The 143,389-nt window shown below is 41.8% G+C and overlaps 4 protein-coding genes and 2 pseudogenes across 15 annotated transcripts in view; 5 read left to right on the top strand and 1 right to left on the bottom strand.

Annotated features, from left to right (window-relative positions):
• The window catches only part of IL37 (interleukin 37), a 13,043-nt gene extending 10,759 nt beyond the window's left edge, over positions 1–2,284 (top strand). For all 3 annotated transcript variants that reach the window (XM_033175434.1, XM_033175435.1, XM_033175433.1), the window contains 3 exons: positions 537–656; positions 1,040–1,182; positions 1,964–2,284. In XM_033175434.1, coding sequence (XP_033031325.1) covers positions 537–656; positions 1,040–1,182; positions 1,964–2,212 — 512 coding nt within the window. In that variant the 3' untranslated portion in view covers positions 2,213–2,284. The remainder of the gene's footprint in view (positions 1–536; positions 657–1,039; positions 1,183–1,963) is intronic.
• An 11,987-nt stretch (positions 2,285–14,271) lies between these two features.
• LOC117062830 lies at positions 14,272–19,627 on the top strand (annotated as a pseudogene).
• A 32,305-nt stretch (positions 19,628–51,932) lies between these two features.
• On the top strand, positions 51,933–65,890 carry IL36G (interleukin 36 gamma). Of its 3 annotated transcripts, XM_033175430.1 has the most exons (7): positions 51,933–52,194; positions 58,057–58,249; positions 58,557–58,690; positions 58,794–58,867; positions 59,393–59,497; positions 60,184–60,323; positions 65,075–65,890. In XM_033175430.1, exons 4-7 carry the CDS (start codon positions 58,813–58,815, stop codon positions 65,282–65,284), a joined length of 510 nt encoding a protein of 169 aa, XP_033031321.1. In that variant the 5' UTR covers positions 51,933–52,194; positions 58,057–58,249; positions 58,557–58,690; positions 58,794–58,812; the 3' UTR covers positions 65,285–65,890. The 3 variants fall into 3 exon arrangements, with proteins under 3 accessions (XP_033031321.1, XP_033031320.1, XP_033031323.1); XM_033175429.1 differs by lacking the exon at positions 58,557–58,690; XM_033175432.1 differs by lacking the exons at positions 51,933–52,194; positions 58,557–58,690 and having other exon boundaries at positions 58,231–58,249; positions 58,794–58,862.
• A 16,042-nt stretch (positions 65,891–81,932) lies between these two features.
• LOC117062957 lies at positions 81,933–82,362 on the top strand (annotated as a pseudogene).
• A 992-nt stretch (positions 82,363–83,354) lies between these two features.
• On the top strand, positions 83,355–96,118 carry IL36A (interleukin 36 alpha). Of its 4 annotated transcripts, none has more exons than XM_033175428.1 (5): positions 83,355–83,437; positions 93,426–93,539; positions 94,050–94,189; positions 95,294–95,507; positions 95,854–96,118. In XM_033175428.1, exons 2-4 carry the CDS (start codon positions 93,440–93,442, stop codon positions 95,504–95,506), a joined length of 453 nt encoding a protein of 150 aa, XP_033031319.1. In that variant the 5' UTR covers positions 83,355–83,437; positions 93,426–93,439; the 3' UTR covers position 95,507; positions 95,854–96,118. The 4 variants fall into 4 exon arrangements, with proteins under 4 accessions (XP_033031319.1, XP_033031317.1, XP_033031318.1 ...); XM_033175426.1 differs by lacking the exon at positions 83,355–83,437 and adding an exon at positions 83,954–84,099; XM_033175427.1 differs by lacking the exon at positions 83,355–83,437 and adding an exon at positions 92,899–93,152.
• Positions 96,119–115,247: 19,129 nt separating this feature from the next.
• Positions 115,248–142,993, bottom strand: IL36B (interleukin 36 beta). 5 transcript variants are annotated; one of them, XM_033176804.1, is made up of 6 exons: positions 126,110–126,304; positions 125,201–125,279; positions 124,558–124,665; positions 122,445–122,584; positions 119,552–119,681; positions 115,248–115,912 (listed from the first exon to the last, which is right to left on the bottom strand). In XM_033176804.1, the coding sequence occupies exons 2-6, from the start codon at positions 125,211–125,213 to the stop codon at positions 115,809–115,811; spliced, it is 495 nt and encodes a 164-aa protein (XP_033032695.1). In that variant the 5' UTR covers positions 125,214–125,279; positions 126,110–126,304; the 3' UTR covers positions 115,248–115,808. The 5 variants fall into 5 exon arrangements, with proteins under 5 accessions (XP_033032695.1, XP_033032693.1, XP_033032692.1 ...); XM_033176802.1 differs by lacking the exons at positions 115,248–115,912; positions 119,552–119,681; positions 126,110–126,304 and adding exons at positions 120,948–121,601; positions 142,930–142,977; XM_033176801.1 differs by lacking the exons at positions 115,248–115,912; positions 119,552–119,681 and adding an exon at positions 120,948–121,601 and having other exon boundaries at positions 126,110–126,288.
• Between the last annotated feature and the right edge of the window lie 396 nt (positions 142,994–143,389).

The following is a 143,389-nucleotide window of genomic DNA, read 5'->3' as shown; positions in this document are numbered from 1 at the left end:
ACTCTCCCATCACCGCTCCCTTAGACTGGCCAGTGCAGGGATCTGTCCCACTCTAGGCACTGCTGATGGAATGATGCCTCCAGTAAGAGGGTGCAAAAAAGAGAGTTAAGAAAAACAATGATTATAAAGAGTCCTTTTTATATGTAAGACATTTTCTTCTCTCAGGCTAAGTGCTACTTACTTGAGTAAGCATTTTAGTTCTCATAACTCCTCTCTCAAGTAGGTGCTGTTATTACTCTCATTTCACAGATGAGGGCATTGAGGTTTGGAGGGATTTAGTAACTTGTCCTCTGTCCTACAGCAGAGCTTGGATTTGAATCCATCTGTCCAAATCTGGAACCCATGTACTTGCACAGAATGCTAAATTGCTTGTCCCAGCAAGATAGAAAGCCCAGGAGTGGAAGAAATATTCAGTGGCTGTGATGTCTGAGCCCACAGGCAGGGTGGTGAGCTGAGGCTGGGGCCCTTGGATGTGGGGAAGAGAAGACTGAGTCATTTTTGATGTGAAGTGTTGATATCTGGTGATATTGATCTAGGTCCAAAGGTGAAGAACTTAAACCCGAAGAAATTCAGCATTCATGACCAGGATCACAAAGTACTGGTCCTGGACTCTGGGAATCTCATAGCAGTTCCAGATAAAAACTACATACGCCCAGGTGACTCTCAGTTTTGGCTGTGTTTTCTGTCCCCACCCAGCAGGGGTAAGGCCTCCCTCCAGGTGGGCTCAGCTCCGTGCTATACCATGCCCCATCTCCAGCAGGTGGTAGAAGAGGGGAGGGGAGGCCCCAGGGACTAGGGCATCAGAGGAAGGGTCTTTAGCGATGACCAGATCTGAAAGGAGTCTTTCTGGAAGGGCGGGAAAAATGGAGGCAGACACTTAGGTTGGAAGAAGAGGAAGCTTAAACCGGTGTGATGGAGGGAGATGTGGGCCACAGAGTCAAGGGGAGAGGGGCTGCGCACCAGGCCTGAAACCCCAGCAGACAGGAGGGACCTTTCCCTGCTCTCAAAATCCACACATGTTCTGACTGTCTTTTTCCAGAGATCTTCTTTGCGTTAGCCTCATCCTTGAGCTCAGCCTCTGTGGAGAAAGGAAGTCCAATTCTCTTGGGGGTCTCTAAAGGGGAGTTTTGTCTCTCCTGTGACAAGGATAAAGGACAAAGTCATCCATCCCTTCAGTTGAAGGTGAGAATTCTAGCTCAATTTCCTGTGCCTTTGGCTACTCCAAAGTAAAAGGCCAAGATCCTCAATACCTCTCGCTTTTCTGCAAATTCTTATCTTGGCCAATATCACAGGGACATCCACCTTTCTGGGAGCACCAGGCAGAAGAGTACCATACCTTCTTCTCTGGTTCCTTGCCCCTTCTAGGGAAGGAGGGACTCCACACAGCAGGGAGACAACGAGGAACTGAGCACCCTTTCTCATCTCCTAGGCTCACAGGCCCTGGCCCTGGGCGGGTGGCGCTCCCCTCCTGCTGTGGCCCTCCATGTGGCAAGCAGCACAATTGTGTCAGGACCCTGGCGTGATGCTGCAGGGCAGGAGGGTGTGAGGGAGCACTCGGAGAGCAGTGTGCCTGCTCTGCAAATTTAGTCCTGCATGGAGCATCCTTTCACTTGAGGGGAGAAATCTTAGGAAGCTCAACTGGATATGGATCTAGGGCATATTCTCTAAACGAACTTTAAAAAACTATAGAGCTGAGATTTTGGTGTTCATCTGACTCTTACATCTCTCTCTTTGTCTCAATGTATTTTTAATTTGGGGGACAAGAGGGTATGGAAAAGAAGGCATGATTGCTTCTCATCCCTTTAATACCAGTACCAAGGCTGACACATCATCTTCCCTAAGGACCATCTGCCTTCTCTCTTCTCTTCCTCTCCTGTGTAAAGGCCTGGAGGATGAGCACATGTGCTGGGTTTTTCTCCCTCTCAAAGCCTGCGCTGTCTAATTAATCCCTTTTACCTCACAGAAGAAGAAACTGATGAAGCTGGCTGCCCTAAAGGAATCAGCACGCCGGCCCTTCATCTTTTATAGGGCTCAGGTTGGCTCCCGGAACATGCTGGAGTCGGCAGCTCACCCCGGATGGTTCATCTGCACCTCCTGCAATTGTAATGAACCTGTTGGAGTGACAGATAAATTTGAGAACAGGAAACACATTGAATTTTCATTTCAACCAGTTTGCAAAGCTGAAATGAGCCCCAGTGAGGTCAGCGATTAGGAAACTGCCCCATCAAATGCCTTCCTTGCTAATTCGAACTAATTACATAAAAACACAAAATCTGCTCACTAACCTTTATGTCAGTGGGTTTCATTTCTCATTCATACTTTCAGGATTTGTGTTTTTAGGATACAGCAAGAGAAGCTTGTTTAATTATAAAGTTCTGGGTTGGAAAGAGACCAGCTTCTGCTTGTGTACTGCTACCCTGAACCATCAGACATCCACGTGTGTGTCATATGCTATGATGTGGCCAGTCTGAGTGCGATACTTGCAGCAGGAAGGAGCAGCTGGGTGCATGCTGTATTCTAGAATTAGTCCTTCTACTGGGGTTTGGTAAGTTCTGAGGGCATTGATCCTGGGGCAGAAGTGGCTGAGTCTGTGGCTAGGGTACAGCGTGCAAGAAAGAAATGTAACAGCAAGTCACGATCCAGCCAAGTGATAATGGAAAACGGGTAGTTGGGTCCCAGATAAGGAGCAGGGTGACCTGACCTGTGGAAAAGACACAGAGACAAGGAATCTGGCTCAGATGATAGCCAGGAGACCAGGTGAGCAGCCAGTTAGTGTCTTTGAGGCCTGTCAACAGGGCATGGTCCTATCACTAAGCAGGGCTCAGATCCTCATAATGGGGGAGGGGAAGGCTGGTCGAACAGAAATCAGGGCCTGGAAACAGAATGAGGGGATGGATACAGGGGACGGAGGCCTGGAAATTAGTTTATTACTTTTAGCTCTTCAGTTACAAGCAATAATAATCACTTCTAGCTTATTTAAGCAAAAAGTATACTATGAAAGGAGCTTTCTAGAAGGATAATTGGATATATTCATTTCTTAGTGCTGCTGTAACAAATTTCCACCAACTTTGTGGTTTAAACAATGCAATGTATTATCTTACAATTATGGAGGTCAGTCTGGAATGGGTCTCACTGGGCCAAAATAAAAGAATCAGCAGGATTGCAATGCTTCGGGGGGGCTCTAGGGGAGAGTCAATTTCCTTGCCTCTTCCAGCTTCCAGAGGCCACCTGCGTTCCTTGGCTAGTGGCCCACTCCCATCTTCGCTGCTCGGGTTTTTCTCACACTGCTTTACTCTGACCCTCCTGACTTCTTCTTTCACATATAATAACGCTTGCAATTTACACCAGGCCCACCTCAATATGCAGGATACTCTCACATCTCAAAGAAGCTTAACTTTAATCACAGATGCAAAGTCCCTTTTGCTGTGTAAGGTAACATATTCACAGGATGTGGGGATTAGAATGTGCACGTTTTTGGGGTGCCATTATTCTGCCTATCATGTGAAGTAACTTTCAAAATGGAAAGACATGCTGAAGAACAAGTCAGGGATTTCTGGCAGGCCAAAAATGACAGAAGCCAGAAAACGTTGGTCCCATCACTCAGATGGGTAAGAGCCAATCATGTTTTTTGTCAGTTAGCAAAAGATTGAGATTCCAAACAAATCATGTGACTGCCCTAGTTTGAGTCATGTATGAACTCCTTGGTCAGTGAAGGGCAGCACACAGCACTCCCTACAAGACTGTATCCAATGAGGCCAGTGATGTTCCTCAAAGCAGAGCTGGAGAGCTAATCCCAGGAGAGAGGCATGTTGGTGGTGGGCAGGCAGACAAAGCTTAGCCATAAAGGAGGAGTAGGGACAGCACCCCAGGCACGGAGGCTCAAGTGAGATGACACCCATGGGAAGCTCTGACAAGGTCAGCTGCTTCTGTTTCTGATCCTGATGATGATGGTGATCAACACCAGCCCAGTGACAAAAAAGTACATAGTATGTTTAGTAGATGTTCCCAACACAGAGAAATGGTAAATATTCAAGGCGATGAATACTCCAAACATTCTACCTTGATCATTACACATTCAGTGCATGTAATGAATACTTGCATGTATGCCATAAATATGTGAAATATTACATATGTATATAAAAGAAAAAAATGTGGCCAGGTGACACCGATACTTTGGAGAGGAAGGCATCTCTTCTTCATAATATCACAAAACTATTTTCACGACAAAGACACAGCTATTCAAATTAGTCACTGAGCCAGGGCTGTCTCATGGCAGTGAGGACTCTGGTTCCCTTACAGACTAGCAGAAAGAAGATGGGGCTTACTGACCATGGCCTTGAGGAGGCTGAACATGCAGGCCAAATGGAGACACAGACAGCCTGGGCTTGGTCCTGCTCCATCCCCTTCCAACCTGGTGACATATAGCAAGTCACTCTGGCATGGGTCACTCATGCTTCCTGTTAGGTTCCACCAAGTTAGCAAATGCATCAACACCTTACTGAAGCACAAGGCCCTGTGTACTGTTGACTTCACGAAAGGCATGGTTGTGGTGATCACATATGTGTGTGCTATGCCATTGAATGCTGGAAACTTTTCTCACCCCAGCACTACCGACTCCCCTTTACCCAGTCTTATTGTTCTCACTGTAACACGCTATATAGTTTGCTTCTTACATTTATTGTTTGTGTCTCCCACTAGCATGTAAGTCCCACAAGTGCTTTGCTCTGTGATGTATGCCAAGAACCCACTGCAGCGCTTGGCACTTGTAGGAACTCCCTAAGATTTTTATAAATGAAGAAAGGAAAAAAAAAAAAAGAGAGGGAGGGAGAAAGGAAAAGAAGGCTTCTATTTAAATGATGGTCTTCTCCTTATTTCTATAGTAATATGACTTCCCCTGCAAAGTAGATGCATTTTGGAAAAAGTGTATAAATAAACTCAGGTGGTTTTGAATTTCATTTTCCTAACTGTAATTGTAATCATGGATCTTTATGTTTAGTGAAAAAGTTTTGGCCCTTATGCCTTACACCTGAGAATCCCAAAGTATTGGTTTGTTAGGGCTCCCATAAAGAACCATAAACTGGGTGGCTTAAAACAACAGAAATTTATTGTCTCCTGGCTCAGAAGGCCAAAGTCTGAACTCCAGGTGTTGGTTCATTGTGAGAGCTCTGAGAGAGAATCTGTTCCAAGCCTCCCTTCAGTTTGTGGTAGCTCCAGAGTTCCTCGGCTGGTGGCAGCAAAACTCCAGTCTCTGCCGCCATCTTCACATGGCTGTCTTCTCTCGGTGTTTCTGTGTCCAGATTGTCCTATAAGGACAGAGTCATACTGAATTAGGGCTCGCTCGAATGACTTCATCTTAAGTTGATCTGTATCTGTAAAGTCCTTATTTCCAAGTAAGGTCACATTTACAGCTACTAGGGGGTAGGACCTCAACATATCTTTTTGGGAGACATAATTCAACTCATAATACCCAACGTGATAACTGTTCATCTCATGAAATTTAATGTCTCTCAAAAGGTGATCTCAGGACATTTAATCTGTGGCAGAAATTCCCATAGGAAACATTCCAACCAGAGGCTTCTTTCACAGCTGGTCACTCCTCTTACCCCATCTGAGGTCCTGGGGCCGAGTGAGGCAGGTGGGGACAAGAGGAAGGCTGTCTTGGGAGTAGAAAGAGAAGACCTTATTCACTCAGCACTCTGTTCGTGAATGAGCTATCCAGCATAGGATATAATAAATAGCTTTAGGAGTGGTAGACTCCAAACATTTTTTGGATCCCAATTATCCTAATCAATTAAACAAAGTCTAGAACATGTCTTGAAATGTGGGCATTGGTACATTATGAAACTTACACAGAATTTAAAAATTTACAAGGACTAAATAAAATAGGAACTGACATCTAATATTTTCTCCCACATTCCCATGCACTGTCTAGCTCAACCAACCCCAGCCCTCAATCTCATTCTGGTGGACACATGCCTAGTGATGTGATCAGCTGGTTCTCAGGGGGCTGGTGAAGGTGGGTATACAACTTTTGCCAATTTCCATGGCATAACTACTCCAAATATGGCCAATTTCTTTTTTCTTTTTTTTTTTTTTTGAGGCGGAGTCTCGCTCTGTCACCCGGACTGGAGTGCAGTGGCCAGATCTCAGCTCACTGCAAGCTCCACCTCCCGGGTTTACGCCATTCTCCTGCCTCAGCCTCCCGAGTAGCTGGGACTACAGGCGCCCGCCACCTCGCCCGGCTAGTTTTTGTATTTTTAGTAGAGATGGGGTTTCACCGTGTTAGCCAGGATGGTCTCGATCTCCTGACCTCGTGATCCGCCCGTCTTGGCCTCCCAAAGTGCTGGGATTACAGGCTTGAGCCACCGCGCCCGGCCAATATGGCCAATTTCAAACTACCAACATGAAGGCACAGACACAGAGTTTGGAAGAGATATTAACAATTGGCTATTGCAAGCTGCTATAAGTTAACTCCAGCACACCACCACCGCCACCTTTAAGCTCCTTGTGTTAGTGCAGGGGTTGGCAAACTGCAGCCTAAAGGCCAAATACAGCTTGCTGCCTGTTTTGTGTATTTGCCAACACAGCCATGCTGTCTATGGCCTTCTTTGTACTGTAACAACAGAGCATGTGGCAGGATATATAGAATCTGGCACTCCATGAAAAGTGCTGACTCCTGCTCTACAGGAGAAGAGACCACAGATTGTCTTCAGCTTCCAAACATTCATCCCTGAGTCAGTCTAGAGCCTGAAATTTAGAGCCTGAAGCACAGTTTCCACCAGAGGGCTGAAATGCATGATAGTTGGGGTTTCCACCTCTTACCCAAAAGCCTACTCAATATTTTACTGCAAAAACATGTTATCATCATTATTTTTTACTTAGCCCACCTTTTCTTGGCAATTTTCCATAGCAAAATGCATTCTAAAGTACAACTAATCAGGAGACTTGGAGCCTCTGGACACCCCCTTGTTCCTTGCCCGCAGTCCCTGGCAGAAGGTGCTTTATCAGAGAGGCTCCATGCAGGGGCTCAGGACAGGATCAGAGGTCAGTTGCACCAAGGGGGCAGGGACAGCAGAGGGGACTGTTCAGTACATTGTCATGGTCCTGGTGATTTCTGGTCCGTGAGGGAATTTACGCATGCATTGGGTGATTGACAATCACCAATTGAGGGAGAATTTGTGTGCCCATTTTGTAGGTGAGGAAACAGACGTAGAGACATCAAGTAACTTTACTACAGTCATGTGGCTTTTCAGTGGCAGACTTTCAGGTGTTGTGACTCCTAGTCCAGAGTTCTTTGCACTGCCCCTGAGGTGCTAAAACACTACTGTGCTATAAGACTCACTTGAGGGAGCTTCCTAAAAAGAGAGATTGTACAACCTGAGATTCTTGTTTAACTGTTTTGGGATGTAGCTCAGGGATTTAGCTGCCTTAAAAAAAAAAAAAAAAAAACCTCCCAAGTAATTCTGATGCAAGCGGTTCTTTCTTGTTCACCCTTTGAAGACACACTGCCTCCTCCCCATACATTTCATTAGAAAATGGTAACAGGTTTTTCAGCCTGAGAGCCATTTCTGGGTGACTAGTCCACACTGGGTGACTGGACATTGGCAGCCCGCTGTACTAGCTTTCAGTCTAGGCTTAAACACATATAATAGGAGATGTCCTACTCCAGATGATATTGGTCTGAACCATGGAAAAATTCCATCGTGTGGCACATCTGGTGGCTGTGCACTGTCCCCAGCAGTGAGGCACCCAGTGAAGACAGCAGCTGGGAGAGGCTTATTTACATGCAGTGGGACAGTGTGGGCTAGACTGCTGAGCCCTCTGCAGTTTACTCTGTGTCAGGCAATGAGGGTGAAAGGCTGAGCAGACCCAGGTGCAGACCATAACCTCCAGGGAGACAGATATCAGTCAGGCCAACCCCAATTGTAGATGGAGAAGCAGTGCCCAGGCATGACCAGGGGTGTATCCAACCAGGAAATCTACATATAAACATAAGAGGAGAAAATGAACAGATGTTGCTCTTATATTTATATGTAGATATTTATGAAGAGCAGATAATTTTGTTCTGTGTGTTCTAAGCAGTTTATAAGTATGCCTTAAAAATGTTTAGTACATACTGTATGTATCGTTTCCATTAGGTATTTTGTTTTTCATACTTATCCACATTGACATTGTAGCAACAGTATAATACAACAACCCCTTCTACAAAAGCAGAAGGAAGTGAAGCTTTGGAAGGAAGCACCCAGCAAGCTTGCCCCTTTCAGGTGGGTACAGTGAGCAGGAGCCAGTGAGGTTGAGATTCTTTGAGAGGAAGCAGTCTTTAACCAGGAAAACTCTGCACTGCATCCTGGCCACACCTAACCCTTGGACAACGGTGCTTGGAGTGCCTTCCAGCTCTTATGGCTTGCAATTTCTTTCTCCCGCTCTTCACCCGTGATGATTAAATCTTCTCCTACAGAGTTGGACAACAAAGCCTTGATTTCCTGCCTTCCCTGGTGTGATCACGAAGCGTAGACATGGCCAGGAACATGTAGGTATCTTTGAAAGCTGAACAAGTTAGTAAATTTCCAACCTCATTTCACCCACCAGTAAAATGGGAGAATAATAAAACCTATTTTACACAGGGTTGACAGGAGGAGTAAAGAGGGATTCAGTGAAAGTTCATTATTATCATTGTAGTAGCAGTGTTGATAATATCAACTGAAAGTTCATTATCATTATTAGTAGCAGTATTGATAACCCTCTTTTCCGTGCCTTCTCACTGGGGAGCCCAGGCCGTCAGCAATGCCCAGGGTGTCATGGATCTCTGTTGCCTCGGGGTTCAGCTGTACCAATGGTGAGGACAGTGCAAGGGTGGGGATGACATGGCAAGGCAGGAAGCACCCAGAAGCAGAAGCTTCGTGGGGTGAAGATGGCAGGAGCTTAGGGACAGTCAGAGGGGTGTGCCTCCTCTTGTGGAGGCTTTCTTAGTGGGCAGGACCTGCTGCAGCTGTGGCCATGGATTCACCTGAATATGGGTGGAATTAGGCATTCAGCTGCATTAGCTGTGCCTAGAAGGAGGAACTCTAAATTGAGAACTTGTCCCTGTCGCCACCTCTGATAGGCAGATGATCCATCCATCAGTGTCTGAACTCAGGTGTGCATGGGGGTGGGTAAGAGCCCACACACAGGGCTGATGACTGAGTCTATTTAGAACAACAGATGCAAAATCTGGTAATGTAAAATGTGATAGATTACTTTGTCAATTAGCAATTATACTATGTAATTATATATATACATAAACATAAACACACGCAGTATTGTCCCCTACTCATTCCATAAAACTGATACCTTTAGCTGGGATTCCCAGCTTTCACTCTCTTCTCCGTCATCTACTCTATATGCTCCCCATCCTGTAAATCTGGCTTATATGCCACTTCCTCCCTAAAGGCCTCCCTCAATCCCTTGCTGGAAGTGACATTATCCTCTTTGAGCTGCCCCTGCCTGTGCTTTGGTGAGGTCAGCTATACTGCAGTATCTTGTATTGCAGTTGTCACATCATTGTGTAGGATTAATTTCTGACACACTCCATATTTTTCAAAGGGCCTAGTGTGGGGCTTTAACAGTAACTACACCACCATGCCTAGCTAATTTTTTGTATTTTTGGTGGAGACGAGATTTCACTGTGTTGGCCAGGTTGGTCTCGAACTCCTGAAGTCAGGGCAGTTTTGTAGTCATTTATATCCACTTTTAACACATGCAGATTAAGGGGCAATTTATGCAGAAATTTCTAGGGAATTGATAATAACTTTTCGGTCATTGAGTCATTGCCGTGGAAGGGAGGTTAATGTCCTGGTGTTGCCATGGGAACAGTAAACTGACATGGGGAACTGGTGGGTATGTCTTATGAAAAGCTCCTTCTACTCAAGCCCTGTTTCAGTTAGTCCTCAATTTGGTCCATTGTCCCAGTCTTGCCTCCAGAGTCAAGTCCCACTCCCTACCTCATAAGGAGAGATGTAAATACATGGAATAGAATTGAGAGTCCAGAAATAATCTCATACATCTATGATCAACTGATTTTCAGCAAAGGTGCCAAGACCATTCAATGAGGGGAAGAATCACATTTTCAACAAATGGTGCTAGATAACCACATGTGAAGGAATGCAACTGGGCCCTTATCTCACGCCATACACAGAAATTAACTCAAAATGACTCAAGCACTTAAATGTAAGAGCTAAAACTATAATATTCCTAGAAGAAAACAAGCATATATCTTTATGACCTTGGATTTGGTGGTTGATTCTTAGATGATACTAAAAGCACAAGCAAGAACAACAAAATATAGGTAAATTGGACCTCGTCAAATTTTAAAACTTTTCGACTGGGTGCAGTGGCTTACACCTGTAATCCTAGCACTTTAGAGGCTGAGGCAGGAGGATCTCTTGAGCCCAGGAGTTTGAGAGTTTGAGACCAGCCTGGGCAACATAGTGAGACCCTGTCTCTACAAAGAAAAAAAAAATTACCTGGGTGTGGTGCACGCTCGTAGTCCCCACTACTTAAAAGGCTGAGATGGGAGGATTGTTTGAGCCCAGGAAGCTGAGGCTACAGTGACCCGAGATTGTGCCACTGCACTCCAGCCTGGGTGACAGAGCAAGATCCTGTCTTAAATAAATAAATAAATAAAAAATAAAGATAGATCTCTGGATCTTGCCTTCGGAGACTGACTCAACTAACTGGTCTGGGTGGGAGCCCAGCCATTTGTATTTTTTGAAAACTCTCCAGGTGATTTTATTGTGCGGCCAAGGTTGAGAATCACTGTATCATAGGGTTGGACTCCTAACTGGAAACAGTTTGCACCATCAGGTGTCACAGCAATCTGATAATAGTTAAGCTTTCCTCCTAGATTTTCGGATATTAGATGAGTCATGTTTACAAGTTTTTTACCAAGAGACAAACTATCTTTCTGCCCTTACTTTCTCTCGTATACTATTCTAATCCCAGAACCCTTTGGAACTTCCACCGGGAGATGAATCTAGAAAGCGACTCTAGGCCGGGCGCGGTGGCTCAAGCCTGTAATCCCAGCACTTTGGGAGGCCGAGACGGGCGGATCACGAGGTCAGGAGATCGAGACCATCCTGGCTAACACGGTGAAACCCCGTCTCTACTAAAATATACAAAAAATTAGCCGGGCGAGATGGCGGGCGCCTGTAGTCCCAGCTACTCGGGAGGCTGAGGCGAGAGAATGGCGTAAACCCGGGAGGCGGAGCTTGCAGTGAGCTGAGATCCGGCCACTGCACTCCAGCCTGGGCGACAGAGCGAGACTCCGTCTCAAAAAAAAAAAAAAAAAAAAGAAAGCGACTCTCTTGGCTACAACAGAGAGTAATGTTGGCCTGTTTGTGCCAGATCCAGCTGGTGTTAAGAGTGGGACAGCACCTCTCTGAAATGCCCCCCTCTCCCATCAGATTCAGTCCCCCATTTGCATTACATACAATCATCACTATGGATGGGTTTCTATTACCTTGCTAGGGCATTTGGAGGTGACATATATACCATCTATTAGTTTTGAACCGTGGTTCCCAAAGTGTGGACTGTAGGGGCACCTCAACACACTCATAAGGTGTCATGGGATATTTAAATATTTTGAGGAAAACACAGTGACCTCTGTCAGGCCCATGAAAACCATTGCCATTAAATTGTTTCAACACAATTACTTAAGAAGCAGAACTGGCCAGGCGTGGAGGATCACGCCTATAATCCCAGCACTTTGGGAGGCTGAGGTGGGCGGAACACGAGGTCAGGAGTTCGAGACCAGCCTGACCAACATAGTGAAAACCTGTCTCTACTAAAAACACAAAAATTAGCCGGGCATGGTGGCATGCACCTGTAACCCCAGCTATTCAGGGCACTGAGGCAGGAGAATTGCTTGAACCCGGGAGGCGGAAGTTGCAGTGAGCCAAAATTGTGCCACTGCACTCCAGCCTGGGTGACAGAGTGAGACTCCAAAAAAAAAAAAAAAAGAGAGAGAGAGAGAGGGAGAAACAGAACTGTCAGGTGTTTCTTTTGGCTTAAAGTACTCTGTGAGGAAATTCCTGGCACACTAAGGATACCATGAACTGAGAGAGTTTGGGAACCTCTGCTTTAGAAGCCAGAGGTAGCATTCCTTGGGTACAGTACTGCCTTGGGGTCGGCAAATCCTTTCTATGGTGCGTTTAGGTGTGGCAAGACAGCTCTTAGAGTGGGACCAGGATATGTTTGGAGACAGAGAGAACTAGATTGAGCTGCCCGATAAAGACACGGCAGCCTAGCAGGGTGTAGTGACTCATATCTGTAATCCTAGTGCTTTGGAAGGCTAAAGTGGGAGGACTGCTTGACGCCAGGTGTTTGAGATCAGCCTGGGAAACAATAAGACCTCTACAGAAAAAAAAAAAAAAAATTAATCTCATGTGGTGGCACGTACCTGCAGTCCCAGCTACCTGGCAGGCTGAGGTAGGAGGATCACTTGAGCCCAGGAGGGTAATGCTACAGTGAGCCATGACTGTGCCACTGCACTCCAGCCCAGGTGACAGAAAGAGATCCTCTCTCAAAAATAAATTAAATAAATAAATAAATGTATAGTGGCCATGGCATCCCTAGAAAGACAAGGGCCTGGGAATAGGTAGAAGTCGAGGGAAATGAGAAGTGAGACGGGGCCCTGGAGCTGGAACTGAGGGAGCAGGATGGCCTCTGAGAAGTTCCTGATGCGGTGTCACTGATGTGTCTGATGTCTGGTTGTAACTGTTTGCTGGGCCCATGTCATCCCTCATATCTGCTAGCTCCTTGCTAGTCAAAGTGTGGTCTGGGGATCAGCGGCATCAGCATCACTTGAGAACTTGTTAGAGATGCAGAATCTAGAGCCCCACCCAGGGCCCAGAATCAGAACCTGCATTTTAGCAAGCTCCCCAGGTGATTCTCACACACGCTGGCATTTGAGAAGCACTGGGCTAGTTGACAGGTTCTCAGGCACAGCTGACATTGAAATATCCAGGGAGCAGGCTTGGCATCAGGATGTTTAAAAGTCCTCCAGGTGTTTCTAAAGCCAGGTTTGAGGAATTACTGGACTGATACAAATGTTTTGTGATAGTGTTTTGTGTGTGTGTGTGTGTTGGGGGGAGTTCTGGGTCAGTTTGGCACCAACACAGGAAACAATTGAAATATGTGAGCCATGAGAGAGAAGTCAGGAGAGAAAAGAAATTAGCGACACAAGAGGTACTCCTCAGGTGTTAGGAAATAGGGTGGAGCAAACTGGGTTTTCCACCATATGTTGGATGGGGGTTCAAGTAAATTCTACTTAAAAATTACAAACAGGGGCTGGGCCTGGTGGCTCATGCCTGTAATCCCAGCACTTTGAGAGATTGAGGTGGGCGGATCACAAGGTCAAGAGATCAAGACTGTTCTGGCCAACATGGTGAAACCCTGTCTCTACTAAAAATACAAAAATTAGCTGGGCGTGGTGGTGCGTGCCTGTAGTCCTGGCTACTCAGGAGGCTGAGGCAGGAGAATCGCTTGAACCTGGGAGGCAGAGGTTGCAATGAGCCAAGATCGTGCCACTGCACTCCAGCCTGGTGACAGAGTGAGACAGTGTCTCAAAAAAGAAAAAAAAAAAAATACAAGCAGGATGATCCCAAGCCTGCAGGACTTGGAGACATCTAGGTGACTGACACTCAGTCACAAACAAAATTGGTCACAAGGCTGATGAAATTCACAACAGACCTTCAGATGGTATGCACTCAAGTGATGCCCACAAGTCTGCCTAAAGAGATGCTATATTCAGACATTTGGCATCAGTCTCCATCAAGCAAAGTTAGTCCAAAGCAGCGGGTTCCAAAAACACTTTCCTAAGACAAATTCTCTATTTGCCTTTAATATCAGTCATCCCAGCCCTTGGAATAGAGGAACAAATGATACCAGTGGTACTTTACCACAATGCGCCAAGGTATTATACTCTCATGCTCCATTTTCTCCTTCTGTCTACGTCACTATTAACTCATTGACTTCTGGTGCAAGCCCTCCTGGAGAAAAAGTCTACTCTTGTACCTTGGAGCAAGTTGGTCAGAGTAGGTATTGAGGATAAAATTTGGAAAGGAGGAGATCCTTCTAGTTGAAAACACAGCCTGGCCAAGTCAATGATGCTATTTCATCTCCCCAGCCATGCAGGTTCGCAGCTAAGGAAGACAATTTAGGCTTGGGCTAGAGGATGGGAAAGGCCAAAGTTACTGATGCCACAACCCAGAGAGATATTTCAGTAATCTGAGGATGAGGACCACAAACCTGGTTCAGGGATGTACAGTGTTGACAGCTGTGAGTGGATGCCTGGAGTTCTGGTGTGTCTTCTAGCACAATGATACCTGAGACTCTTGCATCATTGGGAATAATAAAATGGGAGTGGATAGATATGAAATTATGATAGCAATAAGCAATCAGCTAATAGCTTCATTGATGGGACAGATTAAAGATGACTGCAAATTATTTGGTCCAGGGTTGGGATATAGGCATGGGATATGGGAATGCTGATAGTCTGAGGCCATGAAAAGTCCACCTGCTGTAGTGGTAGGAGGAACAAGCCTCACTTTCCTCAATGGGGGTCCCTGTGTGTGACTGCTGTCTTGATTCCCTGGGTGGCCAGTTCCATTCATGTGGTTCTTTGGTCCACTTGACTCTGGGGTGGCTCTGTGATCGCTTGACCAATAGAATGCAGTGGAAATGATGATATAACCATTTCCAGCCTCTTTCAGTCTTAAGGAACTGCAGCTTTTATTAATACTTTCTGTCCCTTGGAATACTTGTTCTTGACACCCAGCCATCATACAGTGAGAAATTCTAAGCTGCCCCATTAAGAGGCCCACACGGTGATAAACTGGGGTCTTGCATACAGCCCTGGCTGCACTCCTAGCTGACAACTAGTAGCAACTTGTCACCAGGTGAGCGAACCACTTAGGACTGCATCCTCCAGCCCCAGTTGAGCAATGTGGAACAGAGTAAACCATCTCAGTTTAGCCCTGCTCAAATTGCAGAATTATGAGCAAAATAATCCATTAGGCTTTGGGCTGATGTGTTCCAGATTACTGGAACAGAATTTGGTACTGGAGTGAGGTGCTACAGCAATGAAAGCTTAAGACGTGTGACTTTGGCTTTGGGTCTGGGTGGCAGGGGGAACTTGGCAGGCCTCAAGGAAACTGTTAGGGAGGGTTGAAGGATGGTGAGGAAAATAGTATGGGAAGCTAGAGGAAAAAATGATGCTTGGTATATAGTGGTGAGAAGTTTAGCAAAACTCACCTGAAGTAATGTGGGAAATTGTAAGAACTCAGAACGATTTAAGGGCATGTTTTATAGGTCCTTTAAGAAACTTCTAGGGCTGGTCCCATGGAAGCCTCACACATGGTAGAGAAAGGCTGCCTTGAAAAGAAACGTAAGTGTGTTTTTGGTCTAATAAAATTGATTATAAATGGATAATGCAAAACATTTTAAAGAATTATACTAGCTTACATTAGCAGATTTGGATCCAGTGATTGTTACATTCTGGTACCGAGCTCCTGAATTACTTCTTTGAGTAAGGCATTATACCAAAGCTATTGATATTTGGGCTATAGGGTGTATGGTTGAAGAATTACTAATGTCAAAACCAGTATTTTACCGTCAACAAGAGGACATCAAAACTAGTAATCCTTGTCACCGTGACTGGCTGGACAGAATACTCAATGTAATGGGATTTCCTGCAAATAAAGATTGGGAAGATGTAAAAAAGATGCCTGAACATTCAACATTAATGAAATATTTCAGAAGAAATAAGTATACTAAACTGCAGCCTTATCAAATATATGGAAAAACACAAAGTTAAACCAGATAGTAAAGCATTCCACTTGCTTTAGAAGTTTCTTACCATGGACCCAATAAAGTGAATTACCTCAGAACAAATTCCCCATTTCTTAGAAGACCCACTTGCTACATCAGACATTTTTGCCGGTTATCAAATCCCTTACCCCAAATCAGAATTTTTAATGGAAGAAGAACCTGATGACAAAGGGGACAAAAGGAACCACCACCAGCAGCAGGGGCAATAACCACACGAATGGAACTGGCCACCCAGGAATCAAGACACACAGAAGAAAGTGAGGCTTGTTCCTCCTACCAGTACCTCAGGTGGACTTTTCATGGCCTCAGACTATCAGCATTCCAACACACATGCTGCCTATATCCCAACCCTGGACCAAGCACATCCCAGCCAAAGAGCAGCATGGGATACTCAGTTACCTCCCAGCAGGCTCCACAGTATGCACATCAGACACATGGGTGCTGAGCTGCATCGGAATCTTGTCAATGCACTGTTGTGAATGCTGCAGGGCTGACTGTGCACCTCTCCGTGGGAACCTGGTATGGGCCATGAGAACGTACTGTACAACCACACCTTCCTGGTAGCCAAGTTCCACCACTTTTCACATATTGGGGTAGTGGCTTCCAGGCTGTACCTATTTTGGAGTTAGACCTGAAAAGAAAGTGCTAGCACAGTTTGTGGTGTGGATTTGCTACTTCCATAGTTAACTTGACATGGCTCAGACTGACCAATACATTTTTTTCAGTGACAGTCTGTAGCAGTTGAAGCTGAGAATGTGCTAGGGGCAAGCATTTGTCTTTGTATGTCATGAATTCTTCCAGAGTAACAACATTATCTGACCAATAGTACACACACAGACACAAGGTTTAACTGGTACTGAAAACACACAGTATGTGTTAGCTCAGTGAAATAACCAAGACTCAAAATGAGGTTATTTTGGTACACCTTTCTTTTTAGTGTCTTATCAGTGAGTTGATTCATTTTCTACATTAATCAGTGTTTTCTGACCAAGAATATTGCTTGGATTTTTCTGAAGGTACAAAAAGCCACATAGCTTTTTCAGAAAGGTTTCAAAACTCCTAAAGATTAATTTCCAAGATATAAGTTTGCTTTTATTTTCAATCTATGACTTGACTGGTATTAAAGCTGCTATTTGATAGTAATTAAATATATTCTCATTGATGTAAACCTGTTTGGTTCAGCAAACAAGCTAAAATGATTGTCATAGACAGTGCTTTATTTTTCCTGTTGGTGTTGCTGATTCGTGAGCATGCTTTAAGATGAAAAAAGCATGAATGTTAACTTCCTTAAAAAGGTGCAGCATCCAATTCGAATATTTTTGTCCTGATTTTAAAGCTGGTTGGTGTAGTGCTGTTAAAATTTTGTTCAACATGGACACAGGGAGGGCAACAACACACACCAGGGCCTGTTGAGGGGTGGGGGTGAGGGGAGGGAACTTAGAGGACAGGGAAAAATGTATAAAGCAGTTAGGAATATATGTAACAATGAGTACTATGATGCACATTTACTGAGCACATAATACATGTTAGGTACTCTCTCTCTCGCTCTCTGTGTATTGCACTTAACTCTTATAACAACCCTAGCACATAGATAAAGGAACAGGGGCTTTGAGGCTAAATTGCCCAAGGTCCCATGGCTGATAAGTGGGAGAGAGGCTGTAGTTTTCTGTCTCCAGGGCCATGGTCCTAACTATTATACTATGCAATATCTTAAGCACTATGAACATTTAATGTCTGTCCTTCCTGTCTTTGCGTGTGTGTGTGTGTGTGTGTGTGTGTGTGTATTTATAAATATAGAGGCATGCATGGAAAAATTCATTTATAACCTATTTTTGTCACTAACAGTATATCTCCAATGCCTTTCTGTCACAAGATAGCCTTCTACAGATTGTTTTTAACTGCTGCATTTTGTTCTATTGAATGTGTAAAGATGCGCAGAAAGCCTCATGCTCTTTTCAGCCATTACAGGGGTTTTTAGTAAGGGGAGACCCATCTTTGTTAGGAGAACTTCTTGTTAGTCTTCCCTGGGGATCCGGACTCCTCAAATTGTAACACAATAACAAAATATGGTCATTAAAATGTTTTTTGAAAGAGAGTTTGTCCTGTTTATTATCCTGGCCTTTGTTTTGGCGAAGTCTGATGTGGGTAAGGAATAAAGATTGGGCAGCAGTGGGGGAAGAGGGATGAGTAAAATAGTTTTCAATAAGGAGGGATGAGACTGGAGCTAGTCAAGTTTTGGTTGGAAGTAAGGAGTGGGGGATGGAGGAAGGAGGAGCAAGGGAGGGAGAGGAGAAGAGAAAGGAGGGGGAAAGGAGAAGAAGCCATCGAGGATCTAGTGGTTTCCTGACTAGATTGAGGCATGGAAAAAAGGGACAAGTGAGTGACGGGGTCATAAGTTGTTTTCTGTGGGGCTACGCTGTAAACCCTCTTCACTTCTCCTACAAGTCTCCAGCATCTTCTATATTGCTAAGACATATTTGGGTCCAAGAGGTCCCTCTTTGGCATGGGAACCTCGAAGGTGAAGAAAGAGGACAGCTTCTATGTGGGTTATATGTGGACGTGCTGCAGTTCATTGAAGGGATTTCATATTGTTGGACGTTAGGCATACCCTATAAGCTCAGCAGTGAGGCGAATATTTCTTTAGAGTATAGCTTCTAAAGAGGATTCCAGGTTAAAGAGTAGGCACAAGACAAGGCTTTTAGTATATTGGAAGTTGAAACTTTTTTCAGGGGTGAGTTTTTGTCTTAGTATTTCATTTTTCTAGCTTGTGTGACATCCTTTTGAAAGTAGCAATTCTGGCCTTTGTGAGAGATTGTGAGCGCCTGCGGGTGTGTGGACCGGTGTGTCCCTTCCTTCCTGTCTACACGGCCCCAGCTGGGCCCAGCGGATTGCTGTTACAGAATAATTTCCAAGGGCTGTGTCTCTAACCTTTGGTCTTATCCCCCATTACTGTAGATTTGGCCAATTGGCTTCTTAAGTGCCTCTTATGAACATAGATGTTGGCAGTGGAAGCTGAGGACAAGTCAGTGGTTGTTTTATTGAACACACAGGGTAACTCTCAACACAATGCTGACCTAAGAGAATTCCAGCCACTTTGATTCTCAGTCTCTTTATATCCGAAAGGGTTCTGCTCCACTTTTCCCAGATCAAAATGTCCCTGCAGCTACTCAGCAGAGCTGTCACAACCTATAGAAAGGCACAGGATGAGAGTGGCCTGGGTGATGCTTCCTCTGGGGGAAAAGGTAATGACAGGTGCATCTGCACACCTATGTTCATAGGTAAGTCTGGGAGGAGGTGACCTCTCCTTTGGTTGAGGTGTTGAGGCATTTTGTTAGAATGGCACTGTTCCATGATCTGATGCGTTCTGTGGATATTTTGTGGTATGGTCACTACCGGTACCATGCTAGGAACAATGGCAGACTCTGCCTACTAAGCCACAGCATGAGTCACATGAGCATTTGTGTGCTTTGTGAACTAAAGTTATCTGAAAAGGAATTTAGGGAAAGGGGACTTCATTCCAGCGAACAGTTTGCAGACCAGGGAGAGACAGCCTTCAGTGTAAAATGAAGATGTGTGTGCTCCAAATAACAAAGGGAGAGTTTGTCTTTTAGAGAGAAAGTTTCTGCCCAGGTTCCATTCATGCGAATGAAGGATGCAAACTTGCTTAGTTCTGATTTGTTTACACTTGCTGAATTCAGATTGGTCCATGCAGGGTTTTCTGGGAACTCCAAATACATGTATGACCTCTAGTCAGAAAATGGCCACTTGGCTGTAATTTGAATTTAGGCCCAGTTAGTCACTCAGGATTAACCTTTTTTCAGAGTTCACAGCTCTGAACAATGGACTTAGACCTGCAGGACATAGTCTGTTCCTAGCTCTGGGACTGCCTGTGCCTTTTGACTGTACTCAGTGAGCAGCTGTGGCTCTGGGCCCGGACCTACACGGCCATGAGGCACAGAGGAATGCATGGAGCAGGCTGTCCTTGCTGAGTGATCATGAAGAAACACTTACATAAAGCAGCACCTTTCCTTCCAGTCTTTGTGATTTAACTAATTAGACCATTATGACAACAGAGGTGAAAAGAACAAGAGTCAGTCCTCTATTTAACCCATGAAGCACAGGTGGAATCCAAACTTAGTTTGCGACAGGATGAACCAAAAGGATTCTTCTCTTGTAGTCCTCAAGCTCAGCTCTCTCCGTGGGCCCTGGAGCAGGTGAGAAGGCCTCTGTCTTCCAGAGCCCACTGCCAATCATCTACATTTTCTTTTAGCCCAATTCTAGGATAGTGCTTTACCAACTGAAGGGTGAGATCCATCACAAGTTATAAAAATCAATTGAAAAACAAAAAGGAACAGAACAGAAAATAAAAGATGGGAATCTATTAAACATAGTAATGTTACTGGAAAAGGGGGTCTCAAACCAGACCCCAAGAGAAGGTCCTTGGATTTCGCACAGGAAAGAATTCAAGGTGAGTTGCAGGGTGTAGTGAATTGAGATAGTTTATTGAAAGTTATTCCATTACAGAGTAGAGCATCCACAGAAAGTAAGTGGAGGAATATTCCATCATTACATTTTTCTTATATAGGAATATTGTCTATATAAAGACTAAACTAAGCTTTGCCTATGTGTGGGTGGGCTGACAGCATGAAAAAATTTATTCTCCTATTGATTTAAAGAAAACTATCCTTGACATTTTAGTGTGTTTAAGTACATCAAAGCTTAACTATAATTATCTTGAAAGCATTTATTGTTATGGGTATTGGGACATCTGGGCTTTCTGTTGTTGTAGAAGTTTGTCCTTGCAGGCATTACCAAGCCACTTCCTTAGCTGTAAACATCTTAGGGCCATGGGTTGTGACTGGCAAGGAATGTGTCTTGCTAGTTTTAAGATGGGCTTGATTTGAAAATGGTGTCCATCTGGCTCTCCTAGGCTCCTGCTTTCCTAACAGTAAGGGTAAGTATTATGTTATGAAATGTCAATTCTGCCTTTAGCTTGCAAACTCTTGGTGAAATTCTCCTGTTTTCAGTGGGGTATTCTGCATTCACATCTTCACAAGGAACTGAAAACAAATTGGATGGAAGCAGCTGAATTTTATGTTTTAATGTCATTTGGTGTGGAATTCAGATGTCCAAGCAACATTTTACACTACAAATCTGCAACTTTAATAATCACTCAAAGTACCTGAACCTCAATGCTTTCAGACAGACTTGGTATAAAGGCCACCACCTCTTTCTATTATAGCAGCCCTATCCTGAGGGTACAAATTTCTGCAGTGCTTCTGGCATATCTCTGATTAAACAAATGTCAACAAGGTTAAAACAAACATCATCTCTGATTTGTTTGTTTTAAAGCCTGGATTTACTCATTGAGTATTTCACTCCTAGCATGTCTTGTAGTAGTTTTCTTTAGGGACCCTAATTATTGCTATTAAAAATATGTGCGCAGCTACTTTTTTTAAAAATCAATTTGCAATGAAAACTTTAACTGAATAATCTTAGTGTTATTATTTGAAAATGAAATCTTTTCTTTTTGCTTTCTTGCTCTCATACATAGTGCAGAGAGTTTTCACACCAGCTCATAAAGAGAATGATTCTGCCATTGTGTGAACGTTTTGCCTTTCATCGTTAATTGCACCATTTTGTGACTGGCTTCTTGACATTGTTGTAACCAAGCTCATAATGTACATTATTTCTTGTTTTGCACTTGTAGACACTTAAGGAAGTTCCCATTCTTTGTTTCTTGCTTTTGTTCCCTGTGATAACTTTTTCATGCAGACTTTTTTTTTTTTTTGAGACTAGTCTTGCTCTGTCATCCAGGCTGGAGTGCAGTGGCATGATCTTGGCTCACTGCAACCTCTGCCTCCCGGGTTCAAGAGATTTTCCTGCTTCAGCCTTCCTCGTAGCTAGGATTACAGGCGTGCACCACCACACCCAGCTAAGTTTTTCAAATTAGCCACCCCACCTGGCTAATTTTTCTATTTTCAGTAGAGACAAGATTTCAATCATGTTAGCCAGGCTGGTCTCAACTTCCTGACCTCAGCCTCCCAAAGTTGCAGGTGCCATTCTGAGCTCAGGGCTCTGGCAGCCACAAGCCCAAGATGTGGTCTCCAACATGTGGCCATTCTATGTCATGGCGCCCTCTACTGGTCCTGGGAAGCGCAGCTCTGCCAGTAGCTCCAGCAGGGCACAGCTGTTAAGTTGTGATGTTCTACAGATGACCAAAAGTCAATCTCTGGAGTCCTTAGCAGCTAGGTCCTCTCTGTAGCAGGACCCAGGAGAAGGCAGGGGCTGAGGATGGCTCTCTTAGACATTTGTGATGAACCAAACGTGTGTATTCATGAAACTTCTGTGAGCAAGCATGTGAGCAGAGTTGGGTTATAAAAAGTCTTATGGTTTCACTACACAGCTAGACTTGCTGTGTAGATGGTGCAGAGCCACTGAAGAGTTCTACTTGGGGGAATGGTGTGATTGGGTTTGCGTTTTAGGAGGATTTCTTGGCCAGAATGAGGCGGGCAACCCAGAGCAAGGAGTGGCTAGAGGTGGGTGTGCAGTTATGGGCCAGGAATCCAGGTGATAAATGGGGTCTCTGAGCTTCAGGTGGGCATGCCAGGTGTCTCCATCTACTCTGTACCTTCAAGACTGGCCTTATGGGCTGTCTTAGTGGTCTCTTATCCTCTATCTCCTGGTTGGGCTCAAGCAATGGGAAGTCAGAGGGAGGGAAGAGGGCTTGGTTAGAGTGCACCCGCACCCCTTCAGGTTGGCAGTGGCCACGTTCCCCTACACAGAAGGCCACAGCTCCTGTCAGTGGCCCTCTCACAGCCCCAGCTTTCTCAGCGGGTCACCCACCTCCCCATACCGTGCTCCTCCTCCTCCAGAGAGGGTTGTGGATTTCCGCTGTCAGCAGTGCCTGGAGCTCCACCATCTCCTGCTGCTTCCTCTGCACCTGCCTGCACTTTTATAAGTAACCCCTTCCTTATAAGCATGCACCTTTTGTGTGTATACTGTGCCCCTGTCAGCACCTGACTCATGCCAAAGAGTTTGGATTTTTTTCTCCAGGCAACGGGAGGCCATTGGAGGGTTTTAGACATTGAGAACAGATGTGTATTGTGGCAGCACTGATAACAGATGTGTATTGTGGAAATATCTGTCTAACTGAAGTGACCTGGATGGTCCAAGAGAGCGAGAATTTGAGGCAAGCAAACCATCAGTGGGCGGACAGCAACAGAAATCCAGGTCATAAACAAGGAAGCTGAGGCCCACAGGGTTGGATCAGAGCATGTGAGAGAGAAGCCAAACAATTCCGGAGCATGTCAGTTGCACATATTACTTGGTAACTAATTTTATTTTTATTTTTATGTTTTGAGACAGAGTCTTGCTCTGTCACCCAGGCTGGAGTGTAATGGCAGGATCTCAGCTCATGCAACCTCTGCCTCCCAGGTTCAAACAATTCCCCTGCCTCAGCCTTCCAAGTAGCTGGGACTATATGTGCGCACCATTACACCCAACTAATTTTTGTATTTTTAGTAGAGATGGGGTTTCACTGTGTTGGCCAGGGTGGTCTCAAACTCCTGACGTCAGGTGATCTACCCACCTCGGCCTTCCAGAGTGTTGGGATTACAGATGTGAGCCACTGCGCCTGGCCAGTAGCTAATTTTAAAAAGCTGTAAATTTAATGTTCTGGGTTTTTTTCAGGCCACAAAATGGTTGTGTGCCAAAAATGTCAACAGCATCAAAATGTCGTGCTTTGCCCTGTCTTAAACCACTCCCCAACATTTCCCACACAAGCTGGGCTAAGCCAGCTGGCCCCTTCATTTGTTTTAAACCTAGGTCTATTTTTCTTTTTTTTGAGATGGTATCTCGCTCTGTCGCCCAGGCTGGAGTGCAGTGGTGGGATCTCGGCTCACTGCAAGCTCTGCCTCCCGGGTTCACTCCGTTCTCCTGCCTCAGCCTCCCGAGTAGCTGGGACTACAGGCGCCCGCCACCACGCCTGGCTCATTTTTTGTATTTTTTTTTTAGTAGAGACGGGGTTTCACCGTGTTAGCTAGGATGATCTCGATCTTCTGACCTCGTGTTCCTCCCACCTCGGCTTCCCAGTGCTGGGATTACAGGTGTGAGCCACCGCGCCCGGCCAAACCTGGGTCTTTCTGGAACCCTGCTACATCTCTTAGACTAGTCTGTATAGTCACTAACCTGTATAGTGTAATCAAAGTATAATGTGAGCCACATACATGAGCCACATTCATAAGCCACATACGTAATTTTAATTTTTTTTTGTAGCTACGTTAATGAAAATGGAACGAAATAGGTGAAGCTAATTTTTCAAATATATTTTATTTAACCTAATATTCAAAATATTATCACTTCAAAATGCAATTCATATAACATTGTTGAGACATTTTGCATTCTTTTTTTGGTACTAGATATTTTTATTCTTAAAATATTCAATTGACAAATAGATTATATATATTCAATGTGGTGATTTGATTTAACAAGCATCTCATTTTCTCTACTCCCAGGTTCTGGCCACTACCATTCTACTCTGTTTCCATAAATTTAACGTTTTCAGATTTCATATGTAAGTGAAATTACGTGGTATTTGTCTTACTGTGTGAGGCTTTGATTTTACTTAGCATAATGTCCTCCAGGTTTATCCAGGTTATCACAAATGCCAGGATTTTGCTGAATAATATTCCATTGTATATATATGTACCTCATTTGCTTTATCCATTTATCTGTTGATGGACATTTAACTTGTTTCTGTATCTTGGCTATCGTGAACATGCTGCAATGAACATAGGAGTGCAAGTATCTTATTGAGATACTGATATTATTTGAATGTATTCCTTGAAGTGGAATTGCTGGGTCATATGGTAATTCTATTTTTAATTTTGTTAAGGAATCTCCATACTGTTCTCCATAATGGCTGTACTAATTTACGTTCCCATGAATACTGTACAAGGGTTTCCTTTCCTCCACACCTGGTTGACACTTATCTCATTTTTTAATAATAGCCATTCTAACAGGTGTGAGATGATATCTTGTTTTGATTTGTGTATTTCTCTGATGATTAGTTATGTTAAGCAGCTTTTCAAAATCTCTTGGCCATTTGTGTGTCTTCTTTTTAAGGGATACCTATTCAGGTCCTTTGCCCATTTTTTAAAAAGTCGGGTTATTTGGTTTTTGTTACTGAGTTGTGTGAATTACTTACATATTTTGGATATTAACCCTTTGTCAGATGTAAATATTTTCTCTCATGCCATATGTCGTGTCTTCATTCTGTTGATTGCTTATGCTGTGCAGAAACTTTTAGTTTGATATACTCTCACTTGTTTTTGTTTTCATTGTCCGTACTTTGATGTCATATCTGAAAAATTATTGCTAATGCCAGTCTCAAGGAGCTCTTTCCCTATGTTTTCTTCTAGGAGTTTTATGGTTTTAGATCTTACATGTAAGTCGTTTTCTACTTTGAATTAATTTTAGATTTTGTAAAACATAAGAGTCTAATTTCTTTCTTTTGCATATGGATATCTAGTTTTCCCAACACCATTTATTGAAGAGACTTTCCCCATTGTGTGTTCTTTTTTTTTTTTTTCTGAGATGGAGTCTCGCTCTGTCACCCAGGCTGGAGTGCAGTGGCTGGATCTCAGCTCACTGCAAGCTCCACCTCCTGGGTTTACGCCATTCTCCTGCCTCAGCCTCATGAGTAGCTGGGACTATAGGCACCCGCCACCTCGCCCGGCTAGTTTTTTGTATTTTTTAGTAGAGACGTGGTTTCACCGAGTTAGCCAGGATGGCCTCGATCTCCTGACCTCGTGATCTGCCCATCTTGGCCTCCCAAAGTGCTGCCCATTGTGTATTCTTGGTACTCTTGTCAAAGATTAGTTGACTATACATGCATGGGTTTATTTCTGGGCTGTCTATTCTGTCACATTGACCTATGTGTCTATTTTTTTTCCAATGCCATACTGTTTTGATTACTACAGCTTTGTAATATAGCTTGAAATCAGGGCATGTACTAGGTCTTGGAAATCTGCTGTGTGTTTTATTCTCAGAGTACATCTCAATTTGGACCAGTCTCATTTAAAGTGCTTGATACTCACCTGTGGCTAATGGCTGCAATGTTGGGAAGCACAGTGTTAGACTTTTGCAGAAACTGCAGACAGACAATTTTCTGGGGTTTTTTTTCCACCTTAGTTAGAGAGACAAACGAAAATATAAACTCACACAGTTCTAGCATTACCACTGCAGCCCTAAGACTGGCCCAGGGCAGACACTTGGATGTTGTCATCTCTTTCCTCAGCTCTGCAAAGCCTAGCAAAGAAAAGCTTTCAGTCTTCAATTGTCCCCATTCCTCACCTAGTGGCTTGTGTTTTCACAGCCAGAGTGGAGGGGCTGGGGGAGACAGGTAAGAGATCAGCTTGGCCAGCTCTTGGAAGATGGAATATGTAAGTGGAAAATGGCCAGACTGTTTATATAAAATAACTCTGATCCACAATCTGCAGGAATCAGCTCAGGAAATCTACTCATTATCCACAATGGCCAACCCAGGAAGCCTACTACCAGAAGGTCAGACTTGCAGGAAGTGAAGACCACTATTTCTAGCAAACAATCCAGGGAGTCAGTCACTCCTGTAACAGTCAGTCAAAAATGGCCAACACTTGATTAATAACTGTACAGCTGCCCTAATTTTTTTGTTCCCTCTTCCAATGTAGGACCAACCAGAGAAAGCCGAACATGCCCCTAATCAATCACACAGGAGGCCCCATCTCTAGTTAGCCATCTTCAGCTCACCCACATCTACAGCCTCCCATAAGGGCACACATGAAGCCTTCCCTTCTTTCTGCTATGAGGCTTTCTCCCCTGCTTACTTCTGAGTCTCTGCCAAGCAAGTGATGGTGGCCAACTCCCTTGTCAGAGCAAGCTCTGGATAAATAGTCTTTGCTTATTCTCATTTGGGTGGTCTTTGTTTATTTCCACACCGTGCAGAGGGGAGAGTTGAAACCTTTACCCTAATTTAGGCATCCATCCATCTCTACAACACAGACCTAATCCCTCCCCCAGCCAACAGCCTGATGTTTTTCAGCAGGTGGGTTCCTCTTCCCCTGTCAGCCCCCACTTGTGGTCTCAGCTTCCCAGAAGACTCGCAATCAACTTGAGACCATTTTTTCTTAGACTTCATTTTCCCTAGTCATATTTGCCTCCTGGATTGGAGCCATAATTACCCTAAACACAGGCTAAGCTGGAGCTGCTCCATGCCTCAGATTGCTATTTCATTGCATGGCATGACCTTCATCAAATGATTCCATCTGATATTTTAAAGAGAAAATTGAAGCCAGCAGGTGGGCACAGCCTCACATTTACCACCAAACCTTCTGGCTGAACCACCTTGGCATCTGTCACTTCTCCTTCCCTCTTGTTACACTAGGGGAGGTATGTCTTCTGTTCACAGACAGTTTCTGCTCTGGATTCTGAGTCCCAATCCTCTCAGCCTTCCCAGGAGCTTTACACCATGTCCTTCTCTTCTGAATGTTGGGTGCTCCTGTCTGAACTGGATCTTTCATGTAGAAATTTAAAGCTCAATGCTTTCTCATAGTTAAAAACAATACAACAACAGTATTTCTTTACCTATGTTCTTACCTGAGCTATGGTCCTAGCTGCCCACCCCTTTTCAGCCCAGGTGTGAAGAGTGGTTTCTGCTGTCTCAGTTCCTTGTTGCTGCTCACTACTGGCTTGCCCTGTGCCCTCCTTTTCATTTGCTTAGCCTTGGTGAGGGGAACCAGTTGAGGGAGAAGAAAAGGAAAAATCTGATAGGTAGACAGTTAAGGCTAGTTTTCGGAGAAGCAGCCTGCCTGAAAAATCATAGCTATAGGCAAAGATAGAGCAGCCTGGGGAAAACTCAGGCTGCACCTGAATAGATAAGCAGCACAGAAGCCTCTTGCTCTTTGTATGATTAGTGAGTTCCCAGAAAAAATTTCCTCCACTTCTCAGACATGTACATAGTGGGCTCCACGGGAGCTTACACGGGGAGTGGATGGGGGCTTGCCTAAAACAAACCCACAGTTATACAAACAAGAGAAGCTAACTTTATGCTTACCTGGAGACATCCTACAGTTGCATAGATAAGGGAGAGTTATACAGACAGTTTTACAGATAAGAGAAGTTACTCAAACAGCTACAGAGATGAGAGGAGTTTCTTATAAAAGCTTTTGGATTCTGCTGTCAAAGTGGCAACTCACTCAGGCTCCCCTCTTCGCTGCAGAGAGCCTTCTTCTTTCACTTGTTAAACTTTCGCTTCAACCTCACCGTTTGTGTCCATGCTGCTTAATTTCTTGGTCGTGAGACAATGTGTGCAGGTAACATCTGAGACAATGAGACCATTGACCTTGACCTGTTTTACAGCCACTCTCTTTAGATACACACAGTGGATGTTTTCACATGGACATTTTAACATGACTCGCCCTCCTGGCAGCATTTATAACAGATCTTCTTCTCTCCCACTGAGCCCTGCCCTGGGCAGGCTCAGGGCCACTCTCCTGGCTTCCTTCCACCTTCTTTGGTAACTCCTCCATTTTCCTTGTCAGCCCATGGGCTGAGCCACTAAAGGGTGCAGCTTGTCCAGCTCAGTCCTGGGCATCTCTCCACTCTGCCCTTTGTTCCTAAGTCATTACATTCATGCTCTTTCTTAAATGATTATTTATAGGCTGTTGGCTCCCCTCTTGGCATCCTCACCAGTGCTTTTCTGAGTTCCAAACAGCCATATGATCTTCATAAAGCTCATTCTGGGAAGAACATGTTATTATTACACCCATTTTAAATTGAGAATTTACCTGCCCACAATCATACAGCTGGCAACATGGATTGCTGGCCAGGCTTTGTCCCTATCAGGGTCCTCTGGAGTCTCTGAGAAAGCCCTGAGATGCTCAGCATGGAGGTTCTGTCTCCTTCTTGCTGCTGCTCCTCACAGGTCGGGCAGGATCCTGATGTGAGACGGCACGAGGGCTACTGTGCAGGTGGCACAGTTGGACTGGCTGGTGGCTGAATGAGGGAGGGAGTTTGACAAGAGGAAATTGAGAGAAAGATCAGTTGTATGAACTTGGAAATCATCAAATATGTATATTTTTCATTCATGGAAAGAGAAGGAAAATTGGGAAGACTTGGAATATGTACTTTGCATTTTTAGCACCTCTAAAAGTGAGGTCTAATATCACTGCATTCATTTGTAAACATAAAATATATTACCTATGAATTATAATAAGCAGAACATTTTAGGCTTTGGGCTGATAGAAGTTACCAGCTTTCATTCTTTACCATTGTTAAACTTCCCTGCAGATTCTACGTTTTTGAGAAAGTAAGCCTCATGTGTCTAACCTCCATTTTAAATCTCTTTTTGGGCAGTATAACATTTACTTAGGTTTATTTTTTCGCTTTCTGCCATTTCACTTAGTTTGTGAAATTTTAGGGACACAAAAACCAGAGAATATTATTCTCACCTCTCAGCTTTAACTGTCAGTATATTTTTAATAAAGGAAAGGAATCATTACAAGGGTCTCTTCTGGCTCTCATCCTCTTTTCCATCTCTTGTCTCCTTCACCCTTCCCAGAAACAGCCACTCTTATGACTTTGACCAGTCCTTTCGGCTTGTTAAAACAGCTAAATACATATTCAGTTTCATTTATGTATATAACTATGTGAGATTTTGAATATTTTAAAATGTATGTAGGCATATATTATCTTATAGTTTTATTGATAAATAACTGATGCACAATGAAATGCATATATTTAAAGTATTCCGTTAGATGAGGTTTTATCTATATATACATCCATTAAACTATCATCACAATCAAGATGATAAATATATTTGTCATCCTTCCAATATTTTTGTGCTATTTTACAATCCGTCCTTTCCTCCCTTCTGTCCCATCCCTAGGTAACCACTAATCTGCTTTTCTGTCTATAGATTAGTTTGCCTTTTCTGTAATTTTATGTAGTTGTGATCATACAGTATGTAACTTTTGTGTGGCTGGTTTCACTCAGCATCATTGTTTTCAGATTCATCCATGTTTTTCATATATTGATAGGTCTTTCCTTTTTATTACTAAGTAGTGTTTCATTGTATCAATATACCACAATTTGTATGTTCCAGTCATCTGGTAATGGACATTTGGCTTGTTTCAACTTGGGGCTAGTATAATGAAGGATGCTATGAACATTTGTGTACACATCTTTGTGTAGACATTGCTTTTGTTTCTCTTGTTTGATTGTTGAGAAGTGGATCATACAGTTTGGGTATATTTGACTTGAAAAACTGCCAAATTATTTTCCAAAGTGGCTGTGTCATTTACACAGAAGCGCTTAAAAGATTTAGTTGTGTCACATCCTGATCAACGCTCAGTATGGTCGGTCTTTTAAATTTTAGCTGTTCCGGTGGGCATATAACACACATTATAAAGTGCACGTTAGGTTCATTGCATGTTCCCAGTCTGAGTGAGTGTGGGTGTATAACTTCCTCCTGCAGTAGGATGGTGTCCTGTCCAGGGCTGTTCCCTGACTTGTGCGTGAACTGCCAGGATAGGCTCTGGTCACCCGAGATCCTGAACTGGAACAAGTAGGTTGTAAAATGAATGAAGGAATGAATTATAATTATTGTGAAATAAAATTTTTAGTCAAGGTGCTGCTGGCTCATGTCTGAAATCCCAGCACTTTGGGAGGCTGAGGCAGGAGGACTGCGTGAGCCCAGGAGTTGAAGACTAGCCTGGGCAACAAAGCACAACCCCTGTCTCTACAAAAAATAATAAAAAAAAAGATGGGCATGGTGGCACACAACTGTAGTCCCAGTTACACTGGAGGCTGAGGTGGGAGGATCTCTTGAGTCCAGGATGTTGAGACTGGCAGTGAGCTATGATTGCACCACTGCACTCCAGCCTGAGAAACAGAGTGAGACCCTGTCTCTAAAAAATATCATAAAACATTTACGATAATCATACAAATGCATAGGATATGATGTGGTACAAAACTGCTTAGCAAGCCCACCATGTTTTCTTGTTTGATGTGTGGTGGTAGGAGAGGCTCTTTAAAATTTTTGTTTTGCAAACACTTATTTCTTGACTTAATCCACTTCCACTATTACCACCACGACTCACTGCTTACCGAAAATCCAGTAATGATCTTACTTATTTTTATTAATCTTTCTTAAATTCAGTATAACTCATATTTATTTTGATATTTAATATTAGAAGTGTTTTGTGTCTTTATTTACAAGTTTGATGATGTTCTTGTGACCAGAAATATGCTGTAAAACCTAACTCTTCTTTATATCAATTAGCCTATGGTAAAATTGGTTTCATTGTACATCGTTTTGCTTAAAGTTGAAGTTTCCGAGAACCTAATGACATTAAATCAGGACTTACTGTAATTTGATAACGTATATTTATGTATGTGTGTGCATATATATGTGTCTGTAAAACCATTATAGCTGTATACATATGATGGGCAATGAACTTGTCCATTACCTCCTAAGGAATTCTCATTTCTGTTTGTAATCTCTTCCTGTTTCCAGGCAGCCACTGATCTTCTTTCTGTCACTATAGAATAGCATGCAATTTATAGAGTTTTAAATAAACAGAATCATACAATATGTACTTTGTTTTGATCTGGTGTCTTTCACTCAAGAATAATTTTGAGGGTCATTCATGTTATCACGTGCATAAGTAGTTCTTCTTTTGTATTCTAAGTAGTAGTCTATCATATGGATATACCATGATTTGTTTATTCATTCACTTGTTGGTGAAAATTACATGTTTACCCATTAAGTGTTCTGTTCTGGATCTTTTTATTTCTTTGTGGGGATCAAGGTATTCACCTGGTATCATTTTCTTTCTGTCTAAAGGACTTCCTTTAACATTTCTTGCAGTGATGAATGCTAGTGATTAATTTTTTCAACTTTTGTATTCCTGAAAATAAGTTTTTATTTCACCTTTGTTTTGAAGGAAATTTTCACTAGGTATAGAATTCTGCATTGATAGTTTGTTTCTGTTGCTGCACTTGTGTTTTTTTCTATTTGTAAATCTGCTGTCATACTTATCTTTACTCCTGCTTATATAATGTATCTTTTGTTCTGGTTGCTTTTAAGATTTACTCTTTATCATTGATTTTGAACAATCTGTTTCTGGTGTTCGTTCATGTAGTTTCATCGTGTTTCTTATGCTTGGGTTCTTTGAGCTTCTTGGATCTGTGATTTCATAGTTTGTATCAAAGTTGTATTGCTGGATGGCTCAGGAGGGTCTCTGGATGCCGGTGAATCCCCAGCCCCAGCCAGTGTCTAGGTTCTTGACACCATCACGAGAAAGAATGCAGGGACAAGTCAGAATGAAGTGAAAGGCAGGAAGTTTTTATTGCAAAGCAAAAGACACTTAGGAGAGAAGAGTTCTCTCTTTTTATTTTGAAGTTCTGGGGTACATGTGCAGGATGTGCAGGTTTGTTACACAGGTAAATGTGTGCCACGGTGGTTTGCTGCACCTATCAACCCATCACCTAGGTATTAAGCCCAGGATGCATTAGCTATGTTTCCTAATGCTGTCTCTCCCCCACCTCACCCCTGAGAGGCCCCAAATGTGTGTTGTTCCCCTCTCTGTGTCCATGTGTTCTCAGTGTTCAGCTCCCACTTATAAGTGAGAGCATGCAGTGTTTGGTTTTCTGTTCCTGCGTTAGTTTGCTGAGGATCATGACTTCCAGCTCCATCCATGTCCCTTCAAAGGACATGGTCTCATTCCTTTTTTATGGCTGCATGGTATTCCATGGTGTATATCTACTGCATTTTCTTTATCCCGTCTATCATTGATGGACATTGAGGTTGATCCCATGTCTTTGATATTGTGAGTCTACAAGGAGCTTAAACAAATTTACAAGAAAAAAAACCCATTAAAAAGTGGGCAAAAGACATGAACAGATACTTCTCAAAAAAAGACATTCATGTAGCCAACAAACATATGACTAAAAAAAAAAAAAAAGCTCAACATCACTGATCATTAGAGAAATGCACATCAAAGCGTCAATGAGATACCATCTCTCATGCTAGTCAGAATGATGATTATTAAAAAGTCAAGAAACAATAGATGCTGGCGAGGTTGCAGAGAAATAGGAATGCTTTCACACTGTTGGTAGAAATGTAAATTAGTCCAACCATTGTGGAAGACGGTGTGGGGATTCCTCAAAGATCTAGAACCAGAAATACCATTTGACCCAGCAATCCTATTACTGGGTGTATACCTCCCAAAATATAAATCATTCTATTACAAAGATACATGCATCCATATGTTCATTGCAGCATTATTTGCAATAGAAGTGCTCTCTCTTAAGAGAGAAGGGCATGCTTGTAAGAATGAGTCGTGCACAAGAGAGTTTTGGTTTCTGGTTTTATGAGCGTTTCTTTAGTTAGGAAGTGAAATAGTCATAAAGTATTCTGGAAAAGGACAGGATTTTAGGGACCTCCCAGTTACCCACCCCCACTTCTCCTTTGTTTGGATTTGCCCAAGAGTCATGGACATGTCTCCTGGATCAGCATTTTGGCTGTTTTCTCTCCCTTATTTTAGGTTTACTGTTATCCTGCAGTTTCTTTGCCTAGTTCCTGTTTTAACTGCTGTTTGGGTCTTTCCAACCTCCTGCAACTACCCAGTGCTATTCCTATCTCAGTTGGAAATTTAAAAATTATGATTTCTTCAAACACTTTTTTCTGCCCCTTATCCTCTGTTTAAAAACAAATAGAGGATAAGAGCCAAGTCTCTAAAGTCATTTTTTTCTCTCTGTGTTTTTGTTTAAGGTAGTTTATACTGTGCTATATTCAGGCTCATTTTTTAAAAATCTTATGCAATGTATAATCTACTATTAATCCCATCCAGTGTATTTTTATCTTAAATATTGTAGTTTTCAACTCTAAAAGTTCATTTTGGGTCTTCTTATATCTTATACATCTCTACTTAGTATGTTCAACCTTTCACTTTTTGAACATATGGAGTACTTAGTAAACTGTCATTTTCTGTTAATTATAGTATCTTTGCAAGTTTAGGTCAGTTTTGAAGTGTTGATTTATCTCCCCTTTATGGGTCATATATATATGTATTTTTTTGAGATGGAATTTTGCTCTTGTTGCCCAGGCTGAAGTGCAATGGTGCGATCTTGGCTCACTGTAACCTTCTTCTCCCAGGTTCAAGCAATTCTCCTGCCTCAACCTCCTGAGTAGCTGGGATTACAGGCACCCGCCACCATGCTGGGCTAATTTTTATATTTTTAGTAGAGATGAGGTTTCATCATGTTGACCAGGCTGGTCTTGAACTCCTGACCTCCGGGTGATCCACCCACCTCAGCCTCCCAAAGTGCTGGGGTTACAGGCATGAACCACTGTGCCCGGCCTTAGGGGTCATATTTTACTGCTTCTTTGATGGCCTAGAAAATTTCACTTGAATGCTAGACATTGTGAATTTTACCTTGTTGGGTGCTAGACATTATTTTTGTGTTTCTAGATACTAATATTTTGTATTTCTGTAACTAGTCAAGCTGTGTGCTAGGATGTAATTAGGTTACTTGAATACAGGTTGATCCTTTCAGGTTTTCTTTTAAGATGGGTTAGGTGAGAACAGAACAACATTTATCCCTCTACTAAGGCAAGACACTGTGTACTCTACCAATGCTCCATGAAATATGAAGTTTTCCCACCTGACTGGTGAAAACAGGCACTGCTCCTGGCCCTGTGTGAGCACGGGGACTTTCCTGTCTCTCTTTAATATGCTTATGCTCTTCTCTACCTTCTTTAACATGTAAAATAATCATAACCCTTTAATGTCTGCTGATTTTATCACATGTATAATTTCTGAGCCTGTTTCAATTGATTGCTTTTTCTCTTCATTATGATTAATATTTTCCTGCCAATTTGCAAGCCTAGTAATTTTTTATAGGATGCCAGACATTGTGAATTTAACCTTGTTGGGTTTGATAATATTTTAATATTTCTTTAAATATTCTTAAGTTTTGTTCTGGGACACAGTTAAGTTATTTGGACACAGTTTCATTCTTTTGAGGCTTCCCTCAAAACTTTGTTAGGCATGTCCAGACAAAGCGGGCAGGCTTTAGTCTCAGTTAATTTGAACTTATTATTGAGGAAATATTCATTTCGATACTCCGTATGCATTACAAGGTTGTTCTACTCTGGCTGGTGGAAACATAAATGATTCCTGTCCTTGGGTGAGCTTTGGACATCATTCCTTCTGTTCTTTTCCACATATTGAGTAATATTCTTACATGTATGCACTGATCAGTACTCAGCTAGTGACTTTAGGAGAATCTTCTGCAGGTCTCTGGAGCTCTCTCTCTCTTTCCCTCTCTCTCTGTAAAACTCTTTTTCCCTGGAACTATCTCCTCTCTGATACTCTTGCCTACATATCTAACTGTGTTAGTGTTCCTAAATTTTCTTTTCTTTTTTAAAAAAAAAATTTTTTTTTATTATACTTTAAGTTCTAGGGTACATGTGCATAACGTGCAGGTTTGTTACATATGTATACTTGTGCCATGTTGGTGTGCTGCACCCATCAACTCATCAGCACCCATCAATTCGTCATTTATATCAGGTATAACTCCCAATGCAATCCCTCCCCCCTCCCCCCTCCCCAAGTGTTCCTAAATTTTCAACTTGGTTTCCTCAATTCAGGTGAACACCAGTCTCTGTTGGATTCTGCTTCCTTGTGCTGCAGCTACGCCCTTACTATGCCCCATAGTAAACTGGGGCAATTCTAAGACTCACCTCATTTCACCGTTTTCCTCAGACACCACTATCTAGTGCTGTCTGTTATCCAATGTGTAATAAACAATGCTTTGTATATTTTGTCTGATTCCTAGGTTGTTTAATGTGGAAGGGCGTATCTGAATCTTGTACTTCATCTTGGATGGAAGTGGACAGAAGTCAATCTAGCGTTTGACTTTTGCCCCCTATGTAAGAGTCGACAAATAACAGCATAGTGTTTAAGAGCACGGGCTCGGGTTACTAATTTGAGTATCATTCCTTTTTATTTATGTAACCTCTTTTTAATCTGTACCATGGAGTTAATATTTATATCTCTTCACATAATTATGACAGGGAGCATTTGAGCTAACTCCTAAAAACATAATTAGCCTAATGCCAGGAAGTACCCACAGGAAGTACCCAACAAATGTTAGCTTTTATTAATAATTAAGCACTTTTACGTGATTGCTCTGGATATTTTTCAAAGAGCGTCTTAATATTTGGTGGATTTCTAAAATGCCATTATTGGGCCAATGCTTGGCTGTTTTAAATTTTTTTCTAGTCTCTTGTCCTTGGATCTTTCAAATCTGTAGCTATTAATACATGGCAGGCAGCCCTGTACACCTGTGGCCACGTTTCCACCTGTTGTCTTGAGCCAAGCAGAGGCCACATTAGTGCTTCCACTGACTGTGCTCCTGGTTAGGAGGGAAGGGGGCAGGTGATCCATGGAAGGACAGGGGCTAGAAAATCAAATGTGAAACTCAGAGCCTGAAGCAAGTTTGTCAGCTTGGTCATTGGAAGGTAATCCTCTGGTCGTTCCCAGCCCAGGCTGTACATCAGAGTCACCCAGGGGGCATGCCATTGGACAGCAATCCCATTCTAGAAAAGTCTGATTGAGCTGTAGGAGGCAGAATCCTAGGATCTGTACCCTTTAAGTGCCCTAGATGACAGCCAGGTTTGCCTTCTAACAATTCCTCACACCTGGTAGCACCTTGGATCTCTGTCCCTCAAACCCCATCTCAGGATCACCAGGCAAACTTTGAGAAATAGCAGTCCTGAGGCTCCATTCTCAGGGATTCAGGTGAACAAGTGCTATAGATGATTCTGAAGAGCAGCTTGAGTTGACATCCATTTGTATAGTACAGAATTTCTCAGGCTTTAACTTGTATCAAAATCACCTGGAGGACCTGTTGAAATAGATTGCAGGGCCCCATTTCCAGAGTGTCTAATTCATACATAGCTCTGCAGGACCTTATGATTTGCATTTCAAACAAGCTTCCAGTGATGCTGATGTGCTGGACTGGTGGACGGCACTTTGAGAATGACTGGTCTGGAGTTTTAGAGTTCACAAGGCACTTGTACCTTCATTTTCTTGTTAACCCTGAAGTCAAGCCTGCAAGGAGCCATAAAGGGCTCTGACTTACGGGAGCAAGGGATAGAGGCTTAGGTGAAATCACTTACCCAAGCTCTTCAGTCCTTCAGCCGAGGACCTTCTCACACTGACTTGGCAGTGACAGCATCCCAGTGCAAGGAACTCAGCTTAAGGTGCTAACACTGCAGATGGCTGTGGATGAACTCGGCCCTGTTACCTGTTACCAGATAATCCAGAAATCTGCTTTCTCCCAGAAACTCAAGCTAGAAAATTCTCCAGATTATCCTGTTGGTGAATGTGGCTAAATCCTGGTCACTTTCCCAAGGAGTCTGTGCTGCCGCTCCTGGTAGGTTCCACCCAAACCCTCCTGGGCCCCTTGAATCCCCTTCTCTGTCCCAGCCCATACCAGAGGCTCATTCATTCTTCCTGCAGTTAACAGGGTTCATTGGAGCCTCATTCTGTGCACTCTGGTCCAGGAATGTCTGTCCTGTGTGCGTACCTGGAGCCTTCAATGCAGCCAACACTAGCTCCACTCTGAGAGGTGAGAGAATCACTGCCGTGCCCCGGCCCAAGTACAGGAGGGTAGGGAAGGAAAGGCAGGACCAAGGGAGATTTCATACAGTGGTGAACATTTAAATTTGATGATCCTCCTCAGTTTTGAAGCCCATTGGCCAGGAGTCTGTGTATTGTTTTTGTAAGTGTGTGTGCTATGTTGGTGGAGGAGGGAATATGACTTTCCTCAGAGTTTCAGTCTTGCTGCTGCTATCTGTCTTTGAAAATGGGGGCAAAATTCATTATTTTCTTTATCCTTGTTTGCATCAATCACCCAGGCCATCCTCATCTCTTGCACTGTAATTTTGATATGGCTTTTTGCATCTTCTGCTCCAATTCCATCCACTCCTCTCCACCTCCAGGGGGTCTTCCAGGGTGTCTCTGGAATGCTTGGTTCATCCTCAGCATGTTTCTGTACCTCTTCTTTAACCCTTCACTTCACCCTCCTGCTTTTACTGCAACCTGGCTCTGCCTGAGGGTACTGCTTTATCTCAGTCCTTTCCAGGGGTGGCTGTCTTTTTTCCTCCCTTAACTCTTATGTCACAGGGCCCAGGGATGGAGTAAGGTCCTCCTTGATGCTTCCAGATCATTCTTCCTCCTCCAATTCACTGTGGTAGCTCCAACTCCTGCCGCCCTCTAGTGTGTCCTCTTATGGCAGTCATTCACCATCTTCCTGTCCCTCCCCTTCATTTGTTGGAGGGTGACTGTCACTTGCTGCAGCAGAACCCTGTCCCAATCCTTGATGGTTCAATACACACATAGACATTCCTTCTAGTAGGGCAGCCTCTCAGATCTTTAATTTTCTTCCCTCCAATAACCTTGCAATGATCCCCCAGCTTAGCCACTTACTGCCAGATCATTACCAATAACTCCAGGCCCTCCTTAATTCTAGTTTCTAATATCCTAATCTGTGACCTCACATTCCAACCTCTTCATTCTTATCCCGTGAGTCAAAAAATCCTTTGATCCATGCAATCCATTAAGCCATCTACCTTTTCACCAGTATTCACCCTACTAGGGTTCTCATTCCTTTATTACCCAGATGAAATTCCAAGGCCTGTTGGAATCACTCCCTTGCAGCCACTGTCAACAATTCTGCTCCTTTTACTTCATCATCGTTATGTGGCAAAACCACAGCCCTGGTTGAGTCTAGCCTTATCCCTGCTCTGTGCCGGCACCCACACAGCATGGCTGATGGAGTTTGGAAAAATCCACACACGCACAAGGCACTATGTGTCAATATACTTGCATATGCCTCAGTGCTGCCTGGCAACACAGTATGTGTTTTCCTTGGTTCCTTCAGTCTCCTGGGTTCCTAGGTGAGTATCTCATATGTTCTTCTCTCTCTGCAAACCTCCAACACCTCCACGTCATTTTCAGCTGATGACTTTGTTTCCTATTTCACTTGAAACACAGAAGCAAACATAAACAAATGCCACGCACTGCCACCACTCTGCCCATCTGCCAGCATGGCACCCCCCAACCTAGGCCTATTCTGCTGTCCCTTGGGGTGAGCTGACTATGCTCTATCCAAGTCCTTTTAACTTTTACACTCATCCTGTACCCTCTCACCTGCTCAGGACGTGCCTCTAGCAAGTCCCCTCATGCTCCGGCATCATCATGGTTCCTCTTCAGCAGACAAGTTATACTGGCACAAAGCATACAGCTGTTTCTCCCATCTCCACCACTCTCTCCATCTCTCTTTCCATGTTGCTCTATCCCTAATTATAGCAAAACCCATAGAAAGTGTTATAGAGGCCCCCCTTTCTGTAATTTCTCCTATTTTAAACTCGCTCCCAAAGTACACACCAAAGTGGCTGTAGTCTTTGCCACTGCACCTAAACTGTTTTTGCTGAGGCCATCACCAGCCTGCACATGGCCAAACCCAGTGCTGTCTCTGCTCTCCTCTTATTTGACTTGTGAGTCATGTGAGCACATAAATGATCCTAACGGCAACACTCCTAAGAAATGAAAGGAAGCATATTATTAGTTGTACCCGGACAAGAGGTATAAATTGAGGCCGTCTTAGGAAAGCAGAGGTACAGCCATCCTACCTTTAGGTACTCGCTGTTGGATGCAATTGGTCACTCTCTCTTCCTTAGGACCTTTCCTCCCTTGGCTGCACTATCCACACTCTCCTGGTTTCCTCCCCTCTGGCCGCTGTCTTTGGTCTCCTTTCTGATTTTGCTGCGTTCTCTGTCCTCTGAATGATTGCTTCTCCGCTACGGGCTGATTTTGCTACCCAGGTGACATTTGGCAATGTCTGGACATTTGGCAATGGCTGGAGAGGTCTACGGTTGTGTTTGAGGGTGTTGCTACTGCCATCTAGTGAGGAGAGGCTAGAGATGCTGCTAATGCCCAGGACAGTCCCCGTAACACAGAATTATTCAGCTCAAAATATCCATAGTGTCAAGATCAAGAAACTCTGCTCAAATATTAGCATATGCTGAAGGCCCTTCTCTTTCCTTTATCAGTATCTGCCTCCTTAGGAATCTTTTCTAGCCTCTGGTTTAACATTTAAAATCCCAAATTAGGCAATAAATTGGGTCCCAAACTTAGTTAGCATAAAATGTAGAATTGTGTTATTAGAAGGCATCTGCAGCTAGCCTGTGAGCAATTCTGGGGACCACGTGCAAGACAAATCCGTCTGTTCCCTTGGTGTAATGTGGCGCCACCTTGTGGCAGTTTTTTCCTCGGGTTAAATATCTTCGAGGATGCAATTTGTCGTGGTTAACGGCTGTGTGAGGCCAGCGCATGGTGATAAAGGAATTAATTAAGACAATAATGAATTTAGAAAGGCAGATTTATTTAGAGAAAAGGAGAGATACGTTGCAAGGGAGCAACGGGCAATACAGCAGAGGGAAGGCTGTCTGCAAAGAGGCAAGGGCTACAGATGACGTAGGGCTGCTTAGGCTGAATGCTTGCAGAGGGGATGCTTGCGTGCAGGTGGGCTGTGAGCTGAGTGCCCGTAACTGGAAGCTTGGGTGCTAGTGAGCTATTGGCGGTTGACCCTATTTCTTGGAACGTTGGCTCCCTGAAAACATTTTAGTGTTAAACCACCAGGTCAGTTTGAATTCTTTTTTTTTTTTTTTTGCCTTTAGTAGGACCTGCCATTGTGAGACTATCTGAGGTAAATTAGACACCGTCCTGGTTTGAGTCACTGCTCCAGTGACTAGGCAGGGAGCTTGTCCTTGAAGAGGGTGTGGGCAGTGTGTGCTTCACATGTTGTCCACACCAGGTGAGCTGCTGCTTTAGGGCCTTTGCGTTTGCTCTTTTCTTTGCCCAAAATGCACTTCTCCCAGTGTTCACATAATTTTTCTCCCTCTTCTCCTTTTAGTCTTTGCTTAAATATCACCTTCTAGGGAGGCCTTCCCACACTACCTCTTCCAGATTTGAGAGTATGTACCCCCACCCCTAGCCTTCTTATCCCCCTCCATTGCTTTCTTGTCAAGGCACTTGTCACTTTCGAATGAAATACATTAATTACTTTCTAGTTCTAATTTTACTTTTTGTGTTTACTTCGTATCTATACCCATGTAATCTCTGGAAGGAATGTTTCTTTTTGTAGTGCATTTCTAGCACCTAGAGCAGTACTTGGCACATAGCAGGTGTTCAAAAGTATTTGTTGACTATATTCCCAAAGGACGTGGAGTCTTAGAAGTTGGAGAACACAGTTCTAAGCACAACTGTTTAGAGACTATGGATGATGCTAATGGCTGTATTCCCAGTAGGTGGGGCAATTTTCAAACTGACCTGGAATCCTTGAGATCTGGGGACAGTCACCAGGCACTGGGCTCTGTGGGGAGAGCTGTGCTGGGTTTTAGAGAGGAGAATGGCATCCTGGGGAGACTTGGCCCCGGAGCTTTCCTGTCCCAGTCTCTTCTCAACTGAGTCCCAGAGGTAGGAGGCCTTGTCTGTGGCTGGTCAGTCCTGTAACTGTTTCCCAACCGTCTACACAGATGCAAAGAAGCCTAAGAAAAGCAAGCTGTCAGGTGACCAGGGGCCTTGACTCCTCCCAAGAAAGCACTAAGAACTTCCATAGGGCAACTGGAAAGAAGGTTCTACTTCTCATCGGCAGCAGTTGCTGGGGAAAAAAACAGCGTCAGCCCCTACCCTGTGCTGAGGCCCTTGCTGCCATTTTCCATATGCTACAAGGTTGCATCTGCAGTAATGTGTTGAGACAGGCATCCTCACCATTTTGCAGATGAGAAAGTTGAAACTCAGAGAGGTTTAGTAATCTGCTCAAGGTCATAGGACCCATAAGAATCAGACCTAGAGTTCAAATCCAAAAGTGCCTGATTCCAAGGCCTTAGCTCTTTCCAGGCCTCCTTGACTGTCGCTGGCACTGTGTCGGGCACTGTGAGTGTTCATTTCTTGCAGAGCCCTTTGGATGCTCCAGTACCTGCCAGGGGATGTGGAGACAGGGCTGCTGAAGCCTGGGCCTGAATGTAGAAGAGAGTAACAACACGGTGTGGGCAGTGCCTTAACAGAAGGAGGGCCGAGCATGCAGGGCACAGCAAGCTGAGGAGGTGGGCAGGACCCCCTCCTTTGAGTCTGTGGCCTTACTCTGTTGGTTCACTGTGGCCCCCTGCAGTGGAGGCCAGCCTGCCTATGTGACATCAAAACTGGAGACCACATACAACACTGATTTTAATTTGGATATCATGGATTACTGAGCCCCTCTGGAGATGAGTGGGGTGGAGAGCTCATTCTAGTTTTGAACTCTCTACTTCTCAAAGTGCTTCCATGTATGTATCATCTCCATGTCATCGGCATGTCATTGCAGGCTGGCCTGCCTTTGTTTTCTCTAATTTTAGAAGAAACAAAGACTTGTGTAATATTTGAGACATAAAGTCTGGGATGAATATTGGGTGGGAGAATCCAATATCAGGTTTTCCAACAAACTTGGATCCAGCTGACCCTCACAAGGGGTCAGAGGCAACTTTGTAGCATATGGAAATTGGCAGCAAGGTCCTTGTGTGGACTATGCCTAGAATCTAAATTAAGACAAGGCCACAGAGGGGCTAATGACATCTGTCTCCAAAGTTTCACAGCTTGCATGTGGCTAAATCTTGACTCCACCCTCTTAGGTTTTACCGTAATCCCAAAAAAAGTTGAAACAAGAAAAGTTATCTTTGGGCAATTACCTCTTTCTATTCCTTGCTTTACCTACTGACATTCTAGGCTCACCCTCTGGTCTGTAATCTCACTGAACTGACAGATACCACATGGCCTAAATGATTCTCACACTGGGTTGACTAGGCTCTCCCATTGCCTGTCCTACTGTCTAAGCCACCTCCTGGGTAGGGTGCCCAGGGTCATTCTGATGCTGCCTGACTTTCTTTCCAGCTACTTTTGAAACTTGGTATCCATGGCAAAGGCTTAAAGGGCATGTTCCAGGTACTTTTATTTCCAAATTCCCCAGTGGCATTAAGGAAATCAATGTCTCTGGATAGCTCTACTAACGCTTAGTTCTCATTGTTCAATCTAGCTCCTGGGTCATGGGAGGCATTCAGGAATTATTTGAGTGTAAGAGTGAGTTGCTTTACCTCCAGAATATACTTCCAAGGGCTCTGAAGCAGGCTGTGGAGTCCTGCTGGCTGACCACAGTTCATCGGTGGTTCCCAAACCTGTGGTCTACATCATCCTTTGTCAGTGTCACTGTCATTATCCCAAAAATGTCATTTGGGCCTAGCCCCTGGGATAGTAATCAGTCTTTACATAGATGTACATTGTGCTTTGCATTCACAGTAATTCTGAGTGGACCTTAAAATAAGTTCCATGTCAGGTCTCACCAGCCCACGGGTTAGAGATGGGGTTACTTTTCAGACTTGTAAGGTGCTCCATCTTTGAGTGTGGACATGGACTCACAATGAGTCCACTCCTGCTGTTCCTCTGCTCTTGCTAAGGCTGCTGCTGCAGCTCTGCACAGGCTGGCCAGCTCTGGTGCCTGAAGCACCTGTATCTTCACAGCACCAACTTGCATGGTGGCCAGGGTGTAGTTGGAAAGGGGTTCTCAGATGGGAGGCCAATGGGAGCTGCTTCAGGAGGCAAATCCAAGTCACAGAGATCGAGTCCCAGAGAGCATAGTAAACTCAAAGTCCCTTCTTTTGCTTAGTAACTGAGATGCTGTCCCTGGGTTAACCTCACCAAGCCTTGTTTTCTCTTCCCTTGGAGTGATTTCTCTCTTAGAATTCTCCTCACATTCTTCTGGGGAAGGTTTCTAGTCAGTCCACAGATAGCTGGACCAGGCATGTACAGAAATAATCTGATTCTCACGTTTGAGTGAGCCAGCGTTCCCAGCTGTATCCCCATTTTGTGTCTATATAAGTTACCAAAGTCCACAAGGATATTAGGTGGCTCCTTAGTTTGCTTTATGATTATGCCTTATGTGTGCGTGTGTGTGTGTGTGTGTGAGTGTGTGTGTGCACCTATGAGGATTCCTTCCTCCGCTCTTGCCATGGCTTCTCTTCCCCACTGATGGGCTGTAGTCCCCTGTCCTTTTGACTTTGGGCTTAGTCATGTGACTTTTTTGCCAAGGGAATGTGGGCAGAAGTGACTGGGAGCCAGTCCCAAGCTAAGGCCTTGGGAAGCATGGCGAGCTTATGCCAGCCTCCTCAGAACTCCTTCCCTTGGCCATGAAAAGAGAAAAACCTGGACTGTACCTTCAGCCCATGTCCTAGAATACAAACATGGAGAATAATGAACTTGACTCAAAGGCTGAAGGGCAGCTGAGCCCACATGAGGTCAACTGAACTGCAGCTACCTACAGACCTGAGAGTGAAATAATCATGTATAAGTCTCTAATATTTGGGGCTTGTTTATGTAGCATTTTTGTAGTAGAAACTTAAATAATACTGGGGGCTAAATATAGTGGACCAGTGACAGCACAGAATGGTAAGATGGAGTGATGGTTACTTATATCACAACTCTTCATCTCTGTTGATGGACCCTAAAATCAAAATGGCAGTTACTGAGAGTTGGGAGTCATTGAGTTGCATCATGGTTGTTTAGAATCATTGACACTTTGAGCTTTAAGTGATTACAGAGATGTTTTCCTCAGCTACGGGTAAATAAACAAAGGCACAGAGAAGTAAAGTGACTTCTAGTGGGCTTCATTGACATTTAGCAGCAGAATCTGAGCTACACAATGAGTCTGTCATCCCCAGCCTTTCTATTCTTGTTTCCTAGGTTGGGATTTGGGGAAATAGTGCAGAGATTAGCAGCACTGACATGGAACAACGTGAGCCTCAGCTTCCATCCTTGAGGCTGCCTTCATTTTCCAGGGAAATGTCTCTGTGTGCAGCCTTCCCCTCTGCACACAGTGTCTACGGCCACCTGAATAAGTGTCCTTTCATAGCAACTAATGGATTAAAATGGATGCTAGAGCAGTGCTTCTAAAAGCTCCATGTATAAATCACGTAGGGGTCTTATTAAAAATGCATGCAGATTCTGATTCAATAGGTCTGGGGTGGAGCTTGACGTTCTGCCCTTCTAACACATGGACCACATTTTGAGTAGCAATGTATTAGATCATTCCAGTGGAAACATGTATGGGTGATGCAATGGACAGATATAATTAATCCAGGTCAGGTAAGTGAGGTACTGATATGTATTAAGTTGAAGTGAATTTCACATCAGAAATAATGGTTACACAGTGACTTTTACTGCCCCCAAATTCTTTCCTTCTGAGTGGTTTCAAAGTGAACTGAGCCAGCCAGGTTAACTCCCTGGTTTGTTGTGTGATTAGAAGATTTGATCCAGCTTTCTGCTTCTTCTAATTCTTTAAATATGCAATGGCCTTCTAGAAACTTGTCTCTCACGCTCCCCATGAGTCTCCTGTCTTAAGATCCTTCCCCCAGGACATTCCCTGGGTCAAGGAAGGAATCAGGGACTAGGAAAAGTGGAAAGTTTGCCTGACAGTGAGAAAGTTTTTGCACTCCTATTTGTTCAGTTCTAAAATGTGGGTATTGTTGGAGCTTCTAATTTGAATCTAACCTGAGATTCAGGCATTTCTAGCTATATATGACCAAGTAGTAGGATGAGCTCACTAGAACCCTATTTTCAGGAGAGCAGTCAGTTAAACTGAAGAAAAAACACGGGTTGGGGAGGTTACCTCATTAGTAATAGCAACGTTTTTTAATCAGAGGAGTGATTTGGAACACACTGTACATAGTTCAGTGTGTTTATCTTAGATTTATCTCTGGGTCAACTCTTGTTGGACCTGTATTAGAATCATTTAGTGAAGAAAAGGTGAGTGTCATTAGGAAAAGAGCCATTTATTCAAATGTTCTGTTTGACATTAGGGCACTGGCAAGACTACAGTATCAATAGATATTCAGAAACAGGCCAAGCGTGGTGGCTCACGCCTGTAATCCCAGCACTTTGGGAGGCTGAGGCGGATGGATTGCCTGAGCTCAGGAGTTCAAGACCAGCCTGGGCAACACGGTGAAACCTTATCTCTACTAAAATACAAAACATTAGCCGGGCATGGTGGTGTGTGCCTGTAATCCCAGCTACTCCGGAGGCTGAGACAGGAGAATTGCTTGAACCTGGGAGGCAGAGGTTTCTGTGAGCTGAGATTGCACTACTGCACCCCAGCCTGAGTGACAGAGGGAGACTCCATCTCAAAAAAAAAAAAAAAAAAAAAAAAAACCAAAAAAAACAAGAAAAAAAAAAAGAAGAAGAAGAAAAAGAAAAAGAAAAAGAAAAAAAGAGTATAGTGAAAAAATGCCCTCAAAAATTCAAAAGCCTAAATGAAAGAGGCCAATACACATCAAATAAACCGAAATGGCATTCTAGAGTCTCCTTTTTCTAAAAGCCCTAGATGGGGATAATTTTGTGGATGATTATTATCAAACTTTCAAGGAACAGTTCATTTCTACTATACACAAATTGTTCCAGAAAAAAAAAGAACAAAAGTTGCCCAACTTACTGTATGAGGTGAGTATAATTTTGATTTCAGAACCAGAAAAAGATAATAGTAATAGACACTATAGTACCCTTTCACTTATGATTGTGACTAAAAAGTTCTAAATAAGGTGTTAATTCTTCAAATCTAACAATGTATTAAAAGTATTTTATAATCCTGTAGGATTTACCCTACAAATACAAGGAAGGGTTGGCATTAGAAAATTGTTCTAATTTATTACATTAATAGATAAATAGTAAAAAGCCACATGATTATCTCTATAGATGCAGAAAAAGCATTTGATAATATTCAACATATATTTATGATGATTTTTTTTAAAAAATTAGGACTAGGCCGGGCGCGGTGGCTCAAGCCTGTAATCCCAGCACTTTGGGAGGCCGAGACGGGCGGATCACGAGGTCAGGAGATCGAGACCATCCTGGCTAACACGGTGAAACCCCGTCTCTACTAAAAAATACAAAAAAAAAATTAGCCGGGCGAGGTGGCGGGCGCCTGTAGTCCCAGCTACTCGGGAGGCTGAAGCAGGAGAATGGCGTGAACCCGGGAGGCGGAGCTTGCAGTGAGCTGAGATCCGGCCACTGCACTCCAGCCTGGGCGGCAGAGCCAGACTCCGTCTCAAAAAAAAAAAAAAAAAAAAAAAAAAAAATTAGGACTAGTAGGAAAGCATTTTTTTAACCTGTGAAAAGCTGTATATCACAAATCTGTATCAAGCATAAAACCCTAATAGAGGAAATTTAAATTTATTCTCTTTGAGATCAGTAACAAGACAGAAATTCTTATTACTATTTAATGTTATGGTGGAGATCCTGGAAAATACTTTGGGATAAAGAGGACTGAGAGATATAAGCATGGGAAAGAAAGATATAAAATCGTCATTATTTGCAGATTATGTTATCAGAACAAAGAAAGATTAATTAAAAACTGTGAGAACTAATAAGAGGTCAGCAAGGTTGTTAGAAACAAGGTAACTTAGAAACACCAGCAATATTTCTCTCTGTCAGCAATAACCAACTAGAAAACGTGGTAAAGATATACTACTCATAATAGCAATAAATACTGCATATATCTAGGGATTAACAACCAAAAATACACAAAACCTAAATGGACACATTAAAAAGTCTTATGTAGATTTTCTGATATAAAAATGATATAGAAGAGCATCTGAACAAATGCAGATGTCGCAGGAGAATTGATTTCAGGACTGCCATGAATACCAAAATCTGAGGATGCTCAAGGCCCTTATATAAAGTGGCATAGTATTTGCACGTAACCTAAGCACATCCTCCTGTATATTTCAAATCTTCTCTAGATTACTTATAATACCTAATGCAGCATAAATGCTATGTAAATAGTTGTTATATTGTATTGCTTAGGGAATAATGACAAGAATAAAAGCATACACTTGTGCAGTACAGATGCAGCCATTCCTTTTTTTCCCAAATATTTTTCATCTACAGTTAGTTGAATCCACAGATGTGAAACCCATGAATACAGAGGGCCAACTGTAGTATCAAGTACTTACATTTCTCCCAAATTAATTTGTAAGTTCAATATGATCCCGCAGTTGAATTCTTTAAGAACTCAATAAACTTATTCTAAAGATCTCCAAAAAGCTAAGTCAAATTTGAAAAGAAAGAGTAAGTAGAGAGACATATTAATGAAGTCATTAAGTGGGGGGACTGATAGCCTTAGGGCTTCGGAATATAGTTTACTTTGAAAACATTGCCCAAAATGTTATTGTATTTAAATCTTGTGAATAGTTTAGAAATTCTATTGTTGAATTAAACAAATGTACTTACATATTTTAAGTTTTTCAAATATTTTATGTGATTTGCTTTGAAATGTCCTTAAGAATAGAGAAATCCTAAATTTTTAGGAATTATCTGAAGCCATAAAGGCCTTTATGTACTTTATATGTAAATAGACATATTTTTTATGGATATTTGTTTTCTGGCCAGTATAATAGATAACTTTCTATTAAAGTTGGGAGTCTCAGATTTATAAGGTGACCACTGTTTGTTTTGTTTGGAGAAAACCAAGATGAAATTAGGTGATATACTAAAGAATTTCTCAGTTTGGATCAGCCTATCCTGATAGTTCTTCTCCTCTTTAGCCTAAATATCTTATTTGCATAGAAAATTATCAAAACAATCAATATGTCAAACCAAACAGTCTAGCAGTTTACTATAATACATTGTGTTTTCTTTTTTTAACTTTATTTTGAAATAATAGTTATTGAAAAAGTTGAATGAATATGTGAAAAGGAGTTTACATATACCATTCTCCCAGATTTCTTTAATGTTAAAAACTTTACCATAGTATAATGATTCAATCCTGGAAATTAATATTGGCACAATACTATTAATTTAACTACAGAATGTATTAGAATTTCACTAGTTTTTCCTTCTAATGTCCTTTTTGTGTTTCAGGATCCAGTAAAGGATCCCATGGTTCCATTTGTGCATTTAGTTGTTATATCTCCTTAGTCTCCTCTCATCTGTGACTATTGTCTGATTTGTCATTATGACCTTGACAATTTTGAAAGTATTGGTTAGTTGTTTTATAGAATGTTTCTCAGAATAGGTTTGTCTGACGTTTTTCTTAATTACATTAGAAGTCTGTTTTTGGTAAGAATACTGCAAAAGTCATGTGTCCTTATCGGCGTATCAGACTGGGGTCCAGCATGTCAACAAGCCCTATTACTGGTGACGTTAACCTTGATCACTTGGCTAAGGTGGTGCTGCTGGTTTCTTCACTATACAGTTGTTATGTTTCCTTTTGTAATTTACAAATAGCATGAGATATTTGGAGACTATGTTAATGTCCTGTATCTCCTCAAACTTTTGCCTACTGGTTTTGGAATTTATTGTTGGATATTGCCTGTAATGATTATTACTGTGGTTGCTTAATGGTAACGTTGTATTTCCCTGATTCCTTCTTCATTTATTAATCGAAATTTTTCTGTAAGGAAGAGCCATTATTTCTCCCTCCGTTTATTTATTTAACTGTTTATTCATATCAGCATGGGCTCATGGGTATTTCTTTCCTTCTATGGGTTCTATTCCTCTGTTTTAATTTTAAAGTATGAATAAAAGATTATAAGTTTAAAAAGTACCTGCAAGTACAAAATAAGAGACACATTTCTTTCATGAAATTGAGCTTAAGGTGCTAATTACAGAGTGCCACCATCAATAGCTAAAGGCACATGGCAAAATTGCTCATTTCCCAGCCTATGTGGTAGTTGTTGGTACCATGCTTGGGACCAGTGAAGTAAGGGAACAAGAAAAAGGTGCCATTTGGCAATAGTGCTATTGGTAGACACAAAGCCATCATGAAAGATGTTTATGCAAACAATAGAATTCCAAAGACTAATAAGTAAAAAAGCATTTCCTGTGAATTTATGAATAAACAGATATTAGCATTACTCAGTTAATAACACTGATTGGAATTACTGAAAAGAAATGCTTGGAAGCACATCATTTATTTTGTAAAGAAGTACCAAATAAAACTCCTGCATGTGAAGTATTGAAAGTGATAAAATATTGAAACTCTGAAACTAATAAAATATTACAGCTCTGTTGGGATCTGTGTTCTGGTTGTGTGGCTGCAATAACAGAAAAGTGTAACATTGTATTTGTCAATAAAAGAAAGGAAACAGGTATAGATTTAAAGGATAATTGTACTCTGGAAGCACAATTTAAATGTATCAAACCATCCAGACTAGTGGCAAGGAAGATTTCATCAGGAAAAAAATGATACACACCCTGCCATTTGCTACCACTTACCTGTGTGAACAGAGTTTTTTATTGATGGTGGCATCCAAAGAATTGAAGAGATAGATCATGGTTTAAAAAGCTTGAGTAGACATTTTAAGTGTACAATCTGTTTTAAAATAAATATCTCACAGAAGCAAGCTCAAGTTTCTCACTAAACATTTAGAAAAATATTTGGAATATTTATATAAATTCAATATTTAGTGCTTTTCATAATACTTTGTATTTTAATTTTTAAAAAATACATTTTCCCACAAGGCTTATATAGCCATTCTAGAATCCCCTTGAGTTTGCCCCCATGTTGAGACAATGCAAAAAGTTGGGGAACATTGGCTTTCAAGTCTGGAACCCAGCCCTCTGGTCTTGAGAGCAGAGGTGAAGACCTCTCTTTGTGAATTTGTGAGTAACCTTGGACAGTTGCATTGAGTAGGAGAAAAAACAGATGCAATGATGTTAACCATTGTGGACTCTAGACCTTTCCTCAGTTTTCTAGTGGTACAGAGAACCCCCAGTGATGACTGAAATTTACCTTCCCTTTTATAGGTTGGTCACTGTGGGGGACTGAGTGAGCAGACTTAATTTGATTTAGGTAAATGAATGTGACATTTCTTACAGCTGACTGTAAAATGCAGTAACACTACATTGTTATGGTGGCATGAGAAAAAGTGCAGGTGGATTGCAGGGCACCAGGAAGTCAAGTGCTCTGTGACAATGGTGATTCTACAGATGATGGAGCCAGCTGGCTTCTTTGGACAGGTATGAAGACCATGCAGGAGAGAAAGATAAATTGAAATTGTGAATATCTCATTGAGAACAAAGTGGACAATCAGCAAGACTTCATGGCAGAAGGAATCCCTCATTTCTTGCAGTTCCAGGGAAGAAATAAATGAAAATGGAGCTTAGTTCTTCCTGCTTAAGTGCTACAGTTGTGCAGGACCGATTAATCACTTAACCTGCCAGGTTTGTTATGCCGAAGTCAGGGCGCTGATGGGGAAGGAGTCGACTCTGAGACACCACATGGGGACATTTGATCAGACATATATATATGAGTTGAGAACTTTGAACCTTCATATGTCCTTGAGGCTCCATTGACAACTGAGGTAGACAATCACTCTCCTTTCCCACTGCACGTGAAGCATTTCAGTGTCTGCACCTGAGCCAAGTTGCTTCACAGGCTAATGCGAGTTCTCCTCATGACCCTCATAGAGCCCTGACAGGGAATTTGCAAGGCTACTGTGAAAGGAAATGGCCTAAACTCCAAAAAAGTTAAAGAAATTTGTCAACTGGGTGTTATTCACGGAAATATATTGTAAATGTGTTCAATCAAGATTGGACTGAATTTGTCAATAAGGGTGGGCCCATCAAGGATTTGGGATGCAATGAACTGATTTGAGTACCTGGAGGTGATGTTAGTTTATTGTCTGCTAGGTTGACTAATGGAAGCTTAGATATGGTGGTGGTTTACAATAAGTAAGGCTGAAATACTATCATTTCTTTGACATAATGTAATGATCCTTAAAGTTGGAGCTTTAAAAAACACTGATGCTTGAGTGACTCCCTGGAGATTCTTATTTAACTGGTTTGTGTTGACATGTGGGCAGAGAGATTTAAAGAATCCTCAGGTGATTTTCACATGTTGCTAAGGTTGAGTGATTTCTATACAGGAAACTCAGGGATGAGAATGCTGGAGTACATCTATTATGTACAGTCCACACAGCTGTCCATTAATCACACATCTCAGGATGACCAAGGGACGAAGAAGAAATGTATTGGCAAGGGGCACACTGGCATCCAGGAGAGCTCACTGGGCTTCCCTCTCTAGGCTGGAGGTGATAGTGTGGGTGTTGCAGCAGGTTTTCAGCTCTGATGGGAATGAACAGGATTGCAGAGTGGAAGAGGCCAGATGGTGGCACCTCTCATCAAAAGCAAGGTGAGTGAAATGATCACAGTTAACCACAGGGGCAGGATAATAACTAGAGTATTTGAACTTCAGGATCCTGTGGCAATGACAAATTCATCTTAGGGTCTGTAGAAATGAAATACATGGAAAAGCTTCTAAGGTGCTACTTAACACATATGGGAGGAAGGTTTTTAGGTCTGGTGTACAGAAAAGAACTCAAATTGCTGTAGTGGAAATGTATGGCTTTTAACCCAATTTCCAGGTCTAAGGAAGATCGAAGCCCTGGATTCCTAAGATGAAGGTCAGGTCCGTTTGAGGGGGAGCTTTGCATAGTGGCATGTTATGGTCTGAATTGTGTCCCCCTCTTAATTCATACGTTGATGCCCTAACCCCCAAGGTGACTACTTGGAAATAGGGCCTTTCAAGGGGTAATTAAGGTAAAATGAGGTTATAAGAGTAGATCCCTAATCCAATATGACTTCATAATGCAAGGAAGAGACGCCAGGGATGCACACAGGATCTTGTGAGAACAGAGAGAAGGTGGCCGCCTGTGAGCCAAGGAGAGAGCCCTTAGGAGACACCAAACCTGTCGACACCTTGATCTTGGACTTCCAGCCTCCAGAACAGTGAGAAAAGAAGTTCTGTTCTTTAAGCCACCCAGCCGGTGACATTTTGTTATGGCAGCCTGAGCAGACTAATACATGGTGACTAGAATATAGTAAGAATCTTTCCCCAAGCCTTCCCCAGACATACCATTTATCAGGGCTGTGCACTGAGAGAGCAAAATAGTATCTGAGGGTTTCAGATACTGCTTCTGTATTGATGGAAATCTCCAGGGGCAAAAAAATGCCACAATGGTCCATCAATCACAGCAAAGGATTATAAAGCAGAGGAGACAGATGGACTCTGGGTCTAATTTTGCCTGAAGAGGCAGCCTGAGATTATTTCTTTGGGCACAAAATGTACAGTGCAACAAGATAAATTTAGTGACTGGCAGCATGTCCACACTGGGTTCCTTCTTATAAAGTAAAAGTTGTTATGGAGAGAGGGTAAAGGGGAAGCCCCTAAAATTTCTCCTGACCCTCTGCTGAGATGATAAACCAGAAACCCAAAGTAAAACTCCATCCCTGGGGGAGTGACTAGAGTTAGGGTCACCATCACAGACTTGAAAGATATTAGGGTATTAATTTCATATCTCCACTTAATTTGCCTTTTTGCTGGTACAGATACTACATAGGTTGTGGAGAATGCCAGTAAATCATTAAAATTTTTTCCTTTTTTTTTTTTTTGGTTATTTTATTTTATTTTAGATTCAAGGAGCATACGTGCAGGTTTGTTACCTGGGCATATTGCATAATGGTGAGGTATGGCTTCTGGTATATCCATCACCCACACAGTGAACATCGTACCCAGTTGTTGATTTTTCAGCTTTTGCCCTTCTCCCACCCCACTCCACTGTGGAATTGTCAGTGTCTGTTATTTTCATCTTTATGTCCATAATGTACCCATTGTTTAGCTCCCATTTATAAATGAGAGCATGCGGTGTTTAATTTTATGTAGAAGGGCAGAAAAGGATCACCTTACTGGCTGGGCTGATTGATCCTAATTGCCCAGGGGAAAACTGGATCACTGCTACTCAACAGAGGTAAATAGGACGATGTCTGGAGCCCAGGAGCTCCCCCGGAGCATGTCTTGTTACTCCAGGGAATCTCTTGCTTCTTTTATGTCTGGTAGTTTCAGTCAATGGAAAATTGAAGTACCCAATAAAGAAGAGCACTGAGGACCTGGATTGTGCAGAAATGGAGGCTTGATTCAACTGTAAAGTGAAGAACAGCATCCAGCAGAGGTGCTGGCAGAGGGTGAGGGGAACACGGGATGGGTGGTAGAAGAAGGCAGCTGTGATTACCAAACTTGGCTTTGGTGAGTAACTATAGAATCAAGGAGTCTCGATGTTCTATTTAACTGTTTCCTCCCTATCCCTGCCTTTTTCTCTAACCACCTTACATGAGTAACACTGGGAGTGACTTTTAAAAGTTTCAGATAGGAGTATGATTACATTGACCTAATGTGATGATTCAGAATTTCACCTGTGAGAGAGAACACAAATGTCTTACCCCAGAAAGAAGAATATGGACCTCAGGGGCAAGAGGCATGGACTATGCTGGATAATTTCCAGTTACCTTTCCAAATCCATTCTCCATGCTTCTCTCCTGGCTGTCTGCCCAGGAAGCTGACCTGCATCTGTGGGCTTCCTTGCCTTCTGGCTTCTGGTTGCCCTTGGCTTCTGAGTTTGGCCGAGGGGGAGTAGTGAAAGGAACTTGGAGAATGGGAAGTGTCATGTCAGGTTCAAATCAGCGTACTTGTGCTAACTTGAATGGGAGTGGGGGTGAGGGAAAGAGGTTTCACAGTGACTCAGTGGCCAATTAGAAGCTTACAAATTCATGGCTTATTGCAAGGCTTTCATACACTAGCAATCATGCAAATATATTTTGCAGGGTGTTAGAGAGAGGTGGTTGTCGTTGCTCTTTTCCCCGTAGGGCTCCTGGTGGCGATGCCAGATAGAAAAGAGGACTGAGTTCTCATGAGCAGAGCTTCTACAGGCATCTCACCATGGTCAGTTTCTTTGTGGTTTTTATGGCCCTTTGCAGGAGTGTCCATAGTCATGATCTCAGCAGCTTTTGGCTTTGCTTTCTTGACCACAGCACGTATATATAACATTATCCCCTCAGATGCATATGTGTATCACTTTGAGGGGTCAGCAATTTCACTGCAGGCTGAGCCACTTGTCACAGGTGACTCCATTTTAAAACATCTAGGATCACAAAACATTATACATTATTTATATATTAAGAAGAAAATGAGGTCAGGGTATTTACAGTTAGGTGCTACGTAATGACATTTCAGTCTGCACAGGTGATGGTGGCTCCATAAGATTGTAACACCATATTTTTACTATATTCTTTCTATGTTTAGATATGTTTAAATACACAAATCATTACTATTCTGTTACATTTGCCTGAAGTATTCAGTATAGTATCATGCTGCACAGGTTTGTACAGGAGCAATAGACTGTACAATATAGCCTAGGTGTGTAGTAGGCTGTGCCACCTAGATTTGTGTAAATTCACTCTATGATGTTTGCACTGTAAAACATCATTAAGCCATGCATGACCTGTATTCCCTGGTTCCTTTCCTATGGGGTCACTGCAGGCTATTTTTCTTGATGAAGTTCACAACTCCTATTAGGTAGCCTTGTTCACAAAATTCTCTCTCTCTCTGGGTTCTAATAACCTCCTCTTGTCCTTTCAGGTCTAGGGATGGCCAGAGTTATACCCCGCTTTTAGTAGCCTGAGGTTCTGTACTATGCCTTGGGATTTCCCTATACTCTACCCATACCTTTATAAATAACTCCTTCATTACATTTACCTCCAATTGCCACATTTGAACATGTCATCTGTTTTTTGTTAGGACCCCGATTGACACAGCATGGCTCCCAAGTTGGTCCAAACAGACTAGAAAGACTTTGATAGTTGTCAGGGAGCCATTCCTTTTTCTACAAGATGTGAACGACTGAGCACACAGTTCTGTCTGACACGGGCAGCCCTCGTATGACCTTGGAGAAACCTGGCCTTAAGTTATGTATTAAACTTAAGGCCAGAGAGAATTTTTTAAAATGCTGGTCCTTGCTCACCTCATAGAATTATCAGGTCAGCAACTCTGATAATTAATAATTTTGGACTTCCAATTATGTAACCTAGTAAATATTTTTATTGTTTTAGCCACTTTGAATAGGATTTTTCAAGTTTTGAAGCTGAAAATAACTTAAATTAATAGACTCTTATAAGTATACCTATGGGGTCAAGGGTAAACACATTAACATTTTTAATAGCCCATACAAAATTGCTTTCCAAAAAGTCTGCAATGATTCACATGGACATTCATGTGGTGAGTGAATCTATTTTCTCACACTATGGCCTACCATCTTTTTAATTTGTGCCTTCCTGATGGGTGGAAACTGAATCTCAGTATTACTTGGATTTGCATCTTGCTAATTACCAGTGTGGTTTACTGTAATTACTTATATTTATTGAACATTTATATTTTCTACTCAGTGAAATACTTTTTACGTCAGTTGCTCATTTTCCTATGGAATTATTTGCACTTTTCCTGCTGCTTAGTAAGAATTATTTATAAACTGTGGATATTAATTATTTGTTAGATGTGTTGCAGATATCTTATCTTGGGTAGTCTGTCTTTTTAAATTCATTTCATGATGTGTTTTGTCCAAATTTCTAAAATTTGGGTGACGTTCAATTTATCATCTTTTTTTTTTTTCATGGATTTTGCACTTTGTGTGATTTGGGGCAAAGAAGGCTAAGGGTTCTCTGTCATTTGGTTTTTTGTCTAGGAATTTTAAACTCTAGGCATTTAACCTAGACCCTTTCCTCAGGTCTGAGCATCACTTAGGCAGAGAACCCCTCACCCACGACTCATATCTGGAGATAAGTCCCGTAAAAGCTCTCGTTTGAGACCCTAGGTTCTTTTGTTCCCTTTTGTTTCCTTCCTATAGTTGTTACTATCCGGGATACCACATCAATCCCTTAATCTTCTTTGGCCTTCCAACGCATCTGTATCTAGTTCCTTTTATTCAATTCCCTTTGTTTGCAATTCCTAGCATGGATTCTGCTTTCAGAGGGATCCCAATTGGAAACTCAGGCTTAAGGGATTTGGGGTGTCAAATGATGGGGATTTTGGATGCTGTTTTGTGATGAACATCCCAAGAAAGGAAATATGTTGACTGATGTGTAATGGAGGGGATCTTTAACAGGGCAGAGGAGACTCAAGTGAGGTGTCATTGGCTCAGGTTGACTTCGAACATAAGTGCACCTGACATTACCACACTCTCTCCTGGGGTCACAGAAACACTGGAAGCCATAAGTGATAGAATTGGGGCTATGGCAGGAAAGGATCGTGTTCTTCCAAGGCCAAAAAGGAGATGAGGGTGAAAAGTAAGAGATATTGAGTCAGGAGACTCTTTGCAGGGCTGGGAAGAGGGGCTCATGGATGAGCTTATCTGGAAGGTTCTGTCTCATTCTTTGTGCTTTTCTTCCTTACAGATGGGTAAACCTGAAGCTGTTAGTGCTTCAGGTCTGTCTCCTAAAACTCACTTCACTCTAGTAGTTAACTTGTACCTCAGTAAATTTTTAGGTTTGGCTACAGAAAATAGGATGGGGTATATAAACAAGATACAAAAATAACAATTACCACTGATCAGGAACCTAGAAATGTCCTGCATTAATAGGGCAGAAGGTGGGTGATAAGTTGGCATCTGAGGCTCAGATTTGGGAGAAATCACTGCCCACCTCTTTACTTCCTTAGGCAGTTCCGGAATCCACTGCATTTTGAGGGTGCCTGAGACCAGGATTGCCTCAGTTAAAAGACTAGTCTACATAGTCCCTGTGGCTCCCCATGTGGATGGAGCTGAAAGAGTGTTAGGTAGGGGAGCTCTACTGCCTGGCTCTCCATTCAGGTGTGGCCTTAGGTGGGGTAGTTGAGAAATGCCATGGGGACCTTGCCTGAGACGTGTGGCTAATTTGGCTCTTACAGGATGCCTTTAGCCTGACTGCAGAGGGAAAGGCTCCCAGTCCCAGAAGGTGGAATCCCTGACATGAGAGTGCCTGGCATTTCCAGTTCTAGCTCCAGAATGACATGAAAGGAGAGCTGAACTCCAGGGAAGTCCCTTAGTTTCCTCTTTATGACAAACCTAGGATCTGTCATCAACCTCATTTCCGTGTGGTTGATTTTGTGTGGGTTGGCTCAACACTTATTTCTCAGGGAACCCGGATGGATCATACTTGTGCTAATTCTGTGATTCTCCTCCGAGCCTCACAGGATCTTCTGGTAGGAGGAGCTGGTTTTCTTTCACGTCGTACGTTTCTCATGCCCCACCCAGGAAGCTGGGGCCTCCCTCTCTGCTCATCCAGATAAATGATCCAGGCTCCGTTAGAGCCCATCACTGCCCTTGGAAGCTGCTGGAGCCACGTTTCGGTCCCCTGGACTGTAGATAAAGGCCCTTTCTTGCCAGGTATAGTCAATAGCTGGAAAGCCTCTTCTCCGGCCCTCTGGAGTCTTTCCTCTTGCCTGTGCTTTGGGGCTTAACGAAGGGAAGGGCCACATCAGGCTGGCTCTGTGCCTTGTCCCGTGTGGGGCTGCTTCTCACTGGGGAGTTGCTGGCATCCTGGCAGATTGGCCCTGGCATGGGACCCTCCTCTGCTCCTAGGCAAAAACAATGCCCAAGAAGGGGTGGAGGCTTCAGAGAAGAGGAAGCATGGGCATCAGGTGTCTGTGGGTTATTCAAAGTCAAATTTTATGCCTGACCTTCATACTCCTAGGGGAGACACTATCATCCTATCTGGATCTCCAGGTGGAGGAAAATTCTACCTACTCTGCCTTTGCTGATGCTTCCTTCAAGTTTTGTCCCAGATGTGGCTCAGAACTTCTTGACCAGAGCTTCATGTCAGGCTAGGTCTCCCAGCTCCCTGTCTAGAATGAGGGCCTGAGGAGCTAGTGTCCTGGAAGGTCTTGGAAACATCTCCTGTGGTTCATCTCTCCTATGTTTGCCTTCACAGGTGCTGAGACAACCACACTATGAGAGGCACTCCAGGAAACCCTGCCGGTGGAGGAAGGGTCATCTCTCAGTCAAGTGAATCATGTGCTGTTGGGATGGGGCTCTGGAGGCTTAGACCCTCTGCACTCAGGCTATCTCCTGTGGAAGCCCCAGCCTTCTCTCTCCTCTCCGTGCACTGCCCTTCCCACATGGTGCTGCTCACCTACCACTGGACCCTGGGCTTCTGGAGGGTGGGAGCTATTGCTTAGTCACTGCTCCAGCTCCAGTCCCCAGCATTGGGCCAAGCACAGAATAGGCACAAAAGAGGGTAGCTGGGCCTTGGCACACAGGTTCTGTGAGACTGCCCATTGCCCTCTGTCTTGATAGTTTGCCCTCTTAACCCAGTGACTTCCCTTGGTAGCCCTTGCCTTCCTCACCAGAGCTCACAACTTCACTAGAAAGAAAGGCTGGGCTGGTGGGTGATGTGAGTGTTGCCAGCTTGGGAATGAAAACCCCACACCTTCCTTACATAATGGCCTGGGTTAGATACTTTTCTCCTGGGTCTACTAAAGCAGCCTTGATTATAATATTTCTTCATTTTTTTCTCTATCCCAAAATCAGTGCGTACACCTATTACTGGGACTGTTAATGATTTGAATCAGCAAGTGTGGACCCTTCAGGGTCAGATCCTTGTGGCAGTTCCACGAAGTGACAGTGTGACCCCAGGTGAGTGGTCACCCTGTGTCTGCCCCACTGTTTGCACTGCTGTGACTGGGAAGCTGGCACCAGCCTTTTGTAAAAGTGTGACTTTACAATGGGGCCTACCTAGAGTGGGGAGAATTTCACACCTAATAGGGAAGAGAAGTCAGGGAGAACTTTGTGTTCCACTAAGATGAAGAAGCCAGAGATGGTGGAGGAGCCTCTTAGGGGATAGGAAAGCTGCTTTCAGTCATCTGAAGCCCTGTCTTATGGAAGAGGAGTAGCTTGTTCTCATGACTTCAAGGTATCCTAAAATGACTAAATGGGAGAATACCACAGAAAGGCAGGTTTCAGCATCACATTGGGAAAAACTTGCAAAAAGGACCGAGCTCTCCAAGAATCAGAGGGGCTACTTGGTGTAGGAGCTCCCCATCTCCATGTGCTCAAGCAGAGGTGTGAGAATCTCAAGAGCATACTCTGCTGTCTGCTTAGCTCTCTGTGTTTGCTCATTTACTAGGGCACTGATTGGCACATGGTATGAATGAATGAATGAAAGAAGAATGAATATGGAGGTTGGCCATTTGGTGGGTCTAGTTGGGATTACACTCTTCGGCTCTCTTCCAGATCCACTTGAGGATACTACCTTGCTAAATCAAATAATCTTTTCTGACTTCAAAAGGAAACTGATACCATCTCTTCTCCTATCTTTACAGTCACTGTCGCTGTTATCACATGCAAGTATCCAGAGGCTCTTGACCAAAGCAGAGGGGATCCCATTTATTTGGGAATCCAGAATCCAGAAATGTGTTTGTATTGTGAGAAGGCTGGAGGACAGCCCACATTGCAGCTAAAAGTGAGTAACTAAGAAAATATTTTAAAAGCCTTTTCTTTTAGAAGTGTTTGGTTGAATACCTAATTTTAGTATTAAAAAAGAAATAGTCTCATTTTCCTAAGCGTATTTATTCCCAGCCTCTTTTAAGTTATGTGCATGCAATACACTTTTCTTTATATCCTGGCTGTCAGTAGTTGAGGTCCTTGTCTTGCCTTTTTTTTTTTTCAAGCCAAACTGTATCTAGCTTTATTAAATATAATTTCCATAAACAATCATAGTATTTCAGGCAGGATATGGGCAGACAGTCGTTAACAGTATACAGCAACCTTCAAACTCCCTTCTTTAATGGACTACCAAAACTCAGAAAGCCACTATAAAACTCAAAGAAGTCTTCATCTGATGTTCTGAACAGGGAACGTTTAGAGTGAGGGCTGACATTTCACATTTAGCATGTTGTTTAACAACTTTTCACGAGCCAACCATGACTTTCAGGAAGTGAAATGAAAATGGTTGCCTTTATCTGAAGATCCACAATCTAGAAACAGAACCACTGCTCTTTTGACAGGTGCCATCTCAATGGCATCACTGGAAAGTCCAGAGTGCCTGACACACTGGTAACCAATGATTGAGGGTCAGGTCCTAACAGATGTCTGGGCTTAAGGGAATTAAATCTATGCTGAAAGATGGAAAGGGAGAAGAGGACATAAAACGAATTTGTTTTCTATACCACAAGGCTTTTGTGCCAAGGTGGCCATGTGTGTCAAAGTCAGAGAATCCCTCCTCCTGGAAGCCAAGAGGAACTCTCTCAAAACTAGAAGGGAAAGGCGTCTTCCCCACATCGATCCAGCTTTGGAGACATTCTATTAGTGACATATGCCCCTTCCCCCCAAAACAACAATGAAGTGTTCTGTGTACTGACAACATAGCTTAAAAAAAGGTAAAACAAAAGCTGCATTTCTATAAAACTTGATAAAAAATAGTATTTCAAACTGTACAGTCAACAGAAGTACACAGTTATCAAAAATGCACACACTACACTTGGCATCTGCAGCAGCTTCAGCTTTCTGTGCCTGCCCTGTTTTGGCATCTCCATTTTCTGCAGGGTTATTCCCTCCTTGCCAGCATCAGCTTTTCCCTTTTTCCCTTTGGGTACCTTCTCTCCCTTCTTTGCAGGGGCATTTTTAGCCTTGGGCTCTGGATTTGGAGGAGCAGGTTTAGCAGACAACTTTGCGGATCCGCTCTGTGGTTCTTCCTTCACCTTGGCTTACCTCATTTAGCATCCCCTTCAGCCTTTCTCTTGGGCATGGTGGCGGCAACCCTGAGGGGATGTAGGCACTGGGTGCGGGATGCAGCAGCGTGCGGGTTTTGGTCAGTCTGGGGGCCGTTCTCGCCTTTTCTTCACACTGCTCCATCTTTCTTAACCTTTGATATATTCTTGGCCATCATTTCTTCGAGTGTATTCTCACCCTTATTTTCCTTTTGGAATTCCTATTCATCCATCATTGAAAGTTATGGATCTCACTTCAATATCTCACGATATCTCATCTAATTTTTTATACTTTCTATCCCTTCATTGCTTTTTATAATTTTGGCTTTGCATCTGGAAGAATTTCTTGCTTTGCTCTGCCAGCTCATGGTTACATTTTCAGTGTTGTCCCTTCTGGAAATCATCCTTTTATAGCATTTCCTGAAATTTCAATCTTTATTGTTTAACTCCCAAGCTCTCTGGTTTGTTCTTCTTTTATTTTTTTAATGACTGTTTGTCCTTGTTCTACAAACTTCAGTTTAATTCAATTTGATTCAACTCAAGCCAATTCAATTAAGCACATGAACGGGCACTTCCTGGCCTCCAGCACTGCATAGATGCTTGAGATACAGCTGTGCACAGAATGCAAAGAACCCTGACCACATGGGGCTTGGATTCTAGTGAAAGGAGAGAAATGGCAAACAATAAATGTAATAGTAGCTAAATTTGTGCTATGTTACAGGTCTTTACCTCTCCTAGAAAAATAAAAATGGTTAAAGCAGGATAGATAGACCAGCAGTACCAGGAACACAGGAAGGGTCAGGATGCAGTGGTGAATAGTGCAATAGGCATCATTGCCTAGGTGAGATGTTAGCAGGGAGTAGAAAGAGCTAGAGAAGTTAGTCAGCAGCTGTCTAGTAAGGGCACGTCCCAGGACCAGTGAGGACAGGTGTGCAGGCGTGAACCGAGGAATGAGTCCAGAGAGACAAAGGCAGACATGAAAGGCTTGTCCTTTTCAAGGACTCAGCCTTGCAATCTGAGTGAAATGGGAAATACCAGAATGTTTTGAACAGAGGAATGGTGTGAAGGGGCTTAGGTCTAAAAAGGATCTCTCTGGATGCTTGTTGATCTTAGACTGTGGCAGGAAAAGGTGAAAGTCCTTCAGGAGACTATGAGGTGATCTAGGTATGATTTGATGGGCCAGGACATAGCAGCAGAGGTAGGGAGAAGTGATCCAGATTCTGGTAGTATTTTAAGTGGAGGAAACAGGACTGTGAGTGTGATCAATAAGGTCAGGACTGAGAAGGACATTTTCTACTTTGTCCTATCAGCTAAGTCACCCTAATGTTGTGCCTTTGTTCTCAGATAGGGACTAAGAATTGACCATTGCGTTTGGCAATGTGTAGGTCTTTGGGAACCTTGGCAGGAGCAGTGTTGGTGCTGTAGTGGGGGCAAAAGCCTGGATGGAGTAAGTTTAAAGAGAGAAACTGCAAGAAAGAAATTAGAGACAGCAGATATAGACAGCAATTGCAAGAAGTTTTCTGCAAAGGGGAACTGGCAGCGGTGGTGGGTAAGCAAAGTAGTTATTTTGTTTAAGATGGTAGAAATGACAGCATTATATGCTGATGGAAATGACTAAGAAGAGCAAGCAAAATTAATGGAGCACAAGAGAGCAGGGAGAACGGCTAGAGCGATGTCCTTAAGTTGCAAGTGCAGGTGGGACCTTTCGCCCAGTACTCCTAAAGCGGGGAGGTGCAGATGTGGGTGCCATGTGCCGGGAGCCCATGTTATGGGGTGGTTTGTACAAGTCTTCTTCGAATTACTTCAGTTTTCTCAGTGGGTAGGAAGTTGAAGGTGATGATGGAGGAGGTATGGAAATTTCAAAGGAGAAAGCATTCTTCCATTTATTAAACAGCAAATCTCTGTTGAGTAGAATGCTGGAGGCTTTCCTCTGTGTTGAGGAATACAGTGATGAACAAGTCTAACAATCATTCTGGGATTGATAAATAAATATGCTAAGTTTAGATAACAGTTGGTGCTAGTGAAGAAAATAATGCAGGAATGTGATCGCAATGAGTGGGAGTGGGGGATTCCAAACCGATTTTGGCTAGGATGGAATGTCCAGTGAAGCTCTCCCCAAGGAGGAGACCCAGGTGTTGGGGAGAAGCTGGCCATGGGAAGATGAGGGGCTGGTGTGAGGTGCACGGAGAGTAAGTGCCAGGACCCTGGCTGGGAACAGCATGGTGTCTTGGAAGGCAAAGAAGAAGACCGGTGTTGTGGGGGCAGAATGAGCATGCAGGAGAGTGGTAAGAGGGCAGGGCAGCAGGTAGGCAGGAGCTGGGTGGCGTAGACCCTGTGGGCTTTGCTGAGGAGTTTCACTGTAATAACAATAGAAAATCATGCAAAAGGGTATCATAACCTTATTTATTTACTTCAGTTTAAAGTTCGCTTACCTGCCTTGTAGAGAATGATTATTAGAGAACAGAGTAGGTTCAAGGAGAACATTTAAAAGGTCACCCTAATTGTCCAGGTGAGAGAATGATGGCCAGGATTGAGGTTGACATTGTATGTGGAGTGCAAGAAGTGACTCGATTCAGGAAATATTTTGGTATTTTGGAAATAGAGTCCACAGGCCTTGCTCCTGGGTTAGATGTTAGGGGGCGGGGGGCGGGGGTGGGGGGAAAGAAATGTCAGGAATGACTCCTAGGTTTCTGGTCACTCAAAGAATCAGATTAACTGGAAGCCATTAATTGAGTAAATTAATGGCTCAATTTATGAGCCATTAATTGGAAGAGTTACTATTCTCCCTATGGGAGAAGAACTTCTCACTCAGAGTGGAATGTAGCTGAATTACAGATCATTTCTGTGTCTTTCTTGAGATCTTGAACACATGCAATTTACTTAGAAATACTTATTTTGCCTAACTATACAATGCATGTACATACAAATATACAGACATATAGAATATAGTTCCATATACAATATAGAAGGCATTTTCTGATTGCTCTATTTACTTTCTTCATTTGATACAAATCCTTTGATTTGTTAGACCCTCTTGTGTCTTTATCATTGATATTTATCTTTCTCATGTATTTGGCAATTAGTCAGAAATTCATACCCTAACCTGGCTGTCCTTTGTCATACCAGTGGTTCTTGCAGGGTAGTGGCTCTCACTGTTGTGGTATTGGTAAGGGAGGTAATTTCCAGTTTCTTCCTTTTCCTAAGGGTCCCCTCAGCCTCTTGTGCGAGAAGAGTTCTAACTTGCTGTTCAAGTGTGGCTGCTTGTTCATTAAACTCTCACTTGTAAACTTCCTATACCATCTCTAGATTTGAGGGTGGGGGCCTGGAAGGTAAAATTTCATGTATGTTTACTCTGCTGCTCCTTCAAAATGTGTGTTTCTCTAGGCCTGCTCTAATAGATAAGGTTTTCTGGAACATTGGAACATTTATTGAATTATTATGAATAACCTTGAATATCTCAAACAGCTTTTGTTTCTCCTCATGGGTACTTGTTCTCACATTTCAGGAGCAGAAGATCATGGATTTGTATGGCCAACCTGAGCCTGTGAAACCCTTCCTTTTCTACCGTGTCAAGACTGGTAGGACCTCCACCCTTGAGTCTGTGGCCTTCCCAAACTGGTTCATTGCCTCTTCCACGAGAGACCAGCCCATCATCCTGACTTCAGAACTTGGGAAGTCATACAACACTGCCTTTGAATTAAATATAAATAACTGAACTCAGCCTAGAGGTGGCAGGCTCGTCTTTGTCTTAAAGTTTCTGGTTCCCAGTGTGTTTTCGTCTACATTTTCTTAGTGTCATTTTCACACTGGTGCTGAGATGGGAGCAAGGCTGCTGTTATCATCTCATTTTATAATGAAGAAGAAGTAGTTACTTCATAGCAACTAAAGAACAGGATGTGGGCTCAGAAGCAGGAGAGCTGGGTGGTATAAGGCTCTCCTCTCAAGCTGATGCTGTGTAGGCCACAAGACAACTGCATGAGTTACTTTAAGACTCAAAGACCAAACACTGAGCTTTCTCCTAGGGGTGGGTAGGAATATGCTTCAGAACTCCTGTGTCTTACCCATGATGGCATGACTAGCATGGAGCTGATCTCTGTTTCTGTTTTGCTTTATTTCCTTTTGGGATGATATCATCCATAATCTTTATATGTTGCCAGTATACCTCATTGTGTGTAATAGAACTTTCTTAGCATTAAGACCTTGTAAACAAAAATAATTCTGGTGTTAAATCATTTTTGTCCTAATTGTAATGTGTGATCTCAAAGTTAAATAAATTTTGTATATTTATATAATAATAAAGCTAAAACTGATATAAAATAAAGAGTAAACTGAAATTAGCAAGAGTAGTTGGATAAAGCCATCGCAGTGGGTAAGCCTGGGACTGGGGCTTAGCTGGGGACAAAAGGGCCTTTGTTGCTGGATAGTGATGGGGTGGGGGTGAGAAATTCAGTATATAACAGGGCTCCGCTGTTTGGCTCCTTTCTTTATGGTCGAATATCCTTGGTTTTCCCTGCTTCCTCTAGTCTTTTCCTTTTAGAGCACCTCACCATTCACATACCCTTTTCAAAAACTTCAGTAAAGGTGTCTTTTTTTTCTTCTCGGAAGAGAAAGCCTTGCTTTCCCAATAGCCACCTTTAGAAGATATATTCTGACAAAATTAAATAACTGACTGATATAGTTTGTATGTTTGTCCTCGTCCAAATCTCATGTTGAAATGTAATCCCCAGTGTTGGAGGTGGAGCCTGGTGGGAGGTGTTTGGGTCACGGGGTGGATCACTTGTGGCTTGATGCTTTCCTCACCATAGTTAGTGGGTTCTCACAAGATCTGGTTGTTTAAAAGTGTGTGGCACCTCCACCCTCACTCTCTGTGTTGCTCCCGCTTTTGCCATGTGACGTACCTGCTCCCCCTTCACCCTCAGCAATGATTGGAAGCTTCCTGAGGCCTCCCTAGAAGCCAAGCAGATACCAATTCCAAGCTTCATGTAAAGCCCGCAGAACAGAACTGCGAGCTAATTAAAACTCTTTTCTTAATAAATGACCCAGTCTTGGGTATTTCTTTATAGCAATATAAGAACAACCTAACACACTGACTGTGGGTATACTTGTAGAAATATATACCTCAGATCTGATTCTGTATATAATAGATTTCTTTGTTTTTACTCTAACACTGAAAATGCAGAACATTCTGTTTGCTTGAGTGTATTCTTCAACATCGCATAGCAACTTATTTTTTTTTTCTACTTTTGGACAGTCAGACTGCATCCACTACTAATAATTACAGTAAGCAATCGGCAAGCATGGATTTAATGTGATATCTCTTTATTCTTTAACTTTTTCTTTTTGGGGGGTTGATTATTTTTAATTAAAAATTTAAAAATAATTTTTAAAGCTCAATTTTTATGTATCTTTTTAAATGTAAATTTTAAACATACACAGATAACAGTGTATGTTTTTATTGGATACCACATGATGTTTTGAATTACATATACATTTGTGGAATGGTTAAATCTAGCTAATTAACAAACGTATTACCTCACATGGTTATCATTTTTTGTGGTGAGAGTACATAACATCCACTCTCTACATTTTTTGAGAGACTATATCATCATTTACTATAGTCTCCTGCTGTACAATAGGTCTCTTGAAATGTATTTCTCCTACATAACTGTAATTATGTAGCCCTTGGCTAACATCCCCCCGTCCCTCCTCCTGCCTAACTACACCAGTCTCTGGTAACTACCATCCTACTCTCTACCTCTATGAGATCAACTTTTTTTTTTTTAATTCACATATGAGTGAGATCATGTGGTATTTGTCTTTCCGTGCCTGGCTTGTTTCATTTAGCATAATGTTCTCCGGGTTCATTCATGTTGTCACAAATGGTGGGATTTCAATCACTTTTTGTGGCTAAATAGTATTCCATTATGTGTACGTACCACATTTTCTTTATCTTTTATCTACTCATCTGTTGATGGACACTTAGGTTGACTCAATATCTTGGCTATTGTGAATGGTCCTACAAAAAACATGGGAGTGCAGATATCTCTTTGATACAAGGATTTGAATTCCTTTGCATAGTGTGATTGCTGGATCATATGGTAGTTCTATTTTTAATTTTCTGAGCTTCTATAATGTTTTTCAGAGTGGCTGCACTAATTTAAAATGCTCCCCAAGGGTATATAAGAGCTCTCTTTTCTCCACATCCTTGACAGCACTTATCTTTAGTCTTTGTGATAATGGCCATTCTAACTAGGGGGAAGTGATATGCCACTGAGATTTTGATTTGCATTTCTTTGATTAGGAATATTGAGCATTTTTCATGTACATATTGGTCATTTGTGTGTCTTTTTCTGTGAAATGTCTATTCAGGTATTTTGACTATTTTTCAAACAGGTTATTTATTTATTATTATTATTACAACTGAGTTGTTTAAGTTCACTATGTATTTTTGATATTTACCCCTTGCCAGATGTATAGTTTGCAAATATCTTCTCCCATTCTGTAAGTTATCTCTTCACTCTGTTGATTGTTTCCTTTTCTGCACAGAAGCTCTCTTGTTTTATATAATCACGTTTGTTTATTTCTGATTTTGTTTTTTGCCTGTGATTTTGAGGTCTTATCCAAAAAATCCTTGCCCAGACAATGTTTCTTCTATGTTTTCTTCTAGTAGTTTCATAGTTTCAAGTCTTACGTTTAAGTATCTAATCCATTTTAAGTTAATTTTTGTATTTGGCAAGAGATAAGAGTCTAATTTCATTCTTCTGCACGTGGATATCCAGTTTTTTCAACATCATTTATTTATTATTTTTTGATAATAATAATGACAATTATAGCGTTTACTATAATGACTTTTAATACTCTAAGGTGCGTGTGTGTGTGTGTGTGTGTGTCTTAATATTTTACAAATTGTCACAAAGGTACTCTAATCCCATAGAAGATGCAGTATTTTTTAGTGTAAAGCAATTATTATAGTCTTGACAAAAATCATTTAAAATTGTCACAAAGCAAATTCATTTTCTATTTCATGAATTAAAAATTAAAAGAGACTTACAAAAAACTTTATTTGTTTTAAATCATGTTTCCCTTCTTTTTTGGGGACAAAACAATATCTACTTTGATTAGGTAAATCTTCCTCAGACTTTGATGTTATGTTATAGCATATATCATAATCTTGCCCACTATGTTTAGAGATCCTTTCTTTAATTAAGTATGTAATAATGCCCACACCTTTATTAACTCTGTTTAGCAGCATTAGTTATATGATGCTAAAGTTTTTCATATTTCATTTTTTCTCAGTGTCATTTCATCAAACCATTAAGACTTATGGTTAAAATATAACAAATATATAATAGAGGCATATATTTATTTAACACAAAGTTGCTGTTAATATCATGTTCACAATGGTGGGAGCCATGACTTATTCATCAGTGTCCCCAGTGTCTTGGCAGTAGGTCTTCACCATTAAATCTCATGTTGTAGAATTACTTGATCACTTGCTTTAAAAAGTGTCATTTGCTTAATAATTTGCTTAGAGTAGTGTTTGCTATTAGTGTATAAAAATGCTATTGCTTTTTGAGCAAAGACTTGGGACCAACCCAAATGCCCATAATGATAGACTGGATAAAGAAAACATGGCACATATACACCATGGAATACTATGCAGCCATAAAAAGAATGAGTTCATGTCCTTTGCAGGGACATGGTTGAAGCTGGAAACCATCATTCTCACAAATTAACACAGGAACAGAGAAGCAAACACCACATGTTCTCACTCATAAGTGGGAGTTGAACAATGAGAACACATGGAAATGGGGAGGGGAATATCACACACTGGGGCCTGTCAGGGGATGGAGGGTAAAGGGAGGGAGAGCACTAGGACAAATACTTAATGCGGGGCTTAAAACTAGATGATGGGTTGATAGGTGTGGCACACCACCATGGCACATGTGTGTAACAAACTTGCACGCTCTGCACATGTATCCCAGAACTTAAAGTTGAAAAAAAAATGCTACTGTTTTTTGAATGTTCATTTTGTAACCTTTAACTTTACTGAATTAGTTTATTAGATCTAACAGCTTTTCGTTCATGTTTAAGATTTTTAATATATAAGAGCGTGTCAAAAGCAAACATGGGCAATTTAACTTTCTCCTTTCCAACTTGGATACCCTTTATTTCTTTCTTTTGCCTGACTTGCTCTGGCTAGGACTTCCAGTACTATGTTGAATAGAAGTGGTGAAAGTGGGCATTCTTTTTTTTCTTCCAAATCTTAGAATAAAAGCTTCAAACTTTTCCCCATTCAGTATGATGTTAGCTGTGGGTTTGTTGTATATGTATATGTGTATGTATATGGCCTTTATTATGTTCAGATACATTCCTTCTATACCTAATCCATTGAGAGTTTTTATCATGAAGAGATGTTGAATTTTGTCAAATGTTTTTTTCTGCATCTTTTGAAATGATTGTATGTTTTTCATTCATTTTGTTAACATGGTATATTAGATTTATTGATTTGTGTGTATTGAACCATCCTTGCATACCTGGGATGATTGGCTATTGTGAATAACCTTTTTATTTTATTTTATTTTTATTTTTATTTATTTTTATTATTATTATACTTGAAGTTCTAGGGTACATGTTCATAACGTGCAGGTTTGTTACATATGGATACTTGTGCCATGTTGGTGTGCTGCACCCATCAACTCGTCATTTACATCAGGTATAACTCCCAATGCAATCCCTCCCCCCTCCCCATGATAGGCCCCGGTGTGTGATGTTCCCCTTCCCGAGTCCAAGTGATCTCATTGTTCAGTTCCCACCTATGAGTGAGAACATGCAGTGTTTGGTTTTCTGTTCTTGTGATAGTTTGCTAAGAATGATGATTTCTAGCTGCATCCATATCCCTACAAAGAACGCAAACTCATCTTTTTTTATGGCTGCATAGTATTCCATGGTGTATATGTGCCACATTTTCTTAATCCAGTCTGTCACTGATGGACATTTGGGTTGATTCCAAGTCTTTGCTATTGTGAATAGTGCTGCAATAAACATACATGTGCCTGTGTCTTTATAGCAGCATGATTTATAATCCTTTGGGTATATACCCAGTAATGGGATGGCTGGGTCATATGGTACATCTAGTTCTAGATCCTTGAAGAATTGCCATACTGTTTTCCATAATGGTTGAACTAGTTTACAATCCCACCAACAGTGTAAAAGTGTTCCTAATTCTCCACATCCTCTCCAGCACCTGTTGTTTCCTGACTTTTTTATGATTGCCATTCTAACTGGTGTGAGATGGTATCTCATTGTGGTTTTGATTTGCATTTCTCTGATGGCGAGTGATGATGAGCATTTTTTCATGTGTCTGTTGGCTGTATGAATGTCTTCTTTTGGGAAATGTCTGTTCATATCCTTTCCCCACTTTTTGATGGGGTTGTTTGTTTTTTCTTGTAAATTTGTTTGAGTTCTTTGTAGGTTCTGGATATTAGCCCTTTGTCAGATGAGTAGGTTGCAAAAATTTTCTCCCATTCTGTAGGTTGCCTGTTAACTCTGATGGTAGTTTCTTTTGCTGTGCAGAAGCTCTTTAGTTTAATTAGATCCCATTTGTCAATTTTGGCTTTTGCTGCCATTGCTTTTGGTGTTTTAGACATGAAGTCCTTGCCCATGCCTATGTCCTGAATGGTACTACCTAGGTTTTCTTCTAGGGTTTTTATGGTACTAGGTCTAACATTTAAGTCTCTAATCCATCTGGAATTAATTTTCATATAAGGAGTAAGGAAAAGATCCAGTTTCAGCTTTGGAATTGAAACTGAAAATTGGCTAGCCAATTTTCCCAGCACCATTTATTAAATAGGGAATCCTTTCCCCATTTCTTGTTTCTCTCAGGTTTGTCAAAGATCAGATGGCTGTAGATGTGTGGTATTATTTCTGAGGACTCTGTTCTGTTCCATTGGTCTATATCTCTGTTTTGGTACCAGGACCATGCTGTTTTGGTTACTGTAGCCTTGTAGTATAGTCAGGTAGCGTGACGCCTCCAGCTTTGTTCTTTTGACTTAGGATTGTCTTGGCAATGCGGGCTCTTTTTTGGTTCCATATGAACTTTAAAGCAGTTTTTTCCAGTTCTGTGAAGAAAGTCATTGGTAGCTTGATGGGGATGGCATTGAATCTATAAATAACCTTGGGCAGTATGGCCATTTTCACGATATTGATTCTTCCTATCCATGAGCATGGTATGTTCTTCCATTCGTTTGTGTCCTCTTTTATTTCACTGAGCAGTGGTTTGCAGTTCTCCTTGAAGAGGTCCTTTACATCCCTTGTAAGTTGGATTCCTAGGTATTTTATTCTCTTTGAAGCAATTGTGAATGGAAGTTCATTCCTGATTTGGCTCTCTGTTTGTCTGTTACTGGTGTATAAGAATGCTTGTGATTTTTGCACATTAATTTTGTATCCTGAGACTTTGCTGAAGTTGCTTATCAGCTTAAGGAGATTTTGGCTGAGACAATGGGGTTTTCTAAATATACAATCATGTCATCTGCAAACAGGGACAATTTGACTTCTTCTTTTCCTAACTGAATACCCTTGATTTCTTTCTCTTGCCTGATTGCCCTAGCCAGAACTTCCAACACTATGTTGAATAGGAGTGGTGAGAGAGGGCATCCCTGTCTTATGCCAGTTTTCAAAGGGAATTTTTCCAGTTTTTGCCCATTCACTATGATATTGTCTGTGGGTTTGTCATAAATAGCTCTTATTATTTTGAGGTACATTCCATCAATACCGAATTTATTGAGCGTTTTTAGCATGAAGGGCTGTTGAATTTTGTCGAAGGCCTTTTCTGCATCTATTGAGATAATCATGTGGTTCTTGTCTTTGGTTCTGTTTATATGCTGGATTACATTTATTGATTTGCGAACGTTGAACCAGCCTTGCATCCCAGGGATGAAGCCCACTTGATCATGGTGGATAAGCTTTTTGATGTGCTGCTGAATCCGGTTTGCCAGTATTTTATTGAGGATTTTGCATCGATGTTCATCAGGGATATTGGTTAAAATTCTCTTTTTGTTGTGTCTCTGCCAGGCTTTGGTATCAGGATGATGTTGGCCTCATAAAATGAGTTCGGGAGGATTCCCTCTTTTTCTATTGATTGGAATAGATTCAGAAGGAATGGTACCAGCTCCTCCTTGTACCTCTGGTAGAATTCAGCTGTGAATCCAACTGGTCCTGGACTTTTTTTGGTTGGTAGGCTATTAATTATTGCCTCAATTTCAGAGCCTGCTATTGGTCTATTCAGGGATTCAACTTCTTCCTGGTTTAGTCTTGGGAGAGTGTAAGTGTCCAGGAAATTATCCATTTCTTCTAGATTTTCTAGTTGATTTGCATAGAGGTGTTTATAGTATTCTCTGATGGTAGTTTGTATTTCTGTGGGGTCGGTGGTGATATCCCGTTTATCATTTTTTATTGTGTCTATTTGATTCCTCTCTCTTTTCTTCTTTATTAGTCTTGCTAGCGATCTGTCAATTTTGTTGATCTTTTCAAAAAACCAACTCCTGGATTCATTGATTTTTTGGAGGGTTTTTTGTGTCTCTATCTCCTTCAGTTCTGCTCTGATCTTAGTTATTTCTTGCCTTCTGCTAGCTTTTGAATGTGTTTGCTCTTGCTTCTCTAGTTCTTTTAATTGTGATGTTAGAGTGTCCATTTTAGATCTTTCCAGCTTTGTCTTGTGGGCATTTAGTGCTATAAATTTCCCTCTACACACTGCTTTCAATGTGTCCCAGAGATTCTGGTATGTTGTATCTTTGTTCTCATTGGTTTCAAAGAACATCTTTATTTCTGCTTTCATTTCATTATGTACCCAGTAGTCATTCAGGAGCAGGTTGTTCAGTTTCCATGTAGTTGAGTGATTTTGATTGAGTGTCTTAGTCCTGAGTTCTAGTTTGATTGCACTGTGGTCTGAGAGACAGTTTGTTATAATTTCTGTTCTTGTACATTTGCTGAGGAGCGCTTTACTTCCAATTATGTGGTCAATTTTGGAATAAGTGTGAGGTGGTGCTGAGAAGAATGTATATTTTGTTGATTTGGGGTGGAGAGTTCTATAGATGTCTATTAGGTCTGCTTGCTGCAAAGCTGAGTTCAATTCCTGGATATCCTTGTTAACTTTCTGTCTCGTGGATCTGTCTAATGTTGACAGTGGAGTGTTGAAGTCTCCCATTATTATTGTATGGGAGTCTAAGTCTCTTTGTAAGTCTCTAAGGACTTGCTTTATGAATCTGGGTGCTCCTGTATTGGGTGCATATATATTTAGGAGAGTTAGCTCTTCCTGTTGAATTGATCCCTTTACCATTATGTAATGGCCTTCTTTGTCTCTTTTGATCTTTGATGGTTTAAAGTCTGTTTTATCAGAGACTAGGATTGCAACCCCTGCTTTTTTTTGTTCTCCATTTGCTTGGTAGATCTTCCTCCATCCCTTTATTTTGAGCCTATGTATGTCTCTGCATGTGAGATGGGTCTCCTGAATACAGCAGACTGATGGGTCTTGACTCTTTATCCAGTTTGCCAGTCTGTGTCTTTTCATTGGAGCATTTAGTCCATTTACATTTAAGGTTAATATTGTTATGTGTGAACTTGATCCTCCCATTATGATAATGACTGGTTATTTTGCTCGTTAGTTGATGCAGTTTCTTCCTAGCCTCGATGGTCTTTACATTTTGGCATGTTTTTGCAATGGCTGGTAGTGGTTGTTCCTTTCCATGTTTAGGGCTTCCTTCAGGGTCTCTTGTAAGGCAGGCCTGGTGGTGACAAAATCTCTAAGCATTTGCTTATCTGTAAAGGATTTTATTTCTCCTTCACTTATGAAACTTAGTTTGGCTGAATATGAAATTCTGGGTTGAAAATTCTTTTCTTTAAGAACGTTGAATATTGGTCCCCACTCTATTCTGGCTTGTAGAGTTTCTGCTGAGAGATCTGCTGTTAGTCTGATGGGCTTCTCTTTGTGGGTAACCCGACCTTTCTCTCTGGCTGCCCTTAAGATTTTTTCCTTCATTTCAACTTTGGTGAATCTGGCAATTGTGTCTTGGAGTTGCTCTTCTGGAGGAGTATCTTTGTGGGTTCTCTGTATTTCCTGAATTTGAATGTTGGCCTGCCCTACTAGGTTGGGGAAGTTCTCCTGGATGATATCCTGAAGAGTGTTTTCCAACTTGGTTCCATTTTCCCCCTCACTTTCAGGCACCCCGATCAGACGTAGATTTGGTCTTTTTACATAATCCCATACTTCTTGCAGGCTTTGTTCATTTCTTTTCTTCTTTTCTTTTGGTTTCTCTTCTTGCTTCATTTCATTCATTTGATCCTCAATCGCTGATACTCTTTCTTCCAGTTGATCGAGTCGGTTACTGAAGCTTGTGCATTTGTCACATATTTCTTGTGTCATGGTTTTCATCTCTGTCATTTCATTTATGACCTTCTCTGCCTTAATTATTCTAGCTATCAATTCTTCCACTCTTTTTTCAAGATTTTTAGTTTCTTTGCATTGGGTACGTAATTCCTCCTTTAGCTCTGAGAAGTTTGATGGACTGAAGCCTTCTTCTCTCATCTCCTCAAAGTCATTCTCTCACCAGCTTTGATCCATTGCTGGCGATGGGCTGCCCTCCTTTGCAGGGGGAGATGCGCTCTTATGTTTTGAATTTCCAGCTTTTCTGCCCTACTTTTTCTCCATCTTTGGGGTTTTATCTGCCTCTGGTCTTTGATGATGGTGACGTACTGATGGGGTTTTGGTGTAGGTGTCCTTCCTGTTTGATAGTTTTCCTTCTAACAGTCCGGACCCTCAGCTGTAGGTCTGTTGGAGATTGCTTGAGGTCCACTCCAGACCCTGTTTGCCTGGGTATCAGCAGCAGAGGCTGCAGAAGATAGAATATTGCCGAACAGCGAGTGTACCTGTCTGATTCTTACTTTGGAAGCTTCCTCTCAGGGGTGTACTCCACCGTGTGAGGTGTGGGGTGTCAGTCTGCCCCTAGTGGGGGATGTCTCCCAGTTAGGCTGCTCAGGGGTCAGGGACCCACTTGAGCAGGCAGTCTGTCCCTTCTCAGATCTCAACCTCCGTGTTGGGAGATCCACTGCTCTCTTCTAAGCTGTCAGACAGAGTCGTTTGCGTCTGCAGAGGTTTTTGCTGCTTTTGTTGTTGTTGTTGTTGTTGTTTAGCTGTGCCCTGTCCCCAGAGGTTGAGTCTACAGAGACAGGCAGGCTTCCTTGAGCTGCTGTGAGCTCCACCCAGTTCGAGCTTCCCAGCGGCTTTGTTTACCTACTTAAGCCTCAGCAATGGCGGGGGCCCCTCCCCCAGCCTTGCTGCTGCCTTGTGGTTAGATCGCAGACTGCTGTGCTAGCAACGAGGGAGGCTCCGTGGGTGTGGGACCATCCTAGCCAGGTGTGGGATATAATCTTCTGGTGTGCCCGTTTGCTTAAAGCGCAGTATTGGGATGGGAGTTACCCGATTTTCCAGGTGTTGTGTGTCTCAGTTCCCCTGGCTAGAAAAAGGGATTCCCTTCCCCCTTGCGCTTCCCAGGTGAGGTGATGCCTCACCCTGCTTCAGCTCTTGCTGGTCGGGCTGCAGCGGCTGACCAGCACCAATTGTCTGGCACTCCCTAGTGAGATGAACCCAGTACCTCAGTTGAAAATGCAGAAATCACTGGTCTTCTGTGTCGCTCGCGCTGGGAGTTGGAGACTGGAGCTGTTCCTATTTGGCCATCTTGCTCCGCCCCCTTGTCTCAATTGTGAATAACCTCTTTAATGTGCTGTTGAGTTTGGTTTGCTAGTAGTTTGTTAAGGAATTTTGCATCTATGTTCATTAGGGATATTAGTATGTAGTTCTCTTTTTTGGTTGTGTTCATGTCTGGTTTTGGCATCGGGATGATGCTGGCCTTATGGAATGAGTTTGGAAGAATTCCATTCTCTTCAACTTTGTGAAATAGTTTGAAAAGGCTTGGTGTTAGTTCTTCACCAAATGTTTGATAGAATTAAGGAATGAAGGCATCAGGCCCTGAGGTTTTCTTTGATGGGAGACTTTTAAACTACTGATTTAATCTCCTTTCCTATTATTCATCTGTTCAGGCTCCTTATTTCTTCATATTTCAATAGTGATAGGTTTTACGTGTCCAAGAATTTATCTATTTCTTCAAAGTTTTCCAATTTGTTGGCATATAATTGTTCATAATAGTCTCTATGATTCTTTGTATTTCAGTGGTATCAGCTGTAACATCTCCCTTTTCATCTCTGATTTTATTTGAATATTCTCTTTTTTTCTTAGTCTAGCTTACAGTTTTTTATTTATCTTTTTTAAAAATCAGCTTTTCTTTTTTTGATCTTTTTTTAGTCTCTATTTTGTTGATTTATGCTCTGATTTTCATTATTTTTTTCTTCTACTAATTTTGGGTTTAGTTTGTTCTTGTTTTTCTAGTTCCTTGAGATGCAACATTATGTTGTTTATTTGAGATCTTTCTTTTTAAACGTAGGCGTTTATCACTGTGAACATTCCTCTTAGGACTGCTAATGCTGTATTCCATAAGTTTTGGTATATTGTGTTTCCATTTTCATTTTTCTCAAGACATTTTAAAATTTTCCTTTAAATTTCGTTATTGGCCCATTGGTTGTTCAGTAACATGTTGTTTAATTTCCATGTATTTGCATATTTTACCAGGTTTCTCTTGTTAATTCTTTTTAGTTTTATGCCATTGTGGTCAGAGAAGATACGTGATATAATTTCAATCTTTTAAAATGTGTTAATACTTGTTTTGTGGCCTAACATATATCCTATTCTGAAGAATGTTCCATGTGCAATTGAAAAGAATGTGTATTCTGTAGCGGTTAAATGCAATCGATTTTGTAAATTTCTGTTAGGTCTATTTTGTCTAGCGTGCCATTTAAATCTGATATTTGTTAATTTTCTGACTCTATGATCTTTCCATTGCTGAAAGTGAGATGCTGAAACCCCTAACAATTATTGTATTGCAATCTGTCCCTTTCTGTAGATCTATTAATATTTTCTTTGCTGAATTCACCCCTTTGTTATTATATAATGACCTCCTTTGTCTCATTTTTACTTAAATAAAAAATTAAGTTTTTAATTTAAAATCTATGTTATCCAATATAGCTATAGCTACTTCTGCTGTCTTTTGGTTTCCATTTACATAGAACATCTTTTCCATCCCTCCACTTTCATTGAACATGTATCCTTATAGATGAAGTGGGTCTCTTGTTGGCTGTGTAAGTTGGGCCTTGTTTTTTGTTTTCTGTTTTTTTAAATTCAGTTGCTCTATGTCTTTTCATTGGATAATTTAGTTCATTTATATTCAAGGTAATTATTGATGGTAAGAACTTACTCCTGCCATTTTGTTACATGTTTTCTAGTTGTTTTGTGGATCCTTTATTCCTTTCTTTCTCTCTTCCTGTCTTCCTTTGTGGCTAATTTTCTTTAGTCCTATGTTTTGATTCCTGATTTTTATTTTTGGTGTGTAGGTTTTTGCTTTGTGGTTACCATGAGGCTTACAAAGACTTTTTATGGTTGCAACAGATTATTTTAAACTGATGACAACTTAAATTTGATTGCAAAAATTTCTACTTTTTAATTTCATTCCTCTCTCAATATTGTGAATTTTTGATATCACAGCTTATATCTTTTTATATTGCATATTCTTTAAGAATTTGTTGTAGTTATCATTTATAATAGTTTTGTCTTTTAACCTTTATACTAAAGATATAAGTGATTTACATACCACCATTATGTTAATAGAGTATTCAGAGTTTGACTATGTACCTACTTTTACCAATGAGTTATATTCTTTCAGATGTTTTCGTGTTACTCATTTGCATCTTTTTTTTCATCTTGCAGAACTCCCTTTAGCATTTCTTGTAAGACAGGTTTGGTGGTGATGAATTCCCTTAGCTGTTGTATGTCTGAAAAATCTTTATCTCTCCATCATATTTGAAAGACAGCTTTGCTGACTAGAATATTCTTGGTTGGCAGGATTTTTTTCCTTCAGCATTTTAAATATATCATTCTATTCTCTCTTGGCCTATGAGGTTTCTGTTGAGAAGTTTGCTATTGGGCATATAGAGACTTTATTATATGTTATTTCCTTCTTTTCCCTTGCTACTTTCAGGATAGTCTTTTTGTCTTTGACAGTTTGATGATTATATGTTGTGGGGTAGTCTTATTTGGGTTGAGTTTGATTAGAGATCTTTGATCTTCCTGTACTTGGGTATTTATATCTTTCTCCAGGTTTGGGAAGTTTTCCATTGTTATTCTTTTCCTTTCTCTTTCTTTACTCCCTCCTGAGTACCAGTAACCCATACATTTGCTCTTTTGATGTTACTCCCTAAATTTTATAAGCTTTCTTCATTTATTTTTATTCCTTTTTCTCCACTGACTGTATATTTTGAATTACCCTGTCTTTGAATTCACAGATTCTTTTCCTCTTCTTGTTTAGTTCTGCTGTGGATGGTCTCTACTGTATTTTTAATTTTTTAATTTTTTTCTTAGCTCCAGAATTTCTATTTGAGTTTTTGAAAGTTATTTCATTATCTCTGTTAAACTTCTCTGACAAAATTTTCAATTGTTTTTCAGTATGTTCTTGAAGTTTGTTGAGCTTCCTTAAAACAGATATGTTGAATTCTTCGTCAGGCAGTTCTTCCATCTCCATTTCTTTAGGGTCAGTCACTGGCACCTTATTTTGCCCGCTTGGTGAAGTGATCTGATTTATCTTGAGTCTTGTAGCCATTTGTAGATATCTGTGCATTGAGGTAGGTACCTTATCTAGTCTTTGCAATCTGGCTTTGTTTGATAACGTTCTTTAGCAGTAAGCCTGTCCAGAGATTCAGAGAAGTTTCACTAGGGAGGTCTGTAAGCCTGTGACCATTTCAGCAATTGCAGCACTAGGAGCTGCTCTAAGTCCAGGACCATGATGGCCAGAATCCTTTGGCAGCAGAGGCTGAGGCAGCACTGGGTCACATCCAAAGCTTAAAGTCTCTGAGACCATCACAGCATTAAAGAGGGCATACTCAAGACCATGGCCACTATGGCCTGCCCACTGCTGGCAGTGACTTGTGCCAAACTCAAATCCATCTCACTGGTGCCACAGGTTTCTGTCTGGTGCTAGGTATATCTATAGGCTCCATCTACAGGTATAAGCCTGGTGGTAGGGATCAAGTGGTTCACCCAGTGGTGGTTTTACTGTGGCAGGCCTGGTACTGAGTTCCAAGGTGAAGTCTTACTCTTAATTCCTTTTCCTTTTCCCAAGAGATAATGTCTCTCTCTGTACTGCACTGCCTGGGGTTAAGGAAGGGGTGATGTGGGTAATGTAAAACTGTCCTTTCTCTTCTCTTCAATGCATCTCTTAATATGATGATGCTAAAATCAAGTACTGTGATCTCTCACCTGGTTTCCTTTGCTCTTGTGATTTTTTTTTTTGTGCATGGATAGTTGATCAAAGTTTCTGTGTGGGATGATTAATGCAAAGTCCTACTTTACCTCCTTGCTCTGCCACTCTCCTCTAAAGTTTTCTTCCTCAATTGAATATAATGTTGGCGTTGTAGTTTTATAAAAATCAACATTAAAATGAACGTTAAAGTTAATTAATTCTGGAATATCCAATAGAAGAATTAGTCGTTGGATATTCACTCGTATACTCATACTATGCTAATAAATGGTGGCAGGTTGTAACATCTGCCAATTCACATTATTAATTGGAAGCTGATGACACATTAGCTTGCAACATGATTATGGTTGTAAGTGTTACAGCATCTCCATCCTACTACAGGTTGTGTGATGATTTGGTATTCCCACCTTTTTTCTCTACTGAGAAAAACTTTGTTTATTCAGCCACTGATACCTTGGACTTTCACTTGGCACAAATGTGACCTCAAACAAAAGCTCAAATATGAGTCCTGACATCATGTGGCTGGACTCAAGGATAAGGTGTTCATTCTAGTGATACAGAAGAGGCTATGATGACAGAGTATAATCAAAATGAAAACACCAATTTATAGTAATCTCATAGAAAGCATGTGGAGCCCAGAAAACACAAATTTCTCTGGGCTCCCTGCCTTACCCATGAGAAATAGTATATTATGCCATAGTTTACGAAATTGTGGAGGATCCCTGTAAGGAGTAATATCCTCATTTTCAGGTGAATTGTCTGGTCCACACCTGGTTTTTACACATTTGCTATAGCAAATACTTTTGCATTTGGGAAGCACAAGCTCTAGGCTAATACTCATTGAATAATTTGGTTTCTTTGGACCTTTAGCAATTGGTGTTATAGAAGGTCTGATGCACTTGGAGAAGGCGGATTCCAGCAGGGGGTGAATTAATAGTCTTGTAACCATGCCACCAAAGATCACAATTGTAGATAAAACAGCTGAGTGGGATGTTTCTCTGTCAAGTCGCTTTGGGGCTGATATATTCTCATGTCAGTACTGCTGAAGGGTAATGGCTGTTTCCTGAATCTGGACAGAAAGACATTGTCTCATAATTCATGAACAACTGGGTATGGGGACTGAAGATGCTGCCCACAGTGTGCTGAAAACAATGGTCATGATTAATAATACATGTCAATAAAATACTGTTTTGTTTCTTACACTGTTGCTGTGAGAGATCAGCAACAATCACCTTGAGCAAGATGGCAGAGCAAAGTCTGAAACATGTCATCATTAGGGCTGTCTCTATCTAGCAGGGTGTCAGCAAATGACCTACCCAGGGTGGAGTCACCCAAGGTGGAGCACCTGTGGCCACCCAAATGTCATTACGTAGTGACACAAGTACAGAAATTTTTAGCACACCTGTATTTCCCAAACTTGAAACTACATTAGAATCACCTGGATATTCACTGAAAAACTAGGGTGCTTATGCTCACTCCATGCCTAGTAGATTAAAACCCCCACCTCTAGAAATTGCAACTTACTAAGTTTATGGTGGCACCTAAAGAACATTTTAATGAAGGCCATAGGGAGTGCTAATTATTAAGTAAACATGGGAAATACTCTTCTGGACCATCCAGTGGAATTTTGTGTGTAAAAAGACACAAATTAATCATGGTTGGAATGATCTATGTGCTTCTATAGAAATAAAGAGATATGTAAAAATACATACCTCCTGCTGTTTTTTGACATTTACTTTTGTAAAGTTCTCTCTTGAGTGATTTAAAAGCAAATTGAAGGAAAATGGCTTGTATAAACAGTTCACATCCTCAAATAAAATTTTATAATATCCTCAAATTGGAAAGAACCTAAATTTCCATCAAGCAGTGAATAGATAAACAAGTTGTGGTGTATTCAGTGCTACTCAGCAATAAAAAGAAATTAAGGATGTGGGTGGTGGCACAGTGATGGCAGCAGGCGGCGGCGATCCGCAGGCTGGGAATGTAGAGGAGGACACTTAACAGCTCATGTTTCCTGAAGAGTTTGAAACAGCGAAGACACTTCTAAATTCAGAAATTCATATGCTTCTGGAACATCGAAAGCAATAGAACGAGAGTGCAGAGGATGAACAGGAACTCTCAGAAGTCTTCGTGTAAACAAAGAAACTACACAGACTGTTTCAGTGGTTTCGAAAACAGAGAGACCATTGCCAGTATTTGTAGCTTGTTACTCCAGAAAAAGCTTCATAAATTTAAGTTGGTCTGTTTGGCCAACCTTTGCCCAGAGACTGCTGAGGAGTCCAAGGCTCTAATTCCAAGCTTGGAGAGGTGATTTGAAGATGAGGAGCTGTAGCAGATTCTTGATGGTAGCCAGACAAAGCACAGCTTTCAGTATTAATCTCTAAACATTACTGCTGCTTGGAGAAACTATGTCCCCACAGGGTCTGTGGCTGACTTGCACAGAAATTCTATTGCAGAAGACAGTTGGGAATTCCTTTGGAGAAAACAGCCCAGCTTGGTGGTGGGTTAGGTTGCTGTTTCAAATCACTCTTAGGTCCAGGTGATATGTAATCTTGGAGCAGCCTTGTGCAGTGGCTGCCAGTGGCTTCCTGAGTGTGCCTCTGGGAAGTGTGAGGTGGCCGAGGTTGCAGGGTGGGAGGTCATATAAGCCATACTGTTGACTTCCTCATTCATGGTTTTTGACCCCCATGCCATCTTGTATTCTTAATACTTCATGTTTTAATTTCAGTGTGTTTATACTTTTTGAAACTAGACCAGAACATAGTAGACTTTATAGAGAAAGACCAGTTTTATTAGATACCAAAGGAAGAATTAAACCACTATTATTATTTGAGTTTTTGTTTTGTTTTGTTTTGTTTTTGTTTTTGTTTTTTTGAGACAGGGTCTTAACTCTGTTGCCCAGGCTGGAGGAGGGCAATGGTGCAATCATGGCTCACTGCAACTTTCTGGGCTCAAGAAATCCTCCTGCCTCAGTCTCCAAAATAGCTGGGGACACAGGTGTGCAACACAAATCTCAGCTATTTTTTTCTTTTTTCTTTTTCTTTTTTTTTTAATAGAGGGTGGGTCTCACTATGTTGCCCAGACTGGTCTTAAACTCCTGGCCTCAAGTGATCCTCCTGCTTTATCCTCCCAAACTGCTGAGATTACAAGTATGAGCCACTGCACCTGGCCTAGTGGAGTATGTAAAGGTCCTGGGTCTCTGTGCATGCCTGAGCAGCTGCTGAGCAGCGACTTCAAGCAGCTCTATGTCAGATCCCAGGTCCTGGTGGTGTGCTCACTCCACCTCCTGATCTGAGGGTTGCAAAGATTCATGGGAGAAGTGTGGTTTCCTGCTTCCCTTGGCGGGGGGATGGGGGTTCCCTTGTCTCTGTGTCGCTAACATGTGGACCGTCACCTCGCCCTGCTTTCCTCCGTTCTCTGTGGGTTGAGTTGTTTCCCTGATCAGTTCCAATATGAGTACTTGGATATTTCAGTTGAAGATGCTGTATTTACTCACCCCTTTTTGTTATTTTCCATGAGTGCCACACACTGTAGCTGCTTCCAACTGGTCATCTTGGCTCCCACCAGCAGTTCTTAATTCTAGAGAAAACATTAAGTTATTCAGGAGACAAAATGTAATCATAATTTACTATGTGGCCTAATTGTCAGTGATGTTTATATTGCAATAGTGTATACGCTATACAAAATCATGATGTAAACATTTTGGAAGAATGCATGGATGAAAGTGTGTGTGTGTGTGTGCATGTAGTAGTGAGTTAGATGAGCTGTGTATGATAATTAAAACTATTTTCCATGGAAGGATGTTAACATGTAATGGCTCAAACTGAAAAATAAAAAAGTAGCAACACACCCATAGTACTTTGAAAAATGGAGGCAAGTATCAAAAACAATTAAAAGAGTAAAAACTGGTTTTCTCTGAGCAGCAGGAAATAATGGGTGACTATTCTGTTTTGTAACAAGACTTTGAAGCCTGAGAAAACAGACTACATTTATGTGAAGCATTTGTTTCTGGAGATGAAAATAGCAGAGCCAAGAGGATTGATGAAAAAATTCATTGTTGTACTATATGGAAAACTCAGGCTGTGTTCATAGTCTTTGAGTGAACTATTTTCAAGTAAGTTGTCTACCCCTTGATATTTGAATTTAAGATAGTTTCCTTTTGTTGTTAATACTCTTTCTGTTTTAAGCAAATTGTGATTGTCAATTTTACCAATGGGTTGGAGGCCATAGCCTGAGAAAGCAATCCTCCTTTTCTGCACTGGAAGGATGCACCATCATTCTGCCTGTGGGACCCAGCTCTGATGTTGCCTTGGATTGGAATCCAAGTCTATGCAGAGGGACTATGTGTTTTCATTCTTTGTGGGTCCATGTCTTTAAATTTTAATATAGTATACTTACACTTAAAATGGTCATAAAGGATTTTATTTTAGTTTTTCTTTCTGTAAGATTTAGATAAAAGACTTTCTGGCTTTCTCATATAACTGACTTTATTTTTTCATCTTTATTACTGATGTCTGATTTATTTCTGTCTTTTAAATATTTATTATTTTATTTTTTTTAGATTTACATATGGCTTTTTAAAAAGGTTCTATAGAAATTTAATGACGTAATGAGATTATGTAAACACTCAATAAAGAATAGCAATAAACTCAAATAAATATGGAGGTAAATATCAAAAACAGTTAAAAGATAAACAAAAATACTTATTGTTGTATTGTCCTGATCATCTCCAGGAAATCCAGGAAATTACTTTAGAACCCACTTTCTTTCTATGGTGTAAGATAAATTTTGAGTAGGTAAGAAGGAATATTTGTAACAAATATATCCAAGGCCTGAATAAAAGGGACCTATATAAACTCATCACCCAGCTGAATAAACAGAACTAGGAACTTTGGAAGAACTGTATGCCCATCCTCTATCCTATCCTCTTCTCTTCCTTCCCACAGATGTAATTGTCATCCTAAATTTGATGGCAATTATTTTCGTAAATTTCGTTATGGTGTTACCATCTATGTATACGTCCCTAAAAAAGATATTCTTTAGTTGTATATGCTTTAAACTTTATATAAATGAAATAATACTGTATGCATTCTAGGCCGGGCGCGGTGGCTCAAGCCTGTAATCCCAGCACTTTGGGAGGCCGAGACAGGCGGATCACGAGGTCAGGAGATCGAGACCATCCTGGCTAACCCGGTGAAACCCTGTCTCTACTAAAAAAAAATACAAAAAACTAGCTGGGCGAGGTGGCAGGCGCCTGTAGTCCCAGCTACTCGGGAGACTGAGGCAGGAGAATGGCGTGAACTCGGGAGGCGGAGCTTGCAGTGAGCTGAGATCCGGCCACTGCACTCCAGCCCAGGCGACAGAGTGAGACTCCATCTCAAAAAAAAAAAAAAAAAAGAAATAATACTGTATGCATTCTTTTACATCTTGCTTATTCACATTCTTGAGATTCATGGTGATATGTCATGTCAGTTTGGGTGCTTTGATGAGAAGATGTTAAGAGATTTAATGGGGGACATGCCTGAAGGGCAAAAAAGGGATCAGGAGTAGGCAGGGAGAGCATTCAGACTGTGAGGCAGGGCTGACACCAATGACAAAAAAGAGAAAAGGAAAGGCCAGGTGCAGTGGCTCACGCCTGCAATCCCAGCACTTTGGGAGGCCAAGGCAGGCAGATCATTTGAGGTCAGGAGTTCGAGACCAGCCTGGCCAACACAGTGAAACTCTGCCTCTACTAAAAATACAAAAATTAGCCAGCCATGGTGGCACCTGCCTATAGTTCCAGCTACTTGGGAGTCTGAGGAAGGAGAATCACTTGAACCCAGGAAGTGGAGTCTGCAGTGAGCTGAGACCATGCTACTTCACTCCAGCCTGGGCAACAGAGCATCTCGAGACGAGAGAGAGAGAGAGAGAGAGAGAGAGAGAGAGAGGAGTGGGTAGGAAGAGCATCAGACCACAGTGCACCTGTGAAGCTCTGAGAAAGTCTCAAACTGGCACATGGGGGAGCCCTAGAGCAAAAGCTTGTCTGTAAAGGCATTCCACATCAGTAGGAAAGGCTGCCATCACTGATTGGCTTTAATGCGACCCCCAGAGCAAATGCCAGAGAAAAGGCAAGTAGGCAAGACAAAAAAACTTTATTCACAAGCCAATGTGTGGGAGGGGCGAGGTTCACCGGCCTCCGGCGGTGGAGGCCGACGAAGTCGCTCCGGCGTTCTGGGGCGAGGTTCCTGGGTCCTGCGCAGGAGGAGGGGCCAAGGAAGTTCGCCCTGGTGTTCTCTGACGAGGTTCCCGGGTTCCGCCTAGACGAGGAGGGGCCAAGGAAGTTCGCACCGGGCACCCGCCGGGAGCAGCTTTTATGTCCGGGCCGGGAGTGGGAGGGCAGTGGGCGGGACATAGGCGGGTCGGGGGCGGGGCGGTAGGCGTGGCTAGGCGGGTTCCGGTTTCTCTCTGTCGGAGGTCGGGTTGCGCCTGCCCAGTAGACCCGTGTCTTTCCCGGGAGCGGGAAAGTTGATGGTGAAGAACCCGGAACTGCGCCATCTTGCCTCCGTTTGTCTAAACAATCACTAGCTGGGAGCAGTCCAAGAAAAGAATGTTCTTGACAGGAGCACTGCCATGAACCCAAAATTTTGGCAGCTGAGGTTGTCTTCCAACTGCTCTCCTTGTAACAGATTCTCTTAAAGGGAAGTGTGAGAGTCACCCTCCATGCTCACAATCCACTCTTACACTGCATGGACCCCATCCTCTATATATGTTTGGGAGCAGATCCTCCATGCTTCCCATGGGTGTCTACCTGAAGGGAAACTTAGCAGAGGAATATTAGTGAATGGACTACAGCACCCATTTCTATAGTTGGGCCAACAGTTTGTTCTCATCATCTTTTGTCTCCACTGTCTATTCTAAATTTCCTTTACCCTCAACTAATAGCTTGGCAGGTCTTAGTGGCTTTCCTGGGGATGTGATCAAACCCCTCACTCTGGCAGTCATATACTTTTTGAGCTGGGGTTACTGCATGTCTATTCACAGTTAGTTAGTCAAGGGAATACCAAGAGGTGTCCAAATGGATCACCTAGGTTCCACAAATATTACACACATATACCTCCTTGTCTTCATATGTAAAAGCAGCTATACCTCCTCTTACATATACTGCATCCTGATGGATGGCAGCCCATCCTTTCAGAGTATTACCACTTACATGGTGTTCCAGGTATACCTCCAGGAGGCCATTCAATGCTCCATCATGTTTGCTGCTTTTGGGTTGACCAATGAGTCCAGGGAAGTAGTGGAGCAGGCTTATACTGACTTTGAGGGGTCAATTACTACATTTTCAGGATTTCTTGAGTTGGTTGGCAGCTTGAAATTGCCCATTATAGAAGTATTTACATCAAGGAAATTGACAAATACTACAAATCAGGGCTTTTTTTTTTTTTTCTGGAGAGGCAGTTATTAAAAATGTTCTAGTATACCATTAAGTTCACTTAATGATCATGGACCTGCTTCGGCTCTTCCTTCACTATAGGGTTTGTGTTTTGGTTAGATGCTATGTTGTTTTGGACTCCCTGGTTGGATGTTGTATTGTATGGGATTCCATAGACCCCTGGATAGTGGTGGCAGCTGAGGTTCTGAGTGTAGGAGAGCAAACCCAAACCCAGACTATGTATTCATCCCTGTGAGGACAAACTGCTTTCCTTCCAAGAGGGGAGGGGCCTGATATACTTAACCTGCCACCACAAGTTTCTGTCTCAGAACGTTCTTGATTTGCCCTTAATCTGAAAAACTTAAGAAATTTTGCAGAGTATGAAATTCCACTGGAAGAGTTTCTTTTCTGCATTTTGAGATATCACTCTATTGTCTTTTGGCTTTCATTGTTGTAATTGAGAAGTCAGTTGTCAGTCTTTTGCTCCATTGAAGGTAATGAGTTTTTATTATCGGCTACTTTTACATTTAATTTTTGCCTTTTGTTTTATAAAATTTCAATCTAATGTGTTTGGAAGTGAATTTTTTTTTTTTTTTTGAGACAGAGTCTTGCTCTGTCGCCCAGGCTGGAGTGCAGTGGCCGGATCTCAGCTCACTGCAAGCTCCGCCTCCCGAGTTCACGCCATTCTCCTGCCTCAGCCTCCCGAGTAGCTGGGACTACAGGCGCCCGCCACCTCACCCGGCTAGGAAGTGAATCTTTAAAAAAATTATGTTATTTGACATTTATTGTGGTTTTTGAAACTGTGAATTGGTGTCTTTATTAGTTTGAGAATATTCCCAGCCATTCTCTCTTTAAATAATTACTCTGCCTTATTTTATCTTTCCTCCTAGGACTCCAGTCAATATCTTACATCTTCTCACCTTATTCTCCACATTTTTCCACCTTCTTCTGTATTTTTCTGCTATCCTGTGTCTGTGCTGCAATCTGGATTTCTTCTTATTTGTCTTCAAATTTGCTAATTCTCTTTTCTGTTGTGTGATGCTTACTGCTAAATATAGCTATTGGCTTATTCAATTTAATTTACTTATCATATAGCCATAGAGGTTCTGCTTGACTCCTTCAAATCTGTCACTTTCTATAGTTTTCTGTTCTAGAAAAATATTTTCATGTTTGTCATTTGTTTCTTAAACATGGTTAGGATGGTTGCTTTAAGCTGTGTGTAAAAAAATTGCAAAATATGAAGTTTGTGTAGATATATTTCTGCTATCTTGTTTTGTTTGCTTTGTTTCTTTTTTCTTGTTGTTCTTGTGACCTTGTTTACTCATATGCCTGGTAATCTTTAACTATGTGTGACTTGTGCCTTTGAAAATGTATGTAAGTGACTCTTCCCTCCTCTAGAGAGACTTTCTTTTTGCTTCTTGTGGAAAGAGTTTGACCTACATGAAATCAAATACAGTTTGAGTGTTTTTAGCTCAATGAGGCTATGAGTATTCAGTGTGAAAATCTTTGTGAGAGTCTGTCCCTGGCCACGACCCTCCAGAAATGGTTTCTTTTCTTTTTCTTTCCCTCTTCTCCTTTGTTCAATGCCAAGACAGTCCTCTCCATGGTTCTTAGAGGTTGGAGAAAGGCAATCTAGATTTCATGAGCTTGTCACCTCCCCAGCCCCAACCCTATGCACTGACTTCCTTATTTTTGTGCTGGTGTGACCACAGTACTGAGCATAAGGTGTACTATATCAGCAGAGGGCATATTGTGGTTTTATTGTTCCTTTATTTTAGATCCTGATTCTGCAGGTCTCCATAGGACCTGAGATTCTGAATTTCTGGCAAGCTTCAAAATAATGCCAATGTATCATCCATAAAGTACACCTTGAGCATTAAAGATGTACACAACAAGGAAAATTTTATCTAATGATTAGGCAATACATGAATAATAGTAGCCAAAATAAAAGGTGGAAATTGTGCTATAAGATTTGGGAAAGATTTGCAGGGTAGAGGTGACTATATTAAACCTTGAAGTGAGTAATGAAGGATAGATAGGAATGGACAAAGGAATGAAATCCCAAGACAGGTCTAGTTCTGGATAGCTGAAGACAGAGATAAGGCTGCAACTCTAAGCTTTACTCCTGTGGAGTTCTTTTCTTGCAGAGCGAGAAGTTTCCTTCATCATATTTGGCTCAGTGTCTCTTCTCAGGAGCATTCACCCTTTTGGCTATAAAGGATGTTTCCTCCATGCTAGAGAGAAATAAGTACAGGTCCTGAGCAATCTGGTATCTCCACAGCACTCATCACCTCCACTGATGGCACTGTGGCCTAAGTACCCAGGCCATATAGAGCTCCAAGTATCTATGGGATGACATAAGAATTTTAAAGGACCTACATCTTAGCTGTTGTCACAAATGAGTTTGCATTCATATGTGCAGCATCCAAACCAATATGTTTTGGCTGTTTGCATCTTCATACCTATGGAAGGACCTTGGACTTCTTCCCCCAAGATATTCATGTGTATTCAGTTCTGTGTAGAGAGAGTGGGGCTGATGTCATAGGCTCCAAACTTTCTTCTTTGAGTATGGAAATCATCTTATGCTAATGGAGACCTGAGGAAGCTCCTCTTTATAAACTCAGCTTGATTCCAAATTCTAATTTTGACTCAGGGATATCTGCTACACCTTTAAATTTGGACTATACATGATTTCACACTCTTGAGGGGATGGCTGTGGGGCTACCTGGGATGAAATTTTAATGACCTTTTATATCATACCATGTAGCAAGAATACCTGGGAAGGAGATAGGGTGTAAACAGGAGGAAATTCTCCTGCTGGCCAGGTAGGTCATTGATGAAGTGGCGTAAAAGCCAAGATCCGAGATGATCTATTGGTAGTCACAGCAAAATTGCTGACTGAGCTAAACAGGTCAATCTGGAGCTTGGTGATAGACAAAGGGGACTCATTAGGTCAGTTGCTCCAGGAAGCTGTCACTTATGGGGAGTTTTCATGCTCTTCTTTAACCCACATGACAGCCCAGCAAGGTGTAATGCATTTCACATGAGTCATCTGAGGATCAGGGATGTGATAGAATTTCTCCAAGGACACAGTTCCAAAAGTTGCAAAACCTAATTTTGAATCAAAACCATCTTTTGAATACAAGTATTTTGCTTTTGAACACCGAACTACTGGGTTAGTTTGGGTTCTCCCCAAGGCAGACCCTGCATGCAGGGAACTCATTTAGGGGGTTATTCCAGGAAATCCAATAGAGAAAATGCTAGTGACCTTGTTACTATTATGGGGCAACTCTGAGAAACCTCAGTGTTCTCATATCAGAGGATGGGGAGGCTGAAGGTTTGTCTACCAGTTTCTTTCCCCACTCACTGAAGTTGCCCCTGAGATGGAAGCTCTAGAGGTGTGAAGCTGACAGATGCTAGGATCTCCAACACCAGTTGTGAACTCAGGTTGTTGAAGGTATGGAGCAGAGCATCAACAGTATTACTTCAGCTTCCTTTTGTTGAAGACCTAATGTCAGGTACTGTGAGCTCAGAGCACTGGGGCATCTGGCAGCCAGGCTTTCTTCCCTGCTGTATTAGTCAGGAGCCTCCAGAGAGATAGAATCAGTAGGATGTATGTTTAGGCACACACACACAGACACACAGACACACAGACACACAGACACACACACACACACACACACAGAGTTGGTGCTTTGTATCTGCAGGTTCAACCAACCAGCACTGAGAGATGCTGAACCTGTGGATAAAGAGGGCTGACTTTTTGTATAAGTGGGTTCTGCATGGTCAACTGACAAACCTGTGTAGAGACAGGATTTCACCATGTTGGCCAGGGCTCGTCTCGAACTCCTGGCCTCAGGTGATCTGCCTGCCTCGGCCTCCCAAAGTTCTGGGATTAAAGGTGTGAGCCACCACCATGCTTCAACTTTAATTTTTTAGTCATAATTGTGTAGGCTGAACTAATTGAGATATCTATGATATGGGCTATTGTTTCTGCTGTTAATGTTCAGTCCTCTTCAATTAGGGCACAAAAAGACTAGCTTTTTCCTTGCAAAGTGATGTGGATGGTCTGCTGCTGCAGGTGCTAGTTTCAATACTGTCTCACTTCTTCTTAAAATGAGTTATCCATTGTAAACTGCTGATTTCTTTGGGGCATTGTCCCCAAAAGCTTTTCATAAGCCGTCGATGATTTCACCATTCGTCCACCCAAATTTCACCATAAAATTGGTGTTTGTTCTTGCTTCAGTTTTAGAAGAATTCGTGTTGCTCTGAGAGGGGCTTTTTCCAAACTGATGTCTTACCTTTCTTAGTGCCTCAAACTAGATCCTGTTCAAACATCTTAGAACAAGTTAGCACGAGTTTATTTTGGTGCAAAATAATTCAAAATCCATGCATAATTTTTTCATAATATGCATTTTCCATGGACTTTTTGATGACCCCTTGTATGAAAGGGGGTTTATTAGGAGAATAAGCTTATGCAATTTTGGAGGCTGAGGAATCCCATGACAGACCATCTGCAAGCTGGAGACCCTGGGATGCAGGTAACATGCTCAGTTCAAGTCCTAAAGCCTCAGAACTAGGAAGCCAATGGTGTAATTCTCACTTTGGGATAGAAAGTCTGAGAACCCAGGAAGATGCTGATATTAAGTCCTGGAGTCCAAAGTCTGGAGTTATAATGTCCAAGGGCAGGAGAGAATGTCTCAGCTCTAGGAGAGACAGAAAATCACCTTTTCTCTGTCTTTTTCACACCATCCAGGCCCCCGGCCAGTTGGATGGATCCCACTTACATTGAGGGTAGATGCTCCCCACTAGTACACTGACTTACACACCAATCTTCTTTGGAAACACCCTCATAGACACACCCCAAACTAACACATTACCAGTTCTTTAAGTATTCCTTAAACCAGTCAAATTGACACTTAAAATTAACCATCACGCTACTTCTACTAGGGATAGTGATCAGGAGTCCATTGAGGTGGTTAGGGTGCTCAGGAGCTGGCTTTGCTACAGTAAGACCTCCTTGATGGAGAAGCAGCATGCACAGTGGCTCTGAGAAGCTGGAGGAGGGTCACTGGAGTCAATGTGCTTCTGGTCTGAAATTGACCAAGAATATAGTGTTTGTGGACCAGGACTGGTTAGAAGCTACAGAGGTCTTAAGAGACCCATCCCTCCTCAGTCTACCGTGCACCTACTGGGGGTTCCCACTCTTAGGAATAATTCCATTGTTTCATTTTGTGGCATCAGAGGTGAGTCATTGGCCCTGAATAAGTCCCATAATGTTTCTCAACTCAGTATCCGTGACTATATTTCCTGCTCTTCAAAGCTTAGCATGCCCTCATTTTTCAGGGTGCTTGGATAAGTGTTAACCATGCTGTTCACATAAAGAGTCACTAAATCTTCTGGCATCAGGAACTAGAAAATATCCTGAGTGCTGGGCAGTCCCAGCCCTAGTGAGGCAGAACTTCCTTCTTTGCCCATGGGGATAAAAGGCCTGGGCCCTGTTACAGCCTGTCAGAAAACCCAAATGCAGCAGAAGCCATAGTTCATAATGGTAGGGATACAGGGTCCTTCGTAACAGATTATCAGTGTGGCCTATGTTGGAAAGTCTGGTGACCTCTGATTTTGTCTTGCTTCTGGATCTTTGACTTTGACACTCTTTGTCGTATTAGAGTTCCTGGGCCTAGGCCTGAGCAGGATTCATAGGTGCAGCTGCTTTTGCTGGAGGTAGACTGCATCCAAGAAAGGAAGTGTGCTGGGTGAGTTCTGGGAGTAGAGATTCTGACTGGGGTCACCGCTGGGCTGGCCACCAGTCTTCCTTCTGACCCAGGGTTAAACTGTGGCTTGGGACTGACTCAGGTCCTCTCTTGGGGTCGGTCTGCACATAAAAGGACTCCTATCCTTGGCAGTTCTGAAACAACACCACCACAATGCTAAAAGGTAAAGATCCTCATGCAAGGGCAAAAAATTGACAAGGGGGTGATATTCTGTGCTCTCATTCTTACTAATTTACATTTTGACTTTCTCAACAGTGTCGAAAAGTGAAATGCCTCAGCGGGGGAGCATTCAGGATATCAATCATCGGGTGTGGGTTCTTCAGGACCAGATCCTTATAGCAGTCCCGAGGAAGGACCGTGTGTCTCCAGGCGAGTAGCCACAGTCTGCCAAAGGCAGCTCCTTTGGCCAGTGCTGTTTTGTGTTTGGTGCTCAGACTTTATTCCACAGTGGGCTTGTTAACTGGGCATATCTACAGAGAGGAGCATCTCACAGACAGTAATGAACAGAGGGTGAGAATAAGGTTGTTCTGGGACTATGGTCATGAAGTCAGAGAAGAGAGAGAAGGCTAAAGGGAGACTGAAGGGTCAGCCTATGATAAACAGTGGAAGACATATTCTGAGAAACTTCAAGGAGTAAGAGTAGGACAAAAGAGGGTAATCTATGGGAAGACCAGTTTTTGAATCCATGAAAGACTGACTTTTCTAATGGAAAGTATTCCGCAGACATAGGATGGGTGTCTGGGTTAGGTGGTGGGTGGTGAGGTGACCACTCTGTGAGTGCACTGTGAGTGTCAGTTAGCAGATTCCCTAAAAACTCTGGTTCAGAGATACCACCCTGGAAATGGCACCTGAACACCTCTTTTCACATTGTGTTCCCAGTCACTATTGCCTTAATCTCATGCCGACATGTGGAGACCCTTGAGAAAGACAGAGGGAACCCCATCTACCTGGGACTGAATGGGCTCAATCTCTGCTTGATGTGTGCGAAGGCGGGGGACCAGCCCACACTGCAGCTGAAGGTGAGTGTGGAAGACAGGTCCTGCCATTTATTTGATAGAAACTTAGATTTTAGGATCTTTTAAAGGACAATGTACTTATTATGCTCATGCATTTTTATTTTTGGTTTCCTTGGGGTTGTATATGTTATGAAAGACTAAGAAAAGTTGCAGGGATGTTTTGAAACAAACCTACTGAAATGACTTATTATTTTAATTTGCAAAAATATTATTAATTTGGCAAGGACGATGTCTAACTTCAATAGAACACACACACACAGAGTAAAATCAGCAAGGACATTTTAGCAGTTAATTATCACAAAGTAGATGAACTTATGAAAATATCTTTTTGGCAAAAAATACATTGCAACTTTAAGTGAGCAAACATAATTCTGTGTAACAAACACTTTAATAATTGCAATTTTCTGTTATTAAAAAAAGATAGTTATAGCAGGCCTCTGTGTACTACAGGAATTCTCTTGACCCTTTTCAGTAAACAAGCATAGGCAGACACTCAATTTGATGACAAGATATAAAACAGTGTTTTTCAGCCAGGGGTGATTTTGCTCCATGGACATTTGTTAATGTCTGGAGATGTTTTGGTTGTGACAACCTGGGATGGGGGTGTGATACTTGCATTTATTGGGTAGATGACAGGGATGCTGCTAAACATCCTATATTATACAGGACAGACCCTGACAACAAAGAATCATGTTGCCTAAAATGTCAGTAGTGCTGAGGGTGCAGAACCCTGACAGAAAATAACTATGTTTTAATTTGAAATTTATAGTAACTGTTACATAAATATTCTTTAAGTTTCTGTTTCTGAAGAACAAATATAATGGCTCAATCAATGCTTTGTATTCTCAAAAACTTTCATGTCAACACATTTTTCAGAGCCTTACATTAAGAGCCACTGAAATTTGTAGCCTGAGTTTCAACCATAATCTTAACATATAGAAAATAATTTAAGATGTGTGATTTTTAATCCCATAATGTGAAACAAAGGCCTCCAAGCTGCTTCAATGAGTAGGGAATGCTATCCTTGGGCATGGAATATCAGTGTGTAAAGAATGTGAAACATTCAAACAGTATGTTTCTTGCTCGTGTCTCCTTCGCACCCTTCAGGAAAAGGATATAATGGATTTGTACAACCAACCCGAGCCTGTAAAGTCCTTTCTCTTCTACCACAGCCAGAGTGGCAGGAACTCCACCTTCGAGTCTGTGGCCTTCCCTGGCTGGTTCATCGCTGTCAGCTCTGAAGGAGGCTGTCCTCTCATCCTTACCCAAGAACTGGGGAAAGCCAACACTACTGACTTTGGGTTAACTATGCTGTTTTAAGGTCAGTTGGGTTTGGAGGTTGGTCTCCATGCAGAGAAAATCTTAGTATAATCTTAACCTGGAATGGGCAGGGAGAATTTGTTACTGGACTTGCCACCTAAGAATATCTTGCTGCCTCCCAATATATTCATGCAGTGACCTAAGTACTGGACTGGGTCCCTCTCCCTGGGGCCATGTGGAAAATAGTCCAGGAAAATTGAGGGCCTTGCCGTGAGTAGGTGGCTGAAATATGGCACCATTACAAAAATAATAAAGAAAGCTCTACTTAACATACTTGCTAATAATGCTCCAAGTAAAAATGAGGGTGGTGACTCTTGAATTTTAAGTCCAGGTCTCTGGATTTTCAGATACATTCCTCTGTGATGCTCTGTGATGGAGTATCAAGACCTTTTGGATTTTGACAAGGAGAAGCACACGTGAATGTTCCATCAGAAAGAGGAGACCAAAAAGAAAGCTGCACCGCTCCTGGTCTTGGCTTACGTCTCAGTGAAGATACATATGCTGGTGCTGGCTTGGGTGAAGAACTGCTGTGGTTTATGAAGCTTTCATCTAAAGTGTTGTCACTGGACTTCAAAAGCATTAAATTTGTGAAATAAAAATTTTGTCATCTCAGTGGCTCTTTTATGAATCAAATGGCTTTAATGGAATATTGTGGTTATAATATCGACTCCTTGCATTTCTAAGGAGTTTTATAGTTTGTAAAGCAGGCTTACATGAAGGTTCTTGTTTCTAAGAAGAACCAGTAAGACTGTTGGGGAAGGTGGTATCTTCCTAAACTCAGGTTTCTCCAGGCCTCACTACTGGGATGGGTGGGACAAATAGTGCTTCACTAATAGAAATTTCACTCCATATTTCAGTGCACAATGCAGGCACACAGCTAGCTGAAAAACCCTCCCTGCCTCTTCTGGCAAGGGTTTCTGAGAGTCTACTGTGGGTTTTTCCTGTGAACTCACAAACCGTAAACTGACATGGCTCTCACTCATCTAGAGAACATTGATTTTGAACACTTGTTTTTAATCCTTTCTTATTTTGAAATAAGTATTCTTCTTACAGAATATTAGTTGAAATTTTATTTCTTGCCATATTATGATTCCCAAAATAGTTCATCTGTGTAGTCCTGTTGTAATGTTTACTTTCCACTATATTTTTACTTGTCCCTAAGTGTTGTAGGAAGATGTGGAAACGCTGTTTTCCTGAGCACATTGATGACTTCCAGGGCCGTGCAGGCATTGCCCCAACCTCCTCATCGTATCCTGATGTCTTCTTCCATTCAGCATTTGAGTGACCACATTGATGTTAGAGATTACATTTTTTCCTGGTGACAGCATAGTGCTCCCTGAGCTTTTCATTCTCATGGTTTCTACAAAAAAGTAGAACTGTTTCTCCTCTGCCTTTCCCTGTCTTGGTAATTTCTCTAGACTTGTGGAATGATCAAAACACTTAGGAGAGAGAAAGGGGTCTATTAATGCACTGGGTTAGCGGACATAAACTGTGATGTATGGAGTAGCTGTTGGACAGCTGAGGTATTTGGTCACCTAAACTCAGGGCTGGGGAGGAATCTGGCCATCTTTGATGTTGCCTGGATGTTTTCTGGAAGAAGCAATTCAACTACTTTAGAAATTTATGTCTACTCGTTTTTATTCTCCTTTATTTTCTTATAAATGAATAAAACATTGCATTTTCTCTTAGTGTGCCTTGAGATACATCCTACAATTATTTGTATTATGGCTTAATATGAGATATACCTGCCTAATAAATTTTTAAATGTACAATATTGTTAATAAAGTATACTATAGGCATACTCTTGTACAGAACTCTAGAACTTATTTCTCTTGCTTAAATGAAGATTATATGCATTGAAGAGCATCCCTTCATTTCTCCTTCCCGAGTCCCTGGAAACCACCATTTTATTCTCTGTTTCTATGAATTTGACCATTTCAGATATCTTATCTGTAAATGGAATCATGCAGTATTTGTCCTTTTGTGACTGACTCATTTCACGTAGCATGATATACTCCAGTTTTTTCCATATTGTCCCAAATGGCTGGATTTTCTTCTTTTTAAAGGTTGAATAATATTCCATTGTGTGCATATGCCACATTTTCTTTGTCCATTTATCCATAAATGGGCATTTAAGTTGTTTTTATAATTTGGCTATTGTACATAATGCTGCAATGAACATGAGAGTGCAGAATAAATTAAAGATTTTAATGTAAGACCAGAAACAGCCCAAACTCCTGGAAGAATACATAGGGAAAAAGTTTCATAACATGAATCTAGGCAAGATTTCTTGGATATGACACCAAAGCACAAGGAACAAAAGTGATAGTAGACAAGTGAGACGATGTCAAACTGAAGAACTTATGCACAGCCAAAGAAACAATCAACAGAGTGAAAAGGCAACCTATGAAATGAAAGAAAATATTTGGAAACCATGTATCTGACAAGAAGTTAATATCCAAAATATGTAAGGAAGTCACACAACTCAATGGCAAACAAAAAAACAAACAAACATCTGATTAAAAATGGGCAAAGGACTTGAATGGACATTTTTCCAAGACGTACAAATGGCCAACAGGTATATGGAAAGATGTTCAGCATTTACTAATAATCAGGGAAATACAAATTGAAAGCACAGTGAGATATCACCTGTTAGAATGGCTATTACCAGAAAAACCAATGTGTTTGTGAGGATGTGGAGAAATTGGAACACTCGTACACTTTGGGTAGAAATTTGAAATAGTGCAGTCACTATAGAAAACAGTATAAAGGTTCCTCAAAAAATTAAAAGTAGAACTACCATATGACCCAGAAATCTCACTTCTCATTAGACATCCCAAAGAATTAAAATCAGGATCTCAAAGAGATATCAGGACACATCCTATAATGTTGATACAGTGTTTTCATTGTCTTTATTTTAACTTCAATCTGTTTTGGTTATTATTTTCCTTTAAAATGTGGATTAGATATATAATTTCTAAATTCCCAAGTGGTTGGATTATTTGGGGGCTACCTTAGAATCGTCTGTGTTTATTATTGCCTATGGTTAGATGGAATGGCCTTACATCAACTTTGATCGTTTTTTGATATTTCCTTTGTGACTTCATGCACTAAAAATAAGTTTTCCATGCAAACCTAAGAAAAATTAACACTGATCTCCAGGTATAAATTTAGACATATATAAATATACAATTTTATTTATCTATATTTCATAATATGAACATATAATATTACATAGAATTACATATTTGTATATTATGTATTTTAATATTTTAAGATTAATAGGTACATACAATATAACATATAGTATTTATATATTTATAAGTTGAATTTTGTTAACTATGTACTCTTCATATTTTTAATTCTTACTTTTTTTTTGCTTGATCTATCAGTTGTTTACAGGGAGTATTAAATTACCTTACTATGACTGTATTTTTAATCAAATAATGTTATTATTTTATACCATTTGCTTAGATTACTTTAATCCTAAGTTTTTTGGTACCTAAAGGTTCATGTATGCCATATCTTCTTCTTGTTTCATACCTTTTATCCCAATGAAATATTCATCTTTGAACCATTATTGTTTTTCTTAACTTCTTTGTTGGCCGTGCATACCGTTACTTCACCACCTGAAAACACATTTTTTTTTTTTTCATTTTAACATCTCTGAAACCTAGATGTATGTTACTACAATGGATGGCATCTTACTATATTATCAGCCAAGTGGCAGTCATGACATAGTGGTTGTTGCCTATGCATTTGCAAATGCAGTTGGTTTTTCCAATGCCATGGTTGGACAAATGTTCCTCATCTGATATTTCATTCAGTACATCATCAAGAAAAACCATTCATTGAAGGAATATGATCCTGGTTGCTGGTGATGAACCTTCTATTGACGCATCCTATAAATTAAAAAAGCAACAGCATCAAAAGTTGCTGAATGGAGGTCAGCAGCTTGGAATGATGTCTGGAGATAAGAGTTTATAAATTAAGAAATGTTGTATCATCAGTACTCTCGTTGGCACAGGAGAGTTTTATCGGAAACAAACATTAGTGATTCTGAGTCAGAAGTGATTAAGCAGAATTACATTCAAAATGTAAGAAGTTTTAGGGCTGGGTACAGTGGCTCATGCCTGTAACTCCAGCACTTGGGAGGCCAAGGTGGGTGGATCACCAGAGGTCAGGAGTTCGAAACCAGCCGAGCCAACACGGTGAAACCCCACCTCAACTAAAAATACAAAAATTAGCTGGGCATGGTAGTGCATGCCTATAATCCCATCTACTCAAGAGGGTGACGCAGGAGAATTGATTGAACCCGGGGGGCGGAGGTTGCAGTGAGAGCCGAGATTACACCGTTGCACTCCAGCCTGGGTAACAGAGTGAGATTCTGCCTCCAAAAAAAAAAAAAAAAAAAAAAGTAAGAAATTTTAGGAATACTTTAATTGACTAATCTCATTTATATTTACCTTTCTGTGAATGAAAAGAATACTAGATTATAAATATATGTCCTTAAAACAGCTCCATTTATGTATATGATTCTAAGAAAGTATTGTATTGTAATTGAGCAATTTTTTTGGTAGTACATAAAATAATTGTACATCTTAACAATCCATGGCATTTTAGAGTCAATGTAACATGATATTGTCAGCTGCTTTTTTTGTGTGTTAACATTTGCTTGACATATATCTTCATCAATTCCTACATTTTCAACCTGTTTGGATTATTTTCCTTTACACTTACCTCTTATCAACAGCATATAGCTAGACCTGTGTGCATGTTTGGTTTAACAAGTCATCTGATAGTCTTTGTCTTTTTATTGAATTTGGCCCATTCACCTTTATTTTGATCATTGGTATACAGAATTAAACATGACATCTTTTCTGTCTTTTTCTGTTTGTCCTGTTTTATTTTGCTTTTTATTTTCTTCTGTAGTTGAATCTGATATACTTTGGAGTATTGCTGCAATCTACACATACCCACTAGTGAGTTCTTACTTGTTAAGTAATTAGTTTAGTTTTTTAGTGCAGAAATTGTGATATATGACATGACATGTCATTATAGTACAGGAGTGTTTTGGTGATATACAGGGTATTAATTTGATTTTTAGGTGAACTCGTTATTTTTTCAGTTTGATGTAGTGAAATATATGCCACAGTATCTGAAACTTTGCTATCCAACATGGTTTCAGGATCAGATTAACCACTTGAGTTTCTGCTTTGTGAATTGCTTGTTCATTGCATTTGCCCATTTTCTTCTCTTGATGCTATCATATCTTTCCTTTTTATTGTTGGTTTGCAGAAAGTTATTACATATTTTTAAGTCTTCTTCTTTTTTTTTTTAATTATACTTTAAGTTCTAGGGTACATGTGCATAACGTGCAGGTTTGTTACATATGTATACTTAGGCCATGTTGGTGTGCTGCACTCATCAACTCGTCAGCACCCATCAATTCATCATTTATATCATGTATAACTCCCCAATGCAATCCCTCCCCCCTCCCCCCTCCCCATGATAGGCCCCAGCATGTGATGTTCCCCTTCCCGAGTCCAAGTGATCTCATTGTTCAGTTCCCACCTATGAGTGAGAACATGCGGTGTTTGGTTTTCTGTTCTTGTGATAGTTTGCTAAGAATGATGGTTTCCAGCTGCATCCATGTCCCTACAAAGGACGCAAACTCATCCTTTTTAATGGCTGCATAGTATTCCATGGTGTATATATGCCACATTTTCTTAATCCAGTCTGTCACAGATGGACATTGGGGTTGATTCCAAGTCTTTGCTATTGTGAATAGTGCTGCAATAAACATACGTGTGCATGTGTCTTTGTAGTAGAATAATTTATAATCCTTTGGGTATATACCCAGTAGTGGGATGGCTGGGTCATATGGTACATCTAGTTCTAGATCCCTGAGGAATCGCCATACTGTTTTCCATAATGGTTGAACTAGTTTACAATCCCACCAACAGTGTAAAAGTGTTCCTAATTCTCCACATCCTCTCCAACACCTGTTGTTTCCTGACTTTTTATGATTGCCATTCTAACTGGTGTGAGATGGTATCTCATTGTGGTTTTGATTTGCATTTCTCTGATGGCGAGTGATGATGGCATTTTTCATGTGTCTGTTGGCTGTATGGATGTCTTCTTTTGAGAAATGTCTGTTCATATCCTTTGCCCACTTTTTGATGGGGTTGTTTGTTTTTTTCTTGTATATTTGTTTGAGTTCTTTGTAGATTCTGGATATTAGCCCTTTGTCAGATGAGTATGTTGCAAAAATTTTCTCCCATTCTGTAGGTTGCCTGTTAACTCTGATGGTAGTTTCTTTTGCTGTGCAGAAGCTCTTTAGTTTAATTAGATCCCATTTGTCAATTTTGGCTTTTGCTGCCATTGCTTTTGGTGTTTTAGACATGAAGTCCTTGCCCATGCCTATGTCCTGAATGGTACTACCTAGATTTTCTTCTAGGGTTTTTATGGTATTAGGTCTAACATTTAAGTCTCTAATCCATCTGGAATTAATCTTCGTATAAGGGGTAAGGAAAGGATCCAGTTTCAGCTTTCTACTTATGGCTAGCCAATTTTCCCAGCACCATTTATTAAATAGGGAATCCTTTCCCCATTTCTTGTTTCTCTCAGGTTTGTCAAAGATCAGATGGCTGTAGATGTGTGGTATTATTTCTGAGGACTCTGTTCTGTTCCATTGGTCTATATCTCTGTTGTGGTACCAGTACCATGCTGTTTTGGTTACTGTAGCCTTGTAGTATAGTTTGAAGTCAGGTAGCGTGACGCCTCCAGCTTTGTCCTTTTGACTTAGGATTGTCTTGGCAATGCGGGCTCTTTTTTGGTTCCATATGAACTTTAAAGCAGTTTTTTCCAATTCTGTGAAGAAAGTCATGGTAGCTTGATGGGGATGGCATTGAATCTATAAATAACCTTGGGCAGTATGGCCGTTTTCACGATATTGATTCTTCCTATCCATGAGCATGGAATGTTCTTCATTTGTTTGTGTCCTCTTTTATTTCACTGAGCAGTGGTTTGTAGTTCTCCTTGAAGAGGTCCTTACATCCCTTGTAAGCTGGATTCCTAGGTATTTTATTCTCTTTGAAGCAATTGTGAATGGAAGTTCATTCCTGATTTGGCTCTCTGCTTGTCTGTTACTGGTGTATAAGAATGCTTGTGATTTTTGCACATTAATTTTGTATCCTGAGACTTTGCTGAAGTTGCTTATCAGCTTAAGGAGATTTGGGGCTGAGACGATGGGGTTTTCTAAATATACAATCATGTCATCTGCAAACAGGGACAATTTGGCTTCTTCTTTTCCTAACTGGATACCCTTGATTTCTTTCTCTTGCCTGATTGCCCTAGCCAGAACTTCCAACACTATGTTGAATAGGAGTGGTGAGAGAGGGCATCCCTGTCTTATGCCAGTTTTCAAAGGGAATTTTTCAGTTTTTTGCCCATTCAGTATGATATTAGCTGTGGGTTTGTCATAAATAGCTCTTATTATTTTGAGGTACATTCCATCAATACCGAATTTATTGAGCGTTTTTAGCATGAAGGGCTGTTGAATTTTGTCAAAAGCCTTTTCTGCATCTATTAAGATAATCATGTGGTTCTTGTCTTTGGTTCTGTTTATATGCTGGATTACGTTTATTGATTTGTGAATGTTGAACCAGCCTTGCATCCCAGGGATGAAGCCCACTTGATCGTGGTGGATAAGCTTTTTGATGTGCTGCTGAGTCCGGTTTGCCAGTATTTTATTGAGAATTTTTGCATTGATGTTCATCAGGGATATTGGTCTAAAATTCTCTTTTTTTGTTGTGTCTCTGCCAGGCTTTGGTATCAGGATGATGTTGGCCTCCTAAAATGAGTTCGGGAGGATTCCCTCTTTTTCTATTGATTGGAATAGTTTCAGAAGGAATGGTACCAGCTCCTCCTTGTACCTCTGGTAGAATTCAGCTGTGAATCCATCTGGTCCTGGACTTTTTTTGGTGGTAGGCTATTAATTGTTGCCTCAATTTCAGAGCCTGCTATTGGTCTATTCAGGGATTCAACTTCTTCCTGGTTTAGTCTTGGGAGAGTGTAAGTGTCCAGGAAATTATCCATTTCTTCTAGATTTTCTAGTTGATTTGCATAGAGGCATTTATAGTATTCTCTGATGGTTGTTTGTATTTCTGTGGGGTCAGCAGTGATATCCCCTTTATCATTTTTTATTGGGTCTATTTGATTCCTCTCTCTTTTCTTCCTTATTAGTCTTGCTAGCGGTCTGTCAATTTTGTTGATCTTTTCAAAAAACCAACTCCTGGATTCATTGATTTTTTGGAGGGTTTTTTGTGTGTCTCTATCTCCTTCAGTTCTGCTCTGATCTTAGTTATTTCTTGCCTTCTGCTAGCTTTTGAATGTGTTTGCTCTTGCCTCTCGTGTTCTTTTAATTGTGATGTTAGAGTGTCATTTTAGATCTTTCCTGCTTTCTCTTGTGGGCATTTAGTGCTATAAATTCCTCTACACACTGCTTTCAATGTGTCCCAGAGATTCTGGTATGTTGTATCTTGTTCTCATTGGTTTCAAAGAACATCTTTATTTCTGCTTTCATTTCGTTATGTACCCAGTAGTCATTCAGGAGCAGGTTGTTCCGTTTCCATGTAGTTGAGCGGTTTTGATTGAGTTTCTTAGTCCTGAGTTCTAGTTTGATTGCACTGTGGTCTGAGAAACAGTTTGTTATAATTTCTATTCTTTGACATTTGCTGAGGAGTGCTTGACTTCCAATTATGTGGTCAGTTTTGGAATAAGTGCGATGTGGTGCTGAGAAGAATGTATATTCTGTTTATTTGGGGTGGAGTGTTCTATAGATGTCTATTAGGTCCGCTTGGTGCAGAGATGAGTTCAATTCCTGGATATCCTTGTTAACTTTCTGTCTCGTTGATCTGTCTAATGTTGACAGTGGAGTGTTGAAGTCTCCCATTATTATTGTATGGGAGTCTCAGTCTCTTTGTAAGTCTCTAAGGACTTGCTTTATGAATCTGGGTGCTCCTGTATTGGGTGCATATATATTTAGGAGAGTTAGCTCTTCCTTTGAATTGATCCCTTTACCATTATGTAATGGCCTTCTTTGTCTCTTTGATCTTTGATGGTTTAAAGTCTGTTTTATCAGAGACTAGGATTGCAACCCCTGCTTTTTTTTGTTCTCCATTTGCTTGGTAGATCTTCCTCCATCCCTTTATTTTGAGCCTATGTATGTCTCTGCATGTGAGATGGGTCTCCTGAATACAGCAGACTGATGGGTCTTGACTCTTTATCCAGTTTGCCAGTCTGTGTCTTTTAATTGGAGCATTTAGTCCATTTACATTTAAGTTAATATTGTTATGTGTGAACTTGATCCTGTCATTATGATATTAACTGGTTATTTTGCTCGTTAGTTGATGCAGTTTCTTCCTAGCCTCGATGGTCTTTACATTTTGGCATGTTTTTGCAATGACTGGTAGTGGTTGTTCCTTTCCATGTTTAGTGCTTCCTTCAGGGTCTCTTGTAAGGCAGGCCTGGTGGTGACAAAATCTCTAAGCATTTGCTTATCTGTAAAGGATTTTATTTCTCCTTCACTGATGAAACTTAGTTTGGCTGGATATGAAATTCTGGGTTGAAATTCTTTTCTTTAAGAACGTTGAATATTGGTCCCCACTCTCTTCTGGCTTGTAGAGTTTCTGCCGAGAGATCTGCTGTTAGTCTGATGGGCTTCCCTTTGTGGGTAACCCGACCTTTCTCTCTGGCTGCCCTTAAGATTTTTTCCTTCATTTCAACTTTGGTGAATCTGGCAATTATGTGTCTTAGAGTTGCTCTTCTGGAGGAGTATCTTTGTGGCGTTCTCTGTATTTCCTGAATTTGAATGTTGGCCTGCCCTACTAGGTTGGGGAAGTTCTCCTGGATGATATCCTGAAGAGTGTTTTCCAACTTGGTTCCATTTTCCCCCTCACTTTCAGGCACCCCGATCAGACGTAGATTTGGTCTTTTTACATAATCCCATACTTCTTGCAGGCTTTGTTCATTTCTTTTTTTCTTTTTTCTTTTGGTTTCTCTTCTCGCTTCATTTCATTCATTTGATCCTCAATCGCTGATACTCTTTCTTCCAGTTGATCGAGTCGGTTACTGAAGCTTGTGCATTTGTCACATATTTCTCGTGTCATGGTTTTCATCTCTGTCATTTCATTTATGATCTTCTCTGCATTAATTAGTCTAGCTGTCAATTCTTCCACTCTTTTTTCAAGATTTTTAGTTTCTTTGCGCTGGTACGTAATTCCTCCTTTAGCTCTGAGAAGTTTGATGGACTGAAGGCTTCTTCTCTCATCTCGTCAAAGTCATTCTCTGACCAGCTTTGATCCATTGCTGGCGATGGGCTGCGCTCCTTTGCAGGGGGAGATGCGCTTTTATTTTTTGATTTCCAGCTTTTCTGCCCTGCTTCTTCCCCATCTTTGTGGTTTTATCTGTCTCTGGTCTTTGGTGATGGTGACGTACTGGGGGTTTTGGTATAGGTGTCCTTCCTGTTTGATAGTTTTCCATCTGACGGTCAGAAGGACTGTCTTTTGGTCTGTTGGGATTGCTTGAGGTCCACTCCAGACCCTGTTTGCCTGGGTATCAGCAGCAGAGGTTGCCGAAGATAGAATATTGCTGAACAGCGAGTGTACCTGTCTGATTCTTCCTTTGGAAGTTTCCTCTCAGGGGTGACTCCACCCTGTGAGGTGTGGGGTGTCAGACTGCCCCTAGTGGGGGATGTCTCCCAGTTAGGCTACTCAGGTGTCAGAGACCCACCTGAGCAGGCAGTCTGTCCGTTCTCGGATCTCAACCTCCGCGTTGGGAGATCCACGGCTCTCCCCAAAGCTGCCAGACAGAGTCGTTCGCGTCTGCACCGCCCCCGCTGCTTCCCCTATTGGACTTCAGCTGTGCGCTGTCCCCACAGGTGGAGTTTACAGAGACAGGCAGGCTTCCTTGAGCTGCTGTGAGCTCCACCCAGTTCGAGCTTCCCAGCGGCTTTGTTTACCTACTTAAGCCTCAGCAATGGCGGGTGCCCCTCCCCCAGCCTCGCTGCTGCCTTGCGGATAGATCGCGGCAGACTGCTGAGTTAGCAGTGAGGAAGGCTCCCTGGGCGTGGGACCCTCCTGGCCAGGTGTGGGATATATTCTCCTGGTGTGCCTGTTTCCTTAAAGCGCAGTATTGGGGTGGGAGTTACCCGATTTTCCAGGTGTTGTGTGTCTCAGTTCCCCTGGCTAGGAAAACGGATTTCCTTCCCCCTTGTGCTTCCAGGTGAGGTGATGCCTCGCCCTGCTTCAGCTCTTGCTGGTCAGGCTGCAGCAGCTGACCAGCACCGATTGTCCGGCACTCCCTAGTGAGATGACCCCAGTACCTCAGTTGAAAACGCAGAAATCACCGGTCTTCTGTCGCTCGCGCTGGCAGTTGGAGACTGGAGCTGTTCCTATTCGGCCATCTTGCTCCGCCCCCCCATATTTTTAAGTCTTAATTCACTATTTGTTTTAGTTGTTGGAACTATCTTATTTCAACTTGTCATCTGCTAACTTTCTCCCATGGTGTCATCAAGAAAGAGAGAAATTCTTATTGTTTGCTGTCATCAAATCTTTTTTTTTTTTGAGATGGAGTCTCGCTCTGTCGCACAGGCTGGAGTGCAGTAGGGCCGTCTTGGCTCACTGCAAGCTCCACCTCCCGGGTTCACGCCATACTCCTGCCTCAGCCTCTCAAGTAGCTGGGACTACAGGTGCCCGCCACCATGCCTAACTAATTTTATTGTATTTTTAGTGGAGACAAGGTTTCACTGTGTTAGCCAGGATGGTCTTGATCTCCTGACCTCATGATCCACCTGCCTCAGACTCCCAAAGTGCTGGGATTACAGGCATGAGCCACCGCACCTGGCCAAATCTATCTTTTTTAAAACGTAGGGTTTGAGCAATTGAATCTTTTTGGTCATCTTAAAAACAACATTAAACCTTACCAAATTATTAATATGTCTTCAAGCTTACCTACTGAATCTTTTGAATAATCATCCTGGATTTATTCCTCTGCATTTTGAGTGCTTCCTTCAAGAAGGGTTTCAGAAGCAGGCTGTGTGGGACAAAGCTTCTGAGCCTAGGAAGCTCCCTGAGAACAGCTTTTATGTTTTTCTGTATGTTGATAATTCCAGGAAAGGTGATTTTTAGGGGACTGGTAGGCTGAAGAGGGACCAAGGTCATCAAGAATTCAGATAGCCTATAATAAAATTAAAGTTTGGAAAGAAAAAATATGTTGGGGAAAGGCCAGAGTGATCTAGGGCCCGAGAGAACTCAGTATCCAAGAGAAAAAGCAAGAGAGTGGAGAGATGCAAATGAATTTCAAGACAGAGGTAGTGTGACACTAATGTACTTGGTCTATGTGCATTTTTTCTGCTGAATGAATAATGTGCTGAGCATATTATACTTCTTAACCACAATATCTACCCTGAAAATTATTTCATTTTATAGGAGGGAAATCGGGGACTCAGAGCTGTGAAGAGACTTGACTGAATCCATATAGCTAGAAGCGGGCAACTCCAAAGTTTGGACTCACAGGTGCTGAATATAAACCTTATACATTGTAGGCAATAGTAATCACAAGTGTCTGCCACTGAACCTCTCTTCATTTCCAGGCACTGGGAATTGGGAAAAGGGCACTGGGAAAAGCTGGGAGTTAATGCTTCAGGCTTCAGAAAGATGCCTCTCTCTTCTGGACTTCTGAAAGAGGGAATTTGATTCTATCATTAGGGACCAGGATGCCCACAGTGGTGGCCTGCCCTGGGCTCTGAGGTACAGAGGTTTGTTAGGTGGAGCCAACTTTGTTCAGCTCTAGGAGGTGTACTCTTGACCTCAGGGAGTGCTCATGTTCAGATGGAACAGCATCCAGGAACCCGACTTGGGAGAGTCCCTCAAAATGTTGATGTAATTCCATTTCTTTATTTTTACTGTCTGGGGATTTCCCTTACCTTCTTTCCTTGAGTGTCTCTAAGCAGTCTGACCTGTGCTACCATTGATATTTCCCCACCCAAAGCCTCAACAGGAAGCAGCTTTCAAAAGAGAGAAGCCTTCACATGCTTCTTTGGCTAAAGGAGCACAGGGGCTATTAGAGAAACCACATGTCCACTGGAATATGGAGACCCCGATCCACACTGGTGTCTGGACTCCTTGGACCAGCTCATGCTGGAAGCTGCTCTGATCCCAAGCTCACTGCTGGGTCTTTGGCCTTGTCCTGGCCATTGACAAGGGTCTTTGCTTGTGCTGGAATCAAAGGGACAGCTGCTTCTTGTTGGATGGTGAGTTGGTGGGACCCTGCTCTGTGCTCCCCACTGGATACACTGTGTTTAGAAAGTAAAAACATGAGGCTGGAATAACAAGGCACAGATAAAGCCCACCGCAAATTAACAAGCAATAATATCTCTCCCAATAATATGCTGCAGCTATAGTATCATAACATTCCTCTTCTTTGAGTGGCTATTTTTTTTTTTTTTTTTATCACTAAGAGACTTTGTTCTTTACGACCATGGACAATTGGACATTTGACTTTTCAAGTTGTATGAACAAGAATGAAGCATCCCAGTTTTGCCTGAATAATATAAATCATGTTGACACAGAGAAGCAGCCTCAATCTCCAGCCTGTGAACAGAACTTCAGATAAAAGGTTTCTGGTCACAACCTCCTACATGTATCTTAACTTTGCAGTTTCGCAGAACACAGACCCTAGATCCTCTTTACAATTCTGACCTAATGTAGACCTCTCTCCATACAGCACTTTTTGCTTTGAGCCCATCTAAACATTGCTTCCTTTAAATTTTGCCTAAATATTACTTTTACCCCCAATCCTATAATCACTGTCTTCCTTGGTTTGGCTCAGGAACCTGATGGACAGTCTCTCTTACTGCAGTAATTCAATAAATCTGACTCTGTTGGACTACAGAGTTGTTCCTGTTGATTTTAGGCTGATGTGGCTAGGACAATGTGATAGTCAGGCATAGGACCTTCCCAGATGGATCCTGATGGCAGACAGTGCACATCATATTTTTGATGAGTGACTCAAGTATGCATTGCTACCCCTATTAACGAGTCATCTTCCTTCACCAGCACTGCTATGCCACTTGGGCTTAGTCATCATTTCAGACTGAACCCCACTATTAGTCCTGTCTGGATTAGGAAGCATCCATTGATAACAATGACCTTGGCAGTAGATAAAGAATTGTTTTTTGCCACGTTAATTGTCAGTGTTTGAGGGGAGGGGTAGTAGGGGTAATCCCTCTCTCCCACTTGAGTTATGAACCAATTAAGAAGTAAGACAAAGACTTTTTCTGTTTATTGATACATTTATTGTTGATAAAGCTGATATTAATTGGGGATTCTTTCTGCAAATGAATAAAGCACAGAATGAGACCATGAGAATTGCAGTCACGCATGTCATAGTCAGAACTACAGGGAAGATGGTTCTCATAAAAGTATAAATCCTGGCTGGGCATAGTGGGTTTTGCCTGTACTCTCAGCACTCTCAGGCTGAGCTGGGAACATTGCTTGAGTTCAGGAGCTTGAGACCAGCTGGGGTAACATAGCAGGACTCTGTCTCTTGGAGGAGAAGAACAAGAAGAACAAGAAGAAGGAGAAGGAGAAGGAGAGGAGAGAAGAAGAAGAAGAAGAAGAAGAAGAAGAAGAAAAAGAGAAAGAGAAGGAAGGAGGAGGAGAAGAAGAAGAGTGAATCATGATAGAACAGATCAAAATGAAAACTTTCTTCAATTCTATTGGCTTTCAATGGAAAGTAAGTAGAGAGCAATCGGGCCACACATGAAGGAGCAGGAGGAGGAGAAGGAGAAAGATAGAGGAGGAGATGGAGAAGGAGATGGAGGAGGAGGAGGAGGAGGAGGAGGAGGAGGAGGAGAAGAAGAAGAAGAAGAAGAAGAAGAAGGAGAAGAAGAAGAAGAAAAAGAAGAAGAAGAAAAAGAGAAGAAGAAGAAGAAAAAGAAGAAGAAGAAGAAAAAGAAGAAGAAGAAGAGGAAGAAGAGTGAATCATGATAGAACAGATCAAAATGAAAACTGTCTTCAATTCTATTGGCTTTCAATGGAAAGTAGGTAGAAGCAGTAGGACCACGCATGAAGGAGCAGGAGGAGGAGAAGGAGAAAGATGGAGAAGGAGACGGAGAAGGAAATGGAGGAGGAGGAGGAGGAGGAGAAGGGGAAGAAAAAGAAGAAGAAGAAGAAGAAGAAGAAGGAGGAAGGAGAAGGAGAAGGAGAAGGAGAAGGAGGAGAAGGAGAAGAAGAAGAAGAATAGTAGTAGTGAATCGTAAGGGAACAGAGCAAAATGAAAGCTTTCTTCAATTCTGTTGGCTTTCAGTGGAAAGTAGGTAGAGAACAGTTGGGCCACACATGAAGAAGAAGAGGAAGAAGAAGAGAAGAGAAGAAGAAGAAGAAGAAGAAGAAGAAGAAGGAGGAGGAGGAGGAGAGGAGGAGGGGGAGGAGGAGGAGGAGGGGGAGGAGGAGGGGGAGGAGGAGGAGGAAGACGAGGAAGAGGAGGAGGAGGAGAGGAGGAGGAGGAGAAGGAGGGAGAAGAAGAAGGAGGGAGTAGGAGAAGGAGAACAAGGGTGAATCATGATGGAACAGAGCAAAATGAAAACTTTCTTCAATTCTATTGGTTTTCAATGGAAAGTAGGTAGAGAGCAGTTGGGCCACACACTCTTAGTTTCTCATAAGTGGTATGACCATATAATTTACATATAAGGTGTCACTTTTCAGAGGGGAAGGGATGATATCAGTAATGACAGCAGGACAATAGGTGTGCAGCAGGATGTATGGGTTTCTTTTCACTTGTCTGAGGTGAATGAGGGCAGGAAGAAAGCCAGGTATTTAATAGAAGGAAACATGAGGAAGAAAGAACTGTTCTTCCTTTGGGGATTTATGTCAATGGGAAAGGGGAGGCTAAAGGGGGCCGTGACAGCTGCCCTCACAAACTGAAGGACTTGTGTGGACCTGGGAGTCCCTTCATTCTCTACGACATCAAGATTGAGGAACAGGAAGACAGATTTTTTTCTGAGTGAGATTAGTCTTGTTAAAGAAGGTGGACTGTCTGGGAAGGAAGTCAGTTCTTCATTTATCCATTTATTCAGTTTTTGATTTATTAATTATTAATTCAACAAAAATTATTAAACACAGACACAGTGCTAGGGACTGGGAATACAATGGTAAACTAGAAAACTATCACTTTCCTGCAATCAAGGTAATGAGGGAAGGAAAGAAAGATAAAGGCAAATAAATAACATGATTACAAACCCTTTGAAGGAAACAGTCAAAAGCTGACACAAGAGGTAAAGGAAGAAGATTACTTTAGACATGGTGACCAAAAAGTCACATATAGGAAGGTGACTTGAAGGAGCTAGAAAGGGAAAATATGAGAATAAACTAATACAGGTAAAAGACTGTGCGTGAACATAGCATATGCAAAGGTCCTGGGACTGTGAAGAACTTGGCATGTTCAAAGAGCTGAAAGATTGGAATAACTGAAGGTAGTGATGGAAAGAAAGAGTTATCTGGAAGAGGGATTGGAGGCCAGGACCAGACCATCCAGGCAAGCCTGTAAATGATGGTAAGGACTTTGCATTTTCTTCCAAGTGCAAATGGAAACGTTGAAGGGGTCTAAACATTGGACTGGCATGGTTAAGATTTCCACTGGTAGAGATAACCTTGGCTGTCTCATGGAGAATGAATTTAATGGGTGCAGCAGTAGATGAAGGGCACCAGGCAGGAGGTGGATCCAGATTCAGATGAGCCTTGGTGGTGGTCTGGCATTCAGTGGTGGGTGACAAGGAAGTTGAAGACAATGGGTAGATTCAAGACATATTTTGGAGGTAGTCTGCTTTAGAGACAGGCTTGTTCATAGGTTGGTTGTAGGACTTCAGCAAAAGGAGAAATCAAGGATCACTCCTAGGTTTCTGTTGTAACTGAGATGGAGATAACTGAGTGTGGGAATGGGCTGGTTGTGGAAGGATCAAGCATTCTACTTAGGATGTATTCAATTTCCAAGTTCAGAGACCATCCACATTGGTAGCTACAAATGCATATCTGGAGTTCAGAGGAGGGTTCTGGGCCAGGAATAAAATTGTCAACTGATACGGCTTGGCTGTGGTTCTATCCAAATCTCACCTTGAATTGTAATAATATGTCAAAGGCGGGACCCGGTGGAGATAACTGAATCATGGGGACAGTTTCCCCCATGTATTCTTGTGGTAGTGAATAAGTCTCACGAGAGCTGATGGTTTTATAAATGGGAGTTCCCCTGCACAAACTCTCTTGCCTATTGCCATGTAAGATGTGCCTTTGCTCTTCCTTTGCCTTATGCCATGATTGTGAGGCCTCCCTAGCCATGTGGAACTGTGAGTCCATTAAACCTCTTTCCTTTATAAATTACCCAGTCTTGGGTAAGTCTTTATTAGCAGCATGATCTAATACATCCACATACACCTGTTCAAGAAACAAATAGTGTTACCCAGAGAAACAGTATAAAGGAGAAGAGGATTCAAGGATGAGTTCTGAGGAACTTCAACTACAAGAAATCACATGATGGGGAGCCAGTAACTGAAAATAAGAAGAAAATTTCAGTGAGTCTGAGGAAAGCCCAGAGAGATTTGTTGCAGAATCCCTGGTATGTGCAAGTAAAGATGTGGGGGAGCAGTGGAGTGTACCTAGTGCTGACTGACATTAGGACAGCAGAGTGCCCATGGCATCAGGAAACAGGGAGGGTTGTCATTGATGGTGCTCAGAAGAAAGGTTTTGGTGGAGAAGTCAGATGTCAGAGGTCAGACTGGACAGTGCAGAATACTGAAGGACTAATCAGTAATCAGGCATGTGCAAATGAAAATAACAGTGAGAGATTATCTTTTATATCAGTGGTCCCTAAGTTTTGTGGCACCAGGGACTGGTTGCATGGAGGACATTTTTTTTCCATGGACTGGAGATGTGGGTGTTCTTAGAAGATCATCAGGCATTAGATTCTCACAAGGAGTGCACACACAAATCCCTTGCACATGCACTTCACAATAGGGTTCATGCTCCTCTGAGCATCTAATGCTCCCTGCTGATCTGAAAGGAGGCAGAGCTCAGGCAGCAATGCTCGCTCCCCTGCCACTCACCTTCTGCTGTGCAGCCCGTTCCTAACAGGCAATGGACTGTTAATGGTCCATGGACCATGGCCTCGGGGTTGGAAACCCCTGCTTTATATGCTAGAACAACAATACTTTTTAAATTTTTAAAAAGTAAAAATGTATGGCAGGGAAGAATGAAAACACCACTGAAAGTGTAAGTTAGAAAAGCCACATCCAAGGGCTGATAGTATCTATTGAAAATAAAGAATGCACTTACTCCATGGTCAAGCAATTAATTTATCTATTTTTTTTCTTCTATCTTGTCTAAGATCACTTATCTATTCCAAAGGCCGCAAAAGACTTCTTGCATGTCTGCACAGAAGGCATACACTAGAATGTTCACTGCCATATTGCTTTTAAAAAAAAAAAAAAAAAGGAGCAAAGTGTAGAAACAACCTAACTCTCCATCCATGAAGGAATGGCTAAACAAAGGATGGTAAAACCTTTCTGTTGGGTGCTCTGCAGCACCTGTAAAGGAGACAGCCATCCATGCCAGTGTAGACAGATATTTGAACACATTTTTCAGTGAAAAAGTGAGTTGGGCTGGGCGCAGTAGCTCACACCTGTAATCCCAGCACTTGGGAGGCTGAGGCAGGTGGATCACTTGAGGTCAGGAGTTCAAGACCAGCCTGGCCAAAATGGTGAAACCCTGTCTCTAGTAGAAATATAAAAATTAGGTAGGCATCTGTAATCCCAGCTACTCGGGAGGCTGAGGCAGGATAATCACTTGAACCTGGGAGGCGGACTTTGCAGTAAGCTGAGATCGCACCCCTGTGCTCCAGCCTGGATGACAGAGTGAGACTGTCTCGAAAAAAAAATGAGTTGGAGAAAAATATGTATTTTATTATTTCAGTTAGAGAAACATGCACGCACACGGACATGTACATACAGATGCACAGGGGCACACATAAAACAACATTGTATGCTTCCAGTGGAGCCTATGAGTATGTAAATACATAAGAAATAGCCAGAGTGACACCAACACATAACAGTGGTTACTATTGGGGTGGAGAAAGGGGAACCAGGATCTGGGGGGAAAGAATTTGGATTTATCTGGTATATTCTAACTTTATTTCAAGATGAATGTATTGATGTATTAATAACTGAAAAATTAACATTTTTAAAAGTGAAAAGTGTGAAGAGAGTGTGAAGAAAGTAGTTTTAGCAGGGGCTATGTTTCTCAAACGCTGTGGTCCCCATTACGTTCTGTATGCTTGAAAATTTTCTGATACAATAACTAGGTGTGGTGCTGAGCAAATCAATGAATGAAAGAGTGGATACCCAGGGTGGCTACTTGGTGGCTACAGTAGGAGGCCTAGACTGTTACTATTCCATTTTAAGGAACAACTAACTGTATTTTCCATGGCTATAATCCCTAACCTTTTGTTGCTGCATCTTTTGTGAGAAAAAGACGCATTGGGATACTATTACACAGTAATGGAAATACACGGTTCTGCCCATGGTAGATAAAGAGCAGCCCACATGGGAGCTAAAGGCAAATGGATGAAGAAAAATAATATACTATAAAAATAATATCATATAGACTTGATTACGTGGGAAAAACTAGTTTATCTTACCAGTGTAAAATTCTAGAAGTTTTAAGAAGAAATGTCTTTCAATTACTTTTAATCATATGTGTTTCTTTTAAGTTATACATACTAAACAGAGCTTTTCTCTTCTCATGCTCTAGGGAATAATTGCATATTATGTAAATAATTTTGAATAATTCTGCTGTTTCTTCCACAGGACTTAACCCCTATACATCAAGAAAAGAAATAACAGACTGAGCTCTAGGAGCTTGTTGCTCTGTGGGAATTTAGGAGCAATACTGTCTGATCTTCCCATTTTTCATGAAAACCTTGACTTTACAATTTTTTAAAAAACACTCTAAGGACTGGACAAAACACATGTACAGGCTATGTAGTCCAAATCTACTTCTAAACAGACACCGACCTCTAGCTTTACAGGTATGATTTACCAACTCTTTAAAAACAGATAGTGTCCTTGTTTTACAAACTCTCCAGAACCCAATAAAAGAGAAAAAGTTTGCAGCTTATTCCATTTGTAGCATTTCCTTGATACCAAACCCACTCAAAGATTGAAGAGATGGAAATCTTCCTCCTCTTATTTCTATGTCCTTCCTGGCATTCCTATGTTGGTCCACATGGATGGGAAGCCTTTGTCCTTCTTTCTAAGATGATGATGTTGCAGGGAACTCTTCCACTTCTCTCTACCTGCAGGAGAGGAGTAGTATCTCCTAGGTTTAGCAAGATGTGGACATTTGCTAAACCACCAATTGAGTAGGGGCTAAGAGGGCAGACTCTACACTGAGGCTGCGTGGAGCAGCTTGGAGTTTGCCTTCCATTCAGCCTTACTCACTTTGTTCTGCTGAAGAGTGACAGATTATTGCAGTGGCTGGAGAAAATGAAATTAGAGTTGGTGGGCATGGTTTTGGCCCCAAAAGTCTAGACTGAGGCCCCAAAAGACTAAGAGGCACCTCTCACTTCCCTAACCCATCTGTAGCAATAATAAAGACACTGTTATGATTTTGATTTTGGCACCAACATAGTTTCTAAATGTTTGAACGTGGATGGGGATTGGAAGGAGGGACTGTTACCTACAAATCTTCAAAATTTAATGTCAGTTCCATGAGGATGGCCATATTTTCCCCTTTTTGTTTACTACTATGTCCCCAGCACTTAGAACAGCATAGGTGCTCAAAACATATTTATTGAGTAATTCAAATTATTGATCCTGACACTTCCTTTGAGATAAACACAAGCTTTGTTGTTTGGGGTTCAAACTACACGGTGAGTTCAGAGAAGCTATTACTAGTGGATTTGGCCTTGGTCAGTTAGATGTGGTTTTTATTATGGCCATACTGCTATTATAGGCATAGATAAAACTGATTTTAGAGAGCTAGAGCTGTAATCTGCAAAATTTAACCTGCTAAACTGTACAAGAAACAGAGAACATCAGTGTATGATTTTTGATCTTTTGATGATTGCTGTTAGATATTGCCAATTGCACAGTCTTTGCTAGTCTCCGTCTTCTTTCTAATTGCATCCTTAGTTAAGGAGAAATCCATTAACAGAATGACATTACAGGTTTCCGTGTAGTTTACTCACTTATTTCTGGTGATACTTTCCAACCATATGGCCTAGAGTTGAATTTGAAGTATTCTTTTTATAATCAGAAATCTACTTGTAAGTGACTCAAACTAATAAGGTAGTTAACTGATCTGTTCTTTAACTGCATATTTATCTCCCCTTCTTTGTTATTGACAACCCAAGTGTTGTTTTCTTGCCCCTAATTCACATTAGATCATCAACAACGTTAAAATAAACTTATTGACCTAAGTGAGAGACAAAGATTCTCAGTTGCAAGGTTATAGAGTTCTTTACATTTTCTCTTCTGAAGAATAAAAGAAACTGAAGTTGAGGGAAGGGCAGGGCAGATTATGCATGCTGACAGAAATTGAAGAGAAAGGATGGGTGGAAGCATGCAGGGATCTCTGAAATGGACTTGCATTCAGGTTTCTGAATGGAAGAGATTCAGGGGACAACTGTCTTTGAGTGTCAAACTCAAAGGGTAAACTCTCTACCACCCTGTGAGAAACCCACCATTCAATAATCCTGGGCCTGAGGACCATGACTGTTGCTTAAGAAAGCAACAAGGCCGGGCGCGGTGGCTCAAGCCTGTAATCCCAGCACTTTGGGAGGCCGAGACGGGCGGATCACGAGGTCGGGAGATCGAGACCATCCTGGCTAATACGGTGAAACCCCGTCTCTACTAAAAATACAAAAACTAGCCGGGCGAGGTGGCGGGCGCCTGTAGTCCCAGCTACTCGGGAGGCTGAGGCAGGAGAATGGCGGAAACCCGGGAGGCGGAGCTTGCAGTGAGCTGAGATCTGGCCACTGCACTCCAGTCCGGGCGACAGAGCGAGACTCCGCCTCAAAAAAAAAAAAAAAAAAAAAAAGAAAGCAACAAAAGCATCAACATCTCTTTGAATATTAAAGTATCTCACAGGCTGGGAAAAAAAAGGTCATAGGAACTAGAGCTTCAGAGACTGGAACAGGGGGAATAACACTGCTCATGCTCTTTCTCCATTTATCGATATTCTATTTCGTGTGTGTGTGTGTGTGTGTGTGTGTTTGTGTGTTGGCCTTATTTTTTCCATACTACAGATAGACAAGGAATTAGCCTACCTCCTTGCAAGGTTTAGGAAACCCACATTGTTTGGGTAGTGCCTTCTGATACAGATTAAACAGAAATCTGTTGTCCCGTGCCTTCTCCTGTGGTTCTTAGATTTAAGCAAAGAACATCACATCCCTGGATCCAGGAGAGCAAATAAAATATCTGAGGATACCTCTTGAGTCTTTCTGTGGTTTCTCCTCCTCTTCTTCCTCCTTCACCACCACAAGGTTCTCACTCCTCTGGCAGAGGGCACAGGTGGTGCGATGTAAGGTGGGCTGGCTGTCTATCTCTTGCTCATGTTCAATACCCCTGGGATAGCTGGGAAGCTGATATTTATAAGCACAGTCCAGGATTACATTGTGTTTTTCATCACCATCTTCCTATAGATTCTTTCTATACATTTAGCTATTTACAGAACTCACATTCTTTGCATCCCTTCTCAGAAAATCTATGTACTGTGTAACCAAGTACATTGTTGCAAGTCTCTCATGGCCATCCTCGAGGCCATCTTGTGCTTAGTCCCGACCTTGTCAGAGAAAACATTTGCAATGGTGAATTTCCCTGGGCTCCTTCTCTTGTGCCCCTAAGCTGTTGTGCTTATGCATAAATACATATGGGGAAAGGCCTGGACAAAGTGCAAACCGTCAGACTGTGCACCGAGCCCTCCAAAAGGGAGGCACAGGATACTGGCTAGAAGCTCCTGGGGATACTCTTGGTTATGTTTCATTTCTGCAGCCATCTCCTCCCGAGTGGATGCCCTTGTATCATCACATTCCCCTGGGGCCATATTGGCATATGGGGAAGAGGAGGAAGAATTGAGAAAGGGAAGTTTCTAAGCAGCCTTTCTATGTTTTTCCTTTCCATTTTCTTTGAGAAGCTTTCCAGTTCCTTGGACCCTTGAAATTGAGGACTGCCCCGGCCATGATAATGCAGATTCTTCCTGATGCACTTTGGTATTAATGGGAAGATGCTAATACATTAAATGAAAATTAATTTGCTTCAACAATATATTCTGAGAAACTGCTAAGAGGGAGGGAAGATTTGGTATATAAAGGGAGTTCATAAATGAAAGAGACAAATTTCTGCTTCTATGTACCTAGAAATTGGTTGAGGAGAAGACAGCAAATGGGCCAAGACAAGGAGAAGAAGCTATAGCACAAAGCCTAAGAAAATAAATGTCCCATGAGAAGGCAAAAATGCTACAGACCTCACAGAAGATGAGATGTTGCCTTTGGTTGGGGAGATGAGGAGAGTCCCCTAAACAGCTGGAAGGGATTTAGGATGTTAGTAAGACATAGGCAGCAATGGAAGTGTTTGAGATGTGTGCAAAGGCATGAGCAGGGACATAGAGGGAAGAAATTCAAAGTGTTGGAGGAGTAGAGAAGAGAAGTTGGTTTTGATAGAATCTGTCTTAGCCTAGGTTTATACCAGAAAGCAGAGCTTGAGACAAGGGTTTGCATGCAAGAGGATGACAAGTGACCCTAGGAAACATGAGAAGGGGCTGGGGAAATTGAAGCAGGGAAATGAGGGAAGTCAATTCAGGATGTGTTCTTGAACTTAGCCCTGCCGTGGGTGATTACGTCTCAATACTGCTGGGAATGTCTGAGGAACCATGAAGAATGAATGCATCTCAGAACTGTCCACCTGTGGAACGGATAAGAGAAGTTGCTCCTCACCCACTCCCATTCCCCATTGGTCAAGGGTTCCCATGCAGCAGCTCCCTCTCACATCCAGGTTTATGTATGTGTGAATTCCAACTAGGTTCCAGCAAGTGTCCTTCCCTACGTTGTCTTGGGAGGCCTGAAGCTGGAAGAGAGAAATGTTCAATGTTGCTGAAATAATACACTGCCAGGTTACACTGTTTCAAAGTTGGTTGCACGGTAATGACTGGAGTAAAATGTCTGCTAACAGCATGTAAGGTGGGGTTCAAGGAGTATCCCAAACAGAATGCGGCGGGGTGGGGGGGGGGGAATGAAGAAATGAGAGATAATGCCAGAAGCATAGGTTTGGGGACAAATTATGCCTGACTGAGAAATTTGAATTTATCAGTGGGTACCCATTGCAAGACCCAATATGCCTGCTTGTCATGTGCAAAGAAGGACAAGATCTCTTGAGAGAAGACAGCCTGTTATGCTCATGTTCATGCTCAGGATATTATGGTATATTTATTGCAGTCTACATGTACTTCGTTAGTGAATTTGCAGATTATATTACAAACTTTAGTTAAAATAACCCTCACAAAATGGACAACTGGCTTTAAAGTATCCCTATAAAAGAGCTGTAGATTGAATGTATACTAACAAAATTCCAGAAAACATGAATAATAATAAGAAAGTGTCACAGCTGATGCTTCTTCTTCCAGCTACTTTATAAAGTAAAAGCAAAAAAATCCAGTTCTAGAAGTTGTCTGAAAGAAATTAAAACCAATATAAATGATTTTTTAAAATATGGATTGGTTTACAATCTCCACGGTTAGCAACTTATCCTAACCAAAGTACAGTTGACCCTTGAACAACATGGGAGTAGCAATACAGTCAAAAATTCATGTGTAATTGCTGACTTCCTAAAAACTTAACTAATAACCTACTGTTGACCAGAAGCCTTGTCAATAATATAAACAGTCAATTAACTTGTTTTGTATGTTATATGTATTATATAACGTATTCTTACAACAAAGTAGGCTAGGGGAAAGAAAATGTTAATAGGAAACTCGTAAGGAAGAGAAAACATATTATTATTATTCATTAAGTGGAAGTGAATCATCCTAACAGCCTTTATCCTCATCATCTTCACATCGACTGAGGAGAAGAAACAGGAGGGGTTGTTTTTACTGTCTCAGGGATGGAGAGGCAGAAGAGGTGGAGGAGTTAGAGTGGGAGGTGGGAGAAGCAGGGACATTTGGTGTAACTTTTATTGAAAAAAATCACTGTTTCAGTGGACCTGTGCAGTTCAAAATTGTGTTGTTAAAGGGTTAAGTGTATACACTGTTAAATTATTAACTAATGACATTAAGAATTCATTATGATTATGAAGACATGCAAACTTTTAATTTCACATTCATCCCATTCTTTCACTTTATTTTTGGGGTACATATTAGAATGTTCATAATAAACATGTAAAAAATTAATGCATCTTATTCTTTTATTGAAAAAGTTGTATGAACAAAAATGTCACGAATCCACATCTCTACATCATGGGTTGGCAAAAGGAATAGGAAAGGAGGGTTGCATGAAGCAGCATTTGGGCGGTTGACTAAACTGGGCATGGCAGCTGAGTGGATGGTGGGGTAAGATCAAGGAAGAATGGAAAGTGATTCTTAGGTTTTAATCTGGGATAGTGAAATTCAAGTGAGGATGTTGGTACAGAAATGGATGTTTGGAGGAGGAGGTGACTTTTGGATGGTAAGAATGAGGTAAGCTATGGATGGACTGAAGTGCCGGTGAACTCAGTCACATGATGGTCTGTTAAGATGACTCTAACAGCTTGATTATATATCCACAGCCTAGGCTGGATTTATTCCACAGAATCTAAGTAGAAGTTAGTGTTATTAGTTTTGCCCCTCTCCTGGGTGAGAAAGATGGGCTGTCCTGATGGGGAGGAGGTGGCTATGAACCAGCCAGGGTAAGAGACTGACTGAAAGACAGAAGTGGAGCCTTCTTCATTGTGGAAAAAGAGAAAGGGCTTCTGTGCTTTCTTCTCCCTGTACAGGTCCATGATATTTTTCTCCTGGGGGTGGAAAAGAGGCTTGTTAGAGAGGAGGGTGGGAGGAGGAAGGTAAAGTAACTCAGCCCTGAGTGTATAACAGGAGAGGGACTGCTGCCCCCAAAGGAAGGGACAGAGGCTAGGGACAAAGGCAGATGAAGCAGGGCATTAGACTGTGAAAACAGGGAACTGGCTGGGTTCCCACAGCCTGGCTCCACTCCAGGATCCTGTGACACAAGGTACTCTGACTTTTTGAAGCATCATTATCTTCCCTGGAACAGAGGGAGGCTTAAATCTCTCTCTTGGTGCTTTTGGTATGCATTTGTCTGCCGGTTCCTGCCAGTCTTGCTGCATTCTCAACCTCCAAGTGGGCTTGTGCATTACAACTTCCATCAACAGCAGAAGGATTAGCTTCATAACTACAATATTGCCTTGGTAAGATTTATGTGTTTATGATACACAGACCATAAACATGTAACCTTCAAAATTCACATTCACAATCTCTTTTTGTCTCCTCTGCTGTGCAGTGGCCTTTGCTGTAGTGACAGCATCCCATCATCTTAGAGGATTTCCAGAAGGCAGTTAATCAGTACTGAGAATGGAGAAACTACTGTTCTTTGGCTTTTCTGAAACATTCCTGTGAGTGTACTTGCTATCTTTCAGAGGATCTATGCTCTGACATTAAAAGAAGTGTTATATCCATTCCAAAGGCAGCATTTGTAGATTCGGGGATCAGTCAGGTCAGAATTATTTCCTTACATTGAATAACCCAGGATTGCAAGAATATTATTTTTATTCAGTAACATGTTAAATGAAATAAAAAGTCCATTTGACAGTACTTCTCTCATTAGCTGCACAATCACTCACCTTAAGCTGCAAAGTAGGCTTGCCCTGAATTTCTGCACAGAAGAGACAGAGATCTTTTCCCTTGATTCCCAGGTAAACCAGATTACCCTTTTTCTTATCACTGAATTCTGTGTCTCTGCAGGTTATTAAATGAAGAGTAACTGGAAACACAAAGGAAAATGGAGAAGATGTTTCAATCTTACTGGTCTGACACTCAGTTACTCCTCCCAGGCAGGGAATAGTGACAGGCTCCTCCCATCAGTCATGTGGCAGAGACCCTCCATCACCCCCTCAAACCTATTTTGTTTTTACTCCTTAATAACAGAACCCCAGTTGTCACTAGGACACATCGCTTCCCAAAAAGAAAAGTAAAATTTCCTGCCACCCTTGCAGCAAAATGTGGTCATACGCTTAAGATGTGGCCTGTGAGGTAAAAGTGTGGAGCTTCTATCTCATGGGCCACAACATGAGATGGGATGGAGGCTACCCAAATAAAGTGAGAGGGGGATAGTGAGAATGTGATGGCAGTGGTCCCGGCAAGAGATGACGTTACCTTAGAAATCAGGCATGTTTTGCACGTAGACCTACCAGTCTTTGCTAATAGATTGGATGGAGAGTGAGGGAAAGGAGGAATCAAGGATATCTCCTGTATTTCTGGCTTGAGGACATGGAGTGGACAGAAATGCCACTAACAGAGACCGTTAGCGGTTTTGAGAAGACAGATCCATTGTTCTACTTGGGATACATGAAGTTAGAGGTATCTGAGAGGACATCAAGAGGACATGAGTAAACTATTGAGAGAGGAGTTCTGTGTTGCAAGTGTCAACGGCAGAGTGAATGAGCATAGCAGTGATTCATCAATCCAAAGGATTAGCTCGTTGCCCATTCACAGGGCTGGTAAGTGATGACTGGCTGAGCCCTGAAGAACATCATCATTTGGAGATTTCAGAGACAAAAGAGAGTCATAAAGGAAAATGCAAAAGAGGAGCCAGCAAACCTCAGGAGAAGTAATGTTCTTATAGAAGGAGAAGATGGGCCAGGCGTGGTGGCTCACGCCTGTAATCCCAGCACTTTGGGAGACTGAGGTGGGCGGATCATGAGGTCAGGAGTTTGAGACCAGCCTGACCAATATGGTGAAACCCCATCTCTATTAAGAATACAAAAATTAGCCAGGCACAGTGGTGGGCACCTGTAATCCCAGCTACTCGGGAGGCTGAGGCGGGAGAATTGCTTGAAACCTGGGAGGCGGAGGTTGCAGTGAGCTGAGATCATGCCATTGCACTCCGGCCTGGGTGACAGAGAGAGACTCCATTTAAAAAATAAAAAGGGAGAAGATGTAGAGTATTCAAGAAGGAAATGGTCCATTACACTAGTGAGCTGAGGGCCAAATAGCATGGGGACCAAGAAGTATCCTTTGGGTTTGACTATTTGAAGGTCATGGGTGAAATAGGAGGTTGGGGGGAGTAGTAGTCAGAGTAACCCAGATGTTAGAATGCAAACTATGCAGCCAGCTCTTGTGAAGTTTTGCTATGATTGGCATAAGAAAAAGTGTTGGTAGGAGGAAAATGTGGGAATCAAGAGAAAGTTACAGCATGTCTGACAATGATAGAAAGGATCCAGTAAACAAAGGTGGAATTTGCAGGGAAGTGAGGAATTAAATGTTGAAGTTCTGGATACAGGGAAAGAAACTGAGATGGACTGACTTTTGATGGGAGGAAGGAATATTTCCCCATTATTAGAAAAGATGATGCCAACTTAGAAAGCAGTGTAGGTTTGGTGGTGGAAAGATGATGGAGTTTGAATCTGAGGACATAGGTAGGAACGGTTGGAACCTGAACGAGAGAAACTCCAAGGAGAAGGCTAGCTGTTATTTGAATGGATAAGCCCTTCTAATCTGAAGATATTTTCTTTTGGTAAGAGGAGCTGTCAACCCTTAACACCCTCATTTCTAGATATGGGATTTCCTTTGTGGAAGGGAATCATAGTACCCTTTCTCACTTGACCTTCCCTGTGGCCATTGGGCTGGTGCCTAGACGTGGGCGAGGTCCAGGGCCAGGCTTGTGCAAGTTCAGCCTCATTCCTGGTGAAGCTGGCATCACCTCAAGAAGCAACAGTGGGTTTGATTGTCACTCACCAGGCTTAACACTGTTGCTAAGAGGAGCTGCTATTAAAGAATTTCCACTCAGGACCCACACCATCTGTCGAGAATCACGAATAGCATAGGATTTGGGTGCTGCCTCCCCTGCCAGATGACAAAAATGCACAAAATACACGTGAGGTTATCAACTTCAGGACTCCAGTTGCATCCTGGTATTAATGGCTTTTGAGTTTCTGGAGAGAGTCTCGTTGCTCTGAGAAGTAGTGGCTATAACGATAAATGGAGGGGAAATAGGGCAGGGGCTAGTTTGTGAATCAAAGCATCTGAAAGGATCTACGTGCAATTCCAGTCGCAAGATTCACCTTTTCCTAGGGCTGTGACTTGTCTTTTTCTGAATGATAAAATGTCTAGGTGGTAACAAAACCCCATAATATTTAAATTAGTTATCAGTATGTTGTTTTTAAAACCCTCTTATCAAAATAAATAAGCAATTCTAAATACAGATAATAATAAAAGAGCTAGATGCCCTGAGATTTTCAAAGGCCGTTGTATGAACTGAGTGTTTTAGCAAGAGCAAATACATTGATAGCTTAGCAAATGATAGGGGTCCTTCCATCCTATTGTCTTTGGTGAGGTCAGGTGGAGATATTTCCAAGCTGATTTGCAATTCACCACTTACATTGTGGGTTCATGATGTCTTCAGAGTCTGTTGTGAAGAGAACCAGATAGATCAGATGGTAGTGAGGAGGTTGTTAACACTTGGCCATGTGAGAGAAGGAGAGAAGAAAAATGTTATGCTTTTTTCTCCTCTCCCCCTAAAATTTTACTGCAAAAATTCTTTAGAGAGACCTGCCCTGAGAGCCTCTCCCAGATGCATATTTGAGAATAAGATGGGTACAGCATATTTCAAGACCAGAAAACCCTGAATGGAAGCTCCCCTCTGTGCTGTGGCTGGCATAGTCCTGCTTCTCCAGGCTGTGAAGGTCTTGGCATGCTTTCCATTCATTGCATCTGGGATTGTTAGGACGTTCCAACACATCACCAAAGGCACCTTCTAGTGCTCTGCGTCTCTGGGTTGAGAGGAAGGAGGGAGGGAGTGTGTGTGTGTGTGTGTGTGTGTGTGTGTATTTCCATTTTAGCCCTCCACACAGCAGGTTAATCACCACTTTTCCTCACTTGAAGCTGAACACTCCTAAGTAATTGGTAGCTAACCTGCCTCACTGAGCCTATCTTCCTCCATTCCTCACCCAAAGAGACATCTGTAAGGATCCCGCACATGGCCACTGGTGGGCCCCACAAGGTGCTTTGACTATTAGGGGTCATCTGCCTCTGGTTTTCTAGTTAGGGCACCAGAACAGTCCCCAAGAATATCACAGACCCTCCACAATGAGAACCAGTTATTCACAACCCTCCTTCCCTCAGGATCCTTGATGTCTGATTCAACAGCTGTCCCTACACAGTGGGTAAGCAGATCACCAACCTGTGCACTTGTAAGCAGCCCTGGCTCCTTCAGTACTCTGTACCTTTGACAAGACTCCCAGACGCACCTTAAGGCTAAACACAGAGACGTGAAAGAAGTTCCCCATACCTGGGTTCTGAGCAGTAGAAGTTACCTTTAGCAAGAGATGCCCTTGTCCCTGGTTTCAAAGTCAAGGCTCTAGCTGCATGTAAGTGTTCTGAAAAGCTGGTCCAGGACTTCCAGGCCCCTTAATGACCAAGGAAAGAACATTCACTCCTGCTCCTGGATGTGTTCATTTTGGCAAGAAAGCTGATACGGCCCAAAGGTCTTGTGAGGCTCTGGATGAGTGACAGTGGAGCAACACAAGCATGACTGGTCTGTGTTTCCTGATTAACAAGAGCAGAGCCAATATCAGAAAACAGCAATGAGAAAATTCGGATTAGGCCAGTTGCTGAGCTGAGGAGAACGCCTTTACTGGTCTTCCTTGGAGGCAGAGGTGTGTCTCCCTTGGAGGCAGAGGTGTGGCTCTCTTGACCCACTAAACTGCATGAAGTCATCGCTGTGTTTGCATCTGATGTTAGGCCAGTCACAGTACTCCTTGCAGGAGTTATACACACCCACTATGTCACATTTATATTGTACAAATATTGAGCACTTATTCTGTTTCTGATAAAGTTATAAGAACTTTACCTGAGTAACCTTTTAATCTTCACACACACACACAATTCTTTTTTTTTTTTTTTTTTTTGGAGATGGAGTCTCGCTCTCACTCTGTCACCAGCCTGGAGTGCAGTGGCGGGATCTCGGCTCACTGCAACTTCCGCCTCTCAGGTTCAAGTGATTCTCCTGCCTCAGCGTCCCGAGTAGCTGGGACTACAGGCACCCACCTCCACGCTGGGCTAATTTTTGGTATTTTATATTTTAGTAGAGAAGGGATTTCACCGTGTTGCCCAGGCTGGTCTCGAGCTCCTGAGCTCAGGCTCCCTGCCTGAGCCTCCCAAAGTGCTAGGATTACAAGCGGGAGTCAATGCGCCCACACACAACTATTTAGGGGCCATTAATTTTATTTCTCATGTAAGAAAACAGAGGCTCTGAGAGATGACAGAATGTGCCCAAAGTCATACAGTTACTAAGAAATCCAGCCAAGTTAGAAGCCAAGTCTCTCTATTCTTAACCATTATGTGACATGCCCCCCCCCGGGTCATAGTCTCCTGCATGCTGCACTAGCCGGAACACAGTCTTGCATTCAGTCGTGGATACTGAAAAATCTATAATGTGTCCAGGAGAGGAGAGGAGAGGACTTGGAGGTCTCATGGTTTCCTAACTGTGAATTAGGACTCAGACTCGGCTTCAATGTTGGCTAGGAAAGAAAATCATTACTTTTGAAACTAAATATTGTTGGTCAGTCCCACTCCCAATCACTCTTTGTGGTTCTGCTCTCTGAAATCCAACATTGACTCTCTCTTCTGGAGCACTGTAACAGTCTCCTTGCTTCTGTTCTTACCTCCCTAGAGGCTGAGGAAATTTAAGAGGGCTTATTCAGACCACATAGCATGGCAACTTTTCTCTTTTCATGCTTGCGCAGGACCCTCTAATAGCTTTGCTTTACACCCCAAATAATAACCGAAGCACTCACCAAGCCCACATGATCTGGGTCCTTCTTATCTTTCTGCTGCCTTCTGTCCCTGCCCATCTGACTTCCCTGCTCTGGATGCACTGGGTTCTGCTGATTTTCTTGCCCTGCAAGATTATCCTTGCCTGCAGGGAGCCTTTCCTGTTCCTCTGAAGGAATAGGCTTCCCCAGGTCAACAAGTGGTCTACTCTCTTGCTTCTTCCATGCATATGCAAAAAAGACAACTTCTCAAAAGATATTCCCCAGACAGCCTATCTCCAAGAGTCCCTCACCCATGTCCTAGCCCCTTATTTTCCTCAATTATTTTCTTCATAGAATGTATGTTTCCATGGTTTTGGAAAATGTATGTATGCATGTATGTATGTATGTATTTATGTATGTATGTATGTATGTATGTATGTATGTATTGTCTCCACTACCAAAATGCCAGTTCTGTGGGGCCAGGGAACCTGTTTTGTCATGAAGCCAGAGAACTATGTGTTCAATGGCTAGAATGGTGCTGACCTCTTATGGGAACTAAGAAGTATCTTTTGATAAACAAGTAAGTGTATGTAATATCTCATGAATAAGAGGAAGACAGGGAAGAGAAAAAGGGAGTGGGATGCTTTGTGGGACAGGCATCCCTTGTGGTGAGAGGCAAGTTCTTGACCTCCTCATGGAGAAGGGCCAGGGGATGCTCTCCTATCCCATATCCAGGATGGAGCCTCCCAAATGAATCACTCAAACAGGCAGTGGGACTGGGAGCTTTGCCGCACCTAGAGACCCACAGGCTCACCTTGGCTCCTTGGCCAGGGCAGTGTGTGGTGAAGGAGTCCAGGGAGACCCTGATGTGATTTTACTGAAGTGTGGTGTACTCTAGAGATATGTGAAGACAAGGCTCTAACCTTCCCAGCACCAGCAGAACCTAAAGAAACTGTGTGGTCACATTCCTTGGAAGAACTTGGCAGAAACTCCCACCCCAATTCAGAACTTTGAGACACTTAAAGTGTAGAAGACTGAAGACTCTCATGACTCCATGCAAAGAAGCCAGTGCTTGGCAGAAGGGTTGGAACCATGAGATTTTTCCCAAGGGATCAATGTGTCAAGTGATGGGATGTCCAACCACGAAAAGAATTTGAACCTGGGATCTATTCAGCTCCTGAGAGAGCTTCATGATGGAGACAGGTAGGGTGACACTGATGGTCAATCACACTGTCCAAGAAACTACACACACTGCGTACTGCAACCAAAGGAAATCAGACTGTAACAGAAAGTGTGGGAACCCCTCCCTCTGCAAACCCAAAGCCAGTGCTGCCAGAACTCTGCCTTTCCTATCCTTTCCTATGCTTTTTCTTGGTCCCCAACATCTCAGCACTGGTAGGGGAACATGACCCATTCGCCTATGCCCACCATCTTGAGAAGTTCTTCTGAAAAAAAAAAATAATAATAACAAGAAAGTTGTGAAGTTTGACTGGGATGTTGCTAGAGGACCTGATATCCAGTGAGACAAAAAGCAAGTAAATATAGCAACATCGAAAGTAGAAATTAAAAAAGAAGGAAAGGAAAAAAGAGAGAAATATTTTGATGTTTATACCTAGATGACTTGATGGTAAATAAATGGGTTAGATAAGTAAATGAGTCAGAAAGAGAAATAGACTATGAAGATGACAATCCCAAGAGTCACGGAATGGTGGCTTCACCCAGGGAGGGGTGTGAAGATTCCCAGGATGAAGCTGTGTCTCTGGCATAGACAATGCCTTTCCTGACTGGATCAGAGGATTGGGATAAAAGAAGGCAAGTGGTTGCATCAGGAGAGTGGGATTTGGTGGGGAAGAAATGGGCAGGGCTCTGTTGTTTGTAATTTTGCACTTTTCAATTCTTTTTTTGTTTTCCTTTTGCTCTGTCGCCCAGGCTGGAATGCAGTGGTGCCATCTTGGCTCACAGAAACCGCCCCACCCAGGTTCAAGCGATTCTCCTGCCTCAGCCTCCCAAGTAACCGGGATTACAGGCATGCGCCACCACACCTGGGTTATATATATATATTTATTATACTTTAAGTTCTAGAGTACATGTGCACAACATGCAGGTTTGTTACGTATGTATACTTGTGCCATGTTGGTGTGCTGCACCCATCAACTCATCAGCACCCATCAACTCGTCATTTACATCAGGTATAACTCCCAGTGCCATCCCTCCCCTCTGCCCCCCTCCCCATAATAGACCCCAGTGTGTGATGTTCCCCTTTCAGAGTCCAAGTGATCTCATTGTTCAATTCCCACCCATGAGTGAGAACATGTGGTGTTTGGTTTTCGGTTCTTGCGATAGTTTGCTGAGAGTGATGGTTTCCAGCTGCATCCATGTCCCTACAAAGGACACGAACTCATCCCTTTTTATGGCCGCATAATATTTTTTATTTTTTTTGTAGATACGAGTTTTGCCATTTTGGCCAGCCTGGTCTTGAACTCCTGACCTCAAGTGATCTGCCTGCCTCCGCCTCCCAAAGTGCTGGAATTCAGGTGTGAGCCACCGCACCATGCCTGATTCTATATTATTTTTAAAGCAATATGCATGTGTTGTTATAAAAAAGATTAAAACTAATTAGTCACGTTCCATGCCCTCATTTTATTTATCTGAAAACATCTTGCTTTTTTTTCATGAAGTGGGTGCTGAGTCTCCTTTAAGGAGATAAATATAGGAAATTTAGGAAGGCTTATTCAGACACACACCATGGCATCTTTTCTCTTTTCGCTCAGAGAGAAAAACCAAATATCTGATGAATGCAGCTGAGGGCACCCAACCTTTGATATGAAGCTCAGTTTTCATTTCCAGGTTGGAGATTTTGCCTTAGTCTCTGTTCTTCCTGGTGACAAAGTCAGTAATGAGCAGGAATTTCCTGTTCCTGCCCCCAGTAAGAACACATTTCTGTGGGTGCCAGAATAGCTCAATTCCTGAATAGGCCAAACTCAGGCTTTCAGAAGCCTGTGAGCCATGGAATGAATAAGCATTTGATCCTGCCCAGAGCGCCTTATTCTGATTCTTTAAGCTGAGAGTCCAGATATTCCTTTCCTGGTGTTAAGGGAGATGGATGATGTCGGAGGCCCAGCCTTGGTGACTCAGCCAGTCAGAAGGGACTGCATCTGGGCCAGACAAAATCTAGGACGGCACTGCCCTGTGTAGCCTGCCTATCTTGCCTGCATTCCACCTGCAGGGAATTTGCGCTGCTCCGATTCTCCAGTCTGGGGAATATAATAAAGTCACAGTAACTGTGGCAGCACAAGCGCTAAGATCCAGACAAAACTATGGAGTTGAGGGAACCTTGGCTCTGAATTTCTCCTTTGACTCTTAGGTGTGCTCAGAAGTGCTTAAGAACCAGGTATCCGCTCCCTCTGTACCTCCCCATGATGAGCGTGAGCATCTGTGTGGATCAGCGACCACAGATGAAGGTACCTATGGCTCTCAACGTCCATGAGGCTGTGTGACCACCTGTCCATGTCCTTCCCTGTCACAGACCCCAGGGGTATTCCCAGCATAAAGTCACTTTCCTGTTACTTGGAGTTCCCTGATACTTCTTTGTGGATTCTCTAGAATAGAGTAGAGAGTACAACCTGTGGGTTTTTTTTTTTTAGAAGAGCCAGCTCATTTAGAAAATCCAATTGAGGCTGGGCATGGTGGCTCCCACCTGTAATCCCAGAACTTTGGGAGGCCAAGGCAGGTGGATCACCTGAAGTTGGGAGTTCGAGACCAGCCTGACCAAAATGGAGAAACCCCATCTCTACTAAAAATACAAAATTAGCACAGCGTGGTGGCACATGCCTGTAGTCCCAGCTACTAGGGAGGCTGAGGCAGGAGAATTGCTTGAACCCAGGAGGCAGAGGTTGCGGTGAGCTGAGATCACGCCATTGCACTCCAGCCTGGGCAACAAGAGCAAAACTTTATCTCAAAAAAAAAAAAAAAAAATCCAATTGATCTATACTACTTTCTGATTTTGTAGACTTTATATGATAATATGAATGATAGAGGAGTTTTCTATATCCTTACGATTGTCCTTTTATGTTTTCTGTAATTTTGTACACACGTAAGTACTTTTTAGGCAATTGACCTGAACCATCAGATTCTATGCTGTAGAGGTAAATTCTCATCGAATTATGTACTACATTTTATGTGTTGATTTGAAATTAGGTCAGATTAATTAAAGAAATGGGTGGCTGATACTACTAAATTTGCATAGATAATTTATGTGTCTTTCTTTAGTTTAATTGATGCTTTACAATTAGGGCAGATCTGAATAACAGGAGTTTTTAACGAGCATTTGATGCTGACATTTGAAGAAGTCTGGTAGTACTGCTCCTCCTTAGGTTAAATGATAACTTAAAAGGTTCTTCCCTGGAATTTACAAAACCTTAAGTGGGACTGAGGTATTTCCAGAGAACAGATTGTACTGATAATTTGGGCCAGGAGGTAGTTTAGGATCTGGACTTTTCACTTTCCAGACAGCAATGATGCTTTTCTTCTTGTTACAAGTTGTTGAAAGAGAGGCCTTCTGAGAACAAGACCCCTGGACCAGATCCTCACTCCCAGTTCCCAAGTGCTCCTCACTGCTGACTGGGCTCAGATATCTGCCCAGTGCCTACTATGGTGATTCTGGACCAGACTTCATCCTGTACCACTTCTATTTCTGTGAAGATAGATGAGCCTTTATACTAGGAAGTCTGAAATGGTTCTAGGTTTTCCCATTTGCTTTCAGCAAATCTCTCCTTCATGCTTCCTCTTTAGAAGGTCCATTTCTGAAAAGTAAGTAGTTTTCTGGCAGGAGATCTCAAGCACAGCTGTGACTGCTGGTTGCTCCACTGTGGTAGTTTGTGCAGAGTGAGATGTGTGGTTCTGGGTGACATCCCCAAGTCTCAGTCCAATTTGGCCACTCACTGAGGAAGTTGGTTAATGTAGGAGCAGATACAGAATAGTAATGACTTCAAGCCTGAGGCTCAGATGGGAGCCTGTGGAGTTAGTTATTTTTGGAAGGTATAATCCCACAGAGCTGAGAAAAGATGTAAACTTCATGGTTCCAAGGACTAGTGGTAGGAGAGTGAGACAAAGAGACAGAGATGAGGACAAAAGATTGAGCTGCAGAGCCAATTATTAATTCAGAGACATCCTGGAGAGAGGCTGTCCTCTCATTGCCTTATCTCCATCAGGCACCTGCTTGTTGCAGGTGATGGATTCTACAATGAGAGTGACTCAGTGGGAGACTGTCAGTTGCAGACTGGATTAACCATGTTTTCCCATGTCCCCTTCTCACCAGAGTGAAGGCAAGTCGTCATGGGTTCTGTCCTTTACGTTTAAGGGATGAAAAGGAAGGAAAAGTAGGGTGGCCTTGGGTTTTTGCATCCAGCCTCCTCTCTCTAGATTGAGATATCAGCATAGTCCAGGTTGGCCCCTGGATATGAGACTCACTCTGGTCATCTTGAGAGTCCAAGGATATAGTCGGTGTCTGTTGTGAGGGATGAGACAGGCACAGAGCATTTGAACCTGCTCTTGCTTGACCCCTCACTAAGATATAAGACAAAAAGATCCCCAGTGTGTCCCAGTCACAAAACCCAGGAACACCTAAAGAGGGAAAAACCAAATACTCCAGGAAGCGGCCACTATCCCACCCCTGCAACTACCCTCACTGTGGCACAGTTCCCCGGCTTAGAGTACTGATGACCTTTGTGTTTAGTTAAGTCAACGAGAACTGATAAAATAGAGTTTACAATATTACAATCTTAGGCTCACACAAATTTCTGATCTAAAGAGGCCTAGAAATAAGTATACTAGCCATTATGTATCATATTAGTAGAGAGTATATAACTTACAAACTAGAAGGGAAGATGAATAAAGGAAAAACAAGCAAAACCACCTTACTCAATCCAATTGAAGGCATAAAGGGAAGGAGAAACAGGAACAGAAAAAGAGGTATCAGGAAATAAAGGAAAGAAAAAATGAAAGCATGGTAGGAATAAATCCACATGTTTCAGAAACCACAGTCTATTTAAATGAATTTAATTCTCCATTAAAAGACACCTTCTTAAAACAGAAAGGCATGAGTTTCTTTTTGTGTTACAGAGTTGGCTTGTATTGGATCAGGACTTTTACAAAAACACCTATAAGACCTGGATCAGATAGGGAAGGGGTGGGAAACTGCTGACACTGGTGAATAAGCACAAGACAAGGCATGCAGGCAGACCCTGGAAAGAGTAGTCACTTGGGGAAAATCATCTGCGTGGGTCAATTTCCCATTTTTTAAAGTTTCATAAGGTGGGCAGGCTGAAGTTGCACAATATAGAGAATCCAATAGTTTTTCTTGAAGAGTAAGGTAACAGATGTGACTCTGCATCAAGAATAAAGATCATCAATAAAGACCAATGTTGAAATTGCCCAGACAAGAATTGTAAAGCAGAACTGTATTAATGGAATAAAGGAGAAATGCCACCTAAATCTTTTAATAGATAAAGTATTAGGCCAAAGGTAACATCTACTTAGGATATAAACTCCCACCAAACTAGGAATAGAAGAAAACTTCAACATGTTAAAAAAAGCGTCCACCAAAAAAATAAATAAATAAATAAAAATAAAAGTCTACAGCTCATACTTAATGGTGAAAGAATTGATTTTTTCTCTAAGATTCATAACAAGTCAAAAATGTTTGCTTTCTCCACTTTGTTCAACATCATACTGGAAGTCCTAGTCATTTCGAGAAGTCTGCTAAAAATACACAAGAAATAAAAATCAGAAAATAAGTAAAATTGTCCGCAAATAATATGATTGTTTATATAGAAAATCCAAAGAAATCCACATAACAACTACTAGAACTAATAAGTGCAAGGCTAGAGGATATACTGTTTTTCATAGAAAAGTTAATTGTATTTTTATATACTGGTAGCAGGCTGTTACAAAATGAAAGAAAAAATCAAATCCATTTACATAGCGTCAAAACCTTAAAATACTTAGGAATAAATTTAATGAAGTATGTAAAAGACCTATGCACCAAAAACTACAAAATGTTGCTGAGATTAAAGAATATCTAAATAACTGAAGGTATATATCATGTTTATGAATTAAAAGACTCAATAGTTTTAAGATGTCAGTTCTCCCCAAATTGGTCTATAGATTACATGAAATCTCTACCATAATAACACTAGGCTTTTTTGTTTTTGGTTAAAATTGCTAAGCTGGCCAGACGTAGTGGCTCACACCTGTAATTCCAGCACTTTGGGAGGCCAAGGCAGGAGGATGGCTTGAGCTCAGGAGTTTGAGACCAGCCTGGGTGACTTGGCTACATCCTATCTCTAAGAAAACACAAAGATTAGTGGGGCATGATGGCTTGCACCTGCGGTCCCAGCTACTTGGGAGGCTGAAGCAGAAGGATGACTTGAGTCTGCAAAGGTTGATGCTGCAGTGAGCCAAGATTGAGCCACTGCCCTCCAGCCTGGGTGACAGAGCAAGACTCTGTCTCAAAAAAAAAAAAAAAAAAAAAAAAGAAGAAAGAAGAAAATACCAAACAAGCTTGGAAAAAGATGATCCAAGAAATCACTAACTGTACCACAAAATGACAAAAATCAAGACAATGTCTTACTAGCAGCATAAGGAGTGATAAATAAAACAATCAAATTGAATAGAAAACCTAGATGCCAAAGTGATCCAGTGGGAGAAAGAGATACCTTTGAAACAAACTGTGCCAGAACAATTAGATATCCATGAGAAAAAATGAATCTGAAACACTACCTCACACATAATACTGAAAATTTAATCGAGGTGAATTATAGACCTAAACATGAAAGCTAAAACCTTAGCGCTTTTAGAGAAAAAAGGCTAATATTTCTTAAACTTGAGGGTGAGCAAAGGTTTCTTAGGCAGATCTTAGAAAGAAATAACCATGAAGAAAATAAAGGTTAAACTAGACATTGTTAAGATAAAAACTTACTTATTAGGCTCATCAAATGACACTGTTAAGGAAACAAGTAGCAAGTCACAGACATATATCTGATAAACAACTGATATTCAACATATATAAAGAACTGGTATACTGACAAATAAAAAGTTAAACAATCTAATTATTTTAGAGACAGGGTCTCACCTACGTTGCCTAGGCTGGAGTGCAGTGATTATTCACAGGTGCAATCATAGTGCAAGGCAGCCTTGAACTCCTGGGCTCAAGAGAACCTCCTGCCTCAGCCTATCAAGTTAACAATCGAATTTTTTAAATGGGTTGACTTTCTGGGATGGTGGTGAAGAGGTCTCAGTACCTGGAAAGGGGGTGACTTTGCCCTCAAGGATGCTGGGAGGCTTTTTCTAGGGAGCTGACAGTAGTGACAAAGGACATCTGATGTGGAACATTGGGGGAAAGAGAGCAGGACTTCACCTCATAAGGACAACCACCAGGAGGTGCCTCTGACACCAGCCACGCATTTCAGTGGCTGAAGTGTTTTCAGGGCTGTATCTGAGGCACCTGTGCACTCACCTGGCACCCTGTGTTGCTGTATCCAGAATGGAACCTCTATTAGGGCAGGAGTCTTCTTGCCTTTCCAGGGCTTCTCACTATTCAGTGCCACATAATAGGTCATTCCTAGAATGTCTAAGCTAGCTACATCCCTTAATCCTGCACTCCAGGGTTTGAAAAAGAAATCAACTTTATTGAGGAATAATTAGCATTCATTTTACTTATACATATGTTATAATCCTAATTTTACCTTGTTATTGTTTTTTAAACAATTATCTTTTAAAGGGATTTAAATATTAAGTTAAAAATCTCACATATGTGTGAATATAGTTATCATTTCTGGAGCTTACTTTCTGTATTAAAACTCTTATTTCCATACAGTATTGTTTTCTTTCTGTGTGTGTCTCAAAAGACATTTATTTTATCTTAATTTTGAAAGATATTTTTGCTGGCTGTAACTGCAAAAACATAATTGACCACATTTTTTTCAGTAGTTCAAATATGTTGTTCTACTGCTTTCTTGCTTATACTGTTTCTGACAAAAAAATCTGCTGTCATCTTTATTTTTATTTATTTGTATGCATTGTGTCCTTTTACTTCCAGGTGCTCTTAAGATTTTCTCAGTATCACTGGTTTTGAGCAATTTGATTATGATTTTGCTGCTGTAGTTTTCTTCGCACTTCATGTGCATGGGGTCATCGGTCTTCTTGAACCTGTGTTTATGGTTTTCATCAAATTTAGAAAATATTTGGCTAAGATTTGAAAAAAGAAGTTTTGTTCCCACCATCTTCTTTTCCTTTAAGAATTCCATGTATTAGGCCACTTGAAGTTGTCCCATATATCACTGATTCTTTGTTTTTATACGTGTCGTGTGGCCTTCTATTTTTATTTTTCACTTCGTAATTTATTTTGGACAGTTTCTATTTCTATGTCCTCAAATTCACTAATAATTTATTCTGTATGATAATGTCATGTAGTGTATATTTCATTCCAGACATTGCAGTTTTTCCATCTTGGAGTTTGACTTGAGTTTGTTTGAAAATCTTTCATGTCTCTATCTAAATTATTAAATACAAATAATTTAGACATAGCATTTTAATGTATATTTGTTCATTTTAACATCTGTGTCAGTTCTGGGTTGGCTTTGATTAATTTTTCTCCTCATACTGTGTCTGAATTTACTGTTTCTTTGCCTGTCTGGTAAGCTTTGGATGTCAGACACTGTAATTTTACTGTGTTAGCTGCTAGGTATTTTTTTAATGCATAATAATGCATTCTTACTTTGGAAATATTTCAAATTTACAGAAAAAGTGCCAAGATTGTGTATTAACATTTTACATTAGTTTTGCATATGTGTAACAATGAATACACCAATATTGACACATTATTATTATGTAAAGTTTATATTCTGGTTTCTTCAGGTTTTTTTTTTTTTTTTTTTTTTTTTGAGAATGAGTCTCACTCTGTCGCCCAGGCCTGAGTGCAGTGGCGCGATCTTGGCTCACTGAAACCTCCACCTCCTGGGTTCACGCCATTCTCCTGCCTCAGCCTCCTGAGTAACTGGTACTACAGGCTCTCGCCACCACGCCCAGCAAATTTTTTGTAGTTTTAGTAGAGACAGAGTTTCATCATGTTAGTCAGGATGGTCTCGATCTGCTGACCTCGTGATCCGCCCACCTCGGCCTCCTAAAGTGCTGGGATTACAGGCATGAGCCACCGCACCCAGCCTCTTCAGTTTTTATCTAATATCTTTTTTTTGTTTCACCATTCCATCAAGGATAAGACATTTAGTCATCATGTCTCCTTAGACTCCTCTTTGCTATAAAAATTTCATAGGCTCTGTTTGTTCTTAATGATGGTTTTGAGGAGTACAGTAAATCGATTCTGATTTGTCTGATGTTTTTCTTACGATTAGACTAGGGTTATGGGTTTGGGGGGAGGGAGATCACAGAGATAAAGTACTATTTTTATTACATATCATATCAAAGATACATACTGTCAACATAACTTATTACTGCTGATATTAATCTTGATTACCTGGCTGAGATAGTGTTTATTAGGTTTCTCCACTGTAAAGTTACCCTTTCACCCCCATTTCCATACTATATTCATTAGATGAAAGTTACTATGTGTAGCCCACACTTAAAGCCTGAGGGTTATGCTGCAATTTCTTGAGAGTTGGATATCTAAATAAATTATTTGGAATTCTTTTGCATGCGAGATTAATTATTATTTATTTATTTAGTCAGCTGGTGCTCACTGATACTTATTTTATATTTTAAATTACAATCCAATGCTACTTTATTTATTTTGCTACTTAAATTGTTCCAGCTTTGGCCATTGGAAGGACTTTTATTTAGCTCCTGTGTTTCTTTGACATACCAAACATCGTGGATTTTTTTTTTTTTTTTTTTTTTTTTAGTATTTCCTTACTTTTTGTTACAACAACATGCTCTAGGCTGCTCTTGTGTATTTTCTGTGCCAGTCCCAAAGTCAGCCATTTTGCCAAGGGTGCTGGGTACTTTTGTATTACAGGTTGAGTATCTCTAATCCAAAAATTCAAAATTAGAAATGCTCCAATTAGCATTTCTTTTGAGCCTGACTTTTGAGTGTCATGTTGGTGCTCAAAAAGTTTTGGATTTTGAAAGATTTCAGATTTTGAATTTTGAGACTAGGCAGGCTCAACTTGTACTATGAATATTCTTGAGCTTAATTCCAGAGTGTAATTAAGGCACTTGGCAAGAATTTGATCCATTTGGGACTTGATTTTAGGAACTGATAGGTTGAACCAAGAAAGCATTTAGTTTAGGTCTAGTGATTTTGCATTCTTTAAGCAAAGTCCTTCTGAATACTGTAACCAATGCCTTGGGAATGATAAGGTTTTCCATGCCAGACAGTGAGAACAGTATTGTGACCTTTGAAATGTTTTTATCCCCAGCCTTCTGGATAATGACAATGATAATGCAAAGTGTAGGAAGAAAGAATTGGAAATACATTGTTGTAAGATCCTTGTGGTAGACTTAAAGTGGTATAAAAAAATTAAAGGTAAACTTTAATTAAGAACATGTATTGGAAGCCCTGGGCTAACCAATAGAAATACATAATGGTATAATTAATAAGTCAATAAAAGAGATAAAATGGAATAATAAAAAATGTTAACTTAAGAGAAGACAGAAGAAGAAAAATAAATGTAAAACAGATGGAACACATAGAAAACAGCAAGATGGTAGATATTAATCCAACCATGTCCATACTCAAATTAAATGTAAATGATAAAAACACACCAGGTAAAAGACTGAAATTGTCAGATTGGATAAAAATGCAAGACCTAAATATATGATGTCTATAAAAAACCCTCTTGAAATATAAAGCTATAGATAGTTTAAAGGTAAGAAGGTGGAGAAAGATGTATCATGCAAATACCAAACAAAAAAAAGTTGCAGTAGCTATAACAATATCAGGCAAAGCAGATTTAATAAAAGGAAGAATTTCAAGAATGAAAAGGAACGTTCCATAATGATAAAGGGGTCAATTGCTTAATATTTAGAAATTAAGCAATACACCTCTAAGTAATCCATGGGCCAAAAAGAAAGCCCTAAGGAAAGTTAAAATATTTTGAACTAAATGAAAATAAAAATACACCATATTGGCCAGTCATGGTTGTTCATACCTGTAATCCCAGCACTTTGGGAGCATCTATACCTGAAAGTATACGGGAAATTGGGAGGGCGAGGCAGGTCAGGAGTTCAAGACAAGCCTGGTCAACATGGTGAAACGCCATCTTTACTAAAAATACAACAATTAGCTGGGCATGGTGGAAGGCGCCTGTAATCTCAGCTACTCAGGTGACTGAGGCAGGAGAATCGCTTGAACCTGAAGGGCAGAGGTTGAAGTGAGCTGAGATCACGCCACTGCACTCCAGCCTGGGTGACAAGAGTGAAACTCCGTCTCAAAAAAAAAAAAAAAAAAGAATGTGGAGAGATTGGAACCCTTGTGCACTGTTGGTGGGAATGTAAAACAGTGCAACCACTGTGGAAAACGGTATGGTTGTTCCTCAAAAACTTAAACATAGAATTATCCATATGAACCAGCAATTCCACCTCTGGGTATATTCACAAAGAATTGAAAGCAGAGACTTGAAAAGCTATTTGAACACCCATGTTCATAGCGGCATTATTCACAACACCCAAAAGGTGATGGCAACCCAAGTGTCCATGGACAGATGAAGGAATAAAGAAAATGTGTGCACACACGATAGAGCCTTAAAAGGAATGAAATTCTGATACATGCTACAACATGGACGAAACTTGGAAATAAAGTAAGTTAAGTGAAATAAATTAATAACAAAAAAAATTACTATGCAAATCCTCGTATATGAGGCGCCTAAAGCAGTCAAATTCATGGAGATGGAAAGTAAAATGGTGGCTGCCAGGGGCCGCTGGGGAGAGGGGAGTGAAGAGTTATTGTTTTGCAGGTACAAAGTTTCAATTTTGCAAAACGAGGAGAGTTCTGGAGATGGATGGTGGTGGTGGTTGCACAACATTGTGAGTGTCTTTAATGACACTGAACTGTACACTTAAAAATGGTTAAAATGGTAATTTTTATATTATGTGTATCTTACTACATTTAATAACAATATAAAGAAATATCAAAAGATGTAAATGTACAGATATCTATCGAATAAAGAAGTTATCAAAAACAGCAAAAAGGGACAGATAATAATTTTTAAAAATTAGTTTCTGTTTTTGAGGAGCCCACGAAAGCCACACATCACTGAGAAAGCCAAGGAGAGCTGCAGCTCCCTTGCCCCGTCTAGTCCTGCTTTAGATGCTCGCTACTTGGGTGAGGGGCTGCAAATCCTTGTGGAGAGAGACAGAAAAAGATGAAGAGAGCTTGAATTGGAGGCCGTGCATCATCTCAGCGAGGCCTCCCGATCCAGCCTGGTGGAGAGCGCCCCCTGCCGGGAGATCCTAGCCTGGCACACTGAGAGTGACAGGCCCCGCCGGAGGGGCCAGCGCAGGATAAGGGAGAATGGAGCTAGGCCAGTGCGTCTTTTGACCTGTTGGCTTTTCCCTTACACATTGGGTTTATTTCCAATTTCCTGCTGGAGAGCAATGGTCAAACTACACAATCCGGTGGAGAAGAGTCAGCAGGCTCTGAAGGCCTCTGAGGCACAGACGAGGAAAGCACCTGAATGTGGATCTGGGGTACGGAAGTTGCCGGTGGCTCTGGCTCTGTTTTTGGGACTCAGTCAGCAGAAACTGTGGGTGTGACACACACCCGGAGCTTCACCCGCCCTGTGGACTGCCCACACGCTCTCTCAAATTCCGGCCTGTGCACCTAACCCTTCCCCAGCTTCCCAGGCAGAGGGTGCCACGGGGCTGAGTGCAGGCAACAAAGCCACTGGCCTCTGACTCAGCTCCCAGCTGCAGCGCTGTGAACCCTGGCCTACAACCTCCCCCTGACTTCACTGGCATCCAAGGTTTCTCGAAAGCGCTATGAGCCAAGTGGCACCCTTCCCCTCTGATGTGACTGGGTTGGAGAGGGAGTCCTGGGTGCAGCTGAAGGTCCCCTTCTGCTCACAGCTCCCTGGAGGCTGTGTCTGTGTATGCACACCATCACTCCTACTCCAGGAAGGACTTTCACGGATGTCCTCAGCTACTACAAGTCACTCCAGGGAGTGATAAATTCCGTCTAACCCAAAGTGTGCCACACTCTGCCATGGGGCACCCCTTTGTCTCTGCCCCAACTCTGTTGGTTTCTATTATCTTCTCTCTCTCTCTCCTTTTGTTTTGAGACAGAGTCTCGCTCTGTTGCCCAGGATGAAGTGCAGTGGCATGATCTCAGCTCACTGCAACCTCCACCTCCTGGGGTTCGAGTGATTCTCCTGCCTCAGCCTCCCAAGTAGCTAGGATTACAGGTGTGCACCACTACGCCCAACTAGTTTTTGTGTTTTTAGTAGAGACGGGGTTTCTTCCTTTTTGCCAGGCTGGTCTTGAACTCCTGGTCTCAAGTGATCTGTCCACCTCTGCCTCCCAAGGTGCTAGGATTACAGGTGTGAGCCACCACACCCGGCTGGTTTCTATTATTTTCTTAGAAAGCCTGTTGGTCCTCTGTGCATACTCCTTCATTCCCCCAGCCTCCAGCTCTGCCTTCTATTCCAAATGTGTGAATTTATAAGCATTACACAGCTTATTTTTTTTTCATATTGGGGAATGGGTGTGAATCAGTATGCAATCAAGCTGCAAGAATACCAACACTAGGTCCATCTCTTACTAGTTTTGTGACCTTAGGTGACTTAGCCTCTCTAATTTTCATTTTGTCTTATCAGTTAATGGGAATAAGCATAGCACTTACGTTAGAGGACTGATGTGACAATGAGGTGACATAATAGCTATATTGCTTTTAACACTGTGCCTGACACAGTGAATGTGTAACAAATGTTAACCTTTCTTGTCAGCAAATTTAAAATCTCACAGCATATTCTGTACTCATTAGTCCGGGCTGTTGGAGCTGAGTCCATGCCTTTTTCTCTCTGGGTTGGGAAAGCCATGCTAGCTACATGCATTTTAGGTCTTGAACCAGCCTTAGATTTACGTCAATGTAAATTTGGCCTTTGCTGTGTTCTTAATGTCTTCTTTACATACCTAGGAAAAGTGAAGGAGAGGTGAGAAAGACAGAGTGGGAAGAACCAGTGTCTGGGTTTGTGCTAGATGCCAACCTGGCTCTTCACATCCTCTGTCTCATCCAGCCAAGCAGCCACACTGAGCCCCCCAGCATGTGAACAGCCTCCACAGACCAGGAGATTCTGGGTCTGAAATGAGGAGAGAGCTCCAGTCCCACTAGTGCCCCAGAGCATACCTCAGAATGTTCCTTTCTCCCTGTGGGATCCGTGGAGTCTGCCTGCCCTTCCAAGGATGCCTCAGCCTTTTAACTAAGGCCTAGGGAGGGGCCCTGAAATTACCAGGACCTGAGGAGAGGCAGGATTCTCAGCGTGATTTCACACCACCCTAAGCTGCCAGGAATGCCTGCTGCTCATTATCTCTTTATTGGAGTCTCATAGAACACATTGTAGGAAGTGCTATAGAATTCTAGGGACATAGTGGGCACCAAGTGAATATCAGTTATTTTAATTATTACTAAATTTATCTCCCTAAAAGGAATTTACGATCTTACCATAATAAACTCTACTTACATACTCATATGGGTGAATACACCTGCCCTAAGTCCTCATCTCTACAGCAAGAGCAGAGGCCATATCTACCTCCAGGGTTATTGCCATACTCAAAAAGGTGAGGATGGTCCCAAGTCACCGTGGGGA

Source organism: Trachypithecus francoisi, unplaced genomic scaffold (genome assembly GCF_009764315.1).
Source record: "Trachypithecus francoisi isolate TF-2019V2 unplaced genomic scaffold, Tfra_2.0 Lachesis_group17, whole genome shotgun sequence".
In the NCBI taxonomy this organism is placed as follows: Eukaryota; Metazoa; Chordata; class Mammalia; order Primates; family Cercopithecidae; genus Trachypithecus; species Trachypithecus francoisi.
This window is presented reverse-complemented; position numbering and strand designations above follow the sequence as displayed.

Bases quoted from the DNA above. Each gene is read 5' to 3' on its own strand.
- IL36A (XM_033175425.1), top strand. The intron at 93,540-94,049 runs GCGAGTAGCCAC...TTGTGTTCCCAG, and splicing joins GAAGGACCGTGTGTCTCCAG to TCACTATTGCCTTAATCTCA. The intron at 94,190-95,293 runs GTGAGTGTGGAA...CGCACCCTTCAG, and splicing joins AGCCCACACTGCAGCTGAAG to GAAAAGGATATAATGGATTT.
- IL36G (XM_033175429.1), top strand. From the start codon at position 58,813: ATGAGAGGCACTCCAGGAAACCCTGCCGGTGGAGGAAGGGTCATCTCT. The intron at 58,868-59,392 runs GTGAATCATGTG...TCCCAAAATCAG, and splicing joins AAGGGTCATCTCTCAGTCAA to TGCGTACACCTATTACTGGG. The intron at 60,324-65,074 runs GTGAGTAACTAA...CTCACATTTCAG, and splicing joins AGCCCACATTGCAGCTAAAA to GAGCAGAAGATCATGGATTT.
- IL36B (XM_033176804.1), bottom strand. The intron at 119,682-122,444 runs GTGAGTGATTGT...TCTCTCTTCCAG, and splicing joins AGCCTACTTTGCAGCTTAAG to CTTCAGGCCTCCCAAGACAA. The intron at 115,913-119,551 runs GTGAGGAGCAAC...CCTCTCCTGCAG, and splicing joins CCAATGGGGAATGGGAGTGG to GTAGAGAGAAGTGGAAGAGT.